The following is a 114,256-nucleotide window of genomic DNA, read 5'->3' on the forward strand; positions in this document are numbered from 1 at the left end:
CAGGGCTGCTGCCTCCGCACCAAGGCCACCATGACTGTCGGGCCTTTCCTCGTCCCAACCCCCTGGGGGGCTTACGGGCCATGAGGCTGTGGGAGCAGCTGCTGGGGACAGGGAGGCCGCCCAGCAATGACCTGCAGCCCCACCCAGACGGAAGGAGGGAGGCCGTCCATGCCACCCAGCCCTGTCCTTGTCCCCTTGCCAGAAAGGAGCGTGTCCCAAGTGTGTTCCCACTGCTCTGGGAGGTGGGACCTGGGGACAGGAGGCTGGGGGTGCACACAGCCCTGTCCCTTCAGAGAGGAGCCAGGCCTGTCTCCCACGGTCCTCAGCCCTCCTCTGCGGCGTGGCCTCCCTTCCCACTCCTGCCCCCAGGTGGGGATCCTGGAGAAGCGTCAGGCCCTGACCTACGGGCGTCTCTCCCCCTCACGACGGTCAAGCCAGGAGGTTCACAGTGACCGCGGGTGTGTGGGGCCTGGGATGGGACTGGGCAGGGCTGGCAGAAGGCCCTCAGGCCACTGGGTTGCCGTGTCCACAGGCCGTACCCTCCATAGCAGAGCCCAGGGCCTCCAGCAGGACATGCCCCCAGGACGGCGGCAGGATCAGCCTCGGACACTGGCTGCGCGTGTGTGTGCCGAGAGTGGCCCTGGGCTCCATGCAGGCGTGTGTGTGCCCGCATGCCCACAGCGTGGGGCACACTCCCCTGGCAGCCTCTGCACCTGGACACAGGTCTGACCACCCTGGCCTGGCTCCTCCCTCCTGGGTGCTGGCCCCGCTGCTGGCATGGTCTAGGCTCTGTCGTTGGCAAGTGCCCACCTGCCAGGGGTGTCTGCTGATGGTGCCGCGGGGCCAGGCAGGACGGGCACTCTGTAGCTCGCAGCCCCAGCCTCCCACGGTGTCGCGCTCACTTTCCTGGGATCCTGCGCCAGTGGTCTGATGGGGACAGGTCCAGCCTCCCTGCCTCTGCCTGGGGCTGGGTGTGCCTGGGTCACCCTCTGCGCCCCGTGGCCCACTGCTGTCCCACCGCCCTTCCCGATGTGGACGTGTCTACAGACGTCTTCCTGTGCACTTGCAGCCTTGGCTCCCTGGTGCCCGCGGAGCCAGTGCCCAGGCTTGATGCAGCCCCAGCTCTGCCAGAGGCGCTGAGCCGGTGACAGAGGAGCCGGGCAGACACTGTGCATGCTGCAGCCGTGTCCCAGTGCAAGCCCCTGCCCAGGAGCTCCGCCAAGCCTGCGGGTGAGGGGCTGGGTGACTCAGAACTTGGACCGCGTCCACTCTCGGCAAAGCCGCTCAGCCTGCCAGTGGGTCACGAGGCCGGGTGATCTCCATGGGGAGGCATGTCAGGCTGTGGGGGCCGAGGGCCATCTGTGAGCCCGGCCCCACCCCACACCCCGCAGAGGGAGAGATTGAGGCCTTGAGGAAGCGGCAGGCCCAGGCAGCCGAGGAGGGGCCTGCTCCAGAGCCCTCTCCTCCGCTCCAGCAGGGCAGGAGAAGCAGGCCAGGGCTGCCAAGTTGGCTCCTGGTGGGTGGATCCCTGCTGCCCACACCCAGAGCCCTGGAAATGGGGCCCCCATGGGCTGGGGCCACCCTCCTGGCCCAGAACACATGGCCTTGGGCCCAGGCTGCGCGCCCCCAGGCAGGTCCAGACCCTGCCTCCCCTCCCTCCAGAGGCGCCTTCTCTCCTGCCCTCTGCACAGGAGCCTGGTAGGTGACCCCACTTGATGCCCCAGGCCTTCACTGCGTTTTGAGATGCCCTGCCACGTGACTGGCCCTCCCTAGGATGGTCCCCCGGTCAGACGTTGCATAGGCCATCATGAGCCCCCGACCCTCCCCGGCCCTGCTCTGGCCCTGCATCCTGAGGGTCAAGGCCTGGAACAGGTTGGAAAGCTTGTCCCCCACACCACTTCCCACTGGCTGCTAGGAGCTGACAGGGCAGGGGTTTTGGGCCAGGTGTTCCTGCAGCCCTGGATGTAAGCACATCTCCCAAGCTCATGGCTGCTGTGTGGCTACTGCGCGGAGACGGTGGCCTCCAGCCCTGTGAGCCCTGGGACCTTCCTGATCCCCATCAAGAGGGTAGATCAGGAGCAGCTACTCACCTCCTTCCTGGCTCCTGCTCCGTTAGGAACACATCCACGATGTGGGGAAGAAGCCCAGGCCAAGTGTAACGGTCAATCTGAATTGTCAACTCGATTGGATCGAGAGATGCGGATGATTGAGAAGCTTGTGGGTGTGTCCATGAGGGCGCGTCTGCGAACGGCTGGAACGGGGGACAGTGACGAGCAGTGGAGGTCCTTCCTAAGCATGGCCAGCACTGCACAATGGGACGGGGCTTGGATGGAGAGAAGCCAGAAGACAAGGAGCAGATGCGGATGCAGCTGGGCTCCTCTTGAGCGGGTTCTTGCTGCTCGATCGTCTGAGGACATTGGACTCTCGCTTCTTCACTCTTCCAAAGCAGACTCTGCCAGCGATTCTCAGGTAGTTTCCAGAAGCCCTGGTCTCAGACTAGGGTAGCAGTGCTGATCCTCTTGTTCTGGGGCTTCTGCCTCTTGGACTGCACGCTGCTGGTTCTTCCAGCTCTCTAGCTGCAGACAGCCATTGTGGACTATGCAGCTTCTGGTTGTGTGAGCCCATCCAAAAGATCCCCTTTTATAATCACACTTCCTGTTGGTTCTGTTCCTCTAGAGAACCCAACTAATACACCAAGGCCACACATAGGGTTCTGGTCCCCGGCCCAGTGAGGGCCCAGCAGACAACTCTCTTTGGCGTAAACTACCAGAGTGACAGCAAGAGAGACCAGTGTCCACTTGAGTCCTGTCCTGGTGTGGACTTGGTCAAAATGGTCGCCATGGCTTGAAGCCATTGGATTTGGGTAGTTGTGCAGTAGGAAGTGGCCAGGGTGGACCCCACGCAGGTCCCAGGTGCTGCCCGCAGGCTGCTGCCCCGCCTGTCCAGTGACTGCAGTTCTGGGTATGAGCCCAAGAAGGCCTCAGGGTCACTGTGGACCTTGCTTAGCCACCTGTAAAGTGAGCCCTGAAGCCAGCTCCGGGGCTGCTGTGCTTCCAGAACATTCTGTGGTGAGGTGTGGGCAGTCAGGCCTTCTGCTCTGCCAGGGGCTCTTCCAAGGGTCTTTGTGCCGTTGGTGCCTAAATCTCACCCCACTTTACAGTGAGGAAGTAAGTCGAGGACCAAGTGCTCCCCAGAAGGCTGGCCAGTCCCTCCCTCAGTCCTCCCCGGTGGGATTCCTCGGAGGGTCCTTGAAGTGCTGCACAATGGGGACACTGGATGAACGGGCCTATGTCAAAATCAAGACTTTCCTGCCCTCCGGAAGCCATCTTGAGAGGAGGAGGCCGTTCAGACAGGGGCCTCAACAGGGTGTGCACACACTGCCTGCGGAGACCCTCACAGACACCCAGGAAGAGCAGCACCACTGTGGAACCTGTAGCGCTGTGGGTGAGGTCACGGAAGGCTAGTGAAATGACCGTCGGATGCTGCAGTCCACAGACAGGCTTCACAGAGCTAGACGGGATGCACCCCTGCCAGGAGGCAGGGTGCCAAAGGAGGCTTGCTCTTGGGCCTCTCCCAGAGGCCGCCTACGCGGATGGCACCTGCAATTGCCGGCACTGGCTCTGGGCCCTCGCTGCAGCCCACAGGACCATGGCAGCCACCCCTGCCAATGCAGCACCCCAGATCTCCAGCACAGCATCTTCCTCGCGTGGGACGCCAGCCACGTGCTGGGGCCATGGGTGGAAGCGGTCATCCTCTCCTGCTGCTCAGCCCTGAAACCACGGCCCACGCTGCCTCCCAGGATCTGCCTGCTGGACGCAGGGTGCCTGGTCCTCCCATGTGCATAGTGATCCCAGGGCTCACCGACCTGCACCAGGGGCAGGGAACCCCTTGTGTGGCGGGATGGGCTCTGTCCTTGCCCGCAGGGGCAGGTCCAGCGGCTGTGAGGTCACATGAGTGTGTTTCAATGCACGTCTTTTCTCTTGAGTGCCGCCCAGTGCCAGCCCCGCCGTGCACCTCGCTCACAGAGGGTGGGCGAGAGCCGGCCACCAGCCACTCACGGCAGCGCTGGGTGCAGAGCTCCCTCAGCCACTGCTCTGTGCCACGACGCAGGCCCGCGGCGTGGAGGTCCCAGCAAGCTTGTGGATAGGATGACCGAGGCGTCCTGGCACTTGGAGGCCTCCCCAGATGGAATGCAAATTCCAGGGGTGTCAGACAGACCCCAGGAGTGGGCTGTCTGCGTCATGGCCTTGCCGTGATGTTCTGAGGAGGTGGCACTGTTCTCCTGCCTCCGCTGCCTTCGTTGGTGACGTACCAGAGCCTGGCTCCTCCTCATCCTCAACGGCTCATTTACCCTCCGCCTCACGGAGAGCCTGCTACTGTGGTTTGGATTGGGGTTTCACCAGGACTGGAGCTCAGCACCCTCTCATTTGTGTGTTGCTGTCTGTATGTCTGCTTTGGAGAAACACCCCTTCCAATCCCTTGGGAGAAATGTCCCTTCCATTTTTTGTTGGGTTGTCTTCTATCATTGGGTTGTAGGGACTCTTTATATATTCTGGATCATGAGCTCTACAAATGTCTTTGCCCATATTGTGACTTGCTTTTGTCCTTCCTGACACTGCCCTTTGAAGTACAAAGTGTATTTTAGGTTCTGAGGAAGAATGATCTATTTTCTTTGCTTGTGCTTTGGATGTCACAGCTAAGATCACATAAGGCCAAAGAAATTCACACCCACGAACTCTCGTAAGAGGTGTATACCTTTAGTGTCTACTGTTTGGTCTTTGCTCTATTTTGAGTTAATATTTTTATAGGGCATGAGGTAGAAGTCTAAATTTATTTATTTTTGCATGTGAGTTTCCAGTTGTCTCCATATGAATTCAAATTCCACATGAATTTTAGGATCAGTTTTTCCTTTTGCTGCAAAAACAAAGCAGTTGCAATTTTTATAGGGATCACACCGACTCTGTAGTTGAATGCAGGCATGACTGCTGTCTAGTGATATCAGCCCTTCAGCTGTGCATGAGATGCCTTTCCACGCATTAAGGCCTTCTCTCATCTCTTCTAACAATATCTTGCAGTCTTTAGTGCACAAGTCTTGCACTCACTTCATTCCTAAGTATTTTTTTGTGTGCTGGTACTGCGGATGGAGTTGTGTCCTTATATTTGTCTTCATCTTGTTCACCGCTGGCGTGCAGACATGCCACTCATGTTCGCGTGTGGCTCCCGTGTCTGATCTTGCTGAGCCACTCCAGTGTGTTTGTTTGCTGTTTGCAAAATCACACCATCTGCAAGTGAGGCAGGTTTTCTCCTTCCTGGACAACCTGCATGGCTTTCTCTCATCTTCTTGCCTAATTGCCCTGGCTGGGACAGCTCGTGGGGTGCTGGGTGGACGAGCTTGCCATGGTCCTCAGGTTGAGGGAAGGCCCAGTCTCACCTGTGAGCATGTGGACTGTGCCCCTTCCGAGCTGCCTTTCCGCGGTGCCTTCTGTGTGAACCAAGTTTGCGCTCACTCTGTGGGCTGTTATTTCTGGGCTCAGTTTGCTGGTGTTTTGTGGAAAGTTGAGGGACTATCATTGTAAGCACTGTCTGCAACTTTCTTTCCTCACGGTGGCTTTGCCCGGCTCAAGGATGCTCAGATCTCTCTCTTCCGCTGCTGGGCTTCTGCTCCGACTGCTGTTGCTGACTTGGTCTCTGTGTCAGTCTCTGCAGGAGTCAGTTTCCACTCTTTCTCTTTCTAGGAAGTCGTACGTTCATCTGGGTTGTCTAATCAGTTGGCATAAAGTTGTTTGTAGCTTCTGTCACACATCTTTTTATTTCTGTGAGGTTGTTCGTAGTGCCTCCTGTTTCAATCCTGATTTTAGCAGTCTGAGTCTTCTCTCTTTTTCTTGGTCTAACTGTTCAATTCTTGATCTTTTTACAGAACCGAGGTTTCTGTGACTTTCTCAGGGACCTGCCGGTCCTGCGCGGCCGGCTCCCTGGCTCGCTCCTGCAGGCTGCTGCCTGCACACCTGCCTGCCTCCAGCAGGGCTGGCAGTTCCCTGCGTGCTGCTTCGCCTCCTCCAGGTCTTAGATCCTCGTTTTCATTTCTGAGGGTCTTGAAGTATTTTCTAACTTTTCTTGTTATTCCGTCTTTGAGACTCAGTTACTAAAACATAATGTTTCGTTTCAGCACATTTTTAAGATTTCTCAAATTTCTGTCACCGAGTTCCGATTTCATTCCACTATGGTGATTTTGATCGTTGTAACTTGTTAAGACTCACTCCGGGCGTGACCTGAGGTCTGACCTGGGGGCGCGCCGTGCACTGGGGACAGCGGGTTTTCTGTTGGGGGGACAGCTCCTCGGAGCCTGCCAGGCCTGCAGTCACGTCCTCCAGGTCTTCTCTCTTTTGGGGACCACAATGGTATCTTAATTTGCGACAACCAGTTTGGGGTCCACCTGATTTAAAGGGTGTGTGAGCCTCACGTGAGCTCTGCTCCTGCTTCCTCCCTTGGGCTGTCACCCTCACAGAAAGTGGGTCTTTGTCCCCTGCCATCCCTCAGCACAGATTGACAGGTGTCGCCCCATGCACTTGTCTTTCAGGTCAGAAGAAAAGAGCTGTGGACACAAGGCCTGTGGTCCTGTGAAGACGTCTCCCAGCCTGGTGGTCGTTGCTGCTGTGCCGGGTTGAACCCAGGGCGCTCTGACGCGGAGCCACCTTCCCAGGCCTTCTTCTTTTTGATCTATATTCAGGGCCTCGCTCAGTTGCTTAGGCCTGGAACTTGCGACCTCCCACCTCGGCCTCCCACGTGGCTGGGATTGCAGGCCTAGCCACCACGCTGCTCCACACCCATCTTGGCTGGAGAAGACTCATGAAGTCCGCTCCCCTGGCTGTTGAAACAGCACGCTGTGATGGTGCTGAGTGGGGTCACCGCTGTGGGACCGCGCCCCCGCCTTGCAAACCCGACAGGCACACTGACCAAGCAGTGTTATGGGGCGAAACTCAAGAACAGACTGATCACCACTGAGAATCCAAATTTGAGAGTCTTTATTAAGCCGGCCGCTGACTGTCTCACACAACGCCCCAAAAAATGGCTATTGGGAGAACAGCCCGGACCACAGGGTTGTAGGGGTACTTATACCAAAAATCACATCAATCATAAGTGTCTGTTGCTATGATTCAAAATTACAAACTAACATCATGAGATCATCAACAGAGGGGGAAGTGGGTCAAACTGACCCTTACCTAGGTACAAACTAAAGAATGGTTGCTGACATCCACACAATCTCCGTTCACATGGTACATTGATTACGACATAGGAGTTGCCATTGTATATTATTAAACATGTCACACCAAGTAACTGATGATGGGTACAGAGGTGGGTGTTCCCATGGGAGAAGCTTGTTTCCTACATAACATGGAGCAAAATGGAGTCTGTTAGCCATTTCCCTTAGAGTCTGGCCTAGAACATTCTCATGGAGCCAGATCTGTCAGTCCATCACAGCAGCTGCCCATGCCCACCCAGGCAGGCCCCTCCACATCTGCCCCTGACTGTGACCAAGGGTCTCCTGCAGGTGAGTCAGGCTCGCTTTTGCGAAGGTCATGTGATCTGGGGGTCCTCCCGGCAGGCGAGCTGGGACTCCCTTCCTTTAGTGGGCCAGTCCCTCTGTGGGGCACTGCTGCGGCTCAGGCTGTGTCCGCTGCTGGACCCCAGGTGGTTGACCTTCAGCCCGTGTGCAGGTCGCGGGCAGCTCAGATCCTGGCCTCTGAGGCTGTGGCCATGCAGAGCGCTCCCCGCGCTTCCCCTCTTGGTGACTCTTGTCCTGTCCTGGTTGTCTGCCGTGGCCATCTCCAGGAGCTGTGGTGCTGCCTGAGGGCGACGCTGGGCAGGCTCCGGGGCTGCTTGTGCAGGGCGGTGTGGGGGCTTCTGTGCATGTGCGTCGCGGGCCTTTCTTCTCCTGGCTGTCGGGCTCCAGGCTACTGCGGGGTCAGTGCCCCTCAGATACGTCCACTCTGCCAGGGTCTCCTCGCCCGTGGGCGCTGTGCTGACCTTCACGAGAAGGGGGCTGCCTCCTGCCTGCCTCCCGGCCGGGGTGGTGCTACTCTTCCTTCTGGCACGGTGCGCGTCCAGCGGCCCCAAGTTGCTGCTGTTCACGTGGGGCCCAGGTCCCGGCCTGGCGTCTGCGTTGCTCTCTTCCTGGATGTTTTGGCACCTCCCTGAGCAGTCACCCGGCCCCGGGGCTCTGCTTCCCTGCTCCGCTCTTTCCTGTGAGCTCCGCGACTCTCTGTTGCTGTGTGTGAGTGCTGTTCTTCTGCCGCCGGGCTTTGTGGGCATTTCTCTTAGCTGTCTGGGGCTCCTCAAGGCTCCGTGTGGCTTTTAGAATGAGTTTTCCTGCTTCTGTAAAATCACTATTAAGATCGTTCTAGGGAGTGCATGGAATCCGTAGAGCACACTCGATGCTGTGAGCTCTAGCCGATATTTAGTCTGCCAGTAGGAGAACGGGATCACTTCCGTTCCGTCAGATTTGCACACCTTCAGGGATGTTTTGTGGTTTCCATTGTGCAAGTCTTTCGCCTCCTTGCTGCTTCCTGTGCATTCTATTTTATTTCTGACGCCCTCGTATATGTCCTCGTAATTGCAGATTGTTCATAATGAGCTATAGCAACACGGCTGATTTTTGAGTGTTGGCTTTGCTGTCGGTTCCTTGGTTGGATTCATTTTCTGGTCCTGCAGTTTGAACGTGTGGATCTGTGCAGGTGAGCGCTGTGTGCTGTGCAGGGATCCCACATAAGAGGCCCCATCGTCTGCAAACAGTGACCCTCACCCTCTCCTCTGAGTGCAGATGCTGCCATTTCTCGTCCTCTCCGATGGCTCGGGTTCGAAGGAGAAGCCCTGCATGGGGCAGTGGAGGAAGAGCTTCTGACCTTCTCTACTGAGATAGTCGCTGTGGGCTTCTCACATCCAACCTTTCTTACGTAGACCCTGTCACTCCTGGTCTGTCAGGAGATTTGTAGAGGGACCACTGTCACAAACGCGTGGGTTCCGCTAAGTGCCATCTCTGCACCCTGGGTTGTGAGCGGTCCTGCTCCTTCGGCCGCTGCATGGACCCACTTCGGCACAGCTGCTGCAAAGCAGGTCCTCCCAGCAGGCTGCTGCGCTGGGCTCCCAGGCCCGTCCGCGGGCCGCTCTGCGGAGCCTTCATCTGGCTTTAGTGCAAGGTGACGCTGCATCAGAGACGAGCTCCTTCCCCTTTACTTCTGTGGACATTCCAGGAGGGCTGGTTGTCACTGTCCCCTGCTCGTTGGTGGTGTCCCTGTGAGGAGGGCAGGCCCAGCCTCGCTCTGAGGGGACGTCCACACCAAGGAGCCCACACCAGCCGGCCCTCAGAGCTCAGGGCTCTGCACGCCTCAGCCCAGGCAGGCGCGTGTGCTGTGGAGGGCCCTCCACGGGGCCTCCACCTCCTGCCTGCAGGCGTCCTCCGCTGGCTGCGCCCTGTGTCGTGTCCACCCTCCTCACCGGCACAGGGGTTCCAGGCTCCTCCCTGCCCAGCCTGACGGTCCCTCGGTCCCCTGGGCAGGCTCTCAGCGTGGCCGGCTGTTGCGCTCCTGACCACAGGTGGCTGTGCGGCGGTGGTTGCCTCACGCGCCTCCCGTTTCTCCGCGTGTGCACGTGCACCCCTCCCGGCTCAGCTCCGCCCGCTGAGCCTGTGGATTCCGCGTGGTTTCCTGTGCCTCCGTGTGCTTTCTCGCCCCTGAGTTCTTGGGTCCTCTGGTTGCACGAGAGTGTGCTGTTTGATTTCCACAGCTTGTGGGTTCTCTGGTGTCTCCTGTTGAAGGGGTGGCTGCGCGACACCCCGTCACTGTCTGTGGGTTCCCAGTCTGAGTCCTAACACGGGATCCAGCCCAGAACCCGGCCCAGGTGCCCTGAGGCGTATGTGCTGACCCCGGAAGAGTGCCCTGGGTGGTGGAGCCAACCTGCGGGCCGTCCCACCGCTGTGCCGGCCAGACGGGCACCTGGGGCCTTGCTGCCTCTGCAGGACTTCTCCTGCCTTGGGTCTGGCAGGCCTGTCAGCAGGTGAGAGGGCCAGGTTGACTGTGCACGCCATCCTCGTCTCCTCTGAAGCCTGCTTCCTGGCCGTTGGCCTGGCCTCCTGCCTCTTCTTGCTGCTGTGGACACTGAGTGCCCATGCTGCCCTCCTGCTCACTGCCCCTCGGGGCTGTTTGCCAGCTTCTCCTACCTGTGACACATGCCCGAGAGAAAGCTTGGAGGAGGGAGGTTTGGTTTGGCTCCTGGTTTCGGAGGGTTCCTTCCGGGCCCGCGGCTCTGGCTCTGGGCCCGAGATGGCAGAAAGCGAGATGGGGAAAGCGACTCAGCTCGGGGCAGCCAGGAAGGGAGACGGGGAGCGGAGGGGGCCGGGGCAGCCCACGCCCCACCCTGCGGTCTGCACCAGGTCCCCGCAGTCCCCTGGCAACATGAACCCGTCCACCGGTTAATCCGCTGAGCAGTTCCGAGGCCTGGCGATCCGATGGCTCGCAGAGCCCCTCCCTGGACACAGCTTCGCTGAGGACCCCGTCAACACAGGTGCCTGCGCAATAAGGCCTGAGCGCCTCCCGCTCCCGGGGCTGAGTCCACGCCACCTGCCCTTCATCTCCGCTTGAGTCTCCTGCTGCCCTTTGGGTCCTGTGCATTTCCCGGAGACGAATCTGCTGTGGGCACAGGGCCTGCCTCCGTGTCCCCTTCATTTCTGGAGTGTGGTCTTCTCCATGACGGTGTTTTTCTCTCAGTACTTTGAATGAGCCATGTCCCAGTCCACTGGCACTGCGCCCTCTGGCCAGGGCCAGTGTGGCTCTCCAGTGGGAACCTGGCCAGGATGTTTGACTGCGTGTCCCAGTGCGCTCCATCTCCCGGTCCCGTGGACTTGGCTGGACGTGCAGGTGCCTGTTTCCCTGCGTGCTGGGAAGCCTGGTGTGACTGTGCCTTGCTGCCCGTGTCTGCTGGTGGCCACGTGCCTCTGCACTCTCCCTTTCCCAGGCCAGGTGCACTCAGCGCCCTGCTTCCTTAGTGCAGGGCTCAGACCTCCTGCTGGACCCCGGTGCTTCCCGTGCTGCTCTCTCCTTGCAGACGGGCCCTTCCCCTTGCTGCTTGGTGTCCACTACTCTCGAGGCTTCAGACACGCTTCCTTTATTTGTTGAGCACACTTGGAGTGCTGAAGTCTTTGTCCAGCAAGTCCAGCATCTGGACCCTGGAAGCCCAGTAGAGCTGCCTTCAGCCACTTAACACCCTGCAGCACACCTGCCCGCTTGTTCTGGTTGGAATGGACTTTCTTCTCTGCAGGAACCCTCATCAAAAATAAAACCATGGTGTGAGTGGTAGGCCCTGTCCAGGTGCTCCTCTGGGCTGGTCAGAGGCTTTCTCCCTGAGACCCAAACGGGCAGGGCAGACGACTCTGCACGGGAGGAGTTCTTCAGGAAGAGGAACTGGGAGTGCACAGACCCTGGGGCATGAGCAAGCTGGGAGGTCTTCGTGCAGGGAGGCCTGAGGGGTGAAGGGAGAAGTGGGCAGTGTGCCAGGGAGAGCCAGACGGCAGGCCCCATTCCTGGGACAGAAGCCCCGAGGGTTGGAGCAGCCTTCAGAGGCGGGGCACCTGCAGGAGCCAGGCCTGAGGTAAATGTGTGTTGGGTAGGTGAGCAAATGCGTGTGCCTGCGAGGGCCGGCACATGTGGTATCTGTGGGGAGTTTTTGAATGCACAAGGCACCAGGCGTGACGCCTGCAGGAGACAGCCTCTCCCCCGGGTGGGGACTCCGTCTGAGTCAGCAGAAGTGCCCTGGGGTTGGTGCCAGGCCCCAGGGAGGGGCCCTGCCAGCCCTCAAAGAACTCTTGTCATGCAGGCTTGCGACCTGAGACCCGGAGGGAAGGGTGCCGGCTGGCAGGCCTGTGCGCTGCTCAGCACAGGGGCTCCTGGAGTCCCAGCCCACCAAGCTCCTCCCAGCTGAGCAGTACAGCCATCTCCCACTCCCAGTGGGGAGAGGCTTCAGAGCACCTGGCAGGGCCCACGCTGGCACCTCCCTGGGCCAGCAGGCACGTTTCAGGAGTGCCACCTCCCTGGGAGTGCTGGCTGTCAGTCACTTACAGTGCCTACCAACCTGGGCTTCAGCAAGGCTAAAGGAGGCCTGGGGTGTGGGCAGGGCAGCAGGCCTGTAGCCATGTGGGACAGGGAGCCCCAGGGCACCCCAGACCCCGGCCCACAGCAAGCCCTGCCCAGGCCCCCCTCGAACCCTAGCTCAGGCCATGGCTGAGTGGCCTCCAGGAAAGCCCTGTCCTCAGAGGACCCCCGTCTTGCTGAGTAACAGAACCCAGTCTACAGAACGTGTCCTCCCATAGCTGACCTGCGGCCCCAGGCCTCTGGGGTCACTCTGTGTCCCTACCTCTGGGAGGTAGGAGGTGCTCAGATCCTGTTGAGTGAGTGGACTTGCTCTGTGTGTCCCTGGGGGACCCTGCAGGGTGTTATGGCGTGTGGGCTTCACTGGGAAGATACAGCGCCTGTTCACAGAGGAGCTGAGGATCAGAGGGTCTCCAGTGAGTCTGTGAAAGCAGACAAAGGTGCTACTCTCCACCAACCAAGCTCTCTGCTCCTGCAGACTCCAGCCCAGCCTCAGCCAGGGGCCAACGGGCATAGGAATGAAGTCCACCTGTCCCCAGGCCTCCTGGGTGGGTGTCCCTCTCTAAACAGGCAGAGACTCCTGTGCCCCATCATGTCCAAGAACCTTCTCAGGCATGTTTGGTGGGGGTAACTGGCCACAGGTGAAGCTGCTCCCTGCCACCCACGCCTGACTCCGGGGCAGCCCTGCCAGGGACACCTGGGGCCTTTGTGTCCCCTGGCTGCAGCTCCCAGCTGGAGCCCAGGCGTTGCAGTTTTCCTGAGGAGACGGAAAGGAGCCTCCTAATGCCACTGGGCTGTTACTGCTGTCCTTTGGGTCCTAGAACACAGAGCAGATGCAGAACTGCTGCCCAGGCCTCCTGAGAAACAAACTTCCGGATCGACTTCAGTCTGGGTTGGGAGCACCAGGGATTCCTCGGGCTACACGAGGTCAAGGCTGCTCCGGAGAGCATTCTTTCACTGTCTCTCTCGAACGGGAGTCGGTGGAGTCTGTGCGGGCTGGTCCTGCTGAGGTGGGCACCCTTTTCCAGTGTCCCTGCAAGGAATTCTTTATGGGCTTCAACTCACACATCTGGCAGTTGCCTGCAGAAGCGGACATGCGAACCCAGCTGTCTCCTATTAGGCCAGACAGTGAAGATTTGCCCAAGGTAGAACCAGGCCATGTTGCTAAGGCTTTTATTTTGAAAAGAAGCTGTTTTTTTAATAAAACATCATGTTGCTTATGCTAACACGCAATAGCTGAATTTTGTTCCTTTTAAGTGAATTAGTAAGTATTGTGAGCACTTATCTAGAATATGGTAAGCTCCACAGACATAACTCACACCGACAAGTGCTGGTGGTCCTGAGATGATTCAGCAGTGGGGACTCCTGAGTGAGACTGGCCTTTCCTGGAGGCCGCAGGCTAAATCGGTGTCAGTTACTTCTCTGTGGTCCTGGTGTTTATTTGAAGTGCAGGTTAGATCATTTGTGTTTGCATTCTATTCTTGTTGATTCTATTTATTCCCCAGTCTGTCTCTGTCTGCATATGAATGTAGGAGGGTTCTGAAACCCTAGTGCTCTGTGGGGTGAGGGCCCCTGGACCTGCAGGTGGGCTGCAGGCAGGCTGGGAGCACCGAGCTTTCCAGTTCCCGACTGACTGCTCCACTGGGGTTCTGTAAACATTTTCTTGACATCAGGCTGCAATAAAACTGCAGAATATCTTTGCCTGTCTCCCTGGAGGGGAAGCGGTGTGAGGCCCAAGCCAGCCTTCCTCCTGTGAAGGCTGTGCCACACAGACTTCTCGGGGTGTGTGGGGTGTCCATGGGGTGGTTGCAGAAAGCACTGTCCCACCAATGCAGGCCCCTAGGGAGGGTGCCCCCTCTCCATGGCTCATCCTTAGCACCTCACTGTGGCCTGCTTCTGAGCCACTCTGGGAGAGACTGACCCCAGCCGCCCTCTGGCCAGCAGTGTGGACCTCCTGGGCTGTTCTGCACAGTTGCAGGCTGGATGGGAAAGAAGCAGCTGTGTTTGTCTGACACCCAGGGCCCCAAAGTCCTGGGGTGCTGTGTTGGGAGCCCTGGTGCCCCAACCCCCCTCCCTCTTCAGGTCATACAGTGGGCAGGTCACACCGTGAGCAAGGTAAGAATGGGCACTCTGTGGCCCTGGCCCCAGCTCTCCCTGACTGAGTACACAGTGGCTTACAGCACCACCCGGAGCCGGGAGTGCTGGGAAGGAGGGAGGGAGGGAGGAGGGCAGGAGGGAGGGACGGAGGGGAAGACAAAGGAGCGGGTGCGGCCAGGGCCGGCCGGGCGGGATCCAGCGCTGCTGGAGCAGGTCAGCCCCAGTCAGCCCCGGGGGAGGCTGGAGAGCAGCAGCCCCTGCAGGCCCCAGGCAGACGGAGAAGCCCTCTCCCCATCGTCTGCTGCCACTCTGGAACCAGGCAGTGGGCTGCTGCCCAGGGCATAAGCAGGAGCTCTGGGTTCCAGTGGGGCCAGCAGCAGCCATTGCTCCTGTCAGGTGAGTACCCTGTCACCCAGGTCCCTGGGAAGCGCGGACCCTGGCCCCTGGGACCTCCCACAGCCCACACTGGCAGGCCACCCTGAGCTCTGCTGCTCGCCTGCACGCACCGTACGCCACACACCCGTGCCAGACCAGGCTCCGGCGCCTGGAGGCACACCAGGGAGCCACCGCTGGCGAGTGCCAAGCCCACAGCCCGTCGGCCTAGGCGCGCTGGGCCCAGCGCCCTCAGCAAGGCAGGGCGAGCGCTGGCCACCCCCAGGGCCGGAAGGCTGCGGCTCCCTGAGGCCCTGGCAGGCACGTCGGCTGTCCAGGGGCAGGCGTGCTACTCTGGTGCGGGGTCTGGGGACTCGGAGGAAGGCCCCAGGGCGCGGGTGTGCATGGCCCGCCGGGAGCCCCTCTGCTCCCGCCCGGGGCCGTGTGGGCAGGGGCTTGCTGGGCCAACGGTGCTGGCGCTGCTCTCCCTGTGCGCAGATGGAAAGCCTGAGCACCACCGCGGCCCGGGGCAGCTCCCTCTGGGCCCTCCTCCTGGCCACGCTCGGCTCCGCTGCCAGCCGGCCGCTGGGGGGAGAGGCTGTCTGCACGGCCCGGCCTCCGGCCAAGTACAGCATCACCTTCACGGGCAAGTGGAGCCAGACGGCCTTCCCCAAGCAGTACCCGCTCTTCCGGCCCCCCGCACAGTGGTCCTCCCTGCTGGGTAAGCGGCAGCCCCTGCCAGCAGGTTCCGCAGGCACTCGCCCCACTGGGAGGGCTCAGCACAGGCCGGTGCCCCACCGGCGCCCCACGCAGCTCGCCGCAATTCGGGGCGCTCTCGTCCAGCAGACCAAGATATTTGCTAAGCACCTACTATGTGCCAGCCAGTGACGTTCTGAGCTTGGCATGTAGTGAGCAGCAGGGTGGCAGTCATGGGCAAGGTCGGCTGGACATCAGTTGCCCAGCCATGGCAGGGGCCTCTGCCATGTGCGGACACAGAATATCACCGTCTGCAAGTGGCAGGAGTGGACGAGGCTCCTTGCTTCCTGGCTGAGGGAGCGGGCGACCGGGAAGGAAGGACGTGGCCGGCATCCACCTGGGCTGGCCAACTGGGCTCACCTGGGGGGGCGGCCGCGGCCACCTGCTCACACCCCGGCTGCTGCACAGGGGCCGCGCACAGCTCAGACTACAGCATGTGGAGGAAGGACACCTACGTCAGCAATGGGCTGCGGGACTTCGCGGAGCGTGGGGAGGCCTGGGCCCTGATGAGGGAGATGGAGGCTGCGGGAGAGAAGCTGCAGAGTGTGCACGCGGTGTTCTCGGCCCCCGCCGTCCCCAGCGGCACTGGGCAGACTTCCACGGAGCTGGAGGTGCAGCCCCGGCACTCGCTGGTGAGCTTGGCCCCAGAGGGTGGACGGGAGGTGCTCTCCAGGCTGCAGCCAGCTGAGCCTCTGCCACACGCAGGTGTCCTTCGCCGTGCGCATCGTCCCCAGCCCCGACTGGTTTGTGGGCGTGGACAGCCTGGACCTGTGCGAGGGAGGCCGCTGGAAGGAGCAGGCCTCCCTGGACCTCTACCCCCACGACGCGGGGACAGACAGTGGCTTCACCTTCTCTTCCCCCAACTTCGCCACCATCCCTCAGGACACTGTGACCGAGGTGAGTGGGCCAGGGTGGCAGGGCTGGCCTTGGGCTCCTGCCCCTGGCGGCGCTGTCCTCCCACCTGGCCGCTGGCCATGAGGCAGGGAATGGAGTGAGACCGGGGTCCTGCAGGCCCCCTCCTGGCCTGCTTCCCAGCCTCCATTTCAAGGCTGCTGAGGAGCACGTCCCTGCCTGGGGTGGGAGCCCAGCCTACAGCGTCTCACTGAGCCCCGTCCACCTCCCTCGCCAGGCAGAGGGCACGCGAGCCAGCCCAGGGCTCAGGGGGAGGCCAAGGCGCGCGTGGCCAGCTGTGCTGGGCGTGGGTGTTGCTCGGACGAGGCCGATTGGGATCTCTTTTCCAGCAGTGCCCAGCTGTACACTGGATGCTGTGCAGTAGGCCACACGCGTGAAGGTGGACTTCCTGACCCCTGTGCCAACGCCCTCTCTTTCTCCAACACAGATAACGTCTTCCTCTCCCAGTCACCCAGCGAATTCCTTCTATTACCCGCGACTGAAGTCTCTGCCGCCCATTGCCAGAGTGACCCTAGTGCGACTCCGGCAGAGCCCCAGGGCCTTTGTCCCTCCTGCCCTGGACCTGGTCAGCAGGGACAATGAGATCGTGGACAACCTCTCAGGTAATGTCCAGGCGTCTGATCCCCTGCACACTGCAGGTAGACAGGCTGGCAGAGACGAGGCAGCCACAGAGCCGGGAAGTGCACGGCTGCCCTCGAGGAACACGTGTGGCCCCAGGCACCAGCTCCCAGCATCCCACCCTGGGACTCCGTGTCCACTGCTGGCCACGTGGGAAAGAAGCCACAGCTGTTTGTGGCCTGAGCCACCAGGGGCTGTGGCCCCACCACCCCGGCAGTGCCACTTGGCCAGGCTTGTCCTTCATGGTCCCTGAGCGTGAGCCTCCCTGGGACACCCAAGGGACGGCTGCCCACGGGTCACGCAGATCCGAGTCCCAGCAGCTGCGGGGGACGTGCCATCATCACGGCAAAGGTGCTGCTGGTGCCTAGGGATTGCAGGACGTGCTTGTCCAAACTGCAGATGCAGCTCTTCACACGTGCAGTTCAGAACACCCTCCACCATGGCCTGGGGCATTAGAAAGAGGTCCCAGGGACGACGCCCACCAGAGGTGCGCACGGTGACTGGCATGTCCCGGTGCTGGGGATGGATCAGAGTCTGCTCGGTCAGGCCCCATTTTCTCTTCACTGACCAAAGGAGCAGAGGGCGGCCAGAGGGTCGCCGTTCACGGGGCGACAGCTGTCTCCGGGTGGCAGGGGCCTGCCTGGGTGGGCCTGGAGGGGACTGTTCTCTTGCTGCCGGCCACCTCCAGCCCCGTGGGGTAGACAGTAGCTGAGCTGTCCCAAGGCCGGGCTTCCCTCCCTGGACACAGGAGGGGCAGGGTGAGCCTCTCAGCTGCTTACAGGCCTTAAGAGAAGCAAGGGCTAGTTCAGCTGGCCTCGCAGACGTTCCTGGGGCCAGCCAGCGGCGTCAGCCGAGATCTGGCATGCCAGGAGCCTGCTCACCTCTGCCTTGCTGCCCCAGTGGACAGGAATCAGGCCTCCTCATAGCCCAGCCTCTCCTGCGGGCCTCTGTCCTCATGTACGGCAGGTCAGGGCCTCACGGGAGGCTGGCTGGCACCATGGAGATGGAGTCACAGCCTAAGTCCGAGTGCCTCCGTCCTGGGACTCCTGCCCCAGCTCTCAGAGGACAGTTCTGTGTGCTGGGAGGTGGCACTACCCCACCCACTCAATGGGGGGACAGCCTGTGTCCCTCACTTGTGCTGGCTGGGCAGAGCCACATGTGGCGGATCACCGGAGAGGCTCTGTCTGTCCCACGCATGGCGGGCATCCAGCCACGTGGCATGGGACGTGTGGCAGTCAGGGCCAGGGGCAGAAGGCACAGTGCAGGGAAGGGCAGGCAGGGACAGTGGGGAAGGTCTGTGTGGAGGAGGGACACAGAGAAGTGTGAGTGGGGTGAATGGAGCCGGCTGGTCAGCGGGGACCACATTGTGGAGTGGGTGATGTGGCGTTCTAGAGAATTCCACTCAGAGCTGTCACCAGAGGGCGCAGGCTCAAGCTGAGCCCTGCCATCCAATACCATGGAGTCTAGGAGCACAACGAAATCCTGGTGCCCTGCTCACACAGGCCCCAGGAAGGGCCTTATGCCAGCTCCTCACACCCACCGTGCCCGAGGCCTTGGGTTCTCTGCCTGGCACCTGCCACCATCCCTGGGGAGCAGACCCCACAGAGCTTCTGCTCCCCGGGGCAGAGGCCAGACCGGGCAGCAGTGGGTGCCGCCCAGGAAGCTCCCACCATGCCCAGGCTCCCCTTGTTTCCAGCTTGCAAGTGGACCCCTGGTCTTCAGGCCGGAGAGGTCCACGGTGAGGCCCAGGGCTGCAAGCACTCACAGCCCAGGCCAGGGGCCCGGCTGCCTAGGGCTCTCTTGTCCCCCCCAGCCTGTTGCCCAGGGCCCTCTTTTCAGGCCAGGTTCTGGGAATGCCCTGGGATGTGTCTGCCTCTGAAGCCCCAGCTCCAGAGGGTCTTAGAAGACCCTGTCTCACCCTCTTGCTGTGGAGAAGGCTGCTCTAGCACAGGCCTGGCGGGGGCTTCCGGACACTCCAGGGCCTGGGTGGCACCCAGGCCCTCGTCCTCGCCCTCCTTCCCGATTCTTCCAGCATCTGTGGCTTGTTCTGGGGTCTCGTCCTTCAGCGGCGCAGAGCAGGAAGCACGGTGAGGGTGTGAGAGCTGAGCCTGCGGCGTGAGGCCACCACCCTGCCGCTGGCTGCTGGCACACACATCTGGGCTCTTGGTCCCTGTGGGGGGAGACCCTCCCCTGGGCAGTGACCACAGAGAAGCACTGTCCATCTGGCTGGACAATGGAAATTACCAGGTGCTTTAATTGTGATCCCAAACTGATGATTTTAAATTCCATGGATACAATGAGAACAGGACACGGGAAGAAAGAAGAACAATACCAGAAATGCCTGCGTCCAGCAGGACCAGGCCCCACCCTGGGTCAGCAGGGCCCTCCGTCTTCAGAAACAAGCTGACCCGCGCGGGCCGCGGTGGCCCACGGGCTGGGCTGTGTCAGGGGCCCTTCACCTGGGGCAGCGCCCAGGACCCCTGAGGCTGCCCTGCGGGGCTGTGCCGAGAGGCAGGGCCGTCCTGCTCAGCAGCCTGCGGGGCGGCAGATGGACGCGGGCTCCTGGACTGGCTTCTGCTTCCTCCACACGCTCCTCACCCCGCCCCTGTGCTTGGTCAGTTCCAGAAACGCCGCTGGACTGTGAGGTTTCCCTGTGGTCATCCTGGGGACTGTGTGGAGGCCCCTGTGGGAAGCTGAGCGCCAAGCGCAGGACTCGCTACGTCCGCGTCCAGCCGGCCAACAACGGGACCCCCTGCCCTGAGTTGGAGGAGGAGGCCGAGTGTGTTCCTGATAACTGTGTCTAACCCAGAGCCCGCGCCCCACGACCCAGGGGGCCTCGGGCTCCTCAGGGCGGGCACACAGGGTGCCCGGGAGACGCGGCTGGCGGCCGAGGCCAGGAAGCCACATGCCACCCACTCCCAACAGCAGAGGGCCCCTGGGGGAGAGTAGGTTGCAGGGCTGGCGCAGGCCCTTCCCCGGGCACGCTGGCCGAGGTGCGCGTCCGCGCCCTGGATCACGTCCCTGTAAGGTGTCGCTCTTCTGGGAGGCTGCCCCCGCGGAACGCCATCCGGGGTGGGAGAGGGCCACACCTGGACCCCTCCCGAGCCCCGTGCACACAAGGCTGTGGAATACCTCACACCCGGAGCCCCAGGCCACCACCACCCCATTCCTGGGGCGCCGCTGCCACCTTGAGCTGCTGCTGGCAGGGAGCAGGGTGGCCACACAAGAGATAAGGAGAAGGGCAGCCTTGGACTTGGTGTCCTCCTGTCGCCACCTCTCTGCATTAGAATAAAGGCTATCTGTCCCTGGTAAACATGGTGGCCATTCCCACACCTCTCCTGGACCCCATGGCAGAGGGACACTGGGTGTGTGGTGATAGGGGACACATTTGAGAGGACGGAGGGAGTGGGGAGGCCTGTCATCAAAGCCTCAGAAGCCAGCAGTCAGCACCAGAACCACTCCCAGAGCCCAGAGCACACGCCGGGGGAGGGACGGGAAGCCCGGAGCACTGCAGATGGCTGCGGCCACAGGGCCCTGGCTCTGTCCCCTCCCACGGGAAGAGCTCTGCTGGCCACTAGCAGGCACCTCTAGGGATCTGAGCTCAGCGGCCACTACCTCCAACCTCGAAGGTACCTTTGATGGTTGGCTTTCTGTCACTGTGACAGAATACCTGAGGTCATCTCGGCTCAGCATGTAGAAGGTTTCAGCCCATGGTCTGGCAGACCTATTGTTTTGGGACTTGTGGTGAGGCAGCGCATCCAGGTGAGGAGCCTGTGGGGTGGAGCTAAGTATTCATGTCACAGCTGGAGTAGAAGAAAGGAAGGGGCTGGGTCCCAGTGTCCCTATCAAAGGCCCAGCCCCAATGACCCACGACCTGCTGAGAGGCCCCACTTCCTTCCTGAAGGCCCACCGCCCGGGCAGCACCACCCCTGGGATTCTGCCGCACAGCTGCTGGGACACACTCCAGCCCACGCTCTGCCACGGGCCAGGGGTTTCCCGGCACCCTTGCTGCACGTGCCAGAGCCCCCCAGTACTGGAGCACCGTGGGCCACAGTATGGGGTAGAGGCACTTAGAAGATGGGACCCTGGCCCTCCCCAGCAGCCCAGACATGGGGATGGGCCCCCCTGCACCCAGGGGGCCTGGTAGCCCACTCTCAGGCTGGCTAAGACCCCTACCCCTGATGCTTCCAGAGTCAGACCCCAGGTCCACTCCCAGCACCCTGGACCCTGTCATCCTTGGGAAGTCCTGGACACAAGCCCAAGCTCACAGGGCCACAGCTGGCTTTCTTTGAAGTCTCCTGCAGGGCGAAGCCTGAGGCATGAGGAATGAAGGGAACAGCCCCGCCGGAGGCTGCACTCTGCCCAGGACCAAGCACCCCGGAACCCCGCCCGTGCGACCCACCACGCAGGGCGCACGGCCCTGACGCCCTCGGCTGTGGTCAGCAAACTACAGGACCAGACTGCCAGCCACAGGGCTAGGATCATCTTACGTTGGGAGAGCACAGGTAGCAGCTCAGGCCCAGAGTAGGAAGGCGCCAAGCTGATGGACTTAAACCTGAGCAGATGGACGACTGAATGCCGTCGAGATGACGATCCTCAGACCAGATCTCGACCTGCGTTAGGAACTGCAGGCTGTGGCAGGGCCTGCAGTCCTGTGGAGCACCTTTGTGGCCCCATGTCTACTTCCCCGCCTCCTGTGGCATGGAGCTGGGCAGGCCCCAGGAAGGCTCTGTGCACAGAGGGCAGCAAGGGGCAAGGGTGGGAGGACAGAGGACCCTGTAGTCACCCAGAAAGACCACGGCGGGGCCCCAAGGTGTGAGACGGGCGATCCTGGGCCAATCTTGTTGCCCAGGCAACACAGACACACAGACCTGCATTTGACACACTTCCCACCGACAGCCCAGCAGCCGGCCTGGGGTGAGGAAGGCCAGTTCAAGGAGGGTCCACACTGTCCACACCAGAGGATCCTGAGTGGGATCTGTGGTCGCATCATACACTGAACATCTGAGGGCAGCTGAGGGATCCCTGGCCACAGAGGCACCGACTCCTGCAGTGCTCCATGGGCTGGTTGTGCACACACTGGGGGGCAGGGAAGCTGGGCCCAGCGTGTGCAGGAGAGGAGGAAGCGGTCAGCTGGGGGGAAGCAGGAGAATGGCCCCTGTGCTTGGCAACAGGCAGTGACAGGACCAGGGCCGGCGTCTGTGGCGGGGCCGAAAGAAGGGAAGGTAGGGCCTTGAGAAATGATAGGTGGGACTTGCTGGAGACACAGGCGGAACACTCACACCCGTCCCACTGCATCTTCTGGGCAGGACATGTAGGTGGCACAACCCAGAGGCTGCCTGCTTTCTCCATTGACGAGGGCTGGCCCGTGCTCTGGGGAGATGCCCACCCACAAACAGCTGGACTGCACTGGTGGAGACACCATCTGAGATACTGCCTTTTCCAGAAGACCTCCCCTCTACTTCTCAAAGCAAGCAAGCAAACAAATTGAAGGGAGCTGCAGCAGGAGGGGCTGGGGTCCAGCCAGGGAAGGAGCCCTCAGGGCACTGGGAAGGGCGGGCTGCTGAAGGCCACTGAGCTGCACAACAGCAGAGTCAAGACAGGGCCAAGAGGGCTTCAAGCAGGTGACACCCGCAGTAGGGAAGACAGCGGAGACTGTCTACCAGAAGCTCCTCAGCCCCCAAGATGGCCCTGCAGACCCCCACAATCACAGCGAGTCATGGACACAACACACTGATCATCTCACAAGAAACCAGTCTCCACCATGGATGGGCACCGGCAGAGTCCAACAGAACCAGACGGCCCAGATCACTTAAGGAAACTGCAAACTATATAAACAGGTAGTACAAAAGGACCAGTTGTTGAATGGCCGTTAGAAACAAATTTGGAAAGGAAAAACTACTAAATAACAAGCTATATCGGTGGCCCAAAGAGCTGAGTAGGCAGGCGAGCACAGAGAGCGAGGCGTGGCTAGGGAATTGCGCATGCCTAGCGGGATGAGCGCTGCTAGCAAGAACCAGGGGTGGCAAGAGAGGCGGGTGTGGCCAGAGAGAACAGGGCGTGGCTAGGTGAGGCTAGGGAGCTGGGCGTGGCTGGAGAGGGGCGCGGCCAGAGAGAACAGGGCGTGGCTAGGTGAGGCTAGGGAGCTGGGCGGGGCTGGAGAGGGGCGCGGCCAGAGAGAACAGGGCGTGGCTAGGTGAGGCTAGGGAGCTGGGCGTGGCTGGAGAGGGGCGCGGCCAGAGAGAACAGGGCGTGGCTAGGTGAGGCTAGGGAGCTGGGCGTGGCTGGAGAGGGGCGCGGCCAGAGAGAACAGGGCGTGGCTAGGTGAGGCTAGGGAGCTGGGCGTGGCTGGAGAGGGGCGCGGCCAGAGAGAACAGGGCGTGGCTAGGTGAGGCTAGGGAGCTGGGCGGGGCTGGAGAGGGGCGCGGCCAGAGAGAACAGGGCGTGGCTAGGTGAGGCTAGGGAGCTGGGCGTGGCTGGAGAGGGGCGCGGCCAGAGAGAACAGGGCGTGGCTAGGTGAGGCTAGGGAGCTGGGCGTGGCTGGAGAGGGGCGCGGCCAGAGAGAACAGGGCGTGGCTAGGTGAGGCTAGGGAGCTGGGCGTGGCTGGAGACAGCCCTGGGGGTAGCTAGAGAGCGGGTGAGCCGGAAGATGGAGCTGCACCCAGAATGCAGTGCAGACACAGCAGAAGGGACCCTTAAAGAAAATATGGAAGACAAAATGGGAAATTCCAGGATTCTTAAAAATTGTGACTCTAATGGAGATGATAGGCACGATGGAGAAGAGTCCGATTTCAAGTGGAGAAAACAATGCAATGTGGAGAGCCGGTCAGAATAAAAGTCGTCTGCAGAGCAGCACAGTGCATCCGCAACGGAACCAACCGGGGCAGCCCTGCCCCGCAGCACGTTGGAACTGAGCGCGGCGCAGAGACCGTCAGGGCCCCGGGGAAGGGACACTTGTCCACGGAGGCGCTGCTGTTCAGTGACACAACTGCTCAGCAGCAGCCCGGCGGTCAGAGGCAGCTGGATCAGACTTCCTAATGTCCAAGGCTACTGCCCACCCGAGCTGTGGCGCGCGAAGCACAGTCATTTGAAAATGGCAAAGGCTGCGAGTGCTTCACGCCAGGAGATCGTCCTGAGGAAACTTCTCAAGGGTGCTTCAGGGTGGAGCAAACCACCCCGAGGGGATGGCCCGAGACTCCTAGATCTCAAACAGCGAAAACATGACTTCCCCAGGGACGAAGGGAGAATGACCGCAGTCTGGAAAGTCGAAAAGCAGTGGTGGAATCACGGGTCATTCCCAGGCTCCAGGAAAACACATTCAGGCTGGAAGTTCAGGTTCGAAAATTCAGAGCCAGGCAGATTTTTTACCCAGAGTCTTTGGAAGCTCGGGGAACTGGCCTTCATTACCAGGTTCTGTGATGCCTCTGTGATTTTGTTACTGGACGCAGCCGACGTGGGGAGGTGCACCCACACTCCCCACTCCGGGGAAGACAGGCCCCTAGAGCACTCCAGTAGCCGGGTGGGAGCGCGGAGGAGTTTCGGGTGCGATGCAGCTTCCTCGCTGGGTGGAGCTCTGCTCAGGTGGCTTGCTTTACTTGTGTGAACTTTGGGGATCTGTGCTCTCAAGGAATTTGCTGATTTTGTCTAACAACTCATTCATATTCATAATCTTCCTTTACTTTCCTCCTGTGCTTGTAGGATTAATAGTGATGTCCCTTTCTCATTCTGACATTGGTGATTTGTGGGTTTTCTCCATTTTCCTTATTGGTCCAGCTAAGTATTTATTGAATTTATTAATCTTTTCAAAGAACCAGTTCTTTGTTTGATTACTTCCTTTAGTGTATGTACATTTTGTTTTGATGATTTCCATACTTTAGTATCGCTCTAATATTTCCTTCCTTCTTCTTACTTTGAGTATAACTTGCTTTTCTTTTTCATTTATGAAGGTGGGAATTTAGGTCATACATTTTAAAATTTTTAATATAAGCATTGTAAGGTATAAATGTAACTTTATAAGCACTGCTTAGGTACACACACAATATATTTGCATTGTAATTCAGTTAAAATATTCTCTTTTTCCCTGCATCTTCCTTACTGTGTGGTTTGTGTAACTGTGTTTGATTTGCAGGTTCTGGAGGTTTGTCATATATGTTTTGTTACTGATACCTGATTCAGTGACATGTGGCCAGGAACATACTCTGACTTCAACCCTGCTGCACTTGAGGTGAGTGTGCAGCCCGAGGTGTGGTCTGTCTGGGCAGAATCATTCTTCTCCGGAGGGTGCACCGTCCCTCTGAGGGTGCGCTTCACAGGTGTGGTCAGGCCCTGTTGGGCCACCTGCGCTGCTGGTGCCCAGGATTCGCTAGCCTGCCCGATGCCCCTTGTTGGCCTGTTGCTGGTGGAGGAGTGCTGGGACCCCTGGCCCCCCTCTCTGGAGCTGTGTCCTGAGGTGCAGATATGCTCCAGGTGGTCTTGCTGCGTGGAGTATCCCTCCGGGTGTCCCTCCGGGACTGCCGAGTGCTCCCTCTGGTGGCCGTGGAGCCCTGGCTGCACACCCAGGTGCGCACCTCTGGGACTGGGGCACACAGCAGGGCTCGCCTCCTCTTCTTGTGCACCGTTTGGTTGCTCTTTGCCTTCGAAGAGCGGCCCTGCATCAAGCAAGTCTCAGCCACCTTTCCAGCACCCGCTGCTCACTCTGTGTCCCTGTGCCACATGTTGGTGACCTGCCCCACAAGTCCAGCTTTTCATTATCACTTATCTGTTAAGGTGTCTGTGATCGCTGATCTGCAGGGCTTCTGCTGTGACCATCTGGACTGCCCCAGGCCATGCCTAAATAAGACAGCAACTCCGTCCTGTCTCCAGCCCTCTCCTCTGACCTCCCTGTTCCTGAGACACAGCGGTATTGAGTCAGGACAGTGAACAGCCCCATGGTAGCCTCTAAGTGCCCAGGTGAAAGGAAGAGTCACACATCTCTCACTCTGAAGTCGGAAGCTAGGAAGGACTTGGCGAGGAAGGCATGGGAAACCAGGAGGGCTGAAGTCCAGGCCTCTTGCCCCAGGCAGTTTGCCAAGCTGTGGACGCAAGAGAAGTTCCTGAGTGAAACTAAAAGTGCTGCTCCAGTGAACATGTGGAGGCCAGGGAGCAGCGCAGCCTGCCACTGGTGCCCAGGAAGCCAGCCCACACCCCTCAGTCAGAGCCAGATGCAGAGCAAGGCCCAGACTCTCTTCAGTCCTGTGGTGGCCCAGAGAGGTGAGAGTGCTGTGCAGAGTGAGGGGCAGCAGAGGTTGGTCCCGGGCCTGAAGGGAGGAGGCCATTGTGCCACATGGCAGTGGACAGTACCGAGTGAAGCAGGCCCCGGGAGGGGTTGTGCGGCGCCCGGGGCCACCAGGCACCAAGGGAGGCGGCTGCACTCACAGCCCAGGTGGGCAGATGGGAAGAGGGTGCCACCCAGGGCTCCACAGCAGGGGAGAAGTAAGTGCTGGCCCCACAGCTTGAAGGACAGATGGACTCTCTAGGGCACACCAAAGCTGGTGGCTCATTCCCCATTCTGAAAATCCCGGGGCCTGTAAGAACTCTCCCAGATCATTCTGCCTGTGATTTACAGTGGAGAAGCAAGGCTGGGTGACAGCACGTCTGTTTATAACATGGCTCACTGAACATCTTAGGCCCACTGTTGAGAGCTGCTCAGAAAAGACTCCTGTCAAAGTACGAGCTGGCCCACGCCCTGGTCACCCAGGAGCTCTGGGGAGACGTACAATGAGGTGAGCCTGCTTCCATGCTGCAGCCTGTGCCTCAGGGCCATTTTGACTTTCAAGTCTTGTTATTTAAGAAATACATTTTGTGCTGGGCATAGTGGTACCTGTCTGTAGTTCCAGTGGTTCAGGAGGCTGAGGCAGGAGGATTGCAAGTTCAACACCAGCCTCAGCAACTTAGTGACACCCTGTCCCAAAATAAAAAATTTAAAATACCAGGCTGGGGATGTCCTCAGTGGTAAGCGCTGATGGGTTTGATCCCTGGTGCCAAACAAACAACAAAAAGTACAGTTTGTAAGGCCACGGAAATTCTTCCAAGGGATCGGGGAAAACTCAGTTGAAAACCTCCTGGTAAGGACTCCACATTCCAGTTGTTGGCAAGAGCTTATGTGGTTCAAGAAGGAGGTGGGGTAGCCTCATTAACAGGAGTGTGAAGTGAGTCCACCCCCCCCCCCTCGACAAAGCCAAGAGCAGAGACACTTTGGAAAAATCAGTGACACCAAAGCTGACTCTTTGGGGGCTGGGGTTGTGGCTCAGCGGCAGGGTGCTTGCCAAGCACGTATGAGGCACTGGGTTTGATCCTCAGCACCACATAAAAACAAGTAAATAAAATAAAGTTAAAAAAAAACCCTGATTCCACAGATATGCAAATGATCACTAGGTAATACTGTGAACAACTAGATGCCAACAAGTTGGAAAATCTAGAAGGAAGGGATGAAACTCCTGGACATATACAGTCAAAATCAAATTCAGAGAACACAGAGAACCTGCCCAGGCCTGTAACATGCAATGAGACGTAACTGGTGATAAAAAGTCCCTGAACAAAGAAAAGCCCAGGACCAGATGGCTTCGCTGTTGAATTTCACCAAACTTTTACAGAATTAATGCCAGTTCTTCTCAAACTATTCCAAAGTACAGAAAGGAGGGAACCTTTTCAAACTCATCCTATGAGACCAACATTATCCTGACACCAAACCAGACAAGGACACAACAACAACAACAACAAAAAAAACCCAAAGACCAACATCCCTAATGAACATACATGCAAAAATTCTCAAGGAAATACCAGCAAATTAACAATGCATAAAAAATGATCCACCATGATCAACTGAAATTCATCCCAGGTATGCAAGGATGATTCGACATGGGCAAATCAATAAATGTAATACATCACAGTAAGACAATAAATAAATAAATAGGACCAGAGAGGAAAGGCAGAGATTGAATTATCCCTGTTTACAGGTTACATGATTTTATACATAGTCAAATCAAAACACTGTTAACTAATAAACAAAGTGAAAAGTCTGCAGGACAAACTTTAGAAGGAATCAACATACAAAAATCACTAACTTTTTAATACATCAATACTGAATTTGTTAAAAGATCAAGAAAGCAATCCCATTCACAATAGTTATCAAAAATATTTGGGGGCTGTGGAGAGTGCTTGCCTTGTAAGCACAAGGCCCTGGGTTCAATCCCCAGCACCGCAAAAAAAAAAAAAAAAAAAAAAAAAAGGGGAATAAACTTAACCAAGGAAGTAAATGATCTCTAAATAAAAATTACAAAGCACTGATAAAATAAACTGAAGAGGACACACAAAACAATGGAAAGACATCCAATGCTCATGGATTGAAAGAATTAATATTGTTAAAATGTCTGTACTACCCAAATTAATCAACCTGTATAGTCAATGCAATTCCTGTAGAAATCTCAATGATATTCTTCACAAAAATAGTTAAAAAAAAAAAAAAAGAAACTTAAATTTTGTTTGGAACCATACAGGACCGTAAGTAGCCAATACAATTCTGAGCAAAAAAGAAAAGGCTGGGGGTATTACAATCTGTGACCTCAAAACACACTATAAAGCAATAGTAATCCAAACAGCATGATATTGGCTTAAAAACAGACATATAGACAAATGGATCACAGAACCAGAGATAAATATACATATTTACAGTCAACTGCTTTTCAGAAAAGACAACATTGGAGGAATGAAAGGAAAATCTCTTCAGAATATGCAGAAGAAATAAACTAGATCCCTACCTCTCACCATATACCAAAATAAACTAAATATAGATTACAGACTTTAATGTAAGACCCCAAAATATGATGCTTCCAGAAGAAAATATAGTAAAAATATTTCAGGACAATTATCTGGGAAAATTTTTTTTGGATATGACCCCAAAAGCACAGGCAACAAAAGTAATGAGACAAATGAGATTATGTAAAACTGAAAAGCTTCTGTTCAGTAAACAAAAATACAAATTAAAGAGACAACCTACAGAATGAGGGAAAATCTGTGCAAACTATTCATCTGACAAGTGATTAATTTGCAGAATATATAAAGAACTAAACAGAAAAATACTCACAAGTAACCCAATTAACATTTCTCAAAAGATATCCTGAAGGTCAATAAGTATAGGGGAAAAAAAATCTCAACCTGACTAATCATCAGGGAATTGCAAATCAAAACCACAGTGAGATGTTATTTCACCCTAGTTAGAAAATCTGTTACCAAAAAGACAAAAAATAACAAATACTTGTGAGGATGTGGAGAAAGGGAAACACCACTGTTGGTGTGGATGTGAGTTAGTGAAGCCACTCCAGAAGGTAGTATGGAGGGTCCTCAAAAAGTGAGCACTGGAGTCATCGCCGTGCAGCCCAGCTATCTCACTACTGGGTACGTAGCCAAAGGAGACAAAACCAGTGTGTTGAAGATACATCAGCACCGCCATGTTTATTGCAGCACTAGTCATGATGGCCAGCATGTGGAACCAAACGAAGTGACCAGTGATGGGTGAAAGGCTAAGGAAAAGGTGTTGCACATACACAGTGGAGTATTACTCAGTCACAAAAGAGAATGAAATCCTGTCACGGGCAGTGTTATTGTTTGGATATGAGGTGTCCCCCTAAAGCTCATGTGTGAGACAATGCAAAAATATTCAGAGGTGAAATGATTGGGTTCTGAGAGCCTTAAACTAATCAGTGGCTCCATCTACAGATGTGGCCTAACTGGGCAGTCACTGCAGACAGGTGGTATGTGCCTGGAAGAAGTAGGTAACTCAGGACCATGTTTTTAGGGTTGATATTTTGTCCCTGGTGAGCAAAATGTTCTTTCTTTCTCCTTTCCCTTCCTTTCTCTTCCCTTTTCTTCCCTTCCCTGCCTTTCCCTACCTTCTCTCTCTCCTTCCTGGTTGCCATGTCTTGAGTAGCTCCCCTCCACCACGGCCTTCCACTATGATGTTCTGGAGCTGTGGAGTCAGTCAAACATGGACTGAACCTCTGAGACCTTGAGCCAAAATAAGCTTTTCCTCCTCTACATTGTTCTTGTCAGGTATTTTGATCACAGAGATGAAAAAGATAATGAGAACAGAAATTGGTACCAAGAAGTGGGATCATTGCTGTGACTAACCTGGCCATGAAGTCCAGAAGCCTCTGGAGATGGTTGTCAGTGTGGGAGTTTGAGAAGTTCAGAGGTGCAAGTTGGAAAGGCTTTAGAACGTTGTAAATGGAGCTTAACTGGTAATTCTGGTGGGAGGTTCACAAGACCAGAATGCCCACAGGAAGTGGGCTGTGAAGACGGCTCAAGAGGTCTCGGAAGAGGAGGACTTTGGAGCTTGGACTAGAGGTCATCTGTGTTACGTTCTGGCAAAGATGCCGTCCACATCTTAGCTGTGTCCTGAGAATTTCTGTGAGGCTTAATTCAAAGATAATGAGCTAATTAATTTGGCAACAGAAATGTAAGGCAGCATAGCATTCAGGCAGTGGGATGGAGATTGCTAGTGGCCTTTAGAAAAATTAATTGTGATTATTAGGAGCAAAAAGCAGAGGAGGGAGATTTGAAAAACTTGCAGTTTGGCCAGAAAAGTGAGTGGAAAACTGGGGCTAAAAAGTGGTTGTTAAAGAGATTCTGGCCACTAAAGAGCAATCCTAGTTCTTTATCAGAAACAATAGGAAAATAGTTTGAAGGCATCTTCAGAATTGGCAAGACCCAGCTTAGTCTCAAGAGTGTAAAAATAAAAATTCTTTTGAGCTTGGGAGTGATACAGGCCAAATTATGTATTTAGTGCATGTATCAAATATGTAACAACAAATCCCATCATTATGTATAACTATAATGCACCAATTAAAACATGGAAAGGAAAGATACCTTTAAGAAGAACCAGTGGGGCACCCTACTTGCACAGGGGGCTAGGGAGTCGTTTCACCATGCTTGTCACCCGGGCACTCAGAGGCCCCTGCAGCCTGAGTTCATTGCGTTTTCCACTTGTTTCAAGAGTGTTCACCGTTGCCTGTTGAAGCATCCTTACATAGAATACATACATGCTAAAAAGTAGCATGCGTGAAAGCTGGTGGCATCCACTCAGGTCTGTGCCCAGCTCACTGCACTGTGCTGGTGCCCCAAGCCCGTTTCTGGATGCAGCCATGGAATTGCCTCATTCATGCAGGACAGTGAGCTGGGGGAGTGTGGGGGGGTTCACAGGCTGTCTCTGCTCTAGTGGGACCTGCAGGGGCAGTCCTTAGCTCTGCCTGGCACTGCCAGGGAGGCGGTGAAGGGGTGGCTGTTGGCTTTTCGAGGGCTGGTGGAGCTGCAGCTGGACACTCTCCCAGAGCAAGGCAGGGCTGTGGGCACTCAGGCCTGTCTGAGGTCTACAGTATCTCAAATCAGAAGAGGAGACCCTGGGTGCCAGAACCATAGGACTGATCTATTGCTACGTGATCTCATTCCTTTTCCTGTGCGTTTGTTTTGTTTGTCTGGTAGAACCCAGGCTTCGCCCTTGACAGGAGCTCTACCACTGAGCGATTTCACTCCTTTCCTTATGAGGAAACAGACCGCATCTCCGCAGGGTGAGGTCTCAGCGAGGCTCTGTTCTCCTCTCTTCGCAGTCCAGAATGTTCTCATCCAGCAGCCCACCCCTACACTGCCACACGGGCTCTCCGCCCTGCCCGCTCCCCCTGCCACCTCCAGGACGCCCCCTTCACTCTTCCTCCCCTGCCTCCGCCAGGCAGTGGAAACCACAGACCACGGTCATGCCCCGCCTGCTCCAGGCTCCGCCACAGGGCCCCGGTGCTCAGGCTTGGCCTCCTCCCTGGGCCTGGCACTGCCTCTCACCCAGCGGAACACTTCAAAACCCTTAAAAAGTAGTGGACGGAAGTGGACTCTGACGGCACTCTGCCTGGAGAGGCCTGAAGGTCCAGGAGCCTTTTGATCTTGTCCCTGGGATTTGCTGCAGTCACCTGCCCAAGTGTGTGCACACATGTTGCTTCTCACGACAATCAGTCTCACAAGGTCACCCAAGGAAACATATGCTTGCAAGAAGCAGTCACGTGCCTCTGATCCAGGCCATAGAAAGCACAGCTGCCACCGGCCTCAGCCAGGGCCATGCGAGTGCAAGCAATTCTTGTGTGTCTCAGCCTCTCGCCTTTGGCTGCTTTTTATCTCCATGCAGGGGAAGAAGAGCAGAAATGCCTAATAGAAGATGTTCCAGGGGACACATGGGTAGCAGGTAGGTGATGCGTGCTCAGCTGGAGGCTGACTCGGATCTCTTCCCGTCTACTACTGGGCAGTGAGCATAGTGCTGTGGCCCTCTCTCCACCATTCACCAAGTGGCGCAAAGCCAATGTGAAATAGGCTCAGGAGTGAATTGAGTCATTCTTAAATGCTTGATCTCTTAAATGCAAAATCAGGAGATGCTTGATCTCTTCTTCTGGTGTCAGGTTTCCATGAGCTAAAGAATCTCCCTGGCATGTGACATGCTAATTGTGGCTGAGCAGCCAAAACACGTGAGAGGTCTTCAGACTGGTCCAGTAAAGCAGGACACACAGCAGGAGTCCACATGGCTCCTGGAGCCCATGGGCAGGGGCATCCGGGCAGACCCAGACGGCCCGCCAGGCAGACTGCCCTTAAGTCCCGTCACGGTGACCTCTGCACATTCCTGTGCTGCAAGCACATCCTCACGTAGGCGAGCTCGGCCCACCTTCCGAGGAAGAAACCAGTGCCTGGCAGTCTCGATGTTGCACGGGAAATCTGGCACGATGCCCGACACTCAAGTCACAATCACTATTGAGCTCTTGGATCTCAATGCAAAAGAAAAGAAAGGTGATGTAGATCTAGAGGCACCCTAAGTCCCGTTTTACATCTTACCATTTATGTCACTCACTCTCCACCTGGGGGAGCTGAGCCCTGCCTTCAGACCGTCTGGACCACTAGGCTTCAGCCCTAGGAACCAGTCCTGTTCTCGAGTCAAGGCCCAGCCTGCAAAAATCAAAGAAACTCAGCAAGCCTGGAGGGGAGGGCAAGGATGGGGCAGTGCCTGGGATGACCGGGGGCCAGCAGACAAGCTGGGCACTGCAGTACTGGAGCCTTCCTGCTGTCAGGGTCAGCGAGGGGAGCAGCATTCTGACCTGCCCCCGTCCATGGCTAGCAAGCTCCTCAGCCTCCCTGCTTTCGTCCACTATGACTATGACGGTGACGGTGGTGCCTGCTCTTTCTAGCTGTGGGGACCTTGCATCTGCAGGCCCTTCAAGCCCGCCAGCACACAGAGGGCAGCGGGCTCTGTCTGGCGGGTACCCAGAGGAAGCGCCTCCTGGGTGAGCCCTGGGCCCCTGGTCTCCTTTGGGTAGCTTGTGGATTTTTCTGCCTGCCTTTTAAAGGGCAGAGCGAGAGTAAGAGGGACAGAGTAACTCCTGTCTGCCTGCTGACCTGCGGCCACTGGCTGGACAGACCTGGCTAGCGGCACCTTGGGACAGCGGGCTGCAGTCCCACTGGCTGGACAGACCTGGCTAGCGGCACCTTGGGACAGCGGGCTGCAGTCCCACTGGCTGGACAGACCTGGCTAGCGGCACCTTGGGACAGCGGGCTGCAGTCCCACTGGTTGGACAGACCAGGCTAGTGGCACCTTGCATCACTGATGTCACCAGTGCATCACAGAACCACAGAGATGCCTGAGGTGCAGCTCCTGCAGCCGTGTGAGCGGGCCTGGTGTGGCCTGAGGGCACCCCGTCTCAACCTCAGATCTCAGCTACCCGCAGGAGCCTCAGGCCTTGCCCCGGGACACTGCTTTCTGCCACTCCTCCCTCACCCCTCGCCCTGGCTCTTTCCCAGTTGCAACTGCCCTCTCCTCCCTGTCTGTGCCTCCGAGTCTGCCACCCCACTCTGAGGTCTCCTCAGCATCTCTTGCATAGCTCTGCAGACAAAGGGCTGGGGGGAAGCGATGCCAGGCGAGCTCTGGGCCCATGCCGAGATTAGCCACTCAGAGGCCAGGAACGGGGCCTAGGAGGCACCAGTGCATGGACCCATATGTCACCAGTGCATGGACCTAGGTGTCACCAGTACATGGACCTAGGTGTCACCAGTACATGGACCTAGGTGTCACCAGTACATGGACCTAGGTGTCACCAGTACATGGACCTAGGAGTCACCAGTACATGGACCTAGGAGTCACCAGTACATGGACCTAGGTGTCACCAGTACATGGACCTAGGAGTCACCAGTACATGGACCTAGGTGTCACCAGTACATGGACCTAGGAGTCACCAGTACATGGACCTAGGAGTCACCAGTACATGGACCTAGGTGTCACCAGTACATGGACCTAGGAGTCACCAGTACATGGACCTAGGTGTCACCAGTACATGGACCTAGGAGTCACCAGTACATGGACCCAGGTGTCACCAGTACATGGACCTAGGAGACACCGGTACATGGACCTAGGAGTCACCAATACATGGACCTAGGAGTCACCGGTACATGGACCTAGGTGTCACCAGTGCATGGACCTAGGAGTCACCAATACATGGACCTAGGAGTCACCAGTACATGGACCTAGGTGTCACCAGTACATGGACCTAGGAGTCACCAGTACATGGACCTAGGTGTCACCAGTACATGGACCTAGGAGTCACCAGTACATGGGCCTAGGTGTCACCAGTACATGGGCCTAGGAGTCACCAGTGCATGGACCCAGGTGTTACCAGTACATGGACCTAGGTGTCACCAGTACATGGACCTAGGTGTCACCAGTACATGGGCCTAGGTGTTACCAGTACATAGACCTAGGAGCCACCAGTACATGGGCCTAGGTGTCACCAGTACATGGGCCTAGGTGTCACCAGTACATGGGCCTAGGTGTCACCGGTACATGGGCCTAGGTGTCACCAGTACATGGGCCTAGGTGTCACCAGTACATGGACCTAGGAGTCACCAGTACATGGACCTAGGAGCCACCAGTACATGGGCCTAGGTGTCACCAGTACATGGGCCTAGGTGTCACCAGTACATGGACCTAGGAGTCACCAGTACATGGACCTAGGTATCACCAGTACATGGGCCTAGGTGTCACCAGTACATGGGCCTAGGTGTCACCAGTACATGGACCTAGGAGTCACCAGTACATGGACCTAGGAGCCACCAGTACATGGGCCTAGGTGTCACCAGTACATGGGCCTAGGTGTCACCAGTACATGGGCCTAGGTGTCACCAGTACATGGACCTAGGTGTTACCAGTGTATGGACCCAGGTGTTACCAGTGCATGGACCCAGGTGAAGGCTGAGCCTCTGCAGGGTGGTGGACCTGCAGCCGACGCCCAGAGGGCCTCCACCTGGGAGCAGGTTCAGGCCCAGGATCAGGATGGAGCTGCAGCGGGCCGGCCCCAGTGGCCGGGGAATGACACCTTGGAGGAGCTTACCACGGAAGCTCCTGGTACTCCCCATCCAGCCTATAGCCATGAGGCCGGCCTCCAAAGAACACGGAAGGACTGAAACCTGACAGGTAGCCCCAGCCACTGGAGAGACGCAGAGGCAGCGGGGCTGGAGGGTCCCAGCAGGAGGGAACACACTCAGCGCTGGCTCACAGGCACCCAGGCACCGTCTGCAGCCCCGAGCTCGCGCAGCCGCTCGCCGCCGCCCGCGCCTGGCCTGAGGCGCACCCCAGGCACACCTCCACCCGTGCTCTGTCCCTACATGGCCACAGGCCTTCAGTGGCCACACAGGCACAGAGTCGGTGCCCACGCCTTCAGGAACGCAGCGTCGAGTGCCACCATAAGTACCAGAATTCTCCGCGTCCACTGGTGAGACCACCGTTAAAAACAAGTTCTGACCTTTCAGGGAGGCCAGGAAGCCCTGTGCCAACCGTCCCGTCTCTCCTTCCACCTCAGGGCCATCTAGATGTTCAAAGGGGACAACCCAGAGCCAGAGGCAAGGTCTGCCTGAAGGCGTTTCTCATTAGCCCTAAACGTGGGTGGGGAGGAAGGCGTCCAGCCTCCCTGATGGAGGTGACATCGCCACAGAGGAGTAAGGAAGGGCTGGAGACAGAGCTTTGGAACCCACTGCCCTTCCCCAAAGCAGGTGACTGTGCGGTGTCCTCCCTGAGCTGCAGACAGCTGGGCCTGGCTTGCAGGGCCGCAGGTGTTCTGTCAAGGTCAGTTCCCACTGCCTGCCTGCCTCCAGCCTCCCTAACTTGGCCTCTGCTATCCCCCTTCACCTCTGAAGAAGCAGGGGTGACTTTGGGCCTAACCCTCAGATGGCTGTGTCCTCCCGAGAAGCAGAGGCTCCCACAGGAGGCTGAGGGGGAGACCAGGTGGGCTCATGCCTGGGAACTGCCAGCCAAGGGCACTGCTGCCAACACGGCGAACCCCAGCACTGTGACCTTGCTGGAAACCCCAGGCCGAGGCTCTGTGCGCTTGACCTCACTGCCCCCAGTCCTGTGCATGAAGGCCCTCAGCGGGGAGCCCCAGCTTCTGGAGCCAGGAGGGTACCGCACCTCGGTGGCGAGTCTGGGAGGCCCCTGTGCCCCTGCCTGCTGGGATGAACGCCGCCCTGGAGGGCTGCCTGCAAACAAGGCCAGGACCGACAGGAAGGGGACGTGCGGGGAGCCCAGCGGTCAGCTCGGGTGCTGCTTGCCAAGGGGGAGAGCCTCGTGATTCCATGGGTTTGCTCCTTGGTGCTCCTTCTGCAGGGCCCCTGGTGTGGTCAGTCCTTCAAGTACAAGTCTTCCTAGAGACCAGGGGACCGCAGGAGAGGGACTTCGGTGAGATCGCACCGTCATTCAAAATCCCGCAGGGAAACAGGCCCTGCCCAGATCCTCAGGCGGCCGTGCGCCCCTCTGCCTCCTCTGCTCGGGCTCTGAAGCAGACCTGAGCAGAGGTTCCAGTGCAGGAGCTCACCGCTGAAGTGCTCCCGGCCGGAGGGGAAGGAGCCGCAGGTGCTTTCTAGTTGCCTCGGCCCGTCCTGCGCCGGGCTCGGGAGCACAGGACGATGCAGACTGGAAATTCCACCCCTGGGTTGCCACCCCAAAGAAGGGCACCCAGGCTCACCGCTCTGCCTGCTCACAGAACCAAGCCCACCTACAGGTGGGCGGACGAACAAGGCCGTCCTGCTCCCCTGGGGCGGGAGGCCACCTGGAGTGGAGCCCACCCCAGAGCTGCAGGGCTGCCCCGCAGCCAAAGGCAGACAGACCCGTGGCCCGTAGGACCTGACCCCAGGGAACCTGTGAGGCGGTGCTGATCTGGGCAGTCGCCAGGCAAGCGCCAAGCAGGCCTGCAGGGTGCTGCCGAAAGCCACTGCGTGCCCAGGCCATGAGCAGCCCCCATTCTGGCCTCATGGAGGTCCAGCGGGGCAGCCTGCCACACAGCACAGGGGATGCACACCCGGGCACCCTGCTCAGGGGCCCGCGGGCAGCCCAGGCACAGTGGGCCACCCTCCCAGCCCCACCCGGCGCCCGACAGTGGCGCGTGCAAGCAGCCAAGGCAGACCCCGTGTCTGCCCTCAGTCCTGCAGCCTCCAGGGCCGTGGTTGGAGAGAGGCGGCTCGGGGCCTCTGGGACGGCAGCTGTCCGCTGGCAGGATGCATGGACCCACACTGATGGCCTGTGTAAGCAGCACATTGCTGACCGAGTCCCAGCAAGGCCACGGGGAGATCCTCCAGGATCCTGGACAGCTCCAGAGATCACTCTGGACACCACTCCCTCCGCACCAGCTGCCCACCATCAGGTAGTGAGCACACCGGGCGGAGCCAGGCACCCGCAGGGCTAAGGGTCCTGGACCCTGTGGCGGGCAGCACCTGAGAGCCACCGGGCAGGACCGTGGGAGTGCACGCCTCCCAGGGTGAGCCTCGCTCCACATGCTCACCCTCCTCATAGGCACAGGAGCAGCGGACTGGTCGCTGAGGGTGAGGGCCAGGTCCCGGGGTCCTGGCCAGAGCAGGTGTGGGCTTCGTTCTAAGAACAGGGTCTTCAGCGAAGGGGATCCTCTCTGTTGACTGTGGTCTGCAGGTTAGGACGATGGCTCAGGCAGCAGCCTTCTCAGCACTGCTGACTCCTCTACTCCAGGGCACCCGAGAGGAGGAGCGTGGTCACTATGCCTGGCCCACCGATGAGGGGCAGTGTGGCTTGTGAGTGGGGGTCCAGGTCCGCCAGACTATGTGGCTTCAAGTCACAAACAGCAAGACTCCCGTCCCATGGTCTGTCCACCCAGTCCGTGAACACAGACCCCTGCTGCCTGCCACATTGTGCTCAGTGCCGGGCCGTGTTCTCTGAACAGACCTCCATTTAAGGTAACAGAAGAAAATTTAAGACATGGAAAACTGATCACAAAAGCTAAGTTGGAAAATCAAGGCACAGATAGTATGCATGTTCCAATCTCATTATTATTATTATTATTATTATTATTATTATTATTATTATTATTTTGGTACTGGGGATTGAACCCAGGGGCACTCAACCACTGAGCCACATCCCCAGGCCCTTTTAAATATCTTATTGAGAGACAGGGCCTTGCTACATTGCTGAGGCTGCTTTACACTCATGATCCTCCTGCCTCAGCCTCCCCAGCCACTGGGATTATGGACATGCACCACTGTGCCTGGCTCCAATCTCATTTTTTAAAACATTTATACACACGCACACACACACACACACACACACACACACACACACACACATTTTAGTTGTAGGTGGACACCATACCTTTATTTTTATGTGGTGCTGAGGATGGAACCCAGGGCCTCAGGCATGCTAGGCGAGCGCTATACCACTGATCCATAACCCTAGCCCTCCAATCTCATTTTTGATAAAATATATAGCACGTATTTATAGGAGAAAGGCTAGAGGGGTCATTCCAATACCAGACACTCCTGGAGGGGCTGACCTTTCTGAAGCCCCTGCAGTGAGCGTGTCCATTCCTGTGATGCAGTCCACCACCCTGGCTCCCTCTCAAGGACACAGCCTGGAGAAGTGGGGTGACCATCCGTGGCCACAGGTCCAGAAGAGGTGTGGGGACCCCGCCCCACAGTGCTGGCTCTGACCAAGCGCAGGAGGAGGGTGCTGGCAGCAAGGGCAGCCATGTGGGACCCTGGTTGGGTCCCGGGCTGGGTTGTGGTGAGGCCTCGAGCGCCCCCTTCTGGTGCTCTGCTGGCTCTGCGCAGGGAGCCTGTGACGTGCTTGGCTCCACACCAGGCACAGCACAGGAGCCACGGCTCCTCACGCCCAGAGGGAGCTGTGCCCTTATTGCTCACTGTCATTACGGGCTTGTGGTCCTGGGGACTGAGCCCAGGGCGCTCTACTGCTGAGCTGCACCCCAGCCCTTTCTATTTAATTTGGAGAGTCTCCCTAAGTTTCTGAGGCTGGCCTCAAATGCGTGACCTCCCTGCCTCAGCCTCTGCAGTAGCTGGGATTACAGGCGTGCACCACCACACCTGGCTGAGATATAACACGTCATCCTTGTCTTATCAGCGGGGAAACGGAGGCATGGCAAGGTCCAGCGCAGTGCCCAAGGTGCAGTGCAAGTTGTGTGCCCGTTCCTAGCCAGTGAGCCCGGCCAGCTCCTGGCCGTGTGGTGGGAAGCTGCACAGGGCTCTGCCAGGCTGCAGGGCTCAGCCAGGGACGGCTTCCCCAGGAAGTGAGCCTCTCCTGCGACTGGCCTGGCAGCGGTGCCTCTCCTCTGCCATCTGCCGGCCTCCCTGGCCATGACACCTCCTGCCAACACACCTGCCTGAAGGGCACCGTGGGGATGCAGGCAGGAAGCCCCCTGCTGGCGCTGAGAGCGCCAGGCTGTGCGCCAGGAGCACTGGTGCTTCAGTGGGCCTGGGCACAGCTGGCGCCCATTCTTCAAGCCCGGCGTCGAACCTGAACTGTGGGACGCTTTCACTCACTCCACAGACATTCACTGAGCCCCCACCATGGGCCAGACACTGCCCCAGGCTTACTGCCAGACCCAGAGAGCCACAGAAAGAGGAGTGCGACGTCGGTGGCTCCCAGCACCTCACGGTGCAGACCAGGGCCCTCAGCACGGCGTGCCGGGAGAAGGGCTCCTAGCGCCAGTGTGGGGATCCCAGGACTCGCTGTGTGCTTAGGAAGGAGTCCTACAGACGGGCATGGGGCAGAGCGGCGGGGACACGGGTGGCATGGTGCTGGACAGCAGGTCCACGTGTTGGGAGACCCTTCCCAGGCTTGCTGCCGCAGCCTCAGCACTCTGGGGTTTGGACAGGGCGGGGCGTGCCCCATTCTCCCGCGTGGGAGACAGAGGCCGCGTGGTGGAGCAGCTGGCAGGCCACGCAGACAACGTGAGCTGAACCAGCATCTCCAGCCATACTGCCTGCCCAGAGCCAGATGGTGGGTGGACGGCCCAGTCCCCAGGGTGGAGACTGCTCCGGCCAGGGGTCCTCCGTGACAAAGATGAGTAGAGAAGGACACTGGCCTACCCTGGAGGCCATGACCCATTGCTGACTCCCACATACGCAGTCACCATCTCTTGCTTGTGATACAGGGACTTTCAAGATCCAGCAATGGGACCCAGGCAGTCATGGCTTCCGAGAACCGGCCCCTGGCCTGGGGATGTGGGTGACTGTCACGACCTACCGTGATGAGGTGAGCGTGCATCTGTGCCAAGTCACTAAGTGCGCTTGCAGGACCCACCTGCGACCAGCCCACGGTGTCACAGCTTCTGCCCACACACAACTGAGCACCACTGGGCAGCATTCACAAGCTTTTCCTTTGTACCAGGGGTTGAACCCAGAGGTGCTCTACCACTGAGCCACGTCCCCAGCCCTTTTTATTTTTTCTTTTGAGACAGGGTCTTGCTAAGTTGCCCAGGCTGGCCTCCGACTTGCAATGCTCCTGCCTCAGTCTCCTGAGTTGCCAAGGTTATGGGTGTGCACTACCACACCCACCTACAACTTTTTATTTAGGACCGAAAGATTTAGCACCTTGCCCTCAAAGACCCTGGGGTCTAGAAAGTTTCAAGGGAAGTCAAGTGAGGGCCACCTGTGGACCACAAGGAGGCTTGCCCATTTAGCCTGGCTTGGGTCCTATCTTTGCTGGAGCTACGGCTTCCCCAAAGACCAAGGGTCAGAAGACCATAGCCTATCTCCTTCCTCGGATTCTGGCAGAGGCTTTCTCAAGTAATTCAGAAGCTCCTGGTTCTGTCAGGTCATAGAGAACCTTGTCCCCACAGGGCAGCAGTGAAGGAGTAGAAAACAGCACGGTCAAAGAGAGTGTAGATCCAGGAGGCAGAGCTGATTTCAAGTGCACATTGTCATCTAAGAGGAAAAACCCAGGTCAGATGATTTGACTGGTTTGACCCTCGGTTTCCTTGTGTGTACAGTGGATATTACAGTGACATCCAGATGCCACAGTACCAGCACAAGGTGCTCTGCAATCCTCGATCCATCACCCACAAAAATAGTGGTCCAAGCAATGAGCTTATAAACAGCAGGCAGTGGCAGAAAAAGGCCCTGCAGGACAGATGGGCCTCTCAGGAGACAAGGACAGGGTGCTCTGTGGGCAGGAGAAATGAAAGCCTGTTTGTTTTCAGAAGAGAGAGGCTTACTCTTTAAAGTGCACAACTGCTCACCGGGTGCAGTCACACACACTTGTACCCCCAGCTGCATGGGAGTCAGAGGCAGGAGGACTGCCTCATTCCACGTGTGAAGTCCAGCCTAGAAAGTGCCGTGTATCTTGTCTCTTAAGAAAAACAAAATACACAACTGCCTGAGACAATCTTCCCTTGTAGAAGCAAGAGGTATTTCTATCCACTCTGTAAACCTGTAACAAGCACACATCATGTGTGAAATATACGCCCAAGCCTCTTCTCAGCCTAGGAGAGGGACAAAATTCTTGCCCCACAGGCCTTACTTTCAGGAAGGTCTGTGTGGCAATTAGGTGACGGGAACCTTCTCTGCTGTCATCAGTTCTGAAAGACCAACGTCCTGTCTGACAATCCTCGAGTATTCTACTTCTGCTTGCTCAGCGTCAGCTCAGGACTCTCCGTGTTGCCAAACTTGATGAGCTGCCCATTCCTGCAGCAGCGAGGGGCAACCTGAGTGAACGGGCAGAGCAGGCAGTGACCGTGGGCGTGTGCTCGTGAACCACCACCTCCTCACCCCATTTCCCACTCTCGACATTCCTGTCCTGCCCGGCAGAGGCAACCGTGGTCGCAGGGTTAGACTCAGATGTCAGACTGCAACTCTGAGATTCAAACTCACTAAGGGAAAAAGCATTCAAAACTGTTTGAACTGTATGTTCATGAAACAAGGCAACGTAGGCTCTTGAATACAAATCTAAGTCTCAGAAACGTGATTGAACAGGTAGTGAGTCGCCACTGAGCATTTCTTCAAAGAGGAAGTTTTTGCTATTCATACAAAAATAGGAAGTAATTATAAGACCTCACCCTTGACCGCAGCCTTATCTGACAAACCTTCCCTTTTAATGGTCTATTGAAAGACATTAAGAACATGAAAATATTCTTTATTTTCTCCAAATCAAAACTGAAAGACATTTTAAAAAGCATCTTTACTGCATTTTTCTATCTGTGTAGTATATATGTTTTTAAGACTTCCCTGTTTTAGAGCAGTTTTAGGGTCACAGCAAAACTGAGCAGAAAGTACAGGGACTTTCCTGCGCTGGCTCAGGCACGGCCTCCCTGACTACAAATAACCCCAGCCCCTGAGGGCTTTTGCCACAACCCATGTGCCCGGGTTCTGAGGTTTACAGCATGTTTTTCTTGGCAACATACATTTCGTGGGTCTGGACAAATGTGTGGTGTTGCAGGGTGATTTCTCCACCTTGAACATCCTCTGTGCTCACCAGAATCTCCCTCTCACCGACCCTTGGCTGTCCTGAGTCATGTTTTCAGAATGTGACGCTGTTGGAATCACAGCAATCTCTTCAGCATGTCCACTTGATGATGTGCTCCTCAGGTCCCTGGCCTGGTAGTGCTGGGTAACACCACACATCCAATGTGCCAGTTTACACACTCGCCTGTGCCAGGGCAGCATGGCTACTTATAAGTTGGGGCAATCATGCTCCGAGCTGCTATGGACATCCACTTGCAGTCTGTGTGTGACTGCAGGTTTCAGATCACTTAGTAATGCCAAGGAGCACGCTTGTAGACCATATATATACTTACTTCTCCAGGATAATGCCACACTGTCTCCAGGAGTCTGTGCACCATTCTGCTTTCCCCAGCAGTGAACGAGTGCTGCTGTTGCTGCGTGTCCTTGTCACACTTGGTATGGGCAGTGTTTTGGATCTGTGCCAATCTAACAGGCAGTAGGTGTGAGGGACATCTCCCTGTTGTGATGAGCGATTCCCTACACATGCTTTGAGTCTCTTTTCATATGCCTATTTGCCACCTGTAATCTTCTTTGCCAGGTGTCTGTTCAGATATTTGTCCATTTGAAAGCTGGGCTCCTTCTCCTTGTCGATTTTAAAGAGCTCTTTGTTTAGTTTGACCAGCTTAGATATGTCTTCCACAGATATTCTTTCCCAGTCAGAGGTTTGTCTCATTCTCTTCTTCACCATGTCATTTTCATTTATTTATTTTTTTGGTACTGGGGATTAAACCCAGGGGTGCTTAACCACTGAGCTACATCCCCAGTCTTTTAAAAGAATGTTTTGAGACAGGGTCTTGCTAAGTTGCTGAGGCTGACCTTGAATTTGTGGTCCTCCTGCTCAGGGTCTTGAGTTGCTGGGATCACAGGTGTCTCCCCCTGACCCCTTCAGCAGTAGGGACTGAACGCAGGGCCTCAGTGCACGCTAGGCAAGCACTCTGCCACTAGAGACGCTCCCAGCCCTTGACAATGTCTTCTGCAAGGCGTGAGCCTTGAGCTTTTCAGGTTCATCTTATCAGTGCTTTCTCGGGCCATGCCTTTGGTGTGGAACCCGGGGTCATCTGCATTTTCTCCTATGATCTCTGAGAAGTGGTATATTTTGCATTTGCATTCAGGTCTCTGATATACGTTGAGACAATTCTCACAGAGGGCGTTAGGTCCACATCTAGGCTTTTTGCACATCAATGTCCAGTGGTTCCAGCACCATTTTACAAGACGGTATTTTCTCCACTGTATTGCTTTTTTCCTTTGCCAAATGTCAGGTAAAATGTTTAAGTGGCTGTATTTCTGGACTCCATTCAGTCCTGTGGGCCCATCTTTCTGTCCATCAGCCATTACCTCGCTGCTGCGATGACAGCAGCTCCTCCAGACATCCTAAAGTCAGGCAGCATCAGTCCTTGACATCTTCCTCCTCCTGCGCAGGGGCTCTGGAAGCCTTTCACCTCTGCATGTAAACACGAGAATCAGTTTGTCGAGTCACAAAACAACTTGTGAGGTTTTACTGGAATTGGGTTGAATCTGTAGACCAAATTGGGAAGAACTGACATCCTGACAATATTGAGTCTTCCTGCCAGTGAACATGGACTCCTTTCCATTTATTTGATTCTTAGAATTCATTCATCACAGTTTTGTAGGTTTTCTCACACTAATCTTGTGCATAGTTTGTTAGATTTATGAATATTTTATTTTGGGGAGGGTGCTGATATAAACAGTACTTTTCACATTCGTTCATTATCCACATATAGAAAAGTGATTCACTGTAATATATTAATCTTATATCCTCCAACCTTGCTAAAATCACTTATCCCTTTGGTTTGTCAATTCTTTTGAAATTTCTTTTTGGTACTGGGATTGAACCTGGGAGGTTCTCCCACTAAGCCACATCTCCCTTTTTTGTTTTTATTCTGAGATGGGGTCTTACTTAGTTGCTAAGGCTGGCCTTGAACTTGCCATCCTCCTGCCTTGGTCTCCTGTTACTGGGAATTCTTTTGCGTTTGGTGTGTATGTCATCATATCCTCTGTGAATCAGGACAGTTTTATTTCTTCCTTGCCAGTCTGTTTTCCTGATGTTTCCTTTTCTTGTCCCGATAGCTAGACCTCCCAGTCCTATGTTAAATAAAGTGGTGAGAGATGACATCCTGTCTTCCTCCCGACCTTAGTGGAAAAGCTTCTGGATTCTCACCATTGAGTCTGATAGCTGTGGGTTTTCCGTGGATAACCTTCTTTAAATTGGATCAGCCCTGTCCTTGGTTTAGTGAGCCCATCATGGATAAGCAGTGTCTCTTGTCAAAGGCTTTCCTCACCAGTTGTTGCACCCGTGGTTCTCCAGCCTGCTGATGTGATGGCCCCGCACTCGATGCTCACCCAGCCTGGCACACGTGCCACAAGCCCCACCAGCCACAGCACACAGCTCTCTTCTGCTCCTGTGCTGTGTACGATTTTTGTATGTATGTTCATGAGAGAGAGATCATCCATAGATTTTTCTTATAATATCATCTGGTTTTGTTCTAGGGCAATGTTACTTTCATAAAATGAACTTGAAATAAGAGTCAGGCACAGTGGTGAATCCTTGCAGTCCCAATCCTGGGGAGGCTGAGGTGGGATCACCTGAGCCCGGGTGTTCAAACAAAAATCAGGAAGTATTCTTTCTGTGTCTATCTTAGAAAGAAGTCAGTTGTCATAATTCATTTCTTCAGTGTTTGGTATGATTCACCAGTGAACCCATCTGGGCCTGGTGCTTTCCATCTCGAAAGGTTATTCATCCATTTTTTAAAATTCATTTTTGTTGTAGTTATAGATGGACAGAATGCCTTTGTTTGTTTTTATGTGGTGCTGAGGATTGAACCCAGTGTCTCACACATGCTAGGCAAGTGCTCTACCACTGAGCCACAACCTCAGCGCAGGTTATTCATTCTTGATTCAATCTCTAGGTACAGACCTATTCAGATTATCTATATTTTCTTGCATGAGTTTTGGAAGATTGCCAAGAAATTGGTCCATTTCAACTAGGTTATGTATGTTAGTCTACTTTTCATACTATGACATAATATTTGAGAAAAACAGTGTGAAGGAGGAAACATATTTTGGCTGACGGTCACAGTTCATGCTTGTTGGGCCCTATGACGAAGCAGTATGTCACTCCTGGGAACATGTGGCAAAACAAAGCTGCTCACTGCATGGCAGCTGGGAAGCGGAGAGCAAAGAAGGAAAGAACCAGGAACAAGATATGCCCCTTCAGGACAAGCTCAGTGAGCTTCCTCCAGGCAGACCCCACCTCCCACCCTTTCCAAATGGACCTCCTAATGGTCCCTTCGGCTGTGAATCCATTATGGACTCATTCACTGGTGAGGTCAGAGCCTCCAAGACCCCACCTCTGGGGACTGCTGCATCAAGACCCTGGCCTGAAACAGGAGCCCTTGGGGACCTTTCCGATCCAAACCACATCACTCCCGACTGTGGGCAGCTACTCAGCACTCCATCACCTTGCAGGTCCACAGGGTCTGCAGGAATGCCCCTCCTGCACTTCTGAGGTCAGCGACTTGTGTCTTCCTTTTTTCTTCTTATTTGTCAAGCAGCTTACCCGTTTGACTATCTTTTCCAAGAACCAATTTTTTAGTTTCCTTGATGTTTCTATTTCCTGTCGAAATCCCCTTGATTTCTGCTCTAGTTACTTCTTTTCTTCTGCTTACATGGCATTTGCTTTCCTTTTCCTGGATCACTGACTTCAGACCTTCTTTTTTCTGATAAATGCGTTCAGTTTTAGATTTCCCTCCAAACGCGGCCTTCACTGCATCCCACGAGTTTGTTAAGCTGTACCTTAATTTTCTGGAACACTCTACAGACCTCTTGCGATCTGTTCCTTGGCTCATGGTAGCTTCCAAGACTTCGGGGAGCCCACGCCATCATTCTGCTATTGATTGCTAGTTTCATTAGACTGTGGTCTGAGAGTACACGTTGTGTGAGTTCAGACCTTCTAAATTTGTTCTGGTGGACACATGGCCCAGAAGTTTACATTCCATGAGAGTCTGACAAAAACAAACAAAAAACTGTACTCTGCTTCTGTTGGCTGAATGAGTGTATAGCTGTCCAGGACCTTCCGTCAACTGATGATGCCAGCGGGAACGATGTCCTTATTTTCTCATGATGATCCGTTTCTGATAAAAGATGTTGACATCTGCAATTAAAACAACGGATCAATCTACTTCTTGAAGCTCTGTTTTATTTCTTTCATGTTCTCATGTTCATCCCTAAGTGCATTCACAGTAAGGACCACACACCTTCTTGGAGAACTGGACCCCTTATCACCTTGTGCTGTTTCCTAAGTATTCCTGATAATTCCCTTTGCTTTTGAAGTTTACTGTCTAAACTAATATAGTTACTTTAGCTTTCTTTCTCAAGGTTAGCAGGGTATATATTTTTTTGTCCCATTACTTTTAATCTATATCTTTATGATGTGATTTTCTTGTAGTCACGTAATTAGGTTTTTTTTTTTTTTAAACCTGTTCTGACAATTACTTTTAACTGATGCATTTAGACCACTGATATCTGAAGTGATTACTGATGTAGTTTGATTACCATCTGGAATATTTGTTGTTTATTTCATTGCCCTTGTTCTTTGTTCCAATTTTCTCCATTTTTCTTTTCATGGTTTTAATTGTGCATTTTCTATGATTCCCTCTTCTCTCCCTAACATATAAATTGTACTTTTTAAAACCCTTTTAAAGGTAGTTGTCCTAGAGCTTGCAGTACACATTTATAGCAAGCCCAAGTCCGGTTTCAGAGAGCATTGTACTGCTTTGTAGGTGTGCAAGTTCCTTCTCATACAGCGTTTCTAATTATGCTCCAGTTCTTCATTCATCGCCTCTGTTCCTTCCCTTAACACGTGCACTGCCACCACTGGAAGCCCTGCTGCCGTCACCCTGAATAACCGTTAACCTGTCAACCCATTAGGAATGAGGAGGATGCATCCCAGTAACCTCAGCCTGCAGTTCTCTGATACCCTTTATGCAGCTGGAACCTCAGGCCTGCGTCATCTCCTTCTGAGAATCTTATTTTAACATGTCTGGAAAGGCAGTTTAACTGGCAACAATCTCCCTCATTTTTGTTTTTCTGACAAAGTTCTTAATTCTTGAAGGATGCTTCTGCGTCCTGCATCCTAGGCTGGTGGGGGTTTGTCTTTCTCTCCCAATACAGTATTTCACTTCACTCTCTTCTTGCTCAGTTCCTGAGAAGTTAGATGTGATTCTTGCCTTTGCCCCTTGTCAGGCAGGGTTTTCTCCTCTGTCCCCTTTCTAGATGTTTTCTTGAGCTCTGATCTTCTGAAGTGTGGGTGTGATAGGCCGTGTACAGTTTTTATTGGTGGTGCTGTTTGTTTTATTTGGGTGTTTATCCTGTACGGTGTTCTCTGAGTTTCCTTGGTCTAACATTAACTTGGGGAAAATTCTCAGTCATTGTTGCTTCAAGTATTTCTTTTGCTTCCTTCTCTTGCTGGCTTTCCCATTATGCCAAGTCCTGCCTTCTGCCCTGTCCAGGTTACTGGATATTCCTTTCCTTTCCTCCCTCTTTGTATTTCAGTGTTGCAATTATCCATCTACACAGCCTTAAACTCAAAAGACTTCCTTGGCTGTGACAAGTCTACTAAAGAACCTACTATCAAAGGCATTCTTCATTGCTTTTACAGTATTTTAAAATCTCTACAATTTCTTCTTTAGAATTTCCATTTCCCTGCTTATATTACCCATTTTTTCTGGCATGTTGTCTACTTTTCCCATCAGAACCTTTAGCATATTAATCAGAGTTGCTTTTTAATTCCTGACCTGATAATTCCAACACCTCTGCCGTATCTGTATCTGGTTCTGATGCTTTCTCAGTGTCTTCAAACTGTGTCTTCTGCCTTTTAGGACGCTCGGTAACTTTCTATTGAAATCCTGACACTATAAAATATTCTAAGCAGGAAACTAAAGTTCCCTAGCAAATGTAACCACTGTTTACAGCTTGGAGAATATTCTCTGGCATTCTTTTCTATGAATATAGGAACATATGCATGCAGGTACACTCTTATAAAAATATCTTTTATAAACCAGCATCCTCCACAGACTTCTTTATCAAGGATACCTCTGGTGCAGATGTTGGTTTAGCATCCTTTTCACTGACACACAGCAGTGAAAAGGGGCTTTCCTAAACTTATCTAATCAATCCCCTACTGAAAGGTAGTTATTTCAAAAATACAATTTTGCTATTACAAACATCACAGTAAATATCCTTTTACATATAATTTTGTCTTCTTACACATTTTACTGGAATAAGTTTGTATAGGTAGAATTGATGGTTCTATGATTTAAACATTTGTAACACATATTGCCTAACTACTCTCTAAAACACTTGTTCTGTTTACAGTCTGCACACTACCTGAGTACTTTTAAATCCTTATAAGGGACTGGGTTGTGGCTCAGTGGTAGAGCACTTGCCTAGCATGTGTGAGGCACTGGGTTCAATTCTCAGCACCACATATAAATAAATGAATAAAATAAAGGTTTATCAACATTTTAAAATATTTTTACAAAATCCTTATCAATCTAATAATACACAAGGAATGCCTAATTCTTGTCTGAATTTTTTATTACTTGCAAAGCTGAACATCTGTCATGTTTGTTAGCTATTTGATTTCTTCTCTGGGAACTATATACTTTTAAACAGATTTATATAGGGAAATTTATTTTTAAGAATGTAGAGAATAATAAACTATGGAAATCCTTAACCCTAGGTATTATTATCGAAGTTATTTGGCCCAGAAGGAACATTCTATTTTACTTCATATTCACCTGGCGAACACATCATTTGCTTAGAATCTAATTCTACAAGGCTCACGTTACCTGGAGAGAGAAGGCTGGTGAGTGTGCACCTCTGGAGGCCTGCTGACACCTAGGGAACCTTGCTAAGGTCCTGCCTGGTCTCCGTGCAGCTCAGAGGGCTTTCGGAAGGGAGCCGTGAAGTCAATTACAGGGCTTGAAAAGAGCTGAGGGAAGGTTTGAAGAACTGTGGCCACTCAGACTCAAAAACAGTGAAGGCTGACGGGTGAGTCAATAATGGAATTCTAATAAATGGAACTCTTACAGACGGGTGGCAGGTGGCCATTCCCTAGGTGTGGAGACAGATGAAGAGAATCTGTACTTTAGTGTAGGAAATTCGGTTATACATAAAGAAAAGTTTCCTGAGAGCATCAATCAAATTTTCTCAGCACCTCATAGTAAATCTGATTTTCAAGAGGCTGTGAATATACTCTCAGGTCATTAGGTTGGCACTTTCCGCATCATTGTTAAAGGCAACTGAGTAGAATGGGGACGAAAGGGAGACCAGGCATGAAGTGGCACCCACCCCAGTGCCAAGAAGGGAAAGCGGGCGGAAGGAGGAGCAAGAACGGCAGGAAGCACCCAACTGCCTTCCAATGCCTGCTCCCTCCTCTTCACTGTTTCAGCAGCGCATCCACTTGGATATCCGAGCTGGAGAACACGACCTTGATGCTGCGATGGCTCAGGCAAAGGACAAAGTCAATGAAGTCACCTTCAAGCTTGAACATCTAATGGAACAAATTGAGCAGATACTAAAAGAACAAAACTATCAAAGGGTCAGTCCACCTACTCAGATTCTTTGATCCCTTCCTGTCAAAAACTCGTTTCTCAACACGAAGCCCCTGGACCAGGAAAGGAACCGCCTGCTGTTTCCTGGTCTCCTAAAGTAGAACCGTGTGGGCAGACGGCGAGTGGAGACTGTTGGCACTGTGCGGGGCTGGGCTCTGCTAGGAAAGGCACTCCTCTCTCTCACTGTTCTCTCCTTGTACCAGAAAAGCACACAGGAGCAGAAGGTGGGAGCTTACGCATTCTCTGTGTCTACAGGGCCAAGCGGGCCTATTTTAAAGATCAGTGTGTCCTTGACCCTGCTTTCTGAGTCACTGTGCTCAGTGGGCTCAAACATGCGCTACCACTCACCAACTGTGTGTCAGCTCCAAGCCTGGGTTCCACGATCTGGACAGCAGGACTGGGGTGGCAGATAAGACAAGTATGTGGCACAGCAGTAGTGTAAAGCAAGAACTACAGCAGTGGACTCACCCATCCGGGCAGGCAGTGCTTGCTTTGCTTGATGGTGGCAAATAAGATGTATGAAGTCACAGATAAAATTCCTGTATTTTACACCAAAATGTGTTTTATAAGGTTGATTTTTACTCTTTCACACTCAGTTAAAAAACAGATTCCAGCTTAGAAAATCAGACAGTGCACTTCAGCATAATATTAACTGGGTAATATTAAATACCTTGAACACATACAGCAACCTTCCCCTAAAAATCACACATTAAAGTATTTAAGAAACTAAACCCATCCATTTCTTTTCTGCATAGGACCGTGAAGAAATTTTTCGAATGACCAGTGAAGATACAAACAGCAGTGTTTTATGGTGGGCTTTTGCACAAACATTAATCTTCATCTCAGTTGGAATTTTCCAAATGAAGTACCTTAAAGACTTCTTTATGGCTAAGAAGCTTGTTTAAAACATTATAGGTAATCGCAAATAATCTGCATAATGTTTGAATGAATAAACCAAAATACGTGCATAAATGTGTACTGTGATTTCAAAGACAACAGTGGTTGAAATCAATGTTACAGAATTGCAACATTGATAAAATATTACTTAAACAATATAGCTTCTGAATTTTATAAAGTAAGCACATTATCTTATTTTTTTTTTTAAGTTTGGTATGAATCAGCACTAATAGGATTACAATGTGTCCTCATATGTGATTTTAAATTTTCTGGTCACCACAATAAAAAGGATGTTTAAGAGGAGTAACAGCAACCCTAGTGACATACATTTAGCCAAATATGTCAAAAATATTACCATTTTAAAACACACTCAACATAGTTACTAATGAGATATTCTATCTTCTTTCAGTCATACTAAATCTTGAGAGCCCAGGTTGTAGACTGCACTCATAGTGCCCGATTTCTGCCAAGAGCAAGTACACCCTGTCCCAGTCCTCTCCCGAAACGGCCCCGCTTCCCCGCTTGCTCCTGGCTCCCTGGCGGGCCCGGCACTTTCCCACCAACCCTTGCAGGCGGCCAGTATTACTTGAGTGGACCTCTTATTCTAAAAGTAACTTTTGTGCTTCATAACTTTTAATTTTGAAATAATTATATATTCAATATAAGTTGCAAATATAGTCCAGCCCCTCCCCCCAACTACTATTTTTAAAAGGGACACGACCTTCCCTAAGTCAAGACCGCACGCTGGGGGCACGCGGAGCCTCTGCCCAGCGCCGGGCAGTGGCTGTGCCCGCCAGGTCGTGGCTCGCTCCGTCCTCCAGGACAGGCCTCCTGCCCGCTCCCTGACCCTGGCGGCCGGTGCCCAGTGCAGCCCACGGCAGGGGCTCATTCCCCGCCGGCTTTCCCCCGGGAAGAGACTGGCACTGCCCCCCGCCTTAGCCACGGCGCCCGCGCGGGGCCGGGCGCTCCCTCCAGGCGGTGGGCACCAGACCCTGGGCGCGACCGGAGGCACGGCGCGGCCCTCCGGAGCTCTCTTCCGAGCCCGCTGTGCCCGGCGGTGGGCACGGCCTCGGGCCGGGGGCCGCTGTGCGCGCAAGTCGGTGAAACGCTCTTTTTTCCTCAAAACCTTTCCTCCTACTGGATGGGCGACGGCGGCCGGGGCTGAGCTTTCGTTAACAGCGAAGAGGACAGCTGGGTCCTTTGCTGCCCTCCCAGGAGGGACACGACGCCCCGCCGCTGCGTTCTCCCCCGCGAGGGTTTGGCGGGACCAACCGCCTCCCGTCCCCCCGGCCCCCGTACGTCCCCGCACGTCCCCGCACGTCCCCGCGTGCGTTGTGGCGGGACGCGTTCGGTGCGCAGGCGCGGGGTCGCGCGTGCGCAGGCGCAGAGCTGCCGCCTCCCCGCCCAGAGCGTAGGTACGGCGGCGCGGCTTGTGGCGGGACGCACGCGTCACGCAGGCTGCAGGGCCCGTGTGCGCAGGCGCAGAGCTGCCTGCCCGCTGGGAGGTGTGCCCCAGCCTCGAGGACCTCGCGCGCCTGGGCCTCGCTGGGCGCAGGGCGGGCGCCGCAGCATGGCCAGCGGGGTGTTCTGTAACTACTGCTTCCAGTCGCCGAGCAGGAAGTCGTCCTTCAGCCTGACCAGCTGTGGGCACGTGTACTGCGACTCCTGCCTCGGCAAAGGTCTCGGTGGGGCCGGGCCCGAGGGTCCGGGTGGGGGAGTGTGGGGCTGGGTCACCAGGGACGGGGAGGGACGGGGGAGCATGGGGCTGGGGTCCCCCAGGGAGGGGGCGGGGCAAGGGAGTGTGGGGCGGGGGAGCGTGGGAATGGGTCCCTCAGAGAGGGGTCAGGGAGTGTGGGGCGGGGTTCCCAGGGGCAGGGCAGGGAGTATGGCAACTTCAAAGCCCCCCAGAACATCTGCTGCCGTGGAACCCCTGGTTTGGAGCAGGCGAGATGGTCACACAGTCAGGGACGTCCTAAATTTTCTTCTGTGAATGTTTTATGTTGAGATAGAGTTCATACAGGGAAAAAGAACAAGAATACAAAGGCAGTAAGTTTTCACAAAATGGCACTACCTGAGAAATGGACTCGTGGCCAAGCCTGAAGGCCCTTGGGGACCGCTGCCTGACTGCCTCCGTGGATGACCATAGACTGTAATACCCCCAGAGGGATTGTGCAGCATACAGCATGCATGCTTTCCCTTTGCTAGGTTCCTCTCAGCGTGCATACTGTGGTTCATCTGTCCTTACTGTAGGGTACACCTCACCTTACTCATCAGTTGGACTGATGGGCATGTAGGGAAAGGAGGCTGGGGTTGAGGCTCAGTGGTAGAGCTCTTGCCTAGCATGTGTGAGGCACTGGGTTTAATCCCAGCACCACATTAAAAAAAAAAAAAAAAAAAAACTAAATAGACAAAATAAAGGTATTGTGTCTATCTACAACTAAAAATATTTTTTAAAAGGGGGAAAGGTTTATTTGGGCTCATGGCTTCAAAGGTTTCAGTCCATGGTCACCTGGCTTTGTTGTGTCTGAGTCTGTAGTGAGGCAGAACATCATGGTGGGGAGCACACAGTACAGCAAAGCTGTTTACCCTTGCTTCCATTAAATAGACTGGGGACAAGATACACCTTTCAAGGACATGCTCCCAGTTACCAGCTTCCTCCACCTAGGGCCCAACTCCCGACGTTTTCACCACCTCCCAGACCTTCAACACATGAGCCTTTAGGGTATATTACAGATCCAAACTAACATTTGCTCCTAGCCCCCAAAGGCTCATGCCCTCTTCGCAGTGTGAAATGCATTCAGTCCATCTCCCAAGAATTCCCATAGTCACCAGTTCCATCATTACTCCAAAGTCCAAGTCCAGAGTCTCCTCTGAGACTCTTAGCTGTAAGCCCTGTAAAAATCAAAAGCACAGTTTCAACTTTCAGTGACACAGGTTAATCATTCCCATTCCAAAAGAAAGGAATAGGAGAATGCCAAGCAAGTATCAGAACAAAACAAGTCCAGAACACAGCAGGGCAAACATTAAATCTTATAGCTCCAGGTTCAGCTCATGTCCATGTGGTGATGGGATGTGGGCCCCAAAGGTCTTGGACAACCTGCCCCTGTGGCCTTGCTGGCTGCATCCCACATGGCCACACTTTTGCACTAACTCTGCTCATTGTCTGTGGCTTTGCTCTGGAGATGGTCCATTCCTGGCATCTCTAGGGTCTCCATTGCAGCTTTGGCTTTATTTTCATAGCTCCACACACTGCCTTCTCTGGGACTACCTTCAGGCATTGTAAGCCTACTACACTGCCTAAAACCTTGGTGAAGTTTTGTAACCCCATAACTCCCACATTCTGCATGCCTGCAAAACCAGCACCTCATGCACAATGCCAGGGTCTGTTTGAACAGTAGTCAGGCCCCCTAGACAGTGGCTGCAGTGACCTTTGAGTGCCTGATGACTGAACACAGTGAAACACATACTGGGGAAGGACTTCTGTGTGGCCCATGGGAGCAGGACACCCAGGCACACTCCTCTCAAAGAAAAGTCTTTCAAACAAGTTTTATTCTTTTCATATTCTTGAGGCTACTATTGGTGGGGGTCTGGCCAGTTCCTGAGATGACCTCAAGGCATCTTCCCTATTGTCCTAGTGCAAAGCATTTGGTTTCATTTTGCTGGTGCCAAGCCCTTCAGCAATTGCACCCTTCTTGCCTGCAACTTTAAGTGTGCTCCTTTTCTGACCAAACTGCAAATTTTTCAGATCTTTCCACTCAGCTTTTTGCTGTCAGTTCTTACTATAAATTTGACTGAAAGCAGCCAGCAATACTCATGACACAGCCTGAATGCCATGCTGCCTTCAGATTTCTTCCACCCTATTTATTAGTCCATCACCTTTAAATTCAGCTTCACGCACAGTCTCAGGCATGAACAAAATGCAGATATGCTCTTTGCTAAAATGTATGGGTCACATCTAGTTCAGTTCCCAATAGAATTCTCATTTCCAGCTAAAACTTCATGAGCATAGTCTCTACTGTGCACATTCCTATTAGCATTCTAGTCTTCTGAGGTCCCACTAGTTGCACATTAAGTTCTGCTTGAAGTGTTCTAAGCTTTTTCTAGCCTGCATCTTCAGACTTTTCTGAATCTCCCCACAAACCACCTGTGAAGACTTCTGAACCATATGATCAGTTACAGTCACAGCCACAAACTGCTTCTTGGTACCAATTTTCTGTGTTAACTTTCCATTTCTGTGACATTATGCCAGACATAACTTGAAAGGAGGAAATATTAATGTTGACTCCTGGTTTTAGAGGTTTCAGTTCATGATCATCTGACTCCCGTTGCTTTAGGCCTCTGGTGAAGCAGAACATCATGTCAGGGAGCCCTGGAAGCACAAAGTGGCCCACCTCATAGGAGACGGGAAACTGGGTGCTGGGAACATAATATACCCTTCACAAACATACTCCCCAGCTGCCTGTTCCTCCAGCTTCATCTAAACTCCTTAAGTTTCCATTCCTCCCAATAACACCACCAGCTAAGGACCAAACCTTTAACACTTGAGATTTTAGGGTACATTCAAAACTACAATTGGAGCAAAAAATATGGAGATGGTAATTAAAGTCACTCGAGTATAGAAAGCACCAAGGGGGAGACAACTAGAAGATGCCATCACCTTGAAGAGGGTAAGTGAAAGTAGAACAAAGGTGGGTGTAAGATAGAAAGTAGGGGTGTTGATGAGCTGGAGTTCCCAGTGAAGACAGAGATCAGTGTTTGGGTGCATGTGCTGGGCTTGTGGCAGCAGTCACTAAAGATATGGGGTGACATTAGAATGATGGAGACGTTTGCCTTTGTGGTGTTGGGAGTACAGAGACAGGGCTCAGTGGCAGCTCTTGAGGCCACAGTATCCTGTTAGCAGTTGCTTGGTAGAGGCCTGGGACGTGAGGAAATTCCCAGGTTCTTCTGGCTCTTGAAGCCTGAGGCTAAAGCAGGTTTCAGTTGGCTGAGGTTCTTCCGGAAAGCCGCAGACACTGAGTGCTGGGAGCACACCGGATCCAGGTGAAAAGCAGGGCTGTGGGCAGAGCCATGATGCGGCTGTCCAGCCATCCACGGCTCACCAGCTCTCCTTAAGCTCTGGTGTACATCCTTCCAGACTTTTTCCTGTAGATGCAAAATTTTAAGTAAAAAGTGATATATATGTACGTGTATGCCATTATAATCTGCTTTCATTGATTACTGGGGCATCTTTCCCCTTAAAATAAGTCCGTTTCATTTCTAAGGCTTGAAAAGATCTTTTAGTTACCATGCCCTGCAGTTGATTCCCTATTAGAAGACATTTAGGTTTTCTGACACTTTGCTGCTACACACTTGATTTTTTCCTTTGAAATGCATCTGTAGGGGTGGAATTTCCAGCCTTGGGGTGTGCACATTAAGGTAGGCCAGACTCCCCTCCAGAAAGGTGTGCCAGTTGGATCCCTGGTGATGATGTGTGGTGCCGTTGCCCTCCTGGCTTTTGCATTTCATTCGTGGCCCGGATTCTTTTCACACACTTACCGGCTGTTGGCGCCTTTGCTGTTGCTCCTCAGGGTCCTTTCAGCTTCTTCTTGGAATGTTTCTTTCTAGTTGCCTCAGAAGCACTATTTATGTATCAGAAATCAATCCCTTTGTCTGTCTGAGCTGTGAATGATTTCCACTGTTGAGTCTCAGCCCTCCTCCCCCAGCAGAACACTTGGGTTTTTATGAGACGTCTCTGTAATCTTTATCTGAGCGGCTTCTAGCTGTGGGGTTGCACAAGAGGAATTTCCTTGTTCCAGAATCTACAGAGAACGTGCGGGGGCACGCTGTCTAAGGTGGATGTTCTTAGGAGGTAGTATCTTATATGTTTGTGGAAAGAGGGAAGGAGGCCATTCCTGAGGCTGTGAGAAGGTACCATTCCTTGCACACCCACACTCCCGTTCTGTGCAGGGAGCTGGGGGAGGGGGCAGATGACCACACAGACTTGCAAGATAGAGAGGAAGGAGGCAGTGAGCTGGAGGTTCTGCTGGTGAGTCCAGAGAAGGCAGGGAAACAGAGTGGATCGTGAGTGGGGGCTGCTTTTGTCCCTCATGTGAACATCCCCACAGAGGCTGGAGAAAACCACCAAGAAAAGCAGATGGGTCGCAGAGCAGCATGGCAGACCCAGGAGCACTGGATCCGCAGATCTGTGGCACCACCTCTCCGTGGAATCCCCATTCCCATCCCAGCTGCACTGACCAGCGAGAGGCAGGCAGCTGGGTTCGTCCAGTTGGGTTGGGTGTACTCCCTGGAAGGACAGGACACCTGTGGACCTGGGCTCCAAGCTGACCAGTGGAGAACAGAAACCAGAGGGCCTGAGGAAGTGGCCAGTGGGGTTTTCCATTGGTCTTGGGAAGGGGCTGACTTCTTAGTGATGCTGAGTACCACGGGAGTCCAGGATGTGGCCAGGCCACATGCTGACCTGGGGCTCGGGTGCCTCCACGGAGAGCTGGTGCCAAGTAAGGGCCAGCTACTGGAGCCCTGCTTTCCAGAGCGACAGTAAGTTTCACAAAGAGGAGGTGGTGAAATAGGGTGGGTTCCTGCTGGAGCTGGAGCTGGGCAGGTGGGTTAGCTGGGTGTGGGCAGGCAAGGCGTGTTCACCTTTCCTGCTCAGGCCCTAGGACTGGCTCACAGCGGGAGCACATTGAGATGGTACCCAGTGAGTGAAAGAGACTGGTCTTCCCTGGGGCAGTGCCTCCTGTGGTGTCCTGAGGGGAGGCCGAGTAGGGAAGGATAAAACTCATTCCATCTTTTGGGTGGGTTGGAGCAGCCACTTGAACTTTAGATAGTTGGAATTTTAGTTCAGGACATCACTCTATGATTTAGTCACAATGAGTGTCTGTGGGAAAGTGACCTTACCTGTTATCTCTTATTGGTCCTGAGTTGGGGCATATTTGCCAAGTGGGAGGACAGGGATAGTGGTGTCAGTTGTTCAGCTCTCCACAGCCTCCCCCATCTGGGCCTGGACTTGTGTGGGTGCTGCAAGGCTGCATGGAGACATACGTCCTGTAAGAGAGTGAAGGAGCCTTGGAACATCTGCATGGTATGTGAAGAGAAGCACTGCAGTGCAGCGCACTAAGGTCTGCTTTGTTTTATAGGTAAAAAGGATGAGTGCTTGATTTGCAGAGTTCCTTGTCGTACAGTTTTGCTCTCAAAACATGTAAGTTGAAATCTATTGGGTTCAAGTATTAATCACAGTAGTATTTTCAATTTGAGATTTTTAGTCACATGTGATAGCTAAAATTTTCATCTGCTTTATTGACTAAACTGGATCTTATATCTCAGTAATCAAAGTTCAGTTAGGATTTTATTTCTAAAACCTCAGTACAACTTCCTTTCTCAGGCGTGGATTGGCCTGGTACAGGGTTTGTTGGATTGTGCTGTGCCCCTGGAAACAGAAGTGGGTTGGAAAAATGTCTTCAGCACAGGGCCAGCTCCCTCAGAGGGGAGGTTTCCCTGAGGTCATGTGTGTGAAGGAGTTCAAAACCCTGCTGGAGGGGCCTCAAAAGATGCCTTTGGTTCTGTCCTTGTTCTTTGGTATAAACTTAGTAACAAATGATTGTTCTCTTTTACACCTGCTCTCCAAAAAATTCTAATGGCAAATGTGTCAGTCCTGCCAGTCCTTTTCCCAGGAGAGCAGCATCCAGGAGTTTGGTGCCTGTTTTGCATGCACTTGTGATGTACTTTTTACAGAAATGTTCTCCCACTTGACGTTGCGTGGGGCATGCTCTCTTAGAAATGACTGCATAATATTTCAGTGTTTTCTTTTTGATGAGTCTGTGGTTTTTCCCCATTCTCAGTGTTCCTACAAACCTTGCAGTGAATATTTTTCTCCAATCTCTCTCCACACTTGGAAGAATATTTTTATGGCATATATTCCTAGAAGCGGAAAAGCAAGGGCAAAAAATTTAGAAGTTTAGATTTTTCATACAAATAACCTATGGTGTCAATGCAAGGCGGCATGCGCTCTGACGCTGCTGCTCTGCTCTGCTCACCCTGTGGCAGGGCCTGCCTTGGGACAGCTCCAGGCTCCAGGCTGGGGGATGCTGGGCCCTCAGCCTGTTGTTTGAATGTGGAGGACACTTTCTCCCTTGTTTCCTGATGTATTTAAAACCCTCTACTTCTTTCTGTGCACTGTGCTTCTATATCACTTTGAGTACTGCCTTTCTCAATCATTTCTAGATACTTTACGAATGGTTCTTTTTATTTTTTAGCTCAAGAATTATTTGAAAGAATTTTTTGAAAAATTTCTTAAGTGTTACATTTCAGCTCCACAGTCATTTTAATGGTCAGTTCTTAGTCTTATGGTTCCTTGGCCACTTCTTGGTCAGGCCTGTGTTGTGGTGACTGCTCAGGTTTCTTGGGTGTTTGTAGAGAATCCATCTTCCTTTGTTCCCTCCCAATGTGTAAGCAAGCGAAGCTGTTGAAAACACCGTGGTCACTCCTGCTTCTCTTGACCCACGTTCTAAGCCATCAGCAGACTGGGCCCTCCTTAGACAGTCTCTCAGAGTCTGTCTTCCCATCACTCCATCCCTTATGGAGCTGCTGGTCCTTCCCTCTCTGTGCCCTGCAGCCAGCGGGGTCTGCTTGAATGTAGGTCAGAGTCATGCCGTCGTGAATTCCAACTTCCAGAAGTAAAACCCAAATGCCCCTCATGCCCACAGACTGTGTCGCCTGGCATCTGGCAGCCTCCTGGTCCCCAGCCAGCAGCCCTTCAGGCAGGTGCTTCCACTTGGTGCCTGGCCTTCCTGCTGTCTGACTAACATGTTCTCTCAGGTGGCCACGACTCCATGCCCCACAGCCCGAAGGTCTCTGCAGGTCTCTGCAGGTCCCTGGGAGACAGTCCCCGGCTATTCTCTGTGACCCTGGGAGCTTCACCCCTGCCTGGCACACCCAGGGGTGAGCCTCCCGATGGTGCTCCCCCTTAGCGCAGTGCCTTGGCTGGCTTTGTCCTGACCAGTCCTTGCTCAAGGCTTCCCTGCCAGCACTGTGCAGACATCGCTGTGCCTGCGCCAGGTGTGCAATGACAGATTTTACAGTTGTCACTAAGTGGGCGTGGTCGTCACCCACACAAAACGGTCGGGTTACTGGTGGCAAGGGAGCAGACGCACTGAGCTCAAGCCTTCAGGGCAGTCAGGATGGGAGCGCTCTGGGCGGTGAGCTCTGCATCTGGAGTGACAGGGCCTGACAGCATGGTGGGCATACCACTCACCCCTTGCCCGCAGAACCCAAAGCTGCAGCAGAGCAGACAGCTGCCCCAGAAAGCAGAGAGGGCTGCCCCCCGAGAGGTCTCTGCTGAGGAGGAGCTCCAGGCCTGCTACAGACAGCCGTGTGTGCCCCTTCCCTGTGCTGTTGGCAGTGTCTCTTCGCTGCCCTGCCCTAGGCCCCATTGGATGTTGGGTCATGGCAAGGACCCAGAGATGTTCCTTGTCTTTCTGGTTTGTAAGTTTTAGATGACATCTGGACCTGAGGAGGGATCACACATCCTCTAAAACCTGGGCCGTGATGTGAACACAGTGACAGTGGCAGTCAGGGTGTTCTGGAAAGAGGCTTTCTGTGTGAGCAAGAGTGAGGTCAGGACCAAAGCAGGATGACCCCAGGCCAGGCAGGTGGTTGTCCCAGGACATGCACCCTTGCTCCCTGTGTGCCCAGCATGGTGGGAGTACAGGCGGGAGCAAGAAAGGTCACTTCCCGAGCTGGGGTTGTGGCTCAGTGGTGGAGCGCTTGCCTAGCATGTGTGAGGCACTGGGTTCCGTTCTCAGTACCACATGTAAATAAATGAACAAAATACAGGTCCCTCAACAACCGAAAAAATTTTTAAAAATTAAAAAAAAAGAAAGGTCACTTCTAGGCCTGGTCTGTGACAGAAGCCTTCTGGCAGCCCAGCCACTGACGGAGGCCAGGGCCCCAAGGGCCTGTGTGGAAGGCCAGCCTCTGAGCACAGTCTCGAATGTCCCGTGGGCAGGAAACAAGTGTCCCCAGAAGTTAGCCTCTGAGATGGAGGGTTGTTTTGATACACCAGTTAGCCTGCGTTAGTCGTTGCATGTCCATAAAAGTTTTGAAATCAATTTATCAGTTTCCACGCAAAATCTTATTGGGATTTTAATTTTGTCCTTACTATATTGGTATAGGGAGAATTGACATTAATGTCATGTGACTCTTCTAACCCACGAACATGGCATGTGCCTCCTTTATTTAGATGTTCTCCAGTTTCTTTCAGTAATGTATGATAGTTTTCTCAGGCTGTGGCATCATTGTTAGGACTACTTTTAGGTATTTGATGATTTAGAGTACTATTATAGTAGTGTTAAATTTGGGGGTTGGTACTGGAGATTTAACCTAGAGGTGCTTTACCACTGAGAATATCCCCAGATCTTTTTTTCTATTTTTTATTTTGAGACAGGTTCTCTTCAGGTTACCGAGGCTGACCTCATACTGGCAATCCTCCTCTCTCAGCCTCCTGAGCTGCTGGGATTGCAGGTGTGCACCACCATTCCCAGCCTAAAAGAATGTTTCTCTCAGTATTGAAAGTATCATCCTTTTCCATCTGGTTCATGTGGTGAATCACGTTGACTTTTTTTTTTTAATAAGTGACACACATGTTCCTTTTATTCTCCAGTGCATTTCATTGATGGAAGCACTTTGTTCTACTTGATTCTGCTGCTGGTCACAGTATGAGCTCTGCACACTCCCTTCCCTTTCACCTCAAAGGGGGCTCCTTTGTAGGTGGCCACACACTCATCGTTAGTGTGCAGGGCAGGCTGAATCTGCCCCCAGGTCTGCTTAGGATTTAGCTTCTTGTCAGGCTCTCCAGGGAAAGCATCAAAAGTCATTCTGTCTCCAGGAACAGATCCTTTAGGAGGAGCCAAAATCAGCTTTCCTTGGAGAACGAGCCCACGTCACCATTACCCTGTCTCTGCAGGTTTCTGGTCACAGAGTAAAACCACCATCCAGTTCTCTTCAAGAGGAGCATGATCCACCAGGCCACTGACAGCTGCCCCTGGGCTGTTTCTCCAACAGTTACTCCTACAGATAGAGGCTGCCTCAGAGTGCGTTTGGCAGTAATGATGCAGCCAGTTCCATCCAGACGGGAAGCAATGTGGGCTCAGTCAGCAGCACTTCCTGCTAACAACTGCTGGTTTTTCTCCTCTCTCCTTTCTTTTCACTTTTCCCTTTCACCTTCTTTTCTTCTTCTTCCCCTCCTTTTATCTATTCTTTGGTATTAGAAAATATGGTCATCACTGGTGTGGACTGTGTCCCATTTTCAGAAATCGTAGAACGTGCGGTGTGGTGCACATCGGAATGGTACTTGCCTCGTGCACTCCATTTTGAATTTCTGCTGGAGTAGCTCTTGTTTCAGTGCCTTAGTGTCTTTCTTCAGTTCAGCATTTTCAACTCGAAGTTTCTTCTCTTAATGTTGTGAAAATAGCTTTCCCTTGAGAAGAGCGACTTGCTGCTTGATCCTCGGTGATTAGATCCACCTCTGCGCCCTTTTGTTCCAGTCTCTTCAGAACACATCATTGGTTGCCATTTTTTCCAAGAAATAGCAGAAAATCCTGAAGCAGTGGACAGCAGCTCCTAGGCAGTCTCAGTGGCCACCAGGCAGGGTCAGCCTCCAGCCTAGGGTGGCAGTGAGAAAAGCCCCAGGGCAGTGTCCCTGCCCAATGCCTGAGTGTTCCACACAGTCACTCACCACACCAGGCTCTCGGCTTCCAGTCCCTCCCCCAACATTGCCAGCGTCCTGGGACCCCCTCCCCCTCCCTGCATCTTGTTGCCAGTATGGGCAGGGGCCGGAGGGCAGAAGTTGGGGTCTTTCTCAGTTGCACAAGATTGTACTTGAGGGTGAATTCATTTGTGCTTCTGTTTTCCTTGGGATTTTTTGCACCTGTGTTCATGTGTGAGCTAGACCTATGATTTTTCTTTCTTGTCATGGTCTTTTCAAGTTTTAGTAAATTAATGTGCCTTCATCAAAGAAATTAGAAATTATTATTCTTTTTATTTTAGCTGAAATTTTTTTTGTGAAATTAAGGTCATGTCTTAGAATGTTTGGTGGAATTCAGGAGTGATCCTGAACCTAGGAGGTTTTTCTGTGAAGAGGTTTTTAATAGGGATCTAACTTTTTGTTAAATCTGAGACTATTTAAATTTCCTAATTTGTTGTGGGTCTATTTAAGTAAGCTCTATTTTTCTAGAAATTCGGGCATTTCACCTGAACTTTCAGATTTCTGGTCACTATGCTCGTGACCCTTCCTGAAAGGCCTGTCTTGATGATGCCTCTTCACTTTAATAGTGCTCACCGTGACTTTATTTTCTTCTTGCCCAGTCTTTCCAACTTGATTTTTGGCCCCATTGACCATTTTATATTTGTTCTGATTTGTTAATTCTCATTACTTTTCCTCCTATTCTTTAAAATGGGCATGGAGCATTCTTACATCATTTCTACCTAGTATCCACTTGTAGGGTTACAACTTGCCTGTGTTCAACTTGTCTGCATTGTCTTTGTCTGCCGGCATCAAGTTTTATCATCTTTCAGTTTTGAAATTTCTAGTTGGTGTCTTCTGTGATTTAATGTTATCCAGAAATGTATTAACTAATTTGTAAATATTTGAGAATTTTTAGTCAATTCAGTTAACTTTTATTGAAGTTTAACACAGAAAAGTACAAAACTTACAAGTGAATAACTGAGTGATGGCCACAGTCAGAGTACACCTCACACTCAGATCAAGATGCAGTTCATGAGGCTGTGCTGTGAAGGTGACCCCAGGGATCTTGGTTAGGGAGTTTCCTTGGCACGTGGGCTGGGCCTCGGCCTGCTTAGGTCTGAGGTTGTCTTTCATGGTACAGAACTCTAGGCTGCAAGTGCCCAGTTCCACTCCTGACCCTCTGCCCTCCACTGTGGCTGACACAGCAAGAAGGCCCTTTCCAGAAGCAAGCAACTTGTGACTTACCAGCTCAGGCCGTCGGGGCAGCATGAGACAGCCTAAGAGGTGGCCGCAGCAGGCTGTCCCCAAGATGCAAGAACTGCAGGGTGCTCCCACTCCGCTGGCCTGCTTCCTGTCGTCCTCTGGCTGCTGGGCCCCATGGCGCACACAATACCGCTGTGCACTGCCAGGGCTGCTTCCAGGGCCCCGCGCTTCCCCCTTCTGCTCTCACTACCCCCAGATCTCCACTCTTGTTGGGACCTTCTCCTACCTACAGGGGATTCCTTTTCTTATTTCTTCAGTGCCCATCCTGGTTTCCTCTTTCTAAAGAAGTGTCCCCTCCTTTTCTTGCCCTTGTCTTGGAGCACTTTTTCCCTGGGCACTGAAGGATGTGTGGCCCAGAGGCTTAGAGGCTGCAAGCTGGCTCTGGCTCTGAACCCTTCTCTCTGGCCTGCACTGTCCTGGAGCGGGCAGTCATCCCGCCTGTGCACCTGGAGGCCGGGGTGAAGGAGTGGTGATGTGCATCATCCAAGGTCAATTCTTGACGTTCAAGTGCAGTTTTTAGACAAGGGCCACAGCTTTTATTAGAAGCGGTGAACCTAGAGTCGTTTGCTTCTCTTTCAGACTGACTCTGACATACAGGCATTCTTCATGGGCATCGATGGACTGTGCAGGAAGTACTCCCAGGAGACCTCCCAGGTGAGCTCTGGTGCTTCACCTCAGAGACAGGGCCCGTCCTGGCAGAGCAGCAGGTACTACATCTGTGATGTCCTTTCACCTTGTTGGAGGTGCAGCATTTCTAGCACAAAACTTCCACTTTTGACACAGCGTTGGATCCATTTTGCTGCTCTTTGTGTTTCGATGGCACATTGAGACACATGAACTATTTGGCTAGGACTTCCCACCTCTGTTTTATCCTGAGAATCTCAGGCTTGGAAACACTGCTCCTTCCTGGTTCTGGGTCTCTGGATTCAGGGCAGTAGGTTTCTTCCTGAGACTGTCCTTTGCTGATACTCACCCGGACCCACGTCCCTACTGCATCTCTGTCTCGGTGGCATTTGGCTCCAGGGCCCCTCTCCTCCTGACACCCCTTCTCTGGCTCCTGTGAGGCCTGCCTCCTGTGAGCTCCTCTCCCCACCCGTTTCCCTCAGACCCTCGTCCCAACAAACCACACACTGTGCTCCCCACCACGCCCTCCTGCCTCAGCGTTGAGTGCTGTGTGTCATTGTCCTCTGGGCCAGCCCTGATGTCACTGCACAGCCCGCAGCCCCCTGTCTGCAGGGGAGCTGTTCATCCTCTGCCCCAGCCCATTCCTCCTGCACCTGAGTGTTAATGGTGTGGTACACACCGCCCCCCACCTGGAGGGCAGGGTGAGTGCAGGACAGCGAGGAACTGCTTCCAGCAGTGACAGGAGGCCAAGGATGAGTAGGTGACCGCCTCGATAGACCCCAGAATCGTCCTCCTTGGCTGTTGGCCCTGTGTTCAGGCTGCGGCCAGCCAGGTCTCCACACCACCTCTCCCTCTCTAGGAAGCTGTTCCAAAGTGACGACTGAACTTTCCCAGGAAAGAGCTGTCCCAGTGTGACTCCCCTTGCAGATTGTGCCAGCCAGGTCCTCCAGAGGACACAATAAAAGCCAAGTCACAGCTAGACAGGCCTCAGAACACAAGGTGGCATAATGTGGGCACCCAGAGCAAGACATGCCTGCCCACCTCTTCTGCTCCATCCTGCAGGCCCACACTCAGGCCAAGATCCCTGGAGGCCAGAAGTCACCTGAGTTAGTGAGATAGGAAGGTCCTCATAGACCATAGAACCACAGGCAGTGTAGCTCCTGGGCAGTTCCCCAAGCAGCTTCCGGAGGCCATTGCCTCTCAGGAGAGAAGGCAGCAGACCATGGCTGCCTGGTGATGCCCACCTGGCTCCACTCTGTCATATGTGCCTTGTTGGCATCAAGGTAGGCCATGGGACTGGCAGCTCCAGTCCAGTGACAGAGCTGGCCTGGTGACCTCCTCCGACCTTCCGAGCAGGCTGCTCTGCAGCTGAGCCACGGCTGAACTAACCTCTGCACTTCATTTCTCACACGTGTGGGGCGGAGTTCTCCAGAAATGGATGGTGCAGCAGTTCCTTAAGCTGATGTATGGGCTTGCTGCTTCTAAACACTTTCCAGATTTCTGTCAGCCTCCGTTTCTGGTAGGGTGAATATTGACATAAAACCATCACAAACAAAGCTCTCTGGATCTGCAGCAACTGCAGGGTGCAGAGCTGGCTGCAGACCTCAGGCCCAGGACGTGCACCAGGACACCATCAAGGAATCACTGGGCCTGGGCCCATCAGGAACACCTCCTCTCACAGCAGCCTCTGCCCTGCAGAGGGCTGTCAGCTGTGGTTCTGTAGGCCAGGCACCAGCCTCTCGCCAGGGAGTGAACCAGTCAGCCCAGGAGTGTGTTGACCCAGCAGCCACTGTTCTCAACCAGCAGACGCCTTGGCACCTGCCGCTCAGGACCTCGAGATGCCTCTGGGGACACTCTCTTCCTCCAGCCCATTCTGCCTCTCGGCCTTCCATCTCCCGGGGTCTCTCAGCAGGCTGTGTGCAGGAGCGTGAAGGTGTGTGGGCCCTGGCAGCACTCAGCAAGCTGATCCAGCGTAGTGCTCCCTCAGCCCTGGGGTTAACACAGTCCCATCCCAATCCAGAAGGCATTCTCTTCAAAATGAGACTCTCGGTTTCTTTATTAATAAAATATCCCTTGCAAGGCCACAACCAGTGTCTCTAGTCTCTGGGGCTCAATATCCTACAGTCAGGGCCATAGAAACCCTGGACAGTGTGAGGTTGCAGGATGCAGCTGTGGTGCTTTGGACTCATGGGGTCTGGGCTGCCCCCATTCCCTGGAGGCTCTCTAGACTCCACAGCACAGGGCAGTCCCTTCATTCACAGTCCCCTGAGAGGCCTGTGCTTGGCTCTGAGCTTTCTGGGACCCAGGGACACCATCCCTGTGGCCCTGTCCTTGATGTAGCTGTGCCTGTCCTGCTACGCCAGCGTATGCCTTGGACAGAACAGGTCAGCCACTGAGGCCTACATGCTGCCCTCCCCAAGGTCCTTTACCTAGAAACCACCACGGCAGAGCAGGAACAGCATTCCTCGGCCCAGTGCCCACTGTCAGGAGCCCACACACTTGGTTCCTGAAGTGGACCCCAAAGCTGACAGTGCTGTGTGGTTAGGGTCGTCACGTGAGGTACTCTTCTGTGCAGGTTCAGGAGCTGTTGTGGATGGACAGGAGATGGGCAGCTGTGTTTGGCCGTCAGTCTGCTGCCAAGACTTCCCAGCTCCGCCTGGCCCCCAGTTCAGGGCTGGAACTTGGAGAGCTCCACCTGGCCTGCCATGAGCAAGTCTGAGGCAGAGAGGAATGAACAGCAGAGCCTCTCCAGTGTGGACATGATACCAGTTGGCCCTCCACCATCGGCAGGTGTCTGCCACAGAGCCCTTCCTGTGAGCGTGTGCAGCCAGAGGAGCGGGGCCCACCCTCAGGGCTGGAGTGGCCCATGAGACAAGTCGCAGGGGCTGGGCTGCGAGGAGTGAGTGCAGGTGTGCACCTGCCACCAGAGGATGCACAACCTCCCAGCGCGCTCCGGCACAGTACCCACCAAAACTTCTCACCACCCCAGACAGGCAGCACCTTCTGTCTTCTGCAGCTGGTCTCCTAGAGCCGCGGGTGCTCCTTGTAGACCCTGAGTCCTGAGCTCAGGGGCCTTGAGGAGGGTGCTGGCCCCACAGACCTGAGCTGACCCCCAGCATGGCTTGCCCCTGGAGATATCCTCTCTAGCAGACAGAACGCAGGCACCACGGCCTTTCCTCAGCACTTGGCTCCGTTTGTATCAGAGCGAGGACCATGGGAGGTGCAGAGCACTCCTTGGTGTCTTGTCACCAGCAGGTGGTTGAGTACTGGGACGTGAGAGAGTTCTAGGACGCCAACCTGACAGGCAGCCCTGTTCTCCAGGGTGGTGCACTGAGTGGTGGCAGAACTCGGGGACCTGGCGACGGGTGTGTGTCTCAGGTGGGGCCCGTGGTCCGAGGCCTTGCCGGGTGTGCGTGTCAGGTGGGGCCCGTGGTCCCAGACCTTGCCGGGTGTGCATGTCAGGTGGGGCCCGTGGTCCGAGGCCTTGCCGGGTATGCGTGTCAGGTGGGGCCCGTGGTCCGAGGCCTTGCCGGGTGTGCGTGTCAGGTGGGGCCCGTGGTCCGAGGCCTTGCCGGGTGTGCGTGTCAGGTGGGGCCTGTGGTCCGAGACCTTGCTGGGTGTGTGTGTCTCAGGTGGGGCCCGTGGTCTGAGGCCTTGCCGGGTGTGCGTGTCAGGTGGGGCCCGTGGTCCGAGGCCTTGCTCGTAGTACAGCTCTATTCTTCCGTGTCACGGAGCACCGTTCCTGCCCCCGCACTGGGCCCAGAAGCCAGTGACGCAGCAGCCTTGGCTCCAGTCATAGCTGGTGCTAGTCCAGACCAGCCAGGCTCTCTGGGCTTCTGGTTCTGCTCTTCCCACCCACCCACCCCAGTCCATGTATCGAGCTCAGGATGTCTTCTGGCTGTGCTGGTTGGACAGGAGGCCATTCCTCCAGCTCGTCACGTTGTCAGAGCGACAACATGCTGAGGTTCACCCAGCAGGGTCATGTGCCCCATAGTAGGGTGAGAGTACCCTGAGGCCGCTCTTGACAGGAGCGCCACCAGGGACACAGCTGTTGGCATGGAGTCAGCTCATCTGTTTTTGCTTTGGCCTCCTGCTGGCCTTCCTTCAGGAGGGACATCTGTGCCAAGCATCCGTGGTGGACAGGAGCTCCCTACCCAGTGGAACCTGCCTGTGGGACAGTACGTGTACCAGGAGTGTGTTGGACACTCACAGGTCCTTGCAGCCCTGTGCTACCCCAGAAAGTGCAGGGTGAGCCTCAGCAGCCCCTGCAGCTCAGCCTGTTGCCTTCTCAGGTGTCAGAATTCCAAGAAAAACACAGGAGGAGATTGCTAGCCTTCTATAGAACAAAGGTAAATCAGATGATCTGCTACCTCTTGAGCATGTTTAATGTTTGGTTCAAATTTCAAATTGTTTTCCAGCAATAAGAAGGGGTAAGCTTTAGAAATAGTTTGATCATCAGCCCACCCACACAGATGGGACAATGGAACTCACCTTCTCTGTCCTGCCCACCTAGAGGACAGGTGCTCTGACCTACCCACACAGACATGGCCATGGGACTCACCTCTGTCCTCCTACACACCTAGAGAACAGGTGGTGTGGACCCAGCCACACAGATGTGACCTTCTCTGTCCTGCACACCTAGAGGACAGGTGCTCTCAACCCAACGGCACAGACATGATTTGATAATTAATCCTCTACTTTAGAGCCTTGCATGTGCCAGGTGACAGGGCCAGGGCCAGGTTCAGATCCTGACCTGATTCTGTTTTCTGTGCAGTTAAATGGCCTTCCTGTAGACAGGTGTGCCTGACTGGCAGAGTCCCCGAGGAACTTGGCAGTGCTGGCATTCTTTGGCCTCTGCCCACTCTCGGCACTAGTGGCTGCGCAGGACTGTGCTGAGTCTGGGTCCTGCTTCTGGCTCAGCTTTTCTGGTGGACCCCAGTGCCACATAGCCAGCATGGTGTGTCATGCTGATTTAAGAAATTAGACAGCGAAATGTGTTCTTTAAAGTGTTGTGGCTGGAGAACAGAAGTCATGTCATTGTGTTTATTTAGATCTCTCAGTTGGAAGAGTCTCTCAGGACGTTGGTGCTGCAGGTGGAGCAGCTGCAGAGGTAAGGTCCTTCCTAGGAGCAGTAGGCAGCCTGCCTGTTTGCCTCTTACACCAACAGCAAGGGAGCCAAGGAGAGAGCTCTTTCATTTACTAGAAACTTCTGTCAAGGTAAAAAAAAAAATCCTTGCAAAGGCTAGAGGGGAAATAAGGGAATAAAGAAGAAAGTGGAATTAAAAGGGAAATAAAATCCATAAGCAGGGCCCCTGGAGGCATGCAGCAACTCCTGAGGCAACCAACGGAGCTTGCTCATTGAGCAGGTCTTAGGGAGCACCTGAATCAGGCCTGTGCGCTGAGCTCTGCTTCAGGAGGCACGGGGTTGAGCTGCATGTCAGGAAGGTCGCATGCGGGCAGGCGAGGCCACCCTGGAGGCGCTGTCACTGTTGTTGCACGATTGCCTATCTGGCTCATTTGGCCAGACGGAACTTCTACGGGCACAGACAGTCCTGAAGGTTGGCGCCAGTGCCTGGGCCTGGGCTGCCATCATCTGCGTCGTGCGTGTGTGCCCCCTGTGACTATGGAGACACGCCTTGCCACGTTCACACGTGCCTCAGTGCATCTGCCAGGCCCAGTGGGGCGGACAGGCCGGCCTGGGGTGCAGCAGCCTGCCTTGGCGTGCAGCGTAGCACCCAGTGGGCCTGAGTCGGAGTGCAGGTGTTAGGCCTCAGGCAGTGCCTGTCAGAAATCTAGGGTTTGCTGGACCATAAAACGCAATCAAGTAACTTGCCTCCGTTTCCCGCTGGCCTTTGAAGCTTGATGTGTTCATGGCTCCTGCCATCCCGTTTCACATATTGGACCCCTACCTGCCAGGGGCTGTTGGTCGCAGCTGCGGGGGTCTGCTATGTTCATGGCCAAAGCTTGATTTCATCTTGCTTCCAGGCTGGGGCAGCAGGGCAGTCAGACCAATGGGGGCGGGAGCTGCTAGATTTGTCCAGAGAGCCCTTTTGGAAGCACCAAGTGCTGTTTCAAAGTCTTCTCACACTCTCAGTTGGGGTGAATTAGTGGGAGTGCATTTTTGTCATTTAATTCAGTACCTTTTCTCTATCTGTTCAGCGTGAGATCATCACAGCACACAGCTTTCAGTGCAATGAAGAACTCAGTTTCAAGTGAGTAGAATAATGCCAGGAAGCAGTCCCACAGAGCAGGCTGCCGACCACTCCAGCATGCACTAACGTAAGCACCTTTGTCACCCCTCCAGCCCGGCCAAGTGGACGCCTGCTACTGCCACCTCACTCCTCAGCCCCTGACAGGTGTGTGGCCTGTGGGGTAGTGTGAGAGTGCACAGACCCAGGCCTGCCTGGGAGTGAAGGGCTGGCCATCCTCTGACCCATGACCAGGGTCCTTCCCAAGGAGAACTTGTTTGTGCTGGCTGACACCTTTGCGACCCTGTCTGACCCATGCCCCATTTATACCCACCTGATTGTTAGTCTGGCACTAGGAATTGACCTGTGCTGCCCCTGGTGTCTTAGGGGAAACCCAGACTGGGGCAGTCCCCATCCTTCCAGGAGGTATACTACCACGACAAGAGACAGCATCCTGGGCAGGGAGACTCCAGTGAGCCAGGATGGAGGCCTCTGTTCTTGGGCCCATACGGCAGAAGTGAAGGCACAGAGGGAGGCGCCCATGGTCAGGCCTTGTGGGGGCCAGAACACTGTCCAGACAGGGCTCGTGTGAGGAATTCGACTGGTGGGTCTAGAGCAAGCAGGCAGGAGCTCCAGGAGGTCACGATGCCACTGAGAGGTGGTCACCGTGCCATGTCCTCGAAGTCCATGTGGGGTTCAGGGTCAGCAGGCTGGGAAGGTAGCCTGTACCTCTCCCATAGGAAGGCATTGCTGAAGCAAGTCGGATAGGGCAGGTCTCTGGGCCCAGCACACTGGAGCTGGGGGAGGGGAGACCCAGAAGCTGCAGGCACTGCCCTACTTCTGGTGTGGGGAAGTTAAACTTGTGTTCAAAATGTGTGCCAGGGCAAGATGAAATCAGAATTCATATCCAGGTCGGACCATGAGAGCCATACCCGGACTCCCACTGAGGCTGTTAGAAAAAAGTGGGTCTTTTGCTCAAAGGTCACTGGCTATCAGGATGACCAGGCTAGGGGAGAGCCAGCCTAAAAACAAAGCCAAGTGATGTTTCCTATCCACTTTTTGACTGATGAAGGAATAAACACACACTGAGCTCTAAATGCTGGGACATGGGCCAGGCAAAAGTCAGTAAACATTCCTGGTTGGGAGAGCTAAGAGGTGGGCAGGCAGGAGCAGGAGCAGAGAAGAGCCTGCCAGGTACCTGTCCTGGGGAGGCTGCACTGATTCGACAGACAGTGGGCAGCCAGCAGGGAGTGCAGTAAGTGAGGGATTCATAGCATCATGAGAGGGAAGGGTATACCGTCTCACAGGGTCTTGTTTCATGCAAGTGTGTTTAAACTGGTGTTTGTTTTTTTTTAATTATAGATAAGTCCTGGGCTCAATTAATGCATTTCACTGTTTCACAGAGTGGAGTCGATGGAAGTTGACCTTGCTCCTTCCCCAGTGAGGAAAGTAAGTCCATCTGGGCCACCTGGTCACTCATGTCCCATGCCTGCGTGCTCACGTCTTCCCTTGACCTCAGCACTCATGGATGTAATCACACTTTTAACAGTAGCCTGACCCTTCAGAGCTGTCTGCTGCATGCTGGCCCCTGGGAGGTGGGGTGTGAGTGAACGAGGTCCTGAAAGACACAAGGCACGGCCTGCCTGAATGGCCAGGCCTGTGGTCATGGGGAGGGCAGCAGGGGCTGTGCTTTACCTGCCTTCACTGTAACCTGGAGAAGAGACGGAAACACTGCTGGAGGAACCAAGCCTGGAGGAGAAGCAGTCGGAAGTGTGAGGACTAAGAGACAGACAGCTGCGGATTGGAGGGAGCGAGGGAGGTGCCAGGCGGGCACACCTGCCCACCTCAGGCAAAACTGGGTCTCCTGTTCAGCCAGCTGAATCAGCCAGCCACTGGGCAGTTCAGAGGAGGGAGGAAGATGGCGCTGGAGCTGGTGGGGCAGTCAGGGTGGGCTTTGGTCAGCTGGAAGGTCAAAGACAGGACGCATGGGCTGGGGTCAGCGCGTGTGCGCTCTGGTGCGTGTCGTCAGTGCATTCCGCTTCCTGAGCCCTTTGTGGTGCTGCTCATCGGCAGGCACCATCGTGCACACTCTGGCTGACCTGGTAGCCTCTGCAGTCAGCTGTCCTGGGGACTCATTAGTGGGAAATCACACCACTTCCAAGGGAGTTTCCTGAACCTGATTGTGGAGGAGCCTGGACTCCAGTAAGGGGAGCTTTTGTTTAACAGGGGATGAGGAGCTGTCTGCAGCTCTGGGCAGGAGAGACCCCAGTTCCTTGGTAATTGGTATGGGCAAAAGCTGCCACTCCCTGCACTGGGCAGCTACCCGCCACCTGCCTCAAGCACACCTTGACTCCTCAGAGATTGGATGCCTGCTTCCATCTGTGCCTGTTTCAGAGAAGACCATGTACTAGGCTTCCTAGACCCACAAGGTAAAGAAGAAGGCTTCTCACCTGTTGGGTCAGCTTCCGATTTTCCTCAGTACCTGGGAAATTGGGCCAGGCTGTACACTGAAGATTGGCAGGCTCCGTTGAGCAGCACATCATGAGGCCTCACAGGGCAACTGAAGAACCAGGACACATTTAATGGAACTCCAGAGCCAGGTGCCAGACCAGATGTTGGCAGATGTTTACTGGGAAGGACCAGATAGTGAAAATGCAGGACTTTGCAGTCTGTTGCAGCTTCTCAGCTCTGCCACTGACTCCCCAGCAGCCGTAGACCATGTGGAAATGAGTGGGCACAGCTGTCCCAGCAAAGCTCTGTTAATACAAACTGGATGTGGGCCATGGCTTGCTACCAAGATCTGAAGTTTCAAGGAAAATGTCTAAATCCAGTTTTTCACCCCTGAAACTCCCTGTGACCCCTGGAGTGGGTGTGTGGAGATTTCTGGCTGCTGTGGGTGCAGGCTAGCTGCTTTGGTAGGTTCCCACTGCAGCGGGCTCTGGAGACTAACTGCCGCCTGGGGCTGGAGCCTCTCTGCCCTCAGCACAGTGCACGCCTCTCTCCAGGTGTCAGGCAGCCAGGTGACTCTTTGTCCAGGCTTGACATTACGTGAGCACAGGACTTCTGCCATGCAGTCAGCCAGTGGTTGTGACCGTCTGTGTAAAGTAAAATCGCATGTTCCAGATAGAAAGCAGATACCTCTCACTTGCTCTGTCTTCTCTTTAGTGAGGGAAACAGTAAAATGCTAGTAAAATGCGCCTTCCAGTACGAAGGAGCCCAGGGAGCAGGCACGAGTGGGAAGCCAGAATGTGGACCCAAGCGCACTGACAGGCGCAGTGCTGCTCCCATGCTGCAGAGCCTACCGAGGCCATGGACAGGAAGCTGCAGCCGGGACAGTTCAGCCAGAGGGCTTTCACGCCTCTCTAACACCAGGTCGTCTGGCAGGAAGCCCTCCTCTGAGTGAGCAGATGGAGGGAGAGCAGTCTCTTTTGACTACCCGTGGGTCAAGACTCCCAGGGTGCTTGTTAGGACCAAACGGGCACTGGGGTGAAGCATGGTCTTGGAGTGGGCATCCAAGCTAGGAGGACGTGCAGGGCAGCTCTCTGCCATCTTCATGCAGACATTTGGGGCACCTGCAGAAAGAGAGGGATTGAAATACCTGCTGTGCCACCTGTCGGTGGTTTGTGCTCTGGAAGGGTCCAGTCATCTCTCATGTTTCCCGTGGATGCCCAGCTTCCCATAGAGAGGCCTCCATGCCCAAAGACATGCTCCCCAGAAGGTGGCCCCAATGCGGGACCCCTCCCTAGGCCTCTTGTCTCTATTTCCCAGGACCATCCAGAGGGACCTGGTCCTGTGTTCTACCTTGGCCCAGCTGCCTGACATCAGGAATGTGCTCTTGCTGGGTTCCAGTTATGACTGAGACCTGCTGCAGCTAAACGCAGAGCTGGTGTCCCAGACCAAGGTGGCAGTTCCCAGATGCACCCCGGATGATAAGCATATGCCATGCAGGCTTGGCACATCTTATTCCAAGAGCCCAAAACAGAGACAAAAGGCCAGAATTGATAAGGACACACGGCCACTTCTGAGCAGCCCAAGCCCTGGGACCAGTCTCTGCCTTCCCTCAGTGTGGGCCACCACCGTGGGCACTCCAGCCTTCTGAATTCTTTTTGCTTCAGCTATTGCCTGGCTCTTTCCCATTCAGGGCTCAAGAGCTGACCCAACAAGTAAGAGCCCTTTCTCAATAGGTGCAAGATGAGAAAAGCGGTTCACTCTCCCTAGACTTAGCTTTTCTCTATGAAATTTCAAACTGTACATGCCTGACTGTGACCTGTGGAGGGCAGGAAGTGAAGGTCAGGAGCTAGAGGGGACAGGTACGAGTAGCACCTGTGGCTGCTGGGTGCGAGCTGTGGACCTTTGCTTGAGTCCCCATTGTGTGCCCATACCTGTTGGAGATGCCTTGGCACACAGCAGATCATAGGTGCCTGGACACCTGGAGCCAGCGCGTGGCCACAGAGTGGCCTGTGGAGAAGGGGAGGACCGGCTGGGACACTCGTGGACGGCTTCCGCAGAACAGCGGAAGGAGCCAGCTGGAGGGGCGACGTCAGGGCTTCTTTGGTAAACCACGTTGAATCCAGCCTGCAGGATGGGCCCAGCAGGGCGGAGTGAGGAGCACTCTGACAAGTGAGGGGAAGCTGCAGAGCTGCCCTGTGGGCAGGAGCCTCCACCATGTTCACAGCATGCAGGCTGCAGCTGGGGTTCAGGGAGAAGAGCTGCCAGTTCCCCAGGTCTCCATCTTGCTGGGTGTGGATGAGGGTACCAGCTCCCAGTGGATGGGGAGAAGACGGGGGTGGGAGTTGAGGCAGGATGGGGAATGTGCCAGGGGTCATCGAGTGAACAAATGGCTTGCTAAGCAGTGTGGAGGCCAATAACATCCCCATCTGCTGCCCAAGTCGGGGCTGGGTTAGGGGGGCCAGTCCCTCCAGGGCGGGACCACCGCTGAGCCAGTGGAGAGGCTGTGGGAACACAGGCAGCTCCCTGGTGGCTTGGAAGTACCTGTGGGTCTCAGCATCTGTAGGGCGGGGCCAGTGAAGGTGGCACCAGGAGGCCTGGGACTGTGCCAAGGAAGGGCACCTGAGGCACACCAGGCCTGAAGGGCCTCGGCCACAGCAGCACACCTGGGCAGCCTCACAGGTCAGGCAGGGATGCTGACAGTGTTTGACTCGTGGTCCTGCAGTGGGGCAAGGCGGTCACTGAGCAGGGCTCAGCACAGGCAGCTCCCCCAGGAGAAGGTCCTGCATCCATCCCTGCCTCTGGCCCTGGTGGGACATGGTGAGTGAAACAGGAATCCCCGCCCCCTGCCATCCTGGGGCAGGGCCAGAGGCAAACACCCCGCCAGGTCAGACAGGAACCTGTCCCTGGAAGGACCAAGGAGGCAGAGCTCCAGGGAATAGGTTCTCCATAAGCAGATTCTGAACCTCACAAGTGCATTTGGAATTTTAACAGTTGTTTTCTTTTTCATCCTTAGCCTGAGGTAGCAGCTGGCCCCACAAGAATCTCTTTGATTAGTCCACCTCAGGATGGACGCATGGGTAAGTAAAAGTGCCAGTCCACACACTGATTAATCCGTTCCTCAGAAGTCCCATGTTGGCAAAGCTGTGAGAAAGTGCCCAGGTGCTGGCTGACCTGGCTGAGGTGGCAGGCATCGGCACATGGTGCAGCTCTAGAGCCCTTGTGGGACAAGCTCTTGGGATCTGTCTTGGAGGAGCTGATCCTGTGGCACTCTGTCCCGCTGGCCTTACTCGGAAGTTGTGGTGGCAGGTTGCTTGCTGGGACTGGCTTGGTGACTGCCCTGTTTCCCTGCCGACTAGGCTTACTGAGCCTCCAGGCCCTGGTTCCTCCCTGTAGGGCTCTGCACAGCCTCTGGCCTCCTTGCATGGCCTTGCCCTGGTGCTCGCTGGGAGTGCAGAGCCCTGTGCGTGCTGCTGCTGCCTCCTGTGTCCCCGCTGTCAGCCTGCAGTTGCTCTCCCCCTCGCTGTTTCTCACTGAGCTTCCCGGGTTTGGCAGTGACTCACCATAGGGGGTGGCACTTCCAGGGCCTGGCATGTTTTCCTCATGGGATTCTGAGCAGTCACAGGAGGGCTGCCCCGCTGGCCACCACTGCCCCAGACCAAGCACTGCCCAGGAGTGCCCAGGTGCCCTAAGCTGTACCTGGTGCCCTTGTTTCTTTTGTGCTAGCCTGGGAGAAAAAAACATCATTTTGATTTTCATTTCTCTGAGTGTTGATGCTTCTAAGTGTCTTGTTTTTTGTCATCTCTCATTTTGTCTCTTGAATTGTCCATTTTTGCTTTTTTGTGGGGAGGGGGGTTACCAGGGATTGAACTCAGGGGCACTCAACCCCTGAGCCACAGCCCAGCCCTATTTTGTGTTTTATTTAGAGACAGGGTCTCACTGAGTTGCTCAGCACCTCGCTTTTGCTGAGGCTGGCCTGGAGATCCTCCTGCCTCAGCCTCCCAGGCTGCTAGGGTTACAGGTATGGCTACTGTGCCGGTCAGTTTCTGCTTTTGACCTTTATGTACATGAAATCCTTCATATGAATGATATTAACCTTTTGCCCAATTTACTTTGTAGTTTTGCACTTGACTTTTGGGTTTTAGAAGCTTAACATTTTTATGTACTCAAAACACTATTGCCCTTTTCACTGTTGCCCTTTCCATTTGATAGGTGGTTAAGTAGTTTTTGTTTGTTTTACATAACTAAGTTATTTTCTCCTAGTTGGCTTTTTTAAGACTATTTTCCACGGTGGTTTTAGGCTCTCTGCTGAAGGCAGAGAGCTGCCATTCGCCCTCTCCGTGCTGCACAGCCGCCCCGACCTGAGAGCTCACAGTGAGGGCCAGCCTGGACGCAGAGCCCGCAGCTGGGACGCGCGCTCCGGGTCTGGGCAGAGCTGCGATGACGCACGAGTGGCGGCGGGAGCCCTGCCTGCCCCTCCCTCCCTCTCCTGGCCACCGCTAGTCTTGTTACTGTCCCTGGTTTTGCCTTGTCCAGCACAGCCTGCCTCTGGAATCGAGCATGGCCCCTTGCTTGTCTGTGCTTTGAGTGCTGCGCTCGCCTTCCGAGGCTCGGTCGCTCTTCGCCATGGGGATGCCACCGTAGGTCTTCTGCTGCTTCCCAGTTCAGGCAGTTAGGAGCACTGCTGCGGCGAGGTCTGTGCTGCCAGTTTCCAGCTCCTGCGGTGGACACCAAGCAGGACAGCCCCTGCTGGGCCTTGCCATGAGCGTGCTTGGTTTTGAAAGAGCTGCTGAACTGACAGGTTGCGCGGGTGTGCGCTGTGTGTCCGCCTGCAGTTGTGAGCCTCCTCGCTGCACAGCTCTCCTCTGCAGTGCTTGCTCGCCTTGGTTTGATGGCGATTCCTGGAATCATGCCACGGTCTGTGTTTCCTGAGGACCCAAGCGGTGAGCAGCCTTTGTGTGCCGGTTACCATCTGGACGTCTTTGTGGACGAGTGTTAGGTCTTTGGCCGTTTTTGATAAGGCCGTTTTCTACTGAGGAATCCTGTGTATATTTTGGGTAACAGTTCTTTTTCAGATGTGTCTTTTGCAGATATCTTCTCCAGTCTGTGGCTTATCTTCTCACTCTCTTCACGTTGTCTTTTGCAGAACTGAATTCTTTGAGTTTTTAATGTTTATCTTTTTCCAAATTCTTAGGAGTCTGTCTTGAAGTGTGTTGTTAGATGAGTATCCAACTTGCTTCTTTAGTAATTTACTTGGAAACTACTTCAGACACAGAAGTCTTGTAAAAACAGCAAAAACAACTCCCAAGTCCCTTCCAGCTTCCCTGGCCATTGACATCTTGTCAGATGTGGCCCCTGTTGTCCCTGGTGGTTTGCATGTCAGACCTGATGCTGAGACCTGAAGAAAAGGGACGCCCCAGAACTCAGACCAGGCCTCAGCCTCTGTAGGGCTCTGCGTCTCCCCTCCAGCCGGAGCGCGCAGCGACGTGTCTCTTCATCCTCCTCCAGACTCCCCTCTGGCTCTCCCCGTTCTTATCCTTAAAGAACACAGACCTTAAATTCTGGAACCGGCTGTCTGGAGCTTCCTCCTGAGACCAGACGTGCTGTCTTGGCAGGAGAGCGCCTGTCTTCCCACTGCCTCACACTGGCACACACGTCGCCGTCTCCTCCCTGGGAACGCTAACCTGACACACCGCACCTGTCGGTCTTCCCACTGCAATGGGTGGGATCGCAAAGTCCCCCAACACTGAGGCCTGCCCAGCCCCCCACCGTACTCAACCTCAGCTCCCAGAACCACCTCACAGCCTTTTCTGAGTTCACGACTCCTTCTCTACACACCACTGTGAATACCCGAGCCAGGCACGGGGATTTATCCACTCACTACACTCTGGAATTATGGATTTCTGTTTTCTTCAGTGAATTTGGTTCTCTGCTCAGATTCTCCCAGATATGTCTGGGCATGGTGGTGCACACCTGTAATCCCAGCCATTTGGGAGGCTGAGGCAGGAGGATCTCAAGTTCAAGCCCTGCCTTGGCAACTTAGCAAGACTCTGCTCAAAATAAAAAATAAAAGGGACTGGAGTGTAGCTCAGTGGTAGAGCACCATGGATTCATTCTCCAATACCAAAAGAGAAAGATCGCCCCAGATACAGTCATGCAAACAACTGCTGTTTAAAAACGTCAGCCAGGAATTCTATATTCAGTGGAGTTATCATCTTTAAAAGTTAAGATAAAACAGATATCTACAGCATAACAAAAACAATTAATTGCCAGGAGCAGTGGTACACGCCTGTAATCCCAGGGGCTCGGGAGGCTGAGGCAGGAGGATCTCGAGTTCAAAGCCAGCCTCAGCAATGGCAAAGCACAAAGAAACTCAGTGAGACCCTGTCTCTAAATTAAATACAAAATAGGGCTGGGACGTATGTGGTTCAGTGGCTGAGTGCCCTGAGTTCAGTCCCTGGTACTACCCTCCACCAAAAACAAAACAAAAAAAACCAAAAAAACCAATTTATTGCTCACTGACCTGCCCTATACAAGATACTAAAGGAAGCTATTTAGGCTGAAGGGACATGATACCACCCAGTTACTTCAATCCATTAGAAAGAATGAAGAGCGTCAGGGACATAGGTGTATGTATGTACATAGGGGCTACACTTTTTATTCTTTTGTTTTCAGGGCAAACAAAGTTGAAGCAACTGTTATAACACTATTCAGTTAAAACATAAGTAGATGTAACGTGACAGGAAAAAGGAGGAGGGAGGAAGCAGAACAATGCTGGATTTTACAAGACTTATGTTGTATTAACTAGAACTAGATTTATTTAGAACAGCCACAGAAAATACAACTCCCCAAAATACTGCTAACTCTAAGAATACTACTAAAGAAAGCCAAAAGGAATTAAAACATTGCGGTGAAAATCATCTGTTGAACACAAAAGAAGGCAGTGAAGGCAGGGTGGAGGGAAGAGATGTGAGGCACATAGACAGCAAATAACCAGACAGCAGGTGTAAATCACACCATATCAAAAGGCAAATGAACTGCACAATGGTTATGAGAGACATACTTTAAATTCAACATCACAAATAATTTCAGAGTAAACAGATGGAAAAGATACCATGCAAAGAGTACCCAGAAGAGCCAGAGCAGCAACATTAACATCAGGTAGAATGGACATTAGGACAGGAAATATTGCTAGAGACATGGGCATGTTTCCCAAGGATGGAAGTCCACACACGTCAACAGAGCACCAGGTACACAGAGCAAAATGCACAAAGTTGAAATAAAAGCAGTTTAACAATTTTTGTTAGAGATTTCAATACCCTCTTCTAAGAAATTGATATCATGCTAAGTGAGATAAGCCAATCTCAAAAAACCAAAGGACAAATGATCTTGCTGATAAGTGGATGATGACACATAATGGGAGGTGGGAGGGGTTAGCGTTAGGGTTAGGGTTAGGGTTAGGGTTGAGGGTGGCGAGAATGGAGGAAGGAAGGACTGTATAGAGGGAAAAGAGGGGTGGGAGGGGTGGGGGGAAGGAAAAAATAATAGAATGACTCAAACAACATTACCCTATGTAAATGTATGATTACACAAATGATATGCTGTTACTCCATGTACAAACAGAAACAACATGGATCCCATTCGTTTACAATAAAAAAAAAAAACTGATAGAGCAGCTAACAAGGAAATGTGTAAATGGAAATAGGAACAAAAACATATGAGACATATATCAAACAAATAGCAGAGTGGTGTACAAATACAACTACATCAATAGCAGCATTAAATGGAGTGAATGAGACACAAGCAAAAAGCGGAGATTGTGCTCTGCTTCCTGGTTGCCATATCCTGAGCCGCTTTCCTCCTCCAACCCTTTCTGCCATGCCATTATGTTCTGCCTTAGCTTGGGCCCAGAGCGATGGAGTCTGCTGACCATAAACTGAACCTCTAAAATTGGGAGCCAAAATAAACTTTTCCTGCTCTACATTGTTCTCATTGGGTCTTTTGGTCACTGCAGCAAAAAGCTGACTAAAACAGAAATTGTTACCAAGAGTGCAGTCATTGCTGTGACTAATCTGATCATGTGGTTCAGAAGTTTTTGGAGCTGGTTTGCAGGGGAAGGAATTTTGGAAAGTTTAGAGATGAAAGCTGGAAAAGCTTTAGAGTATTATAAATAGAACTTAATGGGCAATTTTGGTGGGAGTGAAAAGACCAGAATGCTAAGGACCATGAACAGTAAAGACTGGGCTTATGAAGTTTCCAAGGAGGACTCATTGGAACTGCACTGCAGGTCATTTTGTGTTATAATTCTGGCAAAGAAGTTCTCTACTTTTGCCCATGTCCTGAGACTTTCTGTGAGGCTCTATTTAAAGGTGATGAACTAGTTAATCTTGCAGAGGAAATTTCAAGGCAGCACAGCATTCAGGCAGTGGAATGGATATTGCTGGTAGTTTTAGCCAAGTTTATTATGATAATCAGAAGCAGAGCAGAGAGAAAAGATTTGAAAAACTTCACGTTTGTCCTGAAGGTGTGAGTAAAACTGGGACTAAGCAAATTGTAGCTGTTAAAAGAGATCACAGCCACTAAAGAAGTGCTAAACACTTAACACAGAAACAATGGAAAAGATGGTTTGGGGGCAACTTGGAAATTGGTAAAACCATACCCATCTCAGGCTCAAGAGTGTAGAAGTAAGAATTCCTTTGAGGAGAGACCACTGGGACACCCCACTTGCACAGGAGGATTTAAGAAGTTGTTTTACCATGCTCAGCTGCCCAGGCACTCAACGGTCACTGCGGTCAGGGTCCCAGGAGCTGCTGCTTGATGTCTTGGAGGACACTGATGTCCACAATGTGGTTCTGGTTCTGCAGGATTGTAGGATGCTGGAGGAAGGGAGTCATGGAGGCTTCCACCAAGATTTTTCAAAGGAAGCACTTGGAGACCAGGTGAAGTGCAGCAGGTCCAGAGTCCCTGGAGGATGCCCCTGAGAGGCTGATGTGCAAAGATGTGAAAAGGAAGCTGAAACTGCAGTGGAGACCCCCATGGTTAAGGGACCCCCATTCCAGTACCACGGAATGTCTGCCAAGAAAATCTACAGGAATCAAGCAGACACAAGCCAAGAGAGAGGCTTGTGGACTGCAACCAACAGGGCCATTGGTGCTGACCTCCACAAGCCCCTGGAGAGAACATCACTGTTATGGTTTAGACGGGGTTCCCCAAAAGCTCACATGCGAGACAATGCAAGGTTTGGAGGAAAAAATGATGGGGCCATACCCTTAACTTAATCAGTGAATTCATCCCTGATGGGCTTAACTAAGTGGTGACTGGAGGCCGGTGGGGTGTGGCTGGAGGAAGTGGTCCTTGGGGGTGTGGCTCCAGGGTATCTATTTGTATCTGGAGAGTGGAGTCCCTCTCTCTTCTTTCTGATCATCACGTGAGCTGCTTTCCTCTGCCATAGTGTTCTGCCTCGTCTCGAGCCCCGAGCAATGGAGCTGACCTTCTAAGACCCCTGAAACTGTGAGCACTCAAATAAACTTTTCCTCCTCTATAATTACTGTGATCAGATCTTTTAGTCCCAGCAGCAAAAAAGCTAAGACAATCATCTTGCCATGTGCCCCAAATGCCGGACGTAGAGCTACAGGACTTGACTGCCCAGCTGGACTTGGTCTTGCTTCATCCCCATCCCTTCTTTCTATACCTCCGTGTCTTCCTTTAGGAATGGAAATATTTATTCTACACCATCATATGTTGGATGTATGCGTAACTTGCTTTTGATCTTTATAAGGGAAAAGAGCTAAGAATTTGCCTTGAGTCTCAGATGAGATTTTGGACTTGGATTTTTTGAGCAATGCTAGAACTTTTAAGACTCTGGGGGATGTTGGAAATGGACTGATTGTGTTTTGCATTGTGAGATGGTCATGAGCTTTTGGGGCCAGGGTGGAATGTTATAGTTTAGATATCAGATACCCCCTAAAAGCTCACGTGTGAGACAATGCAAGCGTTTCGTAGGTGAAATGATTAGATGATGAAAGCTGTGACCTAATCAGTGTTAACCCTCTGATATGGACCAACTGGTGGAGGAGGTGGGTCACTAGGGACATACCTTTGGAGTTTATATTTTGTCCCTGGTAAGTGGAGGTCTCCCTGCTTCCTGGTTGCCATGTCCTGAGCTGTTTTCCTTTACCGTGTCCCATTCTGCCATGACGTTCTGTCTCACCTCGGGCCAGTGTTATGGAGTTGGCTAGCCATGGACTGAGACCTTCAAAACCGTGAGCCAAAATAAACTCTTCCTCCTCTGACATAGAAAAAAGGACCCCTTGGTATGTTGTCTGTGAGAAACACACTCTATAATCGAAAGGCACAAATAGGTCAGAAGAAAAATGATACCCAGATATAGCAAGCAAACAGACCCAGAAGAGAACTAGAGTGGCCGTTCATGTCAGGCAAAGTAGCCGTAAGATGAAAATATTACTGGAGATGAATAGGGCCGTTTCTTGGTAGCAAAAGGATGGATGTATTGGGAAGATAGAACAACTGTTGTATACACACCAAAAAAAGAGTGTGCTAAGGCATGAGACAAAACTGACAGAATCTTAAAAACCACTGTGTGAACCTTACGATCTGGGTGTTTCACTCACCTACTCCCAATACCTGATGAAACAACTGGACAAATAATCAGTGAGGTAGAGTCTAACACCACCGACCGGCCGACTGCGGCGGTGGTGCAGACCACACAGCAACAGCAGAGCGCACATTCTTTTCAAGTGCAAATGGGAGTTTTAGAGTAGACCATATATTAGAACCAAAACAACTTCCATTTATTTTAAAGGACTGTCATCATGTAGTGTGTCCCCTGACCACAGTGGAATTAAGTTGGAAATCAACAAGATAATCTGAGAGTAAAACAAATATTTCAAAATTAAACAGTTCGATTCAAACTAATCCGTGGATCAAATAAAAGTCATAAGGGACATTAGAAAGTATCTTGAACTGGACATAATTCATATCATTACGGTTTGGACCTGGAATGTCCCCCAGTGGCTCCTGTGCTGAAGGTTGGCTCCTGAGGGCACAGTGTCCAGAGGCGGGGCTCAGGGAAGGGACTAGGTCACGAGGGGGGGTCTGCAACATGACAGCATCATGGCACGTGGGGCACGGGTGGAGGAAGGTCCCTGGGGGTCCAGCCAGTCCCCGGCCCTCACCCTCCCTCTCCCTGCTTTGGGTTTGGCGCGAGGTGAGCCTCTTCCTGACGTTTCTCCTTGGAGCCAGCCGACCGTAGACTGAAACCTCAGATCGCAAGCCAAAATGGATCTTTCCCCCTGAGTTGTTTTTCTCAGGTATTTTGTCCCAGAGACGGAAAGCCGACTGACCCAGAGATGATGCCGGGAAAGCCCAGAGGGAAGGTCACGGCGTAACCGCTTGTATTAGCAGAAATATCTGCACTTCGTGACCTAAGCGTAAGCTGTGGCAGAGTGGAAGCAGAGTAGAAGTCTACCAGATACAAACAGGAACAGTAGAAATGGTTCATGGGACCTGAAGTTGGTTTGATAAGAGAAGCAAATTATCAAAACCGACTCAAAAAGAAGTAGTGAAATTGGACAGACCCTATCAGGTAAGTTGAATGAGTGACTTTGAAGTTTCCCCACAGGGAAAAACCTGTTTCTTAATGGTTTCCTGTGTAAATTCTATCAAACATTTAAGGAAGAACTAACACCAGTCCTACATGACTCTTTCAGAAAATGAAAGACCAAACAGTTTGCAGTTTATTTTCTAAGGTCAGCAATACTCTGTACCAAAGGTAACACAGAGGGAAAAAAAACTTGAACCAAAATTCCTCATAAAGATAGATACAAAACTATTTTATCAAATCTAACTACATGTAAAAAGGGTGATTATGTGCCATTCCCAAGCGGAGATTGTCCCAGGTGTTCAGGGTTGATTTTTGACATCTTAGCATAGATTAACACAATAAACCATATTAGCAAAATTTAAAAATACGTTTTCAATTGGACAAAATTCTATAATTACTTATGGTATAAACTTTCAACTAACATGTAATAAAAGGGAACTTCCTCAACCTGATAAAGGGCATTTTCAGAAAACCTAAAGCCAACATCAAAATTAATGTTGAAGCCATGTATGATGGCACACGCCTATGATCCCCGCTGCTTGGGAGGTTGAGGCAGGAGGATTGAGTTTGAGGCCAGCCTGGGCAATATAGCCAGACCCTATCTCAAAACCGTTTCTTAAAAATGATGTTGAAACATAATGAGAAGCTACTTTGAAAATCTGTATTCCCACAAAGTAGAATCTACCGAAGACATTGACAAATATCTAGAGACATATGCTCCTCTCAAACTGAACCAGGAGGACATACACGATTTAAACAGATCAATATCAAGCAATGAAATAGAAGAATCTACCATCCAAGAAAATCTACCATCCAAGAAAAGCCCAGGACCAGACGGATTCTCAGCCGAGTTCTACAAGACCTTCAAAGAAGAACTCATTCCAGTACTTCTCAAAGTATTCCAGGAAATAGAAAAGGAGGGAATCCTACCAAACTCATTCTATGAAGCTAATATCACCCTCATACCCAAACCAGGAAAAGACACATCAAGGAAAGAAAATTTTAGACCAATATCCTTGATGAATATAGATGCAAAGATCCTTAACAAAATATTGGCAAACCGTATCCAAAAACATATTAAGAAAATTGTGCACCACGATCAAGTGGGGCTCATCCCTGGAATGCAAGGATGGTTCAACATTCGTAAATCAATAAACGTAATCCATCATGTCAAAAGACTTAAGGATAAAAATCATATGGTCATTTCAATTGACGCAGAAAAAGCGTTCGACAAAATACAACACCCCTTCATGCTCAAAATACTAGAAAAAATAGGGATAGTAGGAACATACCTGTGAACATTGTAAAGGCTATTTATGCTAAGCCCATGGCCAACATCATTCTTAATGGAGAAAAACTGAAACCATTCCCTTTAAAAACGGGAACAAGACAGGGATGTCCTCTTTCACCACTTCTATTCAACATTGTCCTCGAAACTCTAGCTGAGCAATTAGGCAGACTAAAGAAATTAAAGGGATATGAATAGGAAAAGAGGAACTTAAGCTGTCACTATTTGCAGATGACATGATTCTATATTTAGAGGATCCAAAAACCTCCTCCAGAAAACTTCTAGGCCTCATCAATGAATTCAGCAAAATAGCAGGCTATAAAATCAACATGCATAAATCTAAAGCATTTTTATATGCAAGTGACAAAACATCTGAAAGGGAAATGAGGAAAACAACCCCATTTGCAATAGCCTCAAAAAAAAAAAAAAAAAACTTGGGAATCAATCTAACCAATGAGGTAAAAGATCTCTACAATGAAAACTACAAAACATTGAAGAAAGAAATTGAGGAAGACCTTAGAAGATGGAAAGATCTCCCATGTTCTTGGATAGGCAGAATCAATATTGTCAAAATGGCCATACTACCAAAAGTGCTATACAGATTCAATGCAATTCCAATTAAAATCCCAATGACGTACCTTACAGAAATAGAGCAAGCAATCATGAAATTCATCTGGAAGAGTAAGAAACCCAGAATAGCTAAAGCAATCCTTAGCAGGAAGAATGAAGCAGGGGGTATCGCAATACCAGAACTTCAACTATACTACAAAGCAATAGTAACAAAAACGGCATGGTATTGGCACCAAAATAGACAGATCAGTGGTACAGAATAGAGGTCACAGACACAAACCCAAATAAATACAATTTTCTAATACTAGACAAAGGTGCCAAAAATATTCAATGGAGAAAAGATAGCCTCTTCAACAAATGGTGCTGGGAAAACTGGAAAGCCATATGCAACAGAATGAAACTAAACCCCTATCTCTCACTCTGCACAAAACTCAACTCACAATGGATCAAGGACCTTGAAATCAGACCAGAGACCCTGCATCTTATAGAAGAAAAAGTAGATCCAAATCTTCACCTTGTTGGCTTAGGATCAGACTTCCTTAACAGGACTCTTATAGCACAAGAAATAAAAGCAAGAATCAATAACTGGGATAGATTCAAACTAAATAGCTTTCTCTCAGCAAAGGAAACTATCAGCAATGCGAAGAGAGAGCCTACAGAGTGGGAGAATATCTTTGCCACTCATACTTCAGATAGAGCACTAATTTCCAGAATATATAAAGAACTCAAAAATCTCTACACGAAGAATACAAATAACCCAGTCGACAAATGGGCTAAGGATATGAACAGATGCTTCACAGAAGAAGATGTACAAGCAATCAACAAACATATGAAAAAATGTTCACCATCTTTAGTAATAAGAGAAATGCAAATCAAAACTACACTAAGATTCCATCTCACCCCAATTAGAATGGCGATTATCAAGAATACAAGCAACAATAGTTGTTGGCGAGGATGTGGGGGAGAAAGGTACACTCATACATTGCTGGTGGGACTGCAAATTAGTGCAGCCACTCTGGAAAGCAGTGTGGAGATTCCTTAGAAAACTTGGAATGGACCTACCATTTGACCCAGCTATCCCACTCCTTGGCCTATACCCAAAGGACTTAAAATCAGCATACTACAGAGATACAGCCACATCAATGTTCATAGCAGCTCAATTCATTATAGCCAGATTGTGGAACCAACCTAGATGTCCTTCAGTTGATGAATGGATAAAGAAACTGTGGTATATATATATACAATGGAATATTACTCAGCTATAAAAAAATAATAAAATTATGGCATTTGCAGGCAAATGGATGAAATTGGAGAATATCATGTTAAGTGAGATAAGCCAATCTCAAAAATCCAAAAGAGGAATGATCTCACTGATAAGCGGATGATGACACATAATGGGGAGTGGGAGGGGGGCAAGACTGGAGGAAGGAGGGACTGTATAGAGGGAAAGAGGGGAGGGAGGGGTGTGGGGGAAGGAAAAAAATAACGGAATGAATCAAACACCATTACTGTATGTAAATGTATGGTTACGCAAATGGTATGTGTTACTCCATGTTACAGAAACAACATGCATCCCGTTTGGTGGATATAGCTGGTATATATAGTGGTAGAGTGCTTGCCTCACAAGCACAAGGCCCTTGATTCAATCCCAAGCACTGCAAAAACAAGAAAGAGAGAGAGAGAGAGAGAGAGAGAAGGTGGTGAAGTCACAGCTGCAAGATCAACATGCAAAAACCAGCTCTACTCACAGGAAGCAATCTGGACGGTAGTTGTAGGGCTTCCTTGTTATGGGGGTTGTGAGGTGTCATGTATAAGATGATGCAGGGGGGTTTACAGGAGAAATGATTGGGCTGTAGCCGTGACCTAATCAGTGACTTGATCCTGATGGGATTCACTGAGTGGTGGCTGGAGGAAGTGGCTCATTGGTGGTGTGGCTCGGGCGTACACTTTGTATCTGGAGAGGCGCCTGCCTCCTGTGGACTGAGCCCTCTGAACCGTGAGCCCCGCGTAGACTCTCCTCCCCATACGCCTGTGCTGACTGGGCCCCTCGTTGCAGCAGCAGAAAAGCTGACTGAAGCACTCCTGGAGTCCGTTCTGTTGAGCAGTGATGTCTGACTTTCCACAAACACCTCATGATCGTGATCACTTTTGTTTTACAGTAAGTTTTGAGATCAGATGGTGTAAGTCTTCCCCTGCTCTTACCTTATCAAAGTAATTTTTGGCTATTCTAGGTCCTTTGGACTTCCATATAATTTTTTTTCCATACAATTTGGAGGATCCTTTTTTCCAAATTGTACAAAGCCTGCTGATACTTTGATAGGAATTTTTTTCAGTCAGTCCTTCAGTTTGGGGAGAATTGCCATTGTAAGAATCTGTCTCTCCATCTACTTTATTTTTTCTCAAGAGTGTAGTTTTCAGTGTGCAGTGTCTTATACTGTATTGATAAATTTATACCTCAATATTTTATTTTTGGTTCTGGAATCTTCTTCATTTAATTTTTAGATTGGTTACAGTTTGCATGTTTACTGTGTCAGCTTTTTGTCTCTGTGTAGAAAACTTGACAAAATCAACTTAGAGGAGGAAAGAGGTCTCTTGGCTCCTGGTTTCATAGACGGCTGACTGCCGTGTCCTCAGGCCTGTGGTGAGGCAGAGCGTCACGTGGGGAGCACGTGGTGGAGCAGAGCTGCTCGATTCATGGCAGAGGAGGCAGAGAGAGAGGAGGTACAAGGGACCAGAACAAGATGCCTTCCAGCACACACCCCAGTGTTGCCCCCCATCCCGCCCCGTCTCCACCACCTCCCACGAGGCCTCCTGAGGCCAGAGCCCTCGTGATCCCCACCTCGGCTGCTGCTGCCTTCAACACACAAGCCTTTCAGAGACACTTCAGATCTGAGCCATAACAGTGAGCTTTATCCATTTTGTGATTTTCAGCTTATGTGTGTCTTTGCAGCGAGGCAGTGCTCTGACAACTGCATACAGTGATGATCCTGGTTCACTTTGTTTTGTTTTGGTGGTACTGGGATTGGACCATTGGCCTCGCATGTGCTAGGCAGGTGCTCCATCCCAGAGCTACACACTCAGCCCTTTCCTTGAATTTGATCTTGAGACAGGGCCTTGCTAGGTTGCTTAGACTGGCCTTGAATTTGTGATCCTTCTGCCTCAGCCTCCCAAGCCACTGGGATGATGGGCGTGCATTGCTTTGTGTGCCATGTCATTGTTTTTTGATCCATTCTTTTAACCTGTGCTTTCTGATGAAGTTCTTGAGTCTTTTGATATTTAATATAACTGTTGTCATGATTTGACTTATGCCTGTAGTCTTGTAGGTGTTTTATATAAGACAGATCTTATTGGTATACCTTTACCGCCATTATTTGCATTAAATATTTTTAGAGCACCACTTTGGTATGGACTCAATCATGTTCCCCCAAAATTAATATTTTAAAGCTCTAATGCCCAATGTGACTCTCTTTGGAGACAGGGCCTGTAGGAGGTGACTAAGGTTAAATGAGGTCATGCAGGTTGACCCCTAATTCAATGGGATTAATGTCTGTGTAAGAAAAGACACTATTCAATGGGGTAAGAAGCCTCTTCAACAAAAAGTTCTGGGAAACTGGATATCTATGTGCAGAATAATGAATAAACTAAGCTTGACCCTTATCTAGCATTGTACGAGAAATTAATTCAAAATGAACCAAACATCCCAAACCATAAAATGCTTAGAAGAAAACAGGGCAAAAGTTCATGACACTTGGACTTGGCAGTGATTTCTTGGATATGACGTCAAAGGCACACACAACAAAATAACAAATAGACAGACTGGACCTCGTGAAAATTTTTAAATTTTGTGCAACAAAATTAGCTATTAATAGAGTCAAAAAGGCAACCCACAGAATGGGAGAAAATATTTGTAAATCACAGTTGATAGGAGATTAAGATTCGGAATATATAAAGGACTTTTAAAACTCAACAGCAGCAACAAAAATATTCAAAAATGAGCAAAGGACTTGGTGGGCAAGTAAGAAATACAAATAGTCTACAGGCACTTGAGAGATGCCCATTGCTGACTCTTAGGGATCGCAAACTGAAACTGCAGCGAGAGATCTCGTGCCGACCAGGACTGCCGTTTTAAAAGCACGTGTGTCAAGTGCTGGTGAAATGCGGAGAGAAGCTGGCTGCTTTTCCATGCTGGGTGGGAAGGTGAGGTATGTGCACGCCCTGCAGACAGCAGTTCGGTGGTTCCTGCGGTTCCAGTCCTCTGCCTGGGTCTCACTCTCAAGTTCCCAGCAACAGTATGCACAGGCTAAAGCCTGAAGCAGCCTGCATGTCTGTCAGCAGAAGAGGGGATGAACAGACTCGGCGCTGCCTAAGGTGAGTATCATCCAGCCGGACACACGCTCCGTGTGGACGGACTCTGAGGCCTTGTGCTGAGGGAAGTGGCAGTCACAGGACAAGCTGCCCGAGTCCACGTGTGGGAGAGGTAGAGGGCTGAGTCTGAGGCTCAGGGAGCAGAGCAGTGGGTGCCAGGGGCCCCGCGGAACTGGGGAGTCGGTGCCTCACTGGGACGCAGTTCAGCTTTGCAGGAGGAAGCGTCCTGAGATGGGTGGTGGAGACGCCACACCAGGGAGGGGCTCCATGCCCTGGACCGCGCGCTTGGAACGCTCATCATGCTAAAAAGGAAGAGATGCCGCACAGCTCACACTGTCGGCAAGCACACTGAGAGGCCGAAGGGGCGTGGTAGTGTGGTTCAGTGAGGTGCTTGCCCAGCGTGCACACGAGGCCCTGGAGTTGGCCCCCAGCTCAGAAAGCATCACCTGAGAGCAGAGAGAAGACCAGACACGCCAGCCATCTGAAGCCAGGTTTCCCAGTACCTTCAGTCTCCAGGACTGTGAGAGCAAACCACTGTGTTTAAGCACTCTGTCTGGTGCTCTGTTATGCAGCCCAGGCAGACAGGTACATAATTTAATTCCTCCGCTGCTATCTTATCTGTTTGTTTTATTACTTTTGTAGTGATTTTTCCAGGGATTGCAGCACACATCTTGAACTTACCGCAGTGTGCAGAGGTCAGTACCGGCCTGACCTAGGTGAGCAGAAGCATGCTCCAGTGTGGCCCACGCCCTCCTCCCTCCTTCCTAAGACACTCATGGGTGCACATGTATGTGCGACTTGTGTTCCCAGCCCAGCAGTGCAGCTCTGTGATGGTTCCCAGCCCAGCAGTGCAGCTCTGTGATGGTTCTTCAGTGAAGCAGACTTAGGTTCCTTAAAACTTCTGCATGTGTGCACGCGTGTGTGTGCGTGTGTGTGCGTGTGCGTGCGTGTGTGTGTGTGTGTGTGTGTGTGTGCGCTTACTCTTACAAAACATCAGCCACTTCGAGATTCTGCATGCCTTCCTGCAGATTCGGCTGACGCACCTTTTCGTTTCCAATTGGTACGATTGGCTGGCAGTGAGTTCTTTGAGTTTCCATTAATCTTTGAATAGCTTCCATTTGTCTCCATTTTGGAGGTGGTTTCATGGAGTGGAAGCTGGTGGAGGCTTCTTGAGGTGCTTTGTGAGTGTTGCCCCCACTTCTGTTGTTCCTGAAGAGGGGCCGGCCCTTATCAGTTGTACTCCTGGGTCTAAGTTCCTTTCCTCTTACCACTTTAAAGTTTGTGGGTGCTTTTTGGTTTGGTTTGTTGTTGTTTGATTTGCTCTTTTGCTTACTATAGCTTTGTAGTAATTTTTGAAATCATGAAATTCAAGTTTTCTAGCTTTGTTCTGTTTCAAGATTTCTTCAACTGTTCTGAGTTCCTTACATTTCCTTGTGAGTTTTAGGATCAGCCTATTCATTTCTACTAAGGAGGGGTTGGGATCTTGGTGAGAGGTTTATGAATTTTGCACACAAATTTTGAGAGTGTTGCCATCCTAAGATATTAGGTCTTCCAGTCCATGAACACTGGCTGTCTTTCCCTTCTGGGGGCCTTTGATTTCAGCTGTGTTTTGTAGTTTTCAGTGAAGAAATATGTTTTAGTCAACTCTTCACTGCTGTGAATAAAAGACCCAACCAGAACAACCGTTAAGGAGGAAAGGTTTATTTAGGGGCTCACAGTTTCAGAGGTCTTAGTCCATAGAAGGCCAGCTTCATTCCTTGGGACTCAAGGTGAAGCAGAACATCATGGCAAAAGAGTGTGGCAGAGGGAAGCAGCTTGCGTGATGATCAGGAAGCAGAGAGAGAGTCTCCATTTGTCGGTACAAATACCCACCCCAAAGCCAAGCCCCCAGTTCCCACCTCCTCCACCACATCCTGCTAGCCTTCGGTCACCACTCAGTTAATCCCTCAAAGATCGAGTCAACTCACAGCCCCAGCATTTCTCCTCTGAACCTCTTCATTGTCTCACATGTGAGCTTTTGGGACACCTCACATCCAAACCATAACAAAATCTTACACTTTTTTGGTAAGATTCATCCCTAAACATTTTATTCTTTTTGATGCTCTTGTGCATGGGATTGTTTTCTCAGTTTCAGATTTTCATTGCTGGCATGTAGAAGTACAACTGAGTTCTGTAGATCTGTCTTGAATTCCACAAACTTGCTGATCTCATTTGTTAGCTCTAGGGATATGCTGTGGACTCCCGAGGATTTCTTATACACTAGGACGTGTCATTTGCAAGGAGAAATTGTTTCATTTCTTCCTTTCTCACCTTAATGACTTTTTCTTGCCTAAATACTCTATCCAAAGCCTTCAGTATGATGTCAAGGATGTGTGGCCAGAGCCAGGCACAGCGGGTGTGCCCACGACCCAGGTCGCTAGGGGGCCAAGGCAGGAGGGAGGATCACAAGTGAAAGGCCAGCCTGGGAAACAGCGAGGACCCACTTCCTACTAAACATAAGCAGGAAGCAGCAAGAGAAGCCGTCCTCCCTGTCCCGTTCCTGGCCTGAGGAGAGAGGCTTCCCGTTTTCACCGTGAAGCGTGACCTTGGGTTCTCCGCGTGTCCGTCATAGGGTGGGAGGTTCCGTCGCGCTGCGGGTCCTGAGCACTGTCTGGGAGGCGGAGAGCAGCACTTGGTCCTGCCTGAGGCGGCAGAGGCTGGCAGGGAGCAGCAGCCAGACCTGCCTCTGAACACCAGTGCTTTTCACTTCAGCTTTCAGATGAGGTTCTTCTGAAGTGCCTGAGGCAGCAGGCTCCCCGCGGCTAGCGTGACCTCCAGTGTGCCCGCAGACCTGTGGGGCTCCCCCATTTGCTGCCCTGACCTTGCTGTGCCCTGGGTTTGGTGGCACCCCAGCCACCAGCTTCCTCCCACAGCTCCAGCAGTGCTGGCCATGCTGGATGCCATCCCCTGGCCTGTGGGCTGCTCCTCAGCCCAGAGGCCCCCGCTCCAGGGCGAGTTGTCCACTCTTGGACCTTTGTGGTATTGAAAGTGTAAATAAGGAGCCGTCCCCACTGCCACAGCAGTGTGGGCATGCAGTTTCCTGCCATTGTTATTACCTGTGTTTCCGTGTGGAAGTGGACCTGGGATCTATTTTAATCATGGGGGTGGGGCCAGCAGGTCGGGACAGTCTTGCTCACAGGGCCCCAGAGCAGAGGCACTGTGCCACGGGGCACAGCAGCTGTCAGGAGGAGGCGGGGGCTCTCTCTGTGGTCCCTTGGAGAGGGAAAGGGTGTGGCAGACAGAGCAGGCCAGACGCTGGGATTGGCAGGTTTGATGACCAGGTAGGCTCCAGGGTGTGGGCTGCCCTTGGATTTCCAGCGACTGGCCCTGGAGTGGTCAGGCCTGGGGAATCTGAACTGTCTGTCTTCCACATCGGGTGAGCCCACAGGCAAGCAGTTCCCTGAGTCAGGAGCAGGATCTCCTGGGAGGGGCAGGCTGCAGCTGGGCCCTGCCACACGAGAGTGGAAGGACAGGCAGCTGACGAGCGGCTCTCCTGCCTGCTTCCTCGTCCTCCTGTAGGGCCTTCTGAGGGAGCATCATGGTGCCACCTGCAGGGTCCAGGGAGCAGAGACAAAGCTACCAGGGTGCAGAGCTGCCTTGTGCCCATGGGCCAGCATCCTCTGTCCACCCACAACACACAGAGCCACCGTGCTCATGGTGTCCCGAGGCACAGGCTCCCGTGGAGGGGAGGGTTGCGTGGTGCCCTTCCCACCTTCCCAGGGGAGTGGAAGGCCAGACGTGACCCCAGGGCTCACTGAGCTCCTGTCCCAGGACGCAAGCCTTACCTGCTGCTTCTGCAGCCTCAGGGACTCGGGGTGCCGTGCACTCGGGCGTGGAAGGCAGCAAGGGGTCTGCACCTGCGGTCCTGCCTGTCGCCCAGCTCACAGCAGCCGAGAAGTCTGGGTGCCCTGGTGTCCACGAACCCTGACGCACCCCAGCACCTGTGTCTTTCCCCCACAGGCAGCGTCTCCTACCCAGGCCCTCCGCGCCCCAGCCTGACACCCAGCCGAGTGAGCATGGCAGCAGCTCTCAGGTAGCGTCCCGAGCGTGACTTGTTCACGATGTTTGGAGGGGAAACGTGAACAGAGCGAGGCTTGCTGGTCCCACTTAGGAGGAGCAGCCACTGTCTGCACGTGCTTCCAGCGAGGCGATGCTGCACAAACGGCTTCGTGGTGGGCGTTTTTGGAGCTGAGGTGTAACGGAGGCATTTGCCCGTTGCTGAGAACCCCACAGGAACCACTGAGTGGCCACACAGTGCTTCCTTGCAGGAGTGGCAGGTGTTCTCTGCTGGGGTCAGGAAGTGAACGCTTTCTCATCCCTGCCTTTATGTGGAGAGACTGGCCGAAGGTGGCATGGCAGTGAGTGGACCTGGCTGGGTCCCAGGAACGTCCCACAACAAGCCAGGGAGCTGCTTGGGTCCCCCGGCGTTTCGGCTCCCTGCCAGCCACATCAAGAGGAAAAATGATCAGCCTGCAGAGGCGGCTGGGGGGCTTCTCTGCTGCTGCTACAGAAGCGGGCACAGTCTGTGAACCCAGAGCCAGGGACGTGCTCCCACAGACTCAGCCAGGCCATGCTGGGCCGAGGCAGGAGCAGGCCCAGAGCGCTGCCTAAGTAGGCTGCATCCAGAAATGGGTGGCAGGCTGGGTTTTGCCCAGAGCGCTGCCTCAGTAGGCTGCATCCAGAAATGGGTGGCAGGCTGGGTTTTGCCCAGAGCGCTGCCTCAGTAGGCTGCATCCGGAAATGGGTGGCAGGCTGGGTTTTGCCCAGAGCGCTGCCTCAGTAGGCTGCATCTGGAAATGGGTGGCAGGCTGGGTTTTGCCCAGAGCGCTGCCTCAGTAGGCTGCATCTGGAAATGGGTGGCAGGCTGGGTTTTGCCCAGAGCGCTGCCTCAGTAGGCTGCATCTGGAAATGGGTGGCAGGCTGGGTTTTGCCCAGGGCTCAATTTGCTGACCCTGAGTAGACAGTGGTGCCTAGCCATGCCCTGCTTCTTGGACAGGTGGGTGCTCCTGCCTTCTCTACTCTGTCCAGCCACACAGGATGTCTGTGTGCAGAGCTTTCTCTGAGTGTGGGAAGGTCAGGAAGCCTCTGCCCTGCCAGCCCCTTGGGCCACTTTCAGTGCCCAAGTCCCCCTTCACTGCCACCACTGGCTCGCCCAGTGTGCAGAGGGCATGTGGCCTGGTCCACACAGCCACTCCTGGACACTCTGCCCCCTGGGACCCTGAGGCTGTCCACACTGGGCTACCTGATGAGGCGCAAAGCTCTGTCCACCCTGGGGAGGACACCGCCTTCACTCATCGCCTGTTTTCGCGTCCCCGGGTAGGACTGTGTGGTGCCATCCTGGCACCCTGGGGCCCTGTCCTGTCTGTTCTCTGGGCACAAGAGGTGAGCACAGTGGGCCCTGGCATGAAAGAAGCTGAGGATTCGGGCTTCATGCGACTTGGGTAGAGTAGGTCGAGGCCCCTGCCTTGCAGGAGAAGGCCATTGCTCAGCTCTGAGGTGAGGGCACGCACAGCCTTGAGGAGGTGGACGGGACAGGGCGGTGTGGCCGAGACCTGCATCGGGCCCACAGGGAGAGGGGCAGCACAGAGGCCCAGTGCGAGCACCTCTGAGTGACCGTGGGCTCTGGACAGCCCCTGCTCACCCGTATGTGAGGCAGAGCTGCGCTGGACAGTGGGAGTTAGCTGAAGGTGGGTGGGGGCCTGCCTGCAAAAGGCTGGCCCACAGGCAGTTGGTGGCTCTAGAAAAGCTGCCCTGGAGGAGCAGAGCCTGCAGGACCAGAAAAGGCCAGATGTCCACCCCAGACAGAGGAGGAAGGGCAGAGAAAGGCAGTGGAGCCCAGTCAGCAGGCAGCAGCCACACTGCCGAAGCCTGCGAGGGGGACCCGTGGTTCGGGGTTCATCGCCCTGGAGAGCAGTCGCAGGTGTGGGTCAGGTACACTTCCAGAGCCTCAGCCCACTGAGGTGGAACCTGAGGCCTCTGGCAGCTGAGGGGTGAGAGAGGATGAGCTGCCCACAGGACTGAGCAGGCTGAGATAGGGCAGGGGCCCAGTGGAGAGAAGGTGCTGGAATGGCCAGAAGGGTCAGGCCCGATGAGATGCTGGGAAGGAGCCAGTGGGCCATGGACTTCAGTCAGCCTTGGTGATGGGGCAGGTCCAGGGTGGTGGTCACGGGGTTGCAGAGGGCCTGGACTCCCTGTTGCTCCTGCTCTGTGTCTCAGTAGCGTAACCTTCGGGAAAGGTGTAGCTCTGGACTTTGGTCAGCACGGTGTGGTGGAAGGGTCCCGTAGGGGGCTACTAGTGACCCCAGTGGCCTCCTCTCTAGATCCTCCTTGATCATCTCGGCCCAAAGAAGATCTCCCTCGAGAGGCTGCCCAGTGGGCACCACGGGTGCTACTGCTGCCCCTGACCCACAGTGCTGGACACAGTAGGCCTGAAGGCCGGGTGCTCAGGACATGCTTGGAAGTCACGGCAGTGCACCAGGGGTCTCGGTGCTCGTGACTGCTTGTCAAATCTGTTGCTAGGGTCCCACCAGTGCAGGTGCCCTGCAAGGGACTGTCACCAGCTCCAGTGTCCCAGCCACCAGGCAGAGCGGATCCAGGCGGCTCCCCTGGAGGCGACGGCACCCAGGCCCGGCCCCTCCGGCCTCCCATCAGCATCTCGGGCCTGCTGCAGAGGCAGTGCCTAGGCAAGTGCTCAGCTGACCACCAGTGGTACTTCTCAAGCTAAGTACCCACGGGACCAGGGCGGTGGGATGGCGTCCTCGAGAAGTGCGCCCTGGGACCCAGCGATGCCTTTCCTGGCTCTGGTTTAAGTGATGCCCAGGCACATCGGCGATACTCCAGAGGCCCGATGCTGGCACCGTGGAAGCACACGCCCAGCCTAACAGGCCTTTCCCAGACTCGTCCTGCTCATCAGACTTTGCATTCATTCTCCTTTCCTTCAGCAGGTAGACTCCAGAAGCCACTTCCAAGGTGACATGGTTCTGTCACAAGTCTACGCCTCCCACAGGGTCTGCTCCCCTTGGGGGACAGACACGTGGATGGCGAGCACCCGCCTGCCGTGCACCTGCCCAGCTCTGCCCTTCAGTACCCCACCCAGCACGTGGGCTCTGCTGCGGCTGTCTGTCTGTCTCTTTCTGGATGAGGCGGTCCAGTAGCATGACTGAATAAAGCTCTTCCTGACCACATGGCCGCCCGAGTGCCGCCTCGGCTTTGCTCTTCCTGAGCCCGGGCTCCTCCCTGTGTGGTGAGAGCACGGCGGGCACCCTGTGCTCCCTGCTGGGGGCCTGGCCCCAGAGCCCCGTTGCGCACACATCCCACGCTGCTTGCCTCGACCCCACAGCTCTCTCCCTGGCACACTATGCCGGCCTGTGCCGCTCTGAGCCGGGCACGGGTCCCTGTCTGCAGAGGCGAGCCTCCTGCAGGAGAGGCCGGTGCAGGAGCCTCCACTCTGCTGTGCAGCTGCCTCACAGGGAACGCCACGTGCATGGGAAGGAAGGTGTGGGGCTGACCCTGACCCTTCATCTTGCACTTACCTAAGAATCGCCAAGGATGTGACTGGGGAGCGTGAGCAGAGGGGCCCCTGCCAGAGGGCAAGTGCAGGCTGGCAGCTTGGGCCACAAGGGCCACCTGCAGTCACCATCACACTGGCCTCCAGCATCTCCCCTGGGCCTCGAGACACTGTGACACCTGGGCTGTGGGCAGGAAGGAGCCCCCACAGTGGTGGTCCTCCAGACCCTGCTGTCCTCTGCGTGGCCCAAGGCTGGCCGTCCCCCGGGGTCCACTTTGTCCTGGAAAGGGGCTGGAGCTGGTGTTGAGGCAGTGTGCGTGTTGTAGGTCGGCACAACAGGCAGACTTCTAAGCCTCAGGAAGTTCTGATGGCGATGTCTTCTCTGTGTCCGGTGGAATGGACGTGATCATTCCAACGCCAAGCGTGAGATAGCGAGGGAGACATCTTCACTTGCCTCTTCCCAGCTCCTGGTCACAGGCACGGTGACAGCAGAGTTGGCCCTGGGCCTGGAGGACTTGCTGGGGCCTTTCTCGGGGTGCAGCACGCTCCCGTGCTCGTGGCTGGGTGTGTCTAGGGACTTCTGGAAAACCTCCCCAGGAACCCTTTCCCGTGGCCGCTCTGCCGTGGTGCTCTGCCCTTGGCACGCTGGGCCTGTGGGGCTGATGGTGACCGCAGCTTCCCACGACCCCTCTGCCTTCCAGGCGTGAACTGCATCCATGCTTTGAGCATTGCGCACTTCATTTTGTACTTGTCTGCACAGTGGAGCTGACGGTCAGCCGCCAAGGTCCAGCAGGCAGCTGGCGGGGCAGGATGTCTGTCAGGTTGGCCTTTCCACCTCTGCTCCTCAGCACGTTGTCTTTCCCAGCACCTCACTGGAAAGGCCACAGAAAGTGAGGCGCCCAGAGCTGCAGGACCCTGCTGTGCACAGCGCCAACATCCAGCTAGGGCAGCGAAGTGTGTGGAGCCGAGGCCGCTGCAGGGGCCTGCCTGTCCCAGGCAGGAGGCAGCACCTCTCCTGCTGCCCTGCAGCCCCAGGGCAGCAGCCGCCTAGCTCTGCTCCCACGTCACACACTGGCCTCCAGATGCCACCACTGCAGCAGGTTCAGAGGGGACCCCTGGGCTCACTAGCTGTGGCTTCCTGGTTCCCTGCCCCTCTGCATATCGGCTCATCTGCCAGCCGAGGCGAGGCCAGGCTGAGACGGCCCAGGAGCAAGGGGTCTCAGCCATCCACCTGTGTCGGGGAAGGGCTCCGGGAGCCCCTGGAGGCGGACACAGCTGCCCCACACCCGTTCTTTTTGCTACACTCTGAGTTTTGGGGTGAAAAGCCTTCCAGAACGAAGCTGAGGCTTACGGACAGATGTCAGTAATGCCACGCAGGATCTGGGGAGCTGCTCCAGGAGGGCTGGCCAGGGGTGAGGTTCCCTGGAGCTAAGTCGTAGGGTCGTGAGTCAGCGAGACCCTCTTCAGGGCCAGGCCGCTCCTGCCCCAGTAGAGCGCACTGTTTCCTTTTTCCATTGGGGTGCTGGGCAGATGGCGGGAACAGTCCTCTTGAGCCGAGAGGTTCTTGCTGCTGCTGCTGTTCTGATTAGGTACACGTGGCAGGAGAAGTCTTATTTCATTGAAAAACCGGCGAAGTGCTTCCCGGCTGGGGGAGGCCTCGCTGCCGACCTGTGTGGCTGGCGCTGAGTGCAGCTCTGGGGCACTAGGTGGCGCTGGCCCAAGCAGGCCAGAGCCAGGAGTCCGCGGGCTTCTCTGCACATGAGAACAAGTGCCTCTCTAGAGCTGCTCTGTGAACTATCCCGAGGAAACGGAATCACTTGGGAAGGCTGGCGGTTCCTGGGCACAGGCCCTCACCCACTTCTGCTGAGCCATCAGTGACTCCAGGGGAGCCACGGGGGTCCCTGCAGGTGTACCTTGGGAGCATTCCTTGGAGGGGTTGGACAGACTGGCACTCAGCATCCAGAGGACTACACGCCAGTAGCCATCATGTGCCCAGAGGGACACAGTAGCATGGAGTCCTGGCTGAGACTCTGGGTCACCACTCTGGATGGAGCTCTTGCTGCTTCTCACGTGTCCTATTCCAGCATGCCCCGTAGCTGGATCTTGTGCCCTCTACTCTTCAGGGCGGGCACTCAGTAAATGCAGCCGTTTGTCTACCATCGTGGTTTTCCTCGTCTTGATTTTATTGCAGGATGCCCAAGACTGAGTGCAGCCAATCCTCCTGACTCCAGCTCACAGGCCCTGGTGGGGGCTGAGGGGCACCCAGGTGTGGGCGTCTTTCTCCTGTGGCAGAGAGCATCCCCAGGCCCTTTTCCTTTCACAGTCCCTGTTTGTGTGGGGTCTGGCCATATCTTCTTAATACAAATGGAACCACTGCACAGGTTGTCCTGGGACCCGCCTCCGCCGTCCCCTCCAGCTCACCTGAGGGAGCACGGTTGCACATCCATGCACACTCTCTGTCCCAAGCATGACCGCCTGTCACAGCACGTCCTGTCTTTCAGGCACCGAAGGCCGTGGGGTGCGGGCATGGGCCTTCAGGTGCTACCTCATTTGCCCCTGTGGGACGCCTGGCAGCATGCACACCCCAAGAGCAGACAAGCCACAAACCACAAGTGACACCCAAGGAGGTCTGAGGACACAGGAGGCACGGTGGGGGCAGGCTGAGACCCAGCAGGTCACGAGCAGGCAGCACCACCGAGCCCCGCCTCAGGAAAACCTGAGGAGGCAGTGTGCCTGCCGGGCCCTGGTGAAGACGGGCCAGGACCCAGGCCGGCAGGGGCAGCCTGGAGGTGCCAAGCGTGACCGGGGGTTCCACAGGGGCCCCTCAGAGGTTCTGGAGCCCTGGTGCAGGATGTGGTGGGAGACCAGGCCTAGGGGCAAAAGTGGGGAAGGATCTGGTGCCACCAGTCTGAGAGATGAGCACAGAGCCAGCAGCTGGTGTCCAGGGGAAGACCTGGGTGTGGAGAGGGGGCCAGGGTCCCTCTGGGTCTGCTGGCTGGGCCTGGAAGCTGAGAGGGAGAGAGCGGGGAGACCCTGAGGGGTCACGAGGACACGTCAGGCCCAGCGAGACACAGGTTGGGCGGGACAGGGCCAGGAGACATGCAGCACCAGGGCTGGCCTGCTGGCCCTCAGCAGGGAGAGTGGCCTGGGAGAAGACACCCCCTGCAGAGCAGGGCCTCCCCAGGCCTGCCTCCCGGGCTCCGCACACTGCCCTTTGCCTGTGGCCTCCAAAACTGATTTCCCACCTGATTTGTTTGTCAAGTGTTCCCCTTCGGGTCTGGCAGTCGGCTCTCCCCACGGGCAGCTCTGGAAGCCCTGGCCCACCCTGCCCACTTCTCTGAAGTGCACTTTCAGGCCCCTCTGGCCCAGCAGCAGGCACATGCCCTGCAGGCGCTGGTCCTCATCCCTTGCGTCCCCAGCCATGCTCAGGGTGCCCCTCCTGGGCAGAAGCCCAAGCTCTGTGGCGTTCCACCTCCCTCCCTCTCCTCCTTCCCAGCCCGCCACAAAGGCCCCCAGCTGCCCACCCAGCTCTCGGAGTGGAGCGTGGGACCTCCCTCCCCACCCCAGCTTGGCTTTCACCTGGGAGAGTCGAAGCTGCTGCCACGTGGCAAGGATCTGTTTTAACTTCAGCCTCTCCGTGGGTGAAGAGTATGAAGTCAGCTATCGATTTCCAACTGCTGCACGTGCTTCTCCAACGTGAAGGAACACATAACAAGCACTGTTTGCAGCGACAAGCAGCAGAACTGACGCTGCTCTACAGACGAGAGGGTGGACTCAGCAAGACCAGAGCCCTCACCCACAGCAAGGCCAGCGAGATGTCCTGGAGCCCAGCAGCCTCCCACCCATCAGCCCCAGCAGAGTGTTCTATTAGAGAACCATTCAGAAAGCCCCCGGAACCAACAGGAGGAGCCATGCTCAGGAAGTGGGCTGGGAGGGAGGAGGGTCCAGAAACGCCCAGGGACCTACTCCAGCCACCTCCACTGCCCATGCTGAGGGATGCCCACTGCATCCACCAGTCTGCAGTTCCCTCCCCACCAGAGCCTGAAGGGTCCCAGCCCCCTGTGTCCACCCTCCAGGCAGGAGCATCACCCATGGCCAGGCCTGGACCTGGCCACAGCCAGGTCTAAGGAGCTTTGTCTCCCTGCCAGCTTCCCAGAGCAGCACCCGCATGCCGAGCAACCTGGACCCTGGATGGAGTGAAGCTGTGGCTGGTACCCGAGGCACAAGCCCACTCCTCAGAAGTGTACATGGCCTTAAGAAGCTGCAGCAGCTCTGTTCACCAAGCAGTCGCAAACACAGGTTTTGAACAAGTTTTTGGACTCAGGAAATTCCTAAAATTCTTGGGTGGTGAGTGCAAGCCGCATTACTCCTGCCGGGTTCTGAGTGGTGGGGTGAGGTGGCACAGGGGGCGTCCTGGCCCAGCAGGGAGCCTGCAGCGGGCCTGGGAAGAGGCAACCGGGCGTCCGGACACGCCCTCTGCTGGTGAGCGTGGGCCCTGCAGCCCGAGATGCTCTGGCCTGTTGGCGGCTGGCTCCCTGCTCCCCTGCTTCCCGCTGCTGTCCTCTAGAGGATCGGCCAGGCCTCGGCCCTGTGCCCAGCGCCTGGCCCACTCTGCTGCCCAAGGTCCTCCAACGCTGGGGCGCATCAGCCTCCGAGGCCCAGCAGAAGCCCTGGTCCCCTTGGACACAGGATCCTCCCCACGCAGACCGGCGTGCCCAGCGTGGGCACCTGGGCCCAGACACCTGGAGCGCCTGCGGCAGGAGGCCTCTGTCCTGGCGCTGGAGCATTTCCACAGCATGCCTTTATTTGTGTCACTGCCCGTGGCGATCTTTGCCTCTGAGCACACCTCCTGGGGCCCCAGGTCCCTCTCAGACACACTCTTCTGTGACCTTGGGGTGGGAGCTGGGCCAGGGGCCGGGAAGGGGACAGGCCAGCACCTGCAGCAGGCTTACCTTCCCAGCTGCAGCTCTCCTGCATGGCCCCTGATGTGAGGTGGTCAGAAGACCATCATGGCCAGGCTGTCTGGTAAGGGGTTGAAGGCCTGAAGGACTTTGGCAAGACAGGATCCTGGAGGCAGGAGGTGGCATCTGCCCCAAGCTCAGGGACGTTCCATGGATACCAGCCCAGACGTTTGCAGACAGGTGTATCAGGTGACTTTGCAAACACCCCAAAGCATGAGCACCTTTGAATGAGACCTAGTGTACAGGCAGGACTACACCCCAGGACGTACCCAGAGCACGGGGTTGGTCACTGTGTGCACATGAGTTCTGAGAGTAAGATCATCCCCTGCTCTGTGCCTCCGGTGCGTCCCCGATGCACCACACCCCTTATGCCTTCAGAGAGCCACGAAAGTGCAGCAGCAGCAACAGCCCTGGCTGGATTTGGGTGCTGGGCACAGAAAACAGGGGTGTGGAGGGGCAAGCCCAGCCCTCCCTGGAGCAGGCAGCGTGGCCAAATGGTGACCGCACAGCGCTTGCCCAGGGCCTGTGCTCCCTCAGACACCGAAGCCAAAGTCCCAGATCCCCTTCACCTGGTGCCAGTGGGTGTCTCCTCAGCCTGCAGAGCACACAGGACCCGCGGCTCCTCAGGGACTCACAGCAGGCAGGGCTGCCAGGACTCTCAGAGCACGGCAACAGGAGCTGCCTGGAGTGGTGGACCAGAGGACCCTCGGGCCCCCTGCCGTCCTCAGCTGAGGAGCTCCTCCCCCAGGCAGGGCAGGGGCTGCAGACCTCGGAGGAGATGGGGGAGTGTACAGTCAGGACGCTTTAGGAGCCTCAGAGCGCATCGGGAAGGGCCCCTCCCCACAGAGACCCCTCCAGGCAGCAGAGCTGAGGAAGCACCTGGACCCTTGGGTTGGGGCTCAGAGGCCAGCCTCAGGCACAGAGTTGCTCCCCTCCTGCCGCCTCCCTGACCCACAGCTCCCTCCCCTCAGGCCCTGCTGTCCTGCCCAGCTGCAGCCGAGGCCCCTCCCGGCGAGGAGGGCAGGACTGGGGGCGGGTGAGTCAGTGCTTAGCCCACGCAGGGGGGCTGCGTCACTTCAGTGACTCACCTCCCTTGCAAGGGTCCGGGATAGCCAGGACCCCCCGGGTGGCTCTGGAGACTGATGAAGGGACATGACTCACCCCTTGAGGCACCAGTGGGCACCAGAGAAGTCCAGTCGAGTTGCAGGTACTGGGGCCACAGGAACGGTGGGATGGACGTGTTCTGTCCTGGGCTGGGGAAAGAGGCCCATTCCACACACACGGCCCGCCCCAGCCTGCCTCTGGGGCTCCCCCACGCTCGAGTCCTCGCTGTGTGGACCCTGCAGGATGGGCCTGGCCTCTCCTGTCCCCCAGGGCACACATCCCACCACGCGGCACAGGAGCCTGCTTGCTTGTGTCAAACCCAGACTGCAGGAGGCCACGCGCTCCTGGCTCTTCCCAGCCTGGGTGACTTGTCCCTGACTCCATTCCTGTGCCAGCAGGGCAGGGGGACCCTCCATCTCCAGGTGCAGGTCTGTGCCTCTCGGCCGGGTGCAGGGCCTCCAGGGGCTGCGACCTGCTCCGGCTGCGGCCACGCGCACCCTCTGCCTGGAGCTCCCGTCACCGCCACACTCAGCCCTTGTTTTCTGCCGCTGAAATTGGCAGAAAAGCAGCTGGTGGCAGGACCTCTCAGCCGAGACCCCTTTGAGGACAGCACTGGTGTCAGAGTAGGCCAGGCACTGGAGCAGGAGGGCCCTGCGGTGGAGGGAAGCTGAGCCAGGGGCTCCGGCGGGTCCTCTGGCTGGCTGCAGCTGGGCCTGGAGAGAGGTGGGCTTCTGGGATTCTCCTAGGCTCCCCACCGTCATCGGTCCCAAGCTCCTGCCCCAAAGCCAGCAGGGTCTGACCTGAGTTGCCGGAGCTGTGGAGAGTGTGCTGGCCGCACATCTGAGCCCAGGAGGCCAGGCGCAGGAGCGGGCAGGTGCCACTAGCCCCCAAAGTGGCCCTGGGCCCATGCGGCTCATGAACCTCTTGTCACCTCGGTTCCTGCTCCTGGGACCCATGCCTGGCACTCCACGGGGTAGCCATATCCACACGTGAAGAGTTCATCTAGTCCTTGAATGTTTCCTGGTGTGTGGGTGCAGGAGGAGGCCTGTGCAGCCGGGCAGGACTCTGGCTGGCCAGGGCACTCTTGTCCCTGGCATAGCCAGCCCTGCACACCTGGGTGGGAGGCCTGGGCCGGCCGTAGGCTCAGCAGTCCCACAGGCCCTGAAGCCCCAGCTCAGCAGAGCCTGGGACCTACCTTCCCAGGACACAGGACCAACCAGGAGCCTGCCAGCCAGTGCCCAGCACAGCCCTCCCTGCAGGGCCCTGCAAGGTGCATGCTGCCCTGGCCTGGCTCCCTGTAGTCCGCGGGGCACAGAGGTCGCGAGCCTGCCCCACCCCTGTGCTGTGGGGAGACCAGGAACACACGCAGGGTGCACCCACACCCGCAGAAGCACACACGTCAGCACCACATGCGTGCATGCCCCAGGCTCACACACTCTGACCACACCCAGCCACACGCACACCGCGGCAGTGGGTGATGGGCTTGGGCAGGACGGCATCTGTACCTGGCTCTTCCTTCCTCAGGTGAGTCTGCCTGGGTGGCGCCCGGAGGTCAGGAATGGCAGGCTGCTGTGTGCCCGTGGCATGGAACAGCACCAGGGACCCTACCTCCATGGGGCGCTGGACCTCACGTGGGCACAGTGTGCTAGGGGCATGCGCTGCCTCCACAAGCTGTCTGCAGTAGGACATGGTGCCCACCCCACGGGCTCCAGATCCCAGACGCCCCAGTTTCTGCACTTCCCTGGACCTGGCTTTGGGCCCTGAGTGCCCATCTGGTGCCACAGACCCAACCCCCTTGGGCAGGCCAACAGAAATGTCTCCCAGAGCTGTGGTGTCCCCTCCAGCGGGCCCAGGCGCCCACCCTGGGTAGGTCTAGCAGGGCAATCACACCCACCTGGGGAGAACATGCCTGGGAAGCTGGAGCCACAGCTTCTGAAAGCTCGGAGCCAACACCCGAGTGGCGCAGTCCTTCCAGTGGAGAGTGACAGGAACCCAGTTCATCCGTGGCCTTTCACAAGAGAGGGAGGCCAGCACCCGACTCAGGGCCCCATGGGGACAGCCACGGTGCCTGCAGGGTCCCCCGGGTTGGTGCCTGCTTTCCCTGCACTCGGGAGTCCTCCAATGGGCGCGGGAGGTATGGGGAGGGCAGGGCCAGGGCAGGCAGGGCACAGCAAGGAGACCCTGACAACCCTTCCTCCCGGGTGCCCTCACCGCCAAGACGCCCTGGACAGGGCAGCAGCGGTGGCTTGGCCAGAGCACGTGTGTCCGGCAGGCCTTCCCTCCGCTGCCGTGCTCTTGGGTGGAGGCTGGGCCCACAGGGTCAGACGGGGGCCTGCTTGTCCTCCTGAGAGCGGCAGCCCTGCCCTGCGCGCTGGAGCAGCAGAAGCCAGGGCGAAGGCTGTGGGCACACAGAGCTCCCGGGGGCAGCACGCGGGCAGCCCAGGGGCTGGGACCTGGCAGAGGACCAGCAAAGGCCCCTGGGTGGCACCAGGTGGGGTGGCCTGCCCAGCTCAGCTTCCTCCAACCCGTCCCTGGTCCTGGGCCCTCGCCTGAGTAACTCCCTTTAGGAGCCTGAGCCCCAAAGGAAGGGTTGGGGTGCCTCCCCACTGCAGCCTAAGGCTCCCGCACCCAGGTGGGCTCTTCCCACCCACCGGACTTGGGCCCCCACCCAGCCCATGGTGTTATCTACTGATGTAAACTGCCCTTTAGAATGGAGTGGCCACTGACCACAGGAAGGGGGGTCTCTGGATCCCCAGGATCCCAGATGACAACCCTCCCCTTTCCTGGACAAATGGTGCCCAGCACCACAGATGGCGTGTGTGATGTGGTGTGCAAGGGGCACCAGGAGTCCCTGGTGAGACCAGGCCATGCTTCTCATGGCGGCTGCAGGCGGCCCCAGGAGAACCGTCCAAGCTACCCAGTGGCGTTTTCTCAGGAACACTGTGGCGTGTGGGGAAGCCACGGCTCTCTGCCTCGATGGGGCCTCCGGGGAGCTGTCCAGCCCCACAGGCCATCCTGCCCTTCCTCAGCAGGAGTCACGGTGGGTTTGTGAATGGGTCTGGGACCGGCCCGAGGCAGGCGGGGTCCCAGTGCCTTCCCACACTGCTGAAACGGGGAAAGCACACCTCTGTGCTGAGGGGTGCCTGGCCCAGCCCTGGGCTGCCCCGTGGGGGCCCAGCTGTTCTGGCTGCCTTCCTGCAAGCCCTGGGTGCTGGGTGATGCTCTGGTTGCTTGTGAACCCAAGGACTGGGTGCTCAGGCTTGGGCTGAACTGCAGAGGAGGCAGGACTGGGACCCCAGCCTGGGCCCCCACAGCCAGGAGGCCTTCCAGGTGTGGCCTGCTGTCCAAGGTGGGCTATGCAGTGGGGTGACCAGAGGGAGACCAGTCCAGTGGGACTGTCCATGTGGCAATGAGGGTGGGGCCCCTTCTTGGGTGTGTGGGGTGCCTGCTGGGCCAAGCCCCCGGACTGGGCATGCCCGTCTCAGCAGCTGCTGGCACCACGGCCTAAGACCATGAGCTGTGTATGTGCGTCTGCTCGGCCCCCAGGGTGGCTGAGGTTGAGGCCTCACAGAGTGGACACCCAGGCCACTGGCTGCCCTGCCTGGGCGGGGCTCTTGGCATCTCAGTGTTCTGCTCTGGCCTGTGGGGCAGTCCTGAGAGCAAGTCTTGTCCACAGGCCTGAGCCGCCAGGATGAGGTGACCATCCCCAGCTCCTCAGGCCCTCATGCCCCTCCCCAGCATTCCCACCTCCAGCTGGGCCTCAGGCCCCAGGCTATCCCAGAGGGTCCAGCACAGGACAGAGTTCCAAGTCCCCATGACTGGAGACAGGAGAGCCACCTGTGCTCCAGATGAGACCCGCCCCTTGGGCGTGTGGACCTCGGTGGCATCTGTCTGCCAGGATCAAAGCCAGCCCGCCCACTTGGCAGAGGTGGCCTGGGAAGGAAGATAAGCATCAAGCCACAGCCTGGGCCGTCGGAGCTTAGCTGTCAGCCCCTGAACAGGCCCAGCTGAGACGTGTCCTGGGACATGAGGTGCAGCCTCCTGGCTGTCCCCACTGAGACCCTGCCTGGGAGACACTGCCCAGGAGACCCAGAGGGCAGCCTTGTGGATGGGGGGCCCCAGGGCACCTGTTAAAGTGTAAGGGGCATCAAGTGGACCTGACCTGAGCAAGCCCCCACCAAGACTCTTCCCCCACAGCCTTGCCCAGGCCCCAAGGGGGGAAATGGAGAACAGAAGGTGTGGAGGAAGGGCACAGGGCTCTGAACAGGCACACCCACACGGATGCATGCACACACACACACGTGCTACCACACGGACACACACATGTACACATGCGCGCTGCATGCTCGCTGTGTATGTGTGCACACAAGCACCTGTGTGCATGCACACTCACACAGGTCCTCACACACATACACCCACAGGCACTGTGCATATGCATGTGTGCATGTGTACACGTGTGCAAGTGTGTGCCCAGGCACTGGAACACATGCACACTCCCATCTGCAACAGAGGAGACCATCTGTGTGGGAGCTAAATCAGGTGGAAGGGGACTCTGTTCACAGTAGAGGTCACTGGTTTTGGCTGAGGACCTGGCCTTGCCAGACCCCTGACCATCCACTCTCTGCCTGGGGTCAGGGAAGGTAGAGGGCACAGGGGGCAGGAGGCCATAGCTGTCGGGCGTCCTTGGCTGGGGTCAAGGTTGTGGACATGTCAGCACAGCCCATAGCCTGCATGTCCACACCCGGAGCAGGACCTCAGCCTCATGAACTCTGCAGGTCAGCCCGAGACCAGGCCCCGCTGCTGCCTCTCCAGAGCTGCCCACGGTGCAGCATAGGAGGGCGTGTGGACTGAGGGCTGAGCCCTGGCTTGGGGGACACGAGCTTCCAGACTCATGTTGCTGGACTCCCACAGGGCCCCTCGTGAGGAAGGGCTGGGCTCCGGGGCGCCCCTCAGGAGCGTCCAGCCCGTCTCTGCCCGAGGGCTGGGTGGAGCTAGCTGTCTGTGCACACCCACCCCAGGCCACAGCCCTGGGGTCCAGGCTGCCCCAGGACGGCTGCCCCTGTGGACGTCTGGGCTGAGCTGGCAGGAGGCAGGGTGGGACAGCCGGGCCCTCCCTGGAGCAGGGCCCCCACAGAGCCTCGCTGGGCTGGAGCTGGCGGCCAGGCTGCCCGGCGGGCGAGGGCTGCTGGCTGGTGCGCCTCTCATTTCCTCTTGGCCCGCAGGCCCGGCTGCCTCAGGAACAAAGGGTGCATTGTGGCTCTAACCTGGGCCCGAGGCGCTCGCGGCTGCTGCCCCAGCGGGCCCTGTGGGGTGACTGCGTCCAGCCCAGCAGGGCTCCCTGGTGGACTCCTGCCCGCTCAGGAGCTGGGCCCCGTCCCACCAGCCCCAGGATCCTCCCAGGCACCCCCACCCCCAGGGCAGCAGCCAGGCAGCCTCAGCTGAGCCTGCCCCCCAGCCCGCCCCAGGCAGCCACTTCCGCCTCAAGCACTAACTCAAGGAGGCCCAGCCCAGCCCGCCCAGCCCAGGGCCCCTCGGTGTCCTGTGCTCCCAGCCCCACTCTCTGCCTCTGTGAGCCAGGGCAAAGGAGCCCTTGCTGCCCACCTGTGCCAGGTTCCCCTGGCCCAGGCACTGGGGCTACCGCATGCTCCATGTTGGCTTTGGGGAGCCAAAGGGAGTCAGGTCCTACGCCCAGATCAGAGGGCATAGCGCCACGAAGGCTTCTGGCCCCGTGCCCGTCAACGTGGGCCCAGCAGCTCCTCCTCTGACCAAGCCTTCAGTGAGTGCCACCATGGGTGACCTGCCCAGGCCACAGTTGGGGCCACTAGGGGCATAAGACTCACAGGGAAACACACCCCTTTTCTCAGGTGGGCCATGACCTGTGCTGCAGCACCCCCAGCCCAGCAGGCCAGCCAGGTCCTTGCTGGCCAGACGCCCACGTTGGGGAACGTCTGGAGGAGGCCCAGGATGGAGCACCGGCCCCAGGAGACGGCAGGCCCGAGCAGCCTGGGGTCATGGCGCAGGCCCTGGACAGCACTGCCACAGATGGAGCATTGGGCCCTGGGCACCAAACCCCGAGGCTGGTGGACAGGCAGAGGCTGCCAGCCTCACACCCTGGGCAGGGGGGTGCTGGCTTGACCCTAGCAGACAAGAACACCTCCCACGTCCCCCGGGCGATGCAGGCCCCATGGGACCCTGCAGGAGATGCCGGAGTGTGTGCCCTGGGTGCTCGCCACTGCCTGAGCCCCTGCCCACTGACCTTCCCCCTCCTGGCCCTGTGGCCGCTCCACCCCTGCCCGCGGTTGGTTTAGCTCCCGTGGCCTCTTGTCAAAGGGGCTTTGTGGCCCGCTGAGCGGAGCTGGTGCCGACTGTCTTGGAGGGGCTCCAGGAAGAGAGGCAGAGCAGAGCTTTTGGAAGAAAGGGAAAAATCACAGGAAAAAGCTGTGAACTGGGAAGGAATTTGCCTCCGTGGAGACTGGCCCGCCCCAGCAGCCCCTCCCCGCCCGGGCCTGGGCTCACCTCAGTCCCTGTGGTGGCCACCAGCTCCCTCCAACGTCTGCGCGGATGAGGACGATATGGAGGGTCGTAGTGTTTGGGCAGCTGTGTAGGGTCTCACCCCAGGGAGAGGCCCATGCCAAGAGAGCGGGAGCTGCGTACACTGGGGTGGGGAGCTGACCCGGCAGGGCAGACAAAGATGGAGTCCTTGACACTGAAGCCCAGGCCTGGGCGTGACCCCCGCCTCCCTGCCACATGTCAGCTGGTCAGAGCCTCGACTGAGCACAGGCTGCATAGGAGGACCCCCAGCCCTTGGAGCTGACCCCTACTAAGGGCAGGGCCATACCTGGGGTCCTGGGGGCATGGCAGCAAAGCTGCATGTCATGTGCTTTGGCAGGTAGCAGTGGGGGTCCACATGTCTGCTCAGCAGGAAGGGCCATCTGTCCCCCCTCACTGGGTCCTGCCTAGGGACGAGAGGCTCCTGAGCTCCTGGCACCCCCAACCCTGTCACAGGGTGCGGCCGGCAGGGGGCCCAGGTGAGGGCAGGGTTGGGGACTTCCTGAGCTAGTTGTTGAGACCACCTGGGGCATGGGTGTGGGCTGGAGGGACGGGGTCCCAGGCCCCAGGAGAATGAGCCTGTGGCCAGCCAGCCCCGAAGCTGCCCCGCGGCCCTTCACTCTGGGTGGTGGGAGGGAGCCCAGTGCAGACCTGCACAGGGAGGCGAGGCTGTCCAGGAGGGCACGGGGCACTCTGGGCCCCTCTCTGCCCAGCCCCCATGCACCCACCTTCTGCTGACCTCACCCTGTTCCCGAGGGGAGCCCCGGAGCCGGGGAGGGTCGAGGCAGAGGAAGCCCCCTCCGGGAAGCTCCAAGGGGAGCAGTGGCCCAGCCAGACCCACCCTGCCGGGCGCCGGGCCAGAGAAACGGACCATGAGGAGTGGACCCCACACCCTCTGCACGGCCTGGCCTGGCAGGGTCGAGGCTGGCAGCGACGTCCTTCAGTCTCGCCAGCCCTGGGTCACAGCAAGGGTTGGGGCTGCGGGAGGGGCAGCAGAGCCCCTGTGGTTGCCTGGGGCAGGGTGGTGTAGGCAGTGGCCCCAAACTCCCTGTGTGGGCACTATGCTGGCCACTGGTCCTGACCCTCCTTGTGACCCCCAAACTCCAAGGTACCCCAAGAAGGCCAACAAGCTGGTCCTGCCAGGTGTGTGCAGAGACCCGACCCAGATCTCCCTCCTGAGCTGGGGTGGAGCCTGTGCTGGGGACAGCCCCACCTTGCACCTGCTTACCCTGAGGGGTGGCCCAAGGAGGCTGGGCCTGAGTGGGCAACACCTCAGGGTGGACAGGCACACTGAACCAGGCCAGTGTGAGTCCTACGCCTTGCGGTTGCAGGCAGTTGGCTGCGTTGCCACTGCCATGGGGGGCAGGCTGACGCATGTGCCTAGCAGGATTGGCCTAGTAAGAGTCCCCCCAGTCCCTCTCTCCCAGCAGCTGGACCCTGGCGGCTGCCCCTATGCTCGGCTCTCCACCAAGCCCCAGCTCTGCTGAAGAGAGTGGAGAATCCAGCCCTTACCCCAGTTATGGCTATAGGACCAAGTCCTCGAGGCAGGGACTGGCCAGGACCTCCTATTAAGGGAATAGAGTGACCAACGGCCAGCCTCCCTGCTCCTGGGATGGACATGGCACACGGAGGAACACACCACTGCTGCATGCAGGCCTGACTCCACCAAGCAGAGGCTGGCCTCCAGCCTGGCTGAGGCTCAAGGTAGGTGGGGTGCTGCCTGCTGACCCCACCACCCTGACTCCTTGCCACAGGGATGAAGAGGCATCAGAGGCTGGCCAGTCCTGGCCGCTGTCCCCCAGCCCTCCCATGCTCCTAGCCTCCTTCCCCTTCTCAAGGGCCTGGGGTCTGCTCTGCCTGGTCACTGAGGTGTGCAGGCCTGTGTGGGGCCCACATTCCCTCCATACCCCTCACGGGCCCGGCAGTCAGGAGCAGGGCAGCTGGACTGTACAACCCAAGCCCAGGTCAAGACAGGAAAAGGCTCGTGGGCTGCAGACGCTTGGGCTGGGACCAGGGCAGGACAGTATAGAACTGGGCCTGGGAGTTGGGGCTGGTGCTGCAGGACAGAGCTGTCAGTGGGGTCAAGGCCCCACAGAGAACTAGGGCTGCAGTCACCGCAAGGCCTACGGCAACTCAGACCGGCCAGGAAGTGGCAGAGTGCCTAGGCAAGAAGGTGGCTGGGAAAGATGCAGGACTGGAGTCTAGTCCAGACCCGGAGCGAGACCAGCTGGACTGCGGGGGGCAGGGCAAGGCGGAGACGGGCCACCGGCACCAGCAGTTCCGTGCTGTGCAGGCCACAGGGCCTTGGTGGCTGCAGCGCCATCCGCACAGCTGCGGGGGCTCCCAGTGGAGGCACGGTTCCAGAGACGGGTGCGGCTGCGGGTCCGGTCCCACTGCCAGTCAGAGGTGGACCCCGACATGGACCAGGTAACGTTGGTCCTGCCCCTGCTCTGCTAGAAGCCCCTCCTTATAGACCCCGGGGGCCATGAGGACTGGAGGCATGGCTGCAGGGGTCCCCCAGGGAGCCCACTCCACCAAGTGCCCCTCCACCCCAGCTCTGTTGCAGCATCACCGGGGGCATGAGGAACAGAGGGCTAGGAGCCAGCTCGGCTGGCAGAGGAAGCAGGTGGCCAGCAGACCCCTGCCAACTCCTGGCTCTGGCCTGGGCAGGACCCACACCCTCCCAGGACTGCTCTCCTCAGGACAC

General features: G+C 54.7%; 3 protein-coding genes and 1 pseudogene across 4 annotated transcripts; 3 read left to right on the forward strand and 1 right to left on the reverse strand.

Annotated features, from left to right (window-relative positions):
- The first annotated feature begins 15,060 nt into the window (after positions 1-15,060).
- Positions 15,061-19,836, forward strand: SPON2 (spondin 2). Its single transcript, XM_079153381.1, has 5 exons — positions 15,061-15,327; positions 15,771-15,994; positions 16,068-16,259; positions 16,702-16,876; positions 19,512-19,836. Exons 1-5 carry the CDS (start codon positions 15,105-15,107, stop codon positions 19,694-19,696), a joined length of 999 nt encoding a protein of 332 aa, XP_079009507.1. The 5' UTR covers positions 15,061-15,104; the 3' UTR covers positions 19,697-19,836.
- A 12,191-nt stretch (positions 19,837-32,027) lies between these two features.
- On the forward strand, positions 32,028-51,291 carry LOC306669582 (transmembrane emp24 domain-containing protein 11-like; the record flags this gene model as incomplete). Its single annotated transcript, XM_079153643.1, has 5 exons — positions 32,028-32,151; positions 40,406-40,506; positions 49,513-49,638; positions 50,224-50,373; positions 51,142-51,291. 5 exons carry the CDS (start codon positions 32,028-32,030, stop codon positions 51,289-51,291), a joined length of 651 nt encoding a protein of 216 aa, XP_079009769.1.
- Positions 51,292-52,853: 1,562 nt separating this feature from the next.
- Positions 52,854-98,744, forward strand: RNF212 (ring finger protein 212; the record flags this gene model as incomplete). Its single annotated transcript, XM_079154902.1, has 12 exons — positions 52,854-52,962; positions 58,417-58,478; positions 64,863-64,937; positions 69,200-69,256; positions 69,959-70,017; positions 71,067-71,119; positions 71,212-71,263; positions 72,499-72,544; positions 76,560-76,623; positions 95,389-95,461; positions 97,948-98,111; positions 98,370-98,744. 12 exons carry the CDS (start codon positions 52,854-52,856, stop codon positions 98,399-98,401), a joined length of 846 nt encoding a protein of 281 aa, XP_079011028.1. The 3' UTR covers positions 98,402-98,744.
- On the reverse strand, positions 61,966-62,849 carry LOC306669298 (aminoacyl tRNA synthase complex-interacting multifunctional protein 1-like; annotated as a pseudogene). The gene has a single exon. The product of its transcript is annotated as an aminoacyl tRNA synthase complex-interacting multifunctional protein 1-like (transcript).
- Positions 98,745-114,256: the final 15,512 nt, after the last annotated feature.

Source organism: Sciurus vulgaris, assembly GCF_902686455.1.
Source record: "Sciurus vulgaris genome assembly, chromosome: 9".
In the NCBI taxonomy this organism is placed as follows: domain Eukaryota; kingdom Metazoa; phylum Chordata; class Mammalia; order Rodentia; family Sciuridae; genus Sciurus; species Sciurus vulgaris.

What these genes read in the sequence shown, in the direction of transcription:
- SPON2 (XM_079153381.1), top strand. Translation starts at nt 15,105, where the DNA reads ATGGAAAGCCTGAGCACCACCGCGGCCCGGGGCAGCTCCCTCTGGGCC. An exon ending in ACAGTGGTCCTCCCTGCTGG is followed by an intron (nt 15,328 to 15,770) that starts GTAAGCGGCAGC and finishes GCTGCTGCACAG; the next exon opens with GGGCCGCGCACAGCTCAGAC. An exon ending in CTCAGGACACTGTGACCGAG is followed by an intron (nt 16,260 to 16,701) that starts GTGAGTGGGCCA and finishes TCTCCAACACAG; the next exon opens with ATAACGTCTTCCTCTCCCAG.